Consider the following 125,382-nt stretch of genomic DNA (forward strand, 5'->3'; position numbering starts at 1 on the left):
TCTATGTGGCAGATGATCCAGTCTAACCCCTCCAAAATGGTTGTCATTGTTCTCTGGAAAATCTCTGGAGCCGATGTGATTCCAAAAGATTGGCGACTAAAACAATACTTCCTGAAGGGTGTGATAAATGTAGTCAGTAGTTTGGATACCTTCTTTAAAGATAGTTGCCAGAAGCCACTCTCATCCTCAGATGCCATTGGGTTGATCTTCCTTTCCACTGCCTTGTTTAACAGTGTGAGGTCAACACAGATGCATATTGAGCCACTTGGTTTTAATACAGGAATCATGCTTGAACACCAATTTGTGGGTTTGGTGTAGTATGGGTTCAATTTCTTGTTTCACCTTCTGTAAAAGTGGGTCTGGAACCTTCCTTATGATGAACAAGCACACTACTTTTGTTCCAAAGAAGAATCAGATTGGACTTGAAACAATAACTCTGTTTCTGTCTTCACAGATGCAGCCAGACCTGCTGAGTTTTTCCAGCATTTGTTGTTTTTATTTCACATTGGTTTGTAACTGGTCTCAATGTGATGTGATAGGCCATTTTTAGCTTCCCTAGACCTCTGAATATTTTTGGGAATTCTGCCCAGAGTACCTTTGATTTTTCTGAGCCTCCTAGTTCATTAACTTTGCATATGAATTGGAAATCTGTGTAAGCTTTCCAGCTCAACAGTGAGCATTCTTGATTGTGAATCACATACAAAGTTTCTGTGATTTCTTTTCCTTTGTGTTGGAGTTTTGCAGTCAACTGTCCCTTGACTTTCAGCTGAATGACTCCTGGACCATGTAGTCTTATGGTCGATGACTGGAATATCTCTGGTTTTAACCAATTTTCTGCGCTTGACAGAATTGAAACTCCTGCCCCAGTGTCCAACTTGAAGTTTGTTTTATGTCCATTGATTATAATATCTGCACTCCAATAATTTCCATTTGACCATGACTTCTCCCAAGAATGGTACTTCTGGTTCTTTTTCTTCTTTGACTTCTTGAATATCTCCAATTTATTGGATGGTACGTGGAACTTGACAGTTTCTCCTTTATTTGTTTAGTTAAAAGCTGTTTGCTGCGGCAAACTGATTTAAAATGGCCTCTCTTCTTGCAGGAATGACATTCTGCACTTTTGGAAGGACATTCTTTGTGCTAACACAGTCTTTTCCTGCACTGAATAATGGTGGTTTTTTTCTCTGTTTAGGGTTAGGTGCACTGCAATTTCTATGTGCCATAAACTGGACTGTATCAGCCTATATTCTCCATGAGATTTCTTTTTTGCTTCAAATATAACTCCTAAGAGCTTTCTCTCTTCCGCCTGCCGTTTTCGATAGCATCAAGTCTTCCCGCCACTGCAAAAAATCAGAGAGTGTCTCTTCTAAGACTCTCCCGACAATGTGATCCCCAATTAATTCACCTTTCAGGGCTCTATATTCAAAATTTTCTGTTCATTGATGAAGGATAAAACAATACCTCCCAAAGGGAGTGATAAATGTGGCCAGTAGTTTAGATAACTTCTCTAAAGATAATTGCCAGAGCCACTGTTTACATCCAACATTGTAAAAATGGTACTTTTAGCTTTGCCAAAATCTCATCCACTGATGTCATTGGGTGGATCTTCATTTCCACTGCCTTGCTTAGCAGTGTGAGGTCAACAGATGGTGAACAGATGCATATTGAGCCACTCGGTTTTGGTGCAGGAACCTTGTCTGAAACCAATTTGTGTTTGTTGACAGGTGAGATGACTCCCTGATGCAGCATGGGTTCAATTTCCTGTCTCACCTTCTGTAAAAGTGGGTCTGGAACCTTCCTTATGGTGAACTTTGGTCTTTGCTCACCCTATAATGGTGTTTTTTGGAAGATTAAAATAAGTATCGAAAGCTTTGATAACTCCCTCATATGATGCTGTGTCTTTGTTTACGCTCTGTCTGAACATAATGTCATCTGCACTACTGCTGATGGTGTATAATAAGGTACTGACCTGCTCCTTGATAGTCTTTTCTGCTAATCCCGATGCTGTTTTGTACCTGGTAAATGTGCAATGCCAGTTCTGCCATTTCTTGGCTTGATCTGGGCCTTCCATGTGGTCGAGGCACTCTGGTAAAAGTAGGACTTTTTACATCTCTTCCTTTTACTGTTGCTTCTCCTGGTGTATGGTTGAAGATTTTCCTGTGCTTCCTTGTCCTGCAGTTGTTTCTCTTGCTTTTCCTGCCAGTCACTGGGCTCTTCACTGATTGCTCCTTTTGTCATGTTTAACCGTTATCACCATCTGTTATTGCTGATTTTGGTCTTGTATGTGGTAGTTGTAGATCTCGACTTACAGATAAGTCTGGAGGCAATACTGTCAGTAAACACTTTATCTTTTATTGAATATTGTGCTAGCTATTTACTCTGCTCGAGGTTCTACATATCTCTCTACAAGCTCTGTTATTATGTGATCTTATGCCTTAATAATGTGGACTATATATTTACATATTTAACATTAACTATTTATACTACAGTTAAAATTGACCCCATGGAGTCACAAAAAATAGCACCATCAGCCATTCAGCCTCCAGAACATTAGTGCCATTTGACTGGCTCTCAAGCAATTAATAGTGAATAATAAGAAAATCATGTGGTCATATTGCCAGTAACCTCAAGGGAAAAACAAATTGTTCTTGACTAGCTGGAGCTAAGCAATAAAAGGGAATTTGGAGTCCATTTCATCTAGAAACACATTGGGCAGGACTTCGAGGTCATTGGTGGGCGCAGTGGGCGGGCCTGGGAACGGCCAGGAATCGGTCCGCTGCCCGCAATTGGCCCCCAACTGCAATTTCATGCTGGTGGGCTAATTAAGGCCCGACCAGCATGAAACGCTGTTCCGCACTGGTCAGGAAGGGCCAAGCAGAGGCGGGGGTGCTGTCGGCCGGCGGGTCCAATGGTGACCCGGTGGCCCGGTTAAAAGTGGCTCAGGCTGCCACGGAAGGAAATCTCCTCTGCATTCCCAAACTGAAGTTATGGAGTTGAGTGCGGCTAGACATGGCAGGCGGGAGAGCAGGTCGGGTGGGCACCCAGCCCCCTGCTTTTCCAACGAGTGCCTTGCCATCCTCCTGGAGGAGGTGGCTGCCAGGAGGGGTGCCTCTGTCCCCAGAAATGGGAGGAGGAGGCCACTGCACCTCACCAAGAGGGCTTGGGAGGAGGTGGCAGCAATGGTGAGCAGCCATGATGTGGTGCATCGCACATGGGTGCAGTGCTGGAAATGCTTCAGTGACCTGCTGCACTCAGGAAGGGTGAGTACCATGTTGACATGGGTCAGTGTGCAGAAGTGTTAAGGTCTGGCCGTCCCCCCGTGGACCTAGGGGGTGCTAGAGTCTGAGTGCCAAATGTCAATCACGCCAGAGCTGGCCAAGGGGGTGAGCCCTGGCTGCTTGGACTGAGTGCCTTGTGGCTTGAGGGCCACAACTCGGATATGCCCTGCGAGGTGTTCCTCAGGTGGGGTTTGTCCAAGCTGCAATGGCGCTGCAGGTAGAGAGTGAACTAATCAATGCTCCTCTGTTCTTTCAGGAGAAGGCAAGCCATAAACAGGCAGAGAGGTCACGTAAAGGCAGAGGGCAGCCCAACCTCCTGCTGCTTAGCAGTTTCCTGGAGCTCGAGAGCCAACACACTCCACGTGCAACTGGGTATGGAGAGGCGGGGATGAAGGTAAGAGTGCAGTGCACAGAGATGAGAGTTTCGGATTGTACAACGATTCTAGTGTAGTCTCTTCACTGATGGGGGCCTCGAACCTGGAGTGCCCTTTGATCATTGGAAGACGATGGCACCGTGATGCAGGTCTCCATTGTCTCACCAGGGTGCCTGGCATGCACAGTGACAGTGTGATGACTTTAACTAATGACATGTCCTTGTTCTCTCTTTTAGGTTCACCAGCAGGCATTTGCTCTGCGGACCCCGAAGGGCCACCCATGACACCGGAGGACATCTGAACTTCTGTTGCACCTGCATTGCACCCGCTCTCTGAACTAGGCACCAGCGCAGATACCAGCACCTCGGTGGGCATTAGATCAGCGTCTAGTACCTTGGTGCGCATTGGTGAGGGCACTTCACACTCACTTGAGGTGCAGGCCAAGGCAGATTGTATCCAGGGCACTGGCAGTCAGAGGACTGCTGAGGACCAGGATGATGCTTAGTCAAAAGCTAATGATGAGCCCCTGGAGTCATCCATTAGATGCTGGATGTCCAGCGAGATGTGTGGGAGGATCTATGAGCAGATCCATGAGGGTATGCATGCCATGGTCTCCATTTTGGAGGAGTCCACGCGAAGCAGCAGTGCTGCATTGTCCCTCATGGACAAGCGCACTGCCTCCTTCATTGAAAGAGTGAGGACTCTCATGGAGAGACAGCTCCAGGAACAGAATCAGGAGTTCCTGAGGTTGCGCACGAACCTGCAACCCTCACACTGGCACTGAGCTCAGGTGGTCAGTACCAGTGTAGGAGATGGATGAGCCACCCAGTATCCTAGACCATCCATTAATGGTGAGCAAGAAGGTCCAGTGCAACCTCACATTGGCGCAGGAGCTGCTTGTCATCTCTGTGGGCTTCTCTCAGGATGACAGCAGCAGCTCCTCCGCCCCTCTGCCAGTGACCATCACATCTGATGAGGCTGCGATGACTGGGGAGATGCCAACTGTGGAACTGGCCGCTCCCTCCAAGACGGGGTCAGCACAGGCTCCACTGGCCAGAGGACAACCACCAAGGTCATCAAGGCCAACAAGACACCAGAGTCAGCAGGCTGCCTCCAATGCTGCTGTCATCGAGGTAGGGGGCACCAAGATGTAGCACTCGCAAGCAGAAGTTAAAGGCACCATGAGCACAAGAGGGACAGGTCATGGGTGATTTTATGTTAATTTATGTTTACTTTATCTATACTTGTCTGGGAATGAAGACCAGAGGGGTTTATGTAAATAGTTTGGAATTGTCAAAATTAGATAAATTTTGTTTTTGTCTTACTGGCCTGAGTATGCCTCACCTTTTTATTTTATTGGTGCGGGGAATGCCAGTGTGTAATGCTGGACGTAGGTGGCTCTGAACTTTATTGCACAGGCACTGAGTGCTCTTTGTGTTCAAATGAAAAAGTCCTTTCGCACATCTGGAATCGAGACGGCAGCCCTGGCATGAGGTTGAAGCTGATCTTTGGTAGCCTAACTGAAGGAGCGTTGTATCAAGGTGTCCCTGCCCCCCTAGAAGTTACCGAGGTCTGCCTCCATGCCGTCAGCGTTTTCCTCACCATGCTCCTCTTCTGACTCACTACTGGAATCATCATCTGTGGCCTGTGCAGTGGTGTCAAGATCCTCTTCCTCAACTGGGTCCCCCCTTGCCAGTGCCAGATTGTGGAGAGCACAGCATGCAACCACTGTCAGTGACACCCGCTCTGGGGGGTATTGTAGTGCACCCACTGAATTCTCCAGGCATTGCAAGCACATCTTGAGAAGACCTATGGTCCTCTCTACCGTTGCCCATATGGAGGCACGGCTGCTATTGTAACACTTCTCTGCCTCTGTTCTTGGGTGGCGGAGAGGTGTCATGAGCCACATCTTCAACGGATATCCCTTATCACCCAGCAGCCATCCATCCAGTTGGGCTGGAGCACTGAAGAGCCTCAGTACCTGGAGTGTCTCAGGATGTATGCATCATGGGACCTGCCAGGGTACCTTGCAGAATCTGCATCCTGTTGTCACACACTATCTGCACGTTCATGGGGTGGAATCCCTTCCTGTTGATGAATGCACCCGGCTGACCCGCTGGCGCCTTGATGGCCACATGTGTGAAATCGTTGGCACCCTAGACACAGGGGATCCCAGCAATCACTGCAAAGCCTTGGGCTTGCTCAGCCTGGCTGGCCTCACCTGTACGGTAAAGAATAAAGGTCAGTATCCACCTGAGCAGAGCTTCTGTCACCAGGTTGACGCAACTGTGGACACCTGATTGGGAGACTCCACACAGATCCCTCACTGACCCCTAGAAAGAGCCGGAAGCATAGAAGTTGAGAGCTGCTGTGACCTTCAGAGCCACTGGAATGGGGTGTCCACTACACAGTCGGAGCTGACCTCAGACCCAGTCACTTGACAAATGGAGGTCACGGTCTTGTTAGAGAGGCAGAGCCTCCTTCGGCATTTCACCTCACACATATTGAGGTAGCTACATCATCGCCTGTAAACCCTGGCAGCAGGCTAGTGGCTTCTGCGGCCCGTTCCACCTTGGACTTCCTGCTGGCCCTGCGACCCCTGTGCCTGCGCCTCTCCTCCCACAGGTTGGTCCCCTGGAAGCTCATTGAGACACCTGGCCTCCTCTCCCTTCTGCCCCTCGTCTTCCTCCTCAAAGGAGGTGCCTCCAGTGGAGACCACAATCCCCATTACCAGGGTAAGGGAAGGTCTGATACCTGGAAGGGTCCGCACAGTCTGAATCCTCCAGGGGTCTGGGAGACACCAATGAGTCCTGAAAGGAAGCCTGGAAATGCTGAGAATGAAGCCCCGAACAGAGATGAAGCTGTCAAGTACCAATAAGTCACCAGCAACAAACTATCTACCAAACTCCTCACTACCCACCCTGGCAATGCTGCTGACCCTTTTTATCTCACCCATGAATGGGGTTTGTGAAAATGTCCCTGCCCGTTTTGCCCGTGCGATGAGCGTGTAATTTCACGGGCAACGAAAAGTCACCATCAATTGGACTGTTAATGGCCTTAAGTGGCCTGTTAATTAATGGTGGGTGCAACTCCAGACCCATGCATGCCTGCCGAGTGAAATATCGCCCAGTGCGCCATGACTCAGGACGCTTGCCTGATGTCATCGCACACTATTTTATGCACAATCGGGTCGGTCACGTGCCCACCGGTGGGGTGTAAATTCTGCCCATTGACATGGCCAGTGAATAAGTATATATTACACAAGATTATAGGAACAGGAGTAGGCCGTTTAGCCTTTCAAATTTACTCCAACAATTAATTAGACCGTGGCTGATTGGTACCTTAACTTCATTACTTGCTTTGATGATAGGTGAACATGGATCAGTCAGTTCATTCTTATCTCTTCCAGCAAGGAAAATCTGCAGACCCCACTCCACCTTGAATTCATACCAATGTCTGAAGTCGGTTCTTAATATTTGTTTTCAAATAGCTGCTGACAGCAGTTCTAAATGTTCTGTTTCCAGTTTTGCCAACGATTCTGTTAGAGAGCAGATTCCCTTGAGCTGACCATTGTCGGCCATGCCTTCAGCTGCTTCAGCACTAAATTCTGGAATTCTCTCTCTATCTCAGCCCCCCTTCTTGCCCCTCAACTTTTAGATGCTTTTTAAAATCTACGTCTTTGACAAAGCTTTTGATCATTTGTCCGACCACCTCCTTGCATGGCCTGCTGTCAAATTTTGTCTGATAACTTTTCTGTGAAGTACCTTGGGATGAATCATTATGTTAAAAGCACTATATAAATGCAAGTTATTGCCATTGTTCTGCCTGCAGTAATTATGTATCTCCAAGACAGTGAGAAAGAACCCTATGAATACAGATCTGTGAGCCATTCCATTAGAAACATACTGAAGCTCATATGTTGTCCAACCCTAGAGTTGCTGGAGGTAGTTTTCCACCTCACTGCCTGGGCAGTAATCTGGCAAAAGGGTTCACCTACCTGTAATCAATCCTGCCTGATTTTCATCTCCATTGATTTCTAAATAAGGTGGCTAATCTGCAAAACACAGGTGGCTGGTTGGAGATCTATCCCAAAGTCATCAACTTCAATAGGGGGCAAATCCAAAGATAAAAACCTTTCTATTGCTGTGACAAATATTCAGCATATTTTAATCAACAACACTTTGGGACCATCCATAATTGTCACTTTTTTACTCAGAGTATACAGAATATTTATTTAATTATCTCCTAAAGACTTTGTAAAACATGAAGACATTCGATTACTTTAATGTATATGCCAGTTGAAAAAGAACTATCCAGCTGAAGCCCGCTTTCAAGCTCTTAGCCCATAACCCTGGCGTTACAGCATCTCGAGTGCATATCCAAGTACTTTTTAAATGCAGTGAGGGTTTCTGCCTCTACAACCCTTTCAGAGAGTGAGTTCCAGACCCCAAGTGCCCTTTGGGTGGAAAAAGAATGTTCCTCAACTCCCTTCTGCCAATTTGCCAATTACTTTAAACCAGTGATGGGCAACCTAGGCTAGTGAGTGGGCCGCAGAGGTGGCCATCCTTTCTCTCAGTGGGCCACAGAGTTGAAATTGGGCATGTGCACTAACCATGACCCCATGAATAAAATTAAATACATTTAATACATGATAAATATTTCATAAGGAGTTATAGAAAATGGTTCCACAGCTTCCTTAACATTTGGAAGCTGTCGAGCACATTGGGCAAAACCTACCGGAAATGTTGCCGCATGAGTGGAATGGCATGTTTCATAATGTTTCTTAATCTTGTATTTTTTTGGATTTGATATCACCTCATTGCAAATTAAGCAAAATAGCCTCCCTTTCTGTTCAATAACAAAATAATCCAGCGCCCAACTCTCATTTTTCATTCAGCCCTTGTCCTCGATTTTCCTCTTTTTGGCTACTTCTTCCTCTGTACATTTTGATTTTGCACTTGGTTCTTCTCCTTTATCATGTCACCTCAACACAAAATGATCCATTATATAATTAGGGACAAATTAAATTACTGGCAAGAGTAACATAAAAAAAGTGCAACCTCCCATGTCCACCAAGACGGTCCCCTGGGATAGGGTAATTTTGCTAACTGCGCTGACGTACCAAGAATTTGCCAATTGAACCATAGCAGTGCTTTGATTGGACGCAGAGGGATCACACGCTCTCAGTCAACGTTGTGTGCAATCAGCACACACCTCACTTCACGTGCCCTTGTTTTGCGTGTATATTACTTTAGTAATACTGGTAGGAAAGAAATACTCAGCAGAAACCAGCACAATCCGGCAACCCTGTGTATGGGCAAAGGTCAACAAAATATCTCGCAGGCCACACTCAGAACCCTGATGGGCAGGTTGCCCACCACTGCTTTAAACTATGGTTATTGACCTCAATGTTAAGGAAAACAGCACTTTTCTATCCAATCTATTTTCCTAATAGTTTTGTACACCTCAATTAAATCTCCCCTCAGCCTCTTCTGTTCCAAAGAAAACAACTTCAGCCTTTTTCAATCTTTCCTCATTGCTAGAATTTTCCATACCTGCAACATATTCATCAATCTTCTCTGTACTTTCTCTAGTGAAACGCTATCCTTCCTGTAATGTGATGACCAGAACTATATGCAGTGCTCTAGTTGTGGCTTCACTTGTGTTTATACAGATATAGTATAATATCCTTGTTCTTATATTTTGTGTCTTGGATGATAAAGGAATGTATCTCATATATACATTCTGAACCATTTTATCTACTTGTCAGGGACCAATGGACATGCACTCCAAGTCATAAGTACACAAGAACACAAGAATTAGGAGTAGAAGTAGGTCATTTGGCTCCTCAAGCTTGCTCCGCCATTCGATAAGATCATGGCTGATCTGATTGTGGTCTCACCTCTGCTTTCCTTTTTGCCCCCATAACCATTTAATTCCTTGCTGATCAAAAGTCTATCCAATCCAGCCTTGAATATATTCAATAATGTAGTCTCCACAGCTCTGTGGGGAAGGGAATTCCACAGACTAACGACCTTCTAAGAGAAAAATATTCTCCTCATGTAATAAACTCGGATTGCAGGGCAGAAACAGTAAACTTTATTTACAGAGCTCCTGATGAAGCTACATGCTTGTTCCAAGACCAAGGCTGGAAAAACTCCATCCCCAAAGATTACCCGCACTTAAGGCTGATTTGTCTATCCAGTCTAATGATCCCCACAACAGCATGAAAGGCTTAACTTACAATTATTACATTCCTCTACATTTAGTTTTGTTTTACCGCTCTTATTATAATATCTTAACCCATATCACATACAAATATATACAGTTCATGCAATTATAGATTTAGTCTTGGAGGAAGTTTGCTGATTCGGGTTGAGTGACACAACTCTACAACTTGAGATTCTTCCATTGGATCGACTTGACCAGGAACTGCAGCATCAGGGACATCTTTAGACAATGGCAGTTCAGAATTATTTACTTCAATAGAGACATCAGGTATGTCTATTCTTTGTTGATCTGGCACCTCAGGGATCAAAGGTTCGACTTCAATTTCAGATGGAGTAACTGGTTGTTGGAGTGTCTCCCTACTCATGAGATGATCCACGTGTTTTGTAACAATCCTGCCACTTCCACTTGGCATGATAAAGGTTCTGTTTCAGAGACAATTATACCAGGAATCCATCTTGGTCCAATTGCAAAATTTCATATGAAAACTGTCTCTCCCACAGTAAATTCTCGACCTTTGCTGTGAGTATCATTATTCACTTTCTGACAATTCTGGTTCTTCTCCACGTTCCCCTCTAAGTTAGGGAATACTAGATTCAATCTTGTACGAAATCGGCATTTCATTAACAATTCCGACGATGTTGAACCCGTGGTTGCATGAGTTGTGTGATAGTTGAACAGAAATCCTGAAATTCATGTTTCTAACATTCCCTCTGATTTCTTCATGCCTGTTTAAAGGTTTGTACTGTTCTTTCTGCTAACCCATTGGATGAGGGATGATAGGGTGCTGTTCTGACGTGTTTAATCCCATTTAGGTTCATGAATCTTTGGAATTCAGCACTAGTAAAAGCAATGCCATTATCCGACACAATAACTTCTGGTAGGCCATGTACACGAAAACATTGGCGCAGCTTTTCAATAATTGCACACGATGTAGGTTAACTCACTTCATATACATGCACCAATTCGAATGTGCATCGATGATCACTAGAAACATGGTACCTAAAAATGGACCTACACAGCCTATATGTAGTCTAACCCAGGGTCAACCAGGCCACTCCTATGGATGCAGTGGAGCTGAAATGGGCTGAAATATGCTGTTGCTGACACTGGAGATAATGTCGAACCATTTTTTCTATATGATTGTCTATACCTGGCCACCAGATATAACTTAGTGTGAGCAACTTAATTTTCAAAATACCAGGATGTGTACTATGAAGCTTTGTCAATAGTGGATCTCTTCCTTGCGAAGGGATGACAACTCTTGCTCCCCATGTCAAGAAACCATCTTGACAACTCAGTTTAGATTTACAGGCATAGAATGGTTTTAATTCTTTAGAGACTTGTGCAGTTGACCATCCTTGTAATACCTGTTTTTGGACTCTTGATAAAATTGGATCTCGGTTTGTCCAAATTTTTTATCTGTTTCGTGCAGACTGGTGAGGAGTCCAGGAAATTCAACACAAGTACTACCTCTTGAGGTGCTGGAGCATGTGTAATGTTATGTTATCTGGTAAAGGAAGATGTCTGAGGGCATCTGCATTTGCTCTATGCACACCCGGGTGGTGCATAAAAGTGTACTCGTATGCCGACAAAATTAAAGCCCATTTTTGAATTCTAGCAGTGGCTATTGGTGGCAATGCCTTATCTTCATTAAACAAAACCAACAGTGGCTTATAATCTGACACTATGGTGAAGTGTTGACTGTGCAAATATTGAGGGAACTTTTTTACTCTAAATACAATAAATAAGCCCTCATTTTCAGTTTGTGAGTATCCTTTCTCAGCTGCAGGAAGGGTTCTGGACACATATCCTATTGGCTTTTCGGATTTGATTTCTGTTTTTTCTCCTTGTGTTTGGCACAGGGTTTTGTCTCATCCTTCATTCTGATTTCACAGTCTGCCAAATTTCCCTCTGGTGAAATCTTAGCTTGGTTCAGTTCAGGGGTTGAGTTACACATTCGCATCATGGAAAGTTCCATGACTTTTCCTTCTAATGCCTCTTTTGTCTCAGTCAACTTATTCTTCAGTTTTTCTGTCTCTTTTTTGTATCTTTTGGCTTCCTCTTGGAACATTGAACATTGTTGGGTTTTTTCTTCCAACTGTTTCTTCAGTTGGTTCAGAGTGGCATTGTATTTGTTTTGCTTCTTTTCATGATTTTCCCGTGGAACTATCTGACCTGAGGGATCCTTGCATCCTGTGAAGATACTCCAGTTCTTCTATCCCATTCCAAAAGACACCACCCTTGTCAACTCAGGATCTCTTCCTGTTCGGACTCGAAACATTTCTGACCAGTTGAGTTTAATTTCTTTCAATCAGTCACGGCCCAGAAGGCTCTATCCTTCACCTGTTACCACCATTACCGGCAGTTGGGCTGTCTGTTGCCTGTAGAACACAGGTACAGAGGTGATGCCTTTCACCTGTATTGCTTCTTTTAGCTGAGCTGTGGTTTGCTCCAAACTCAATGGCTAGGTACCTTCTCTGAGGTATTTAAAGATGTGTTCTCCCACCAATATGTTCAATGCTCCTGTGTCAACCTCCATGACTAGAGGCTTTCCATTTACTTGAAGGGTAACAGTGATTGGTTCAGTTTTCCTGGCCTTGACATTGTATAGGGAATAGATATCAGTATCAGCAGCTTCTGGTTCATCTATATTGTGCACGTCATTCAGCTTGACCTGCTGTCTGAATGGTTGCCTTGATCTAGCCCTGCATTGTTTAACAACATGCTCTTTTTTGTGACAGTAGTGGCATTCTGCCCCTTTAAATCTGCAGGTTTCAGGTACATGATTACCCCCACATCGGTAACACTTTAATTTATAAATTACTGGTGAGCTGCTTCCAGTATTTCTTTTTGTTTTTCTAGTGGTAGGGAACATGTTCAGCTTCGCATTTGCTTCCATGTCACGCCCGGCAGCAGGTTCCCACCCTACCTGAAGAATGGCGCCATGTAGCACACTCTGCAAAGCCCGCGAGTCCCTCTCAGCACTCTCCATTGCTAGTGCTATCTCCAAGGCTTGCTTCAGATTCATCTCAACTTCTGCAAGCAAACGGTGCTGAATGACATCATCGTGTATGCCGCAAACCAATCTCACAACATGTTATTTGGAGTATCACTGAAGTCACAGTGCTCGGTTAACTGTTTTAACTTCGTGATGCACATTGCGAGCAACTCATCGAGGGTTCTCACTCTAAAGTTGAACTTGAATCTTTCAATGATCACTTATGGCTTAGGCTGAAAGTGTGCCTTCATGAGGCCTACTAGCTCGGTGAAGGGTCTGGAATTTGACACATTTGGAGCCATCAGACTATGGATTAGGTTATACATGTTGTTACCTCAGACAGTTAGGAGAATTGCCTTCTGTTTCTTCCCCACTATTATTTCATTCACTACAAAGTAGAAACCTAGGCAGTTAGGAAATAGAGATAGTTTAAGTAAATTATATTTGTATTTGTAGGTGTTAGGAATGTGTTTTCACTTTAAAGTTTAAATTTGATTTGTATTTCTGTATCTGTGTGTTGAGAATGATCAAGTTGAGTTTTTTGTTACACTTTAAAAGGTGCCTACATTTCTAATGAAAGTTTTATGACTGTTGCAGCTAAGTTAAACAAACAAGAGTAGAGAAACCAGGCTGTTGCCTAGCAACAGGGGTCCAGAGAGGCTGGTCCCTCCCACAGACACATAGAAGAAACTAGAAACAGCAGTTTGATTTGGAAGTTATTGGAGTTTAGTTGGTTTTGAAAATAGCTGCCAGGAGAGACTGGAACAAAGGGGACAGATAGCCATTCCCAAGCTAAAGAAAATACCCCAAAATCCAGAGGGGTGGAACAGGAGAAAGTCCCAAGATGACCTTTTCATCAAAGGGAAGGGCAGGAACCTGGAAAAGGCTTTGCTAAGTGAAGTTAAGAGTGAAGAGCAGAGAGAAAGGCTCCAAGATTCAGATTTAAAGAGACAAAAGCTTCAGAAAGCAGATTTAAAGCAAGAACATCTTGCAAGAGGTCAGAAGGTCCAAAGAGACAATTGGAGCCCTGTATCTCTCTGCTATGGTCATATGAAGCAGTGGTATACTGTTGACAGCTAAGGCAGAGAGAAAAAGTTTGTGGAAGACAGCTTGAATGCATGTGGTGACCCAGGGGAGAGGAACATCAGAAGGAGAGTTCAAAACCTTGGAGGTGAACCCTTGCGGAAGGCGTCTGAGAGAAAGGGTTGGTTTGGAAGAAGTTTCCAAGAAGAGGTCTTGGAAAGTGGAGATTGGAAACCTTTTTGTGAAAGACGAAGCTCAGTGAGTCTGGTCAGCTCATGGTGTGACAGGTCTCTGGGGGGAGTTGAGGAGAGATGCGTAGCATCTGCTGGCGGTGGCATCTGTCACTTGATTTCAAAGTGTGGTGTGCCTGACCACAGGTTGCATATTGGACTATATTTACTGTGAACATTAGAGTATAAGATAGCTTTTGTAACTTGCGTTATTCTTACAAACCTGTATATATCTGTAAAGGTATAGTTGTGAGTGAAGGAATATTGTAATATAATTCATGTTTTCTTGTCGAATAAGTGTTTTATTATTTTGTTAAAAGTTCATTAGCTGACTCCAGTGAATCTTTTCAGTAGCTACCCTCCAATTACCTAACAAACAAATAAAAGTTAGGATCTATCAAGCTGGGTTCCAACCTAGGATCAGGTTTGTCCATTGGTAACCTCAGCTGGGTTAACAAAGCACTCTATGTACAGACTCCAGTCCTCAATGGATGACACATGGGTCAATTCTGCCGAAGAGAGGCATTGCTGGTGAGTATAATTTTTTTTCTTCTGTTAAAAACCAAAATACTCACATTGAAGAGATGAGGTGCAACATTGGAGCTATTTATCCTCATTGCTAATTGTAATAAACTTGGAGTGCAGGGCAGGTTTCTTGTAAGAAACAGTAACCTTTATTTATAGAGATCTGATGAAGTTACATGCTTGTTCTGAGACCAAGGTAAGAAAAATTCCACCCCTAAAATTACCCACGCTTAGGGCTGATTCACATGGTCCCCATAACAGTATGAAAGTTTTAACTTACAATTACTCTACTTTATCAAAGTAGAAATCGACAAGTTGCAAAAAAATGTTTTGGATTAGGGGAGAGTGGATTTTAGTAAAATAAGGCAGGATCTAGCCAAGGTAGACTGAGAACAGTTACTTGTGGGGAAATCTACAGAGGAACAGTGGGGGGTGTTCAAAAAGGAAATGGGGAGGGTACAGGCTCAACATGTTCCCTCTCGGGTGATAGGAAGGAGTAACAAGCCCAGAGAACCATGGATGACCAGAGATATTCAGGTTACAATGAGAAGGAAAAGAGAGGCTTTTAGCAGGTACAAGGGAAGCAAATCAGCAGAGGCATTAGTGGAGTACAGAAAGTGCAGGGTGGAGCTGAAGAAAGCAATTAGGAGAGCAAAGAGAGGATATGAGAAAGTTCTGGCTGGTAAAAGTAGGGAAAATCCCAAGATATTCTATAAGTATATCAATGGGAAGAGGATAACCAGGGAAAGGGTAGGGCCCAAAAGGGACCAAGGGGGCAATCTATGGGTGGAGCCAGAGGACATCGGTAGAGTGTTGAATGAATACTTCACATCCGTCTTCACCAAAGGAAATGAGGATGAAGGTATCAAACTCGGGGAGAGAGACTGCGAGGTTCTTAAGCAAATTGATATTGGGAGTGACAAGGTATTGGAGGTGTTGGCAGGCTTAAAAGTGGACAAATCTCCAGGTCCAGATGATTTGTGTCCCAGACTGCTGAGGGAGGCAAGGGAGGAGATCGCAGGAGCTCTGACCCAAATTTTGAATTCCTCTCTGGCCAAGGGGGAGGTGCCAGAGGACTGGAGAACAGCAAATGTGGTTCCGCTATTTAAGAAGGGTTGTAGAGATAAGCCAGGGAACTACAGGCCAGTGAGTCTCACATCAGTGGTAGGGAAACTATTGGAGAAATTTCTGAAGGAGAGTATCTATCTCCACTTGGAGAGGCAAGGTTTGATCAGGGATAGTCAGCATGGCTTTGTCAGAGGGAGGTCATGCCTAAGAAATTTGATTGACTTTTTTGAAGAGGTGACCATGTGTGTGGATGAGGGTAGTGTAGTTGATGTAGTTTATATGGATTTTGGCAAAGCCTTTGACAAGGTCCCACATGGGAGACTTATAAAGAAGGCAAATGCACATGGGATACAGGGTAAGTTGATAAGGTGGATTCAAAATTGGCTTGGATTCAAAATTGGCTTAGTTGTAGTAGGCAGAGGGTGATGACAGAAGGATGCTTTAGTGACTGGAAGCCAGTGTCCAGTGGCGTACCACAGGGATCTGTGCTCAGACTCCTATTATTTGTCATTTATTTAAATGACATAGATGACTATGTGAGGGGTAGGATTAGTAAGCTTACGGATGACACAAAGATTGGCTGGGTGGTTAACAGTGAGGTTGAGTGTCTTGGGCTACAGGAAGATATAGAAGGTATGGTCAAATGGTAGGTAAGTGGCAGATGGAATTTAACCCTGAAAAGTGTGAGGTGATACACTTTGGAAGGATTAATTTGACAAGGAAGTATTCAATGAACGGCATGACACTAGGACGTTCTGAGGAACAAAGGGACCTTGGCATGTGTGTCCATAGATCTCTGAAGGCAGAGGGGCATGTTAGTGGGGTGGTGAAAAAGGCATATGGGACACTTGCCTTTATCAATCAAGGCATAGATTACAAAAGTAGGGAGGTCATGCTGGAGTTGTATAGAACCTTGGTGAGGCCACAGCTGGAGTACTGTGTACAGTTCTGGTCGCCACATTATAGGAAAGATGTGATTGCACTGGAGGGGTTGCAGAGGAGATTCACCAGGATGTTGCCTGGGATCAATCATTTAAGCTATGAAGAGAGGTTGGATAGACTTGAGTTGTTTTCGTTGGAGCAGAGAAGACTGAGGGTGACCTGATCGAGGTGTACAAGATTATGAGGGGCATGGACAGGGTGGATAGGGAGCAGCTGTTCCCTTTAGTTGAAGGGTCAGTCACAAAGGGGCATAAGTTCAAGGTAAGGGGCAGGAGGTTTAGGGAGGATGTGAGGAAAAACATTTTTACCCAGAGGGTGGTTGACAGTCTGGAATGCACTGCCTAGGAGGGTGGTGGAGGCGGGTTGCCTCACATCCTTTAAAAAGTACCTGGATGAGCACTTGGCACATCATAACATTCAAGGCTATGGGCCAAGTGCTGGTAAATGGGATTAGGTAGGTAGATCAGGTGTTTCTCACATGTTGGTGCAGACTCGATGGGCCGAAGGGCCTCTTCTGCACTGTGATTCTGTGTGATTTATCTCAGTCTTAAATGTGAGACCCCTAGTTTTTAACCTGTGCCCCCTGGTTCTAGACTCCCCCAGAAGGGGAAACATCCTCTCAGCATCCACTCTGTCAAGTCCCCTCAGGATCTTATATGTTTCAATAAGATCACCTTTGATCCTTCTAAGCTCCAATGGGCATAGGCCCAACCTTCCCTCATTAGTTACCCCCTTCATCCCAGGAATCAGTCAAGCGAACTGACTTTGAACTTCTAATACAATTATATCCTTTATTAAATAAGGAGATCAAAACTCTACATAGTACCCCAGATGTGGTCTCACCAATTCCCTGTACAACTGTAGCAAAACTGCCTTACTTTTATATTTGATTCTCCTTGCAATAAAAGCCAACTTTCCATTTGCCTTCCTGATCGCTTGCTGCACCTGCATGCCAACTTTTTGTCATTCATGTGTCAGAATACTTAGATCCCTCTGTACTGTGGAGTTCAGCTCTCCATCCAAATAATGTACTGCTTTTCTATTCTTCCTTACAAAGTGAACAAGTTCACAATTTCCCACATTATACTCCATCTGCCAAATTTTTTGCACACTCACTAAATGTACCTAAATCCATTTGTAGACTCTTGACAATTTTCTTCCCTACCCATCTTTGTGTCATCAATAAATTTATGCACCATACCTTGAGTCCCACAATCCAAATCATTATTATAGGCTGGGATTATCCACTCTTGCCCGCGGCAGGTCTCATGGCAGGCAGGACTGGAAAATGTTGTGAGAGCATAAATATTCGTTTAACGCCTGCGGGAAAACAGGGTCCTATTGTCCACTCTGGCCTTCAATGGTGGAGTGCGTTTCCCTCCCGACACGCAATGTTGGGAAGGCAGTTTGAATATATTTAAATGTGATGAATACACATTATAAAGCCGGCTTGTTGATATCATTCCCTCCACATAAGATCACGTCGGCATCTAAGTAGACTGATGTGTTTCACAGTGGTATACAAACAACGTGCACCTGGCGACCAGCACTTTGCTTGTGATTTTGAGGTCTGTTCGCCTACCTTTCATCGAGCAGCGCTTGTGACTCCTTGATTCAGCACCCGGCTTCGCAGGCAACACCACATCAATCTCAGGGGGGTATCACAGGCACGGCTCTACCTACTAGGCCAGCGGTAAGACGGGGTTGCTGTGGAAGAGTCTGCAAAGTAAGCCTTCTGCAGGGAGGGGCAAAAGTGGACAGATATTGTGGAAGGGGCCGCAGGGTAAGGCTTCCATGGGAAAGTGGGTAAAAGTGGAGAGAGGTTAAGGAAGGGACCACAGGGTAAGGCCTCCATGGGGAAGGGGGTAAAAGTGGAAAGAGGCTGTGGAAGGGGGCACAGGTTAAGGCCTGCATGGGAAAGGGGCAAAAGTGGTAAAGGATGCATTCTGTGACATGTCTAGGAGGCTGCAGGTTGGAAGCATCTTCTAGCCCAGAATGAGGGAGAGTGTCTCAGAGAGGGTCATAAGCAAGTTGGGGCCAGAATTGGAAGATGGCAGAGTGACAAGGTGCTTAACTTTACAGTGCTGACCTTGCAAGGACTGTCCCTGTCCTGGACAAGGGAGGCAGAGGGCATGTAAGTAAAATGTCATTCATACCCAGCAAGTTGTGTGCTGGATATGGCTGTTGAAAAGGGAGCCTTGGTCTGGCGGCTTTCTGGCTCAATAATGGGCCACGGTTGACACACTCACAGCCAGGGTAGGCTGTAGATGGTTAAAAGGAACTGCAGACCAATTGAGGGTTTCAAGGAGTGGAGGGTGCAGGGTGTGGTGGGTGATGGGCTCAGAAGCTCACTGTGCAATAGGGCTCAAGAAGGGGTGGGCTAATCTGCCAATGGGGCATAGGCACATCTGCCTCAGAGAACTTAGAAATGCATAATATAATCAAGCAGGGTCAGCATAGCTTCATGAAGGGGAAATCATGCCTGACAAATTTTTTATAATTCTTTGAGGAAGTAACAAGCAGGATAGATAAAGGGGAACCAATAGATGTAATATATTTGGATTTCTAAAAGGCATTCGATATGGTACCGCACATAAAACTACTTAATAAGGTAAAAGCCCATGGTGTTGGGGGTAGTATATGAGCATGGATAGAGGATTGGCTAACTAATAGAAGACAGAGAGTTGGGATAAGGGGGGCATATTTGGGATGACAACCTGTGGAGTGCAGTGGAGTGCCACAGGGATCAGTGCTGGGGCCTCAATTATTTACAATACATATTAATGACTTGGATGACAGAAGTGAATGTACTGTCGCCAAGTTTGCAGGTGACACAAAAATTGGTGGGAAGGCAAGTGGCAAGGATGACACAAAGAGCCTAGAGAGGGATATAGACAGGTTAAGCGAGTGGGCAAAAGCTTGGTAGATGGAATATAATGTGGGAAAATGTGAAGTTATGTGCTTTGGCAGGAAGAATAGAGGAGCTGAATATTATTTAAATGGAGAAAGACTGAAGGAAGCTGCAGCACAGAGGGATCTGAGGATCCTCATGTATGATTCACAAAAAGCTAGCATACACGTTCAGCTGGTAATAGGGAAGGCAAATGGAATGTTGACCTTTATTTCAAAGGGAATGGAGTATAAAAATAAGGAAGTCTTGCTAAAACTATACAAGACACTAGTTAGACCATACCTAGAATACTGTGAACAATTTTGGCCCCCTTATCTAAGGAAAGATATACTGGCATTGGAGACAGTCCAGAGAAGGTTCACTAGGCTGATCCCGGGTCTGGAGGGATTTTCTTTTGAGGAAAGGTTGAGTGGGTTGGGCCTAGGTGATCTTACAGGGTAGATGCTGAGAGGTTGTTTCCTCTTGTGGGAAAATCTAGGACCAGATGGCATAATCTTAGAGTAAGGGGTCGCCCATTTAAGACAGAGATGGGGAGGAATTTCTTCTCTCAGAAGGCAGTGAATCTGTGGAATTCTTAACTGCAGAGGGCTGTAGAGGTTGGGTTGTTAAGTATATTCAAGGCTGAGATGGACAGATTTTTAATCAGTAAGAGAATGGGGAAAAGGCAGGAAAGTGGAGTTGAGGATTATCAGATCAGCCATGACCTCATTGAATGCTGGAGCAGGCTGGATGGGCCGAATGATTTACTTCTGCTCTTAAGTCTTATGGTCTTATGGTCGTTCAGGGATATCCTCCATAATCATAATGGCAGAGTGATGACAGGGATTACTGCAGCCTGAAGGGATGATGCAGCACAAAATTAATCTGAAATAGCTCAGCTGGTGAGGGCTCTGACGTCCATTTGAAGGACTGGTGCACTACACTGGAGGGCCAGTTAAAGTGGCACCCAACTGAATTGTGTATTGCCTAATGAGGATAGATGCACACTTGAGAGATGCGAAGAGTCTTTCAATGATAATGCAGGGAATCAGGATAGTGAAACAATGAAGCGCATTCATGTGAGATTAATGACTAGCCATGGCAGTAATAGAACCCCTTGCTTTAATCCCTTGTCCTTAGAGTGCCAATTTCCCACAACAATAATGAGGTCTAGACCATTTAGGTGACTGGGCAAGCACCAGATGTGTCTTTAAAGCAGGAGCTCACAGTCTTGGCACTGGAAGGCACACATATGTGAAGTTTCAGAGTCACCTCCAATAATCACAGTTCCTCAATGAACATTAGGCCTCATGAGGATCACAGAGTGTAGTATTACAGTGCAGTGATTAAGGATCCCAGCACCTGGCCAAACCAATAACACAGCAGCCAGTAATGTCAGGGGGGTGGCGGCTGCAGGGAAGGTGTACCATGAAACATTCCTTGTGCTGGCCAGGATTTCAGTGTCAAATAGGTACTGTCACTGGATCCAATCCCTTGAACACACAGTCACACACTAGAAATATGCAGAATTAGAGCATTGGAGGCTCATGCTGACTCATTTTTTTTCTCATTGATGGCTCAGGGAGGGAAGCTTTAGGAAGCTGGAGGCTGGATTTGTTGCTGCCTGCATTCTCGCATACAGACACAAGAGAAGGCAGAGACAATTGCGATTGTGACACCAGGCTCACCAGAGACAGGAACTAAACCCACAATAGCAAGGGGCAGAAGGGCCCCCTCTGGAAGCACAGGATGAGGCTAACAGAAATGTGGTGCCTAGGAGACCAAGGACCTGCAGACTGCACATATCTTATCTATAGATGAGCGAGGGACAGTGTCGTCAGTGCCTCCGCATGCCCAGGGGTCTGGTGAGTCACATTTGCCAGGAATTGGTACCACAGGGACTGGGAGGCTATCCATTGCCAGTAGCTCTGAAAGTCACTACCACACTGAACTTCTACATGAGTGGCTCCTTCCAGGGCTCCACAGAGATCCTGTGTGGGATCTCCCAAGCATCAACGCACAAATGCATACATGAGGTGACAGACATCCTTTTTGCAAAGGCCCATAATTACGTACACTTTGCCAGAGATCAAGAGAGCCAGCAGGCCAGAGCATTGGGCTTTGCTGAGGTTGCTGGATTCCCATAGGTGCAGGGTGCTATTGACTGCGCTCATGTGGCTGTCAAAGCTCCCTGGCAGCAGGCACTCTAATACATCTACAGGAAAGGATTCCACTTGCTCAATGTTCAGCTGGTCTGTGAAAATAAGAAGTAAACAATGCAGGTGTGTGCAAGATAGCCAGGAAGCTGCCATGACTCATACATCTTCAGCAGTTCATAGACCCCTGACATCTTTGAGGGACCAGACAGAATCCAGGGTTGGCTTCTCAGCGACAAAGGGTATCTGCAAATGATCTGGCTGATGATGTCTGTGCAGTTGCCACAAAACCCTGCAGAGAGAAGGAAAGCAATGCTCATGTCGCTACCTGAACACTGGTAGAGCAGAGCATTGGCATCTTGAAGTTGTGGTTTCGATGCCTCAACAGATCTGGTGGAGCACCCCAGTACAGTCCCCAGAGGGTCTCACAGATCATTGTTGCCTGCCACACATTGCATAACCTGGCACTGCAAAAGGGGGGAAGATTTGCAAGATGCAGATATGGAGGAGCTTCACGTCTTCTCCAATGAGGAGGACATTGAAAGGGATGAGGGCGAAGAGATTGAGGAAGCCGAGGCTGCAAGGGAAGGGGCGATAGCATGGACCAGCCGAGGCAGGCATGCAAGTGAGGCCCTCATAGCCACCAGATTCCATGAGGAGGATGATGTTGTAGGCTGCATCCTCTTGGGCAAGTGTCCTTTCTCATGGACCCACATCAAAGCCAGCCTTGTAACCATGCACTTCAGTCTGAGACTGTGCTCTCAACCATTCTGCAAACCATTGTCCTGGCCCTTTGAAGGATGATGAGTTGGTAACATGTGTCCTTGTTGAGAGGAGGTCCAGCTTGGGCCAGGGCATTCCAACATCACGTCAGAAGGCACAACCTCTTGTAACATCTGCACATCGCAGTCACCATGGAAGCCTTGTAGAGGCAGGAGCAACTCCATAATCCTCAATGTACTTGTTGATGTTTGCCTTCTGTCTGACAAAGCTCTTCAAGGAGATCTATCTGCCAAAACAAGACAACACATTCTGTGTCACTGCAATGGTTTAACTGAGAGGTCACACTTGGGCCAAGGTAGCAGGGAATGTTATGCAGATCTAACTCCATTTTGACATTAACTAGTCTTTTGTGTCCCCTTCTCCTCCATCACATTGACATCTGTCACTCTCAGCTAGGGATGCGGATGTGCATTTATCCTGATCTTTCCATGGATTTGAAGCACCATAGGATCACAAAGTTCACATAGCCAGTCTGCCCTCAGGGCCAGCCCTAGCCCTTTCCAACTGCAAAATGCAAACTCACCATGAAGCACTTAAGGTTACACTTGTTTGATAATAAAAAGCACACATCAGATTCATTACAATCCAGGTTGCATCTCATTGGCACCCTCAGAGGTGTCAAAAGCTACCATATGCATTTCCACAGCATGTTCTAAGGCCCCTTTGATCGCACCACAGACCATTTGTTTTTATCTACGATGACTTTGGTGAGGGTATAGATGAGGGGACGCTACTCAAAACTAGTGGCTCTGCTCTGCATCCCTACATTGTGACGAGAGCCTTGTGGCCGCAATGCAGACAACTGCAGAGTTAGAAAGGCAGAAAGGCTTGAGCACCATCAAAATGTCGTACCTTCGAGGATCAGAGCTCCAGCATTTTAATGCGGAAAAGTCTCACATTTGTCGCTGAGCTGAGCAATTGAGCACCATGAGAGCTGGATACACACCAAGGTGGACAGGATCGCACAGGATCTCTGAGTGAGACCTCATAGATAGGAAATCCTGCCAGATGGCAGTAAGTAAATGGAGTGTCAAGATCTGTGACCCATCTCCGTGCGTTTACACACATCTCAATGGAAACGAGACCTTCACCTTTCAATAATGCAGACAAGATGGGTGAGCACCTTAGCCGCAATCTTAAGCAGGCAAGATGAAGAATACATCAAGCAGCACATCATGTGAGCGAGGTTCCTCACACAAGCGGACTTGACATTAAAGATGAGGCATCAATGATGTTGGGAATGATATGAGTGTGCACACACACTGTGGTGATATGGAAGCTGAGAATATCAACCCGAGGCACCCGGCTTTGACATCTGCAATAAGTGGCAGTAGGGACCATTGTATCACACCTGATGGACAACAGCACAGCTGATTATAAAGAGGAGGCATACACAGAAGTTGTGAAATGGGTGGTATTGTATTTACATTAGTGCAATGTATACAACATGTGGTTATCTCCGTCCTGCTCCTAATATTTCTTAATTTCCTAACCCTAATGTTACGTCTTGGTGCATCCCCGACATCCACAGTGGAGGTGGAGGCAGACTGCTGACTGCTATGACCTGTTGTCTGTGATGACCTTGGCAGACGCCCTCAGAGGGCCACGACTTAGAGGGCTCCAGCCTGCTTTGAGTCTTCTGCTGTGGGGCAGGAGCACCCTCCTTGACCTGTAGAGCTGGAGGTGATGGGGCCACGGGAAGAGAGGATTGGGATCGGCTGGACACTCCCAGAGTCACCTGGGTGGCTGGCTCCAGGGTATCCAGATGCTAATCCCCCTCCCTGTGGGTGTCCGAGGGCTCCTGGCTGACTCCTTGAGGGGAAGGGGAAGCTGGAGTGAGATTGCATTGCCTTGTCCCCATTTCACGTAGCCACTAATGGATGCCACCAAAGGCTACAGCGATGGATTGCTGCTCCTGCAGCACTGCAGGACCTGTGTCCTGGGCCTAGGTCTCCTTGGCGGCCACCATCCTATCAGTGTTGACATTGGTGCGTTGGCATTTTTAAAATTCATTCATGGGATCTGGCTAACTGGATCAGCATTTATTGCCCATCCATAATTGCCCTTGTGAAGGTGGTGGTGATCTGCCTTCTTGAACCGCTACAGTCCACGTGGTGTAGGTACATCCACAGTGCTGTTAGAGGGGGAGTTCCAGGATTTTGACCCTGTGACAGTGAAGGAACGGCAATTAATTTCCAAGTCAGCATAGTGCGTGGCTTGGAGGGGAACTTCCAGGTGGTGGTGTTCCCATGTGTCTGCTCCCTTGTCCTTCGAGGTGGTAATGATTGTGGGTTTGGAAGGTGCTGTCCAAGGAGCCTTGGTGAGTTCCTGCAGTGCATCTTGTAGACCACAGAATCACACAGTGCAGAAGAGGTCCTTCGGCCCATCAAGTCTGCACCGACACTTGAGAAACACACTAGATGGTACACACTACTATAAGACCATAAGACATAGGAGCAGAAATTAGGCCATTCGGCCCATCACGTCTGCTCCACCATTCAATCATGGCTGATAAGTTTCTCAACGCCATTCTCCTGCCTTCTCCCCGTAACCTTTGATCCCCTTACCAATCAAGAACCTATTTATCTTGGTCTTAAATACTCTCAATGACCTGGCCTCCACAACCTTCTGTGGCAATGAATTCCATAGATTCACCACTCTCTGGCTAAAGAAGTTTCTCCTCATCTCTGTTCTAAAAGGCCTTCCCTTTACTCTGCGGCTGTGCTCTCGGGTCCTAGTCTCTCCTACTAATGGAAACATCTCCCCCAAGTCCACTCTATCCAGGCCTTTCAGTATTCTGTAAGTTTCAATCAGATCCCCCCTCATCCTTCTAAACTCCATCGAGTATAGACCCAGAGTACTCAAACGTTCCTCATATGTTAAGCCTTTCATTCCTGGGATCATTCTCGTGAACCTCCTCTGGACCCTCTCCAGGGCCAGAACATCCTTCCTGAGATACGGGGCCCAAAATTGCTCACAATATTCTAAATGTGGTCTGACCAGAGCCTTATAAAGCCTCAGCAGCACATCCCTGCTTTTATATTCTAGTCCTCTCGAAATAAATGCCAACATTGCATTTGCCTTCCTAACTACCGACTCACTGCCACTGTGCGTTGGTGTTGGAGGAAGTGAATGTTTGTGAATTGGGTACCAATCAAGCGGGCTGCTTTGTTCTGGCTGGTGTCAAGTTTCTTGAGTGTTGTTGGAGCTGCACCCATCCAGGCAAGTGGGGAGTATTCCATCAAACTCCTTACTTGTACCTTGTAGATGGTGAACAGGCTTTGGGGAGTCAGGAGGTGAGTTACTCGTCACACGATTCCTAGCCTCTGACCTGCTCTTGTAGCCACAGTATTTATATGGCTAGTCCAGTTCAGTTTCTGGTCAATGGTAACTCACAGAATGTTGATAGTGGGGGATTCAGCGATGGTAATGCCACTGAATGTCAAAAGGCGATTGATAGATTCCCTCTTGTTGGAGATGGTCATTACCTGGCACTTGTATGGCACGAATGTTACTTGCCACTTGCCAGCCCAAGTCTGGATATTGTCCAGTTCTTGCTGCATTTGGACATGGACTGCTTCAGTATCTGAGGAGTTGCGAATGATGCTGAACGTTGTGCAATCGTCAGTGAACATCCCCACTTCTGACCCTAGGTTAGAAGGAGGGCAATTCATGAAGCAGCGGAAGATAATTGGGTGTAGGACGCCACCCTGAGGAACTCCTGCAGTGATGTCCTGAAACAAAGATTATTGACCTCCAACAACCACAACCATCTTCCTTTCTGCTAGGTATGATTCCAACAAGCAGACAGTTTCCCCCCTGATTCCGATTGACTCCAGTTTTGCTAGGGCTTCTTAATGCTATACTTGGTCAAATGCTGCTTTGATGTCAAGGGCCGTCACTCTCACCTCATCTCTGGAGTTCAGTTCTTTTGTCCATATTTGAACCAAGGTCAGGAGCTGAGTGAGCCTGGTGGAACATGAACTGAATGTCATTGAGCAGGTTATTGCTAAGCAAGTGCCATTTGATAGAATTGTTGATAACCCCTTCCATCACTTTACTGATGATTGATGGGACGTAATTGGCTGGGTTGGATTTGTCCTGCTTTTTGTGTGCAGAACATACCTGGGCAATTTTCCACATAACCGGGTAGATGCCAATGTTGTAGCTGTACTGGAACAGCTTGGCTAGGGGCGCGGCAAGTTCTGGAGCACAAGTCTTCAGTACTGTATGGCATACCAGTGCTATACTCTAACACTAAATGCAGACAGACTCCTGCATTGCTCGTTGCAATCTGTGCAAAGCAGCTGACAACCCTTCCTGATATTCCCTTGACTGTCACTGAATCTCCACCAGCGGAGTTAGGACCGAGTCTGGAGGCTTGACATCAGACTCAGACTCAGCAGAATCCTGGTCTTCAGCAATCCTCTGAGCACCGACTACCTCGGATGTCCCTGCCTCCGCCTATTGTGGACCAGATCGTGTGCTGTGCTCACTAGATTGTGACCCCAAGGCTACTCTGGACCTAGGTCCTGCTGAAGTGTGTGTTTCTGCGCTGTTGGAAGGTGTGGTTGGGCACTGTGGTGGGTCTTCAATGGTGCTTTCCTCTTCTTCTACTGCTGAAGTGTCTTCAGGGCTGGAGATGAGGGCCTGGCTGGATGATCCCTCGGATGCTTTCCAGAAGTGCCTATGAAAGAAAGTACAGATTACTTAAGGATGGCAAGTGACTGGAAGATAGCAGGATAGACTCACAATATGGTTGTCTGAGGGGTGAGCTGGTGCAGGGCCCTCACTTGTGTTGGCACTACCCATCTCATCACCACCACATGCGATGTGAGTCTCTCGCAGCACTTTCCATGGTGTGGGAGATTTCTAGGCCACGCTTAAAGTCGATGACAACCTCAGCGAGTAAACTGTGCTGAATGACGTCGTCTTAACTCCACAAACTAATTGGTCCCGCAGCATATAATTTAATGTGTCCCCAAAGTCACAGTGTTCCGTTAACTGCTTGAGGTTCACTACATAGGTTGCGATCGGCTCTCCTGGGGCCCTAACTCTGGAATTAAATTTAAAACACTGCATTATTACAGATGGCTTCGGCTGGAAGTGTATTTTCACGAGGTTCATTAATTCATCATAGGACTTAGAACTGGGCGCGCTCGGGGCCGTCAGGTTGTGAACGAGGTTGAATGTTTTACTGCCACATACACTCAAGAGGATGGCTTTCTGCTTTTCCTCCGTGGTAATTTCATTTGCTGTGAAATAAAATCTGAGGCACTCAACATACTGGCTTCAGTCTTCCATAGTTGCATTATATGGATTGATTCTGTTGAAGAGTGGCATGACTGGTGAGTAGTCTTTTTAAAAAAAATCGATATACCCACAGTAACAGGGCAAGGCGCAGAGTCAGAGCTAATTTTACCCTTGTTGCCAAATATGATGACTCGATGGAACGGACAGGTTTCAACAAGAAACAGCTGAATTTGATTACTTTTCAGGTGCTACATGTTCGATCAGGACTCTCATCAGGAAGTCCCATCCCCTGGATTGCCCGCGCTTATGGCTCACTGGTCGGAGCCTTAACAGAATATCACTGACCCCTGATAGACAGCAGGAGGGACTATACCCTCAGTTACCAGTATCCTTCCCATAGAGTTTTTCTTTCTCAATGGAATATATCTTTGCTGAGAGTTATGAGAGTCTTGTTAATTGTCTCCACTGTTTCCCTACTGTCCTACCTTTTTACCTACTTTCATAGCTCACCTTAGCCAACCTTGTCTTCATACCCTTATACTTGCCTTTATTTAAGTTTAAGACACTAGTCTTAAATCCACACTTCTCACCCTCAATCTGAATATGAAATTCTATCATATTATGATCATTGTTGCTTAGAGGTCCCTTTGCTATGAGGTCATTAATTAATCTTTTTTCTTTGCATATTACCAAGCCTAGCCTGCTCCTTGGTTGGTGCTAGAACATATTCCTCTAAGAATTTGTCCCAAATACTCTATGAACTCATCTCCAGGCTACCTTTGCTAATCAGATTCATCAAATCTATATGAAGATTAAAATCATTTATGACTATTGCAGCACTCTTCTTACATGCCCCAATTATTTATTCCTGTATACTCTGTTTTCAGTGTAGCTACTGTTAGGGAGCCTATAAACTACTCCTATAAATGACTTTTTACCTTTGCTATTTCTTATCTCTACCCAATCTGATTCTTCATGTTGATCTTCTGAATGAAGGTCATCTCTCACTGCTGTATTAATGTTATCCTTACTTAATAGAGCTACCCCACCACCTGTCCTTCAAAAATATCAAATAGTCTTGAATATTTAGGTCGCAGCCATGGTCACTTTGCAACCATGTCTCTGAAATGGTTAGCAGATTAATTTTTGCTATCACGTCATCTGTTTTGTAATGAATGTTAGCATGTTCTGATACAAAGCTTTTACTACTGTCTTTTTACCATTCTTGCAAGCTCTGGCCTTAGCTGATGGTGCACTTTTAAGTTTACATGCTCTGCCCCTTGTAATTTCCCATGTCGCTACCCTGCTCAATTGCCTTACACTTTCTCTTAATTTTACCCCATCTCCCCTCAGGTGATGCCTCACCCCAAAATTTAGCTTAAAGCCCTCTCTGCCATCCTAGTTATATGACTTATCAGAACAGCTGTCAAAATGGCTCAATGATTTCCACCAAGTTTAGTAGGAACTTGCTTACTTCGTTGACCATCCCAATAAATCATTGCAATTTTGTGATGTTTTTAGGCTGTGGGAACTTTCTAATGTCCTTGTTTTTCTGCAGGTTGGCCATAATTCCCAAAGCTAGCACAATGTGCCCTAGGAATTTTATCATCGGCTTTGCAAATTCACATTTGTTGTTTAATGGCAAATCTACTTCTTATAGGACTTTGAGGACTGTTCTTACATGATGGTCATGTTCTTCCCTCGATGAACCATGTACAAGAATGTTATCCATATGACATATTACTCCTTCCATGCCTTCCAGGGTCAGAGGCATTGTCCTTTGGAATATCACAGGTGCAGAAGCAATTCTGAATGGTAATCCTGTTAAAATAATAATAGCCAAATGGAATGATTAAAAATAGTTATCAATCTGGATTCTTTGTCCAGAGGCAACTGCCAAAAGCCACTGTCAGCATCCAATTTTGTGAAGAGGGTCCTTTTTGCTAATTTGGCGGGGCGTCAATCCACTAAAGCTATCGGGTGGATCTTATGCTCTACTGATTTGTTTAATTGAGTCAAGTCCACGCAGATTCTAATTGAACCTTTAGACTTTGGTACTGTGATCATTCCAGAACATCACTTTGCAGGTATGGTTACTGGAGAGATGACCCCGTGTTGTAACATGTGTTGAATCTCAATCTTGACTTTGTCTAAGAGTGGATGAGGGACCTTCCTCACTGTGTAGAGACATATAGGCTTAGCATCTGCCCTTAGTGTCATGTTATACTCTGTTTTCAGCTTTCCTGAGCCTGAAAATAGGGATTAAAATTCATTCCTGGATGCCTCACTGGACTGCTGATCAGCAATTTCACCAACCTTGTAAATGAGCCTTAGCTGCAAGTATGCTTTTCTGCTCAGTAATGATGACACCCGGTTCTTTATCACACACCAGGGTTCCACAAATTCTTTATCCTTGTATCTCAATCTTGCCGAATGTTGGCCTATTACTTTTACTGTTGTCCCTCCTGGACCTTGCAGCTGGATGGAGGATGGCTATAAGGTGATATTTTTAAGCCATTTTACTTCATCAGATGATCTTCTCTTCTCCTTCTCCTTAGGGGTTGAGGTTGACTTGCTTCCACACTAAAAATGAGTTCTCAGATAACTGAAGAGTCCAGTGCGCGACCTACAGTCTCTGTCACAGGTAGGGCAGACGGTGACAGGGGGAATGGGTGGGTGGGGTGCCCGGGTTGCCATGTACTCCTTTCACTGTTGACTCTTTGCTTCAGCTAGCCCTTGGCGATGAGGCTCAAAGTGTTCAGATCCTTCCCAGATGCTTTCTCTCCACTTCAGGTGGTCTTGGGCCAAGGATTCCCATATGTCAGTGGGGATGTTGCACCTTTTCAAGGAAGCTTTGAGGGTGTCCTTGAAGTGACTCATCTGTCCTCCTGGGACTCGATTGCCGAGTCAAAGATCCGAGTAGAGCGCTTGTTTCAGAGTCTCACGTCAGGCGTGCAGACGATGTGGCCCATCCAGTGGAGCTGATCGAATGTGGTCAATGCTTGGATGCCAGGGATGTTGGCCCAAGCGAGAACACTGACATTGCTTCGCCTATTCTGCCAATGGGTTTGCAGGATCTTGCGGAGGCAGCGCTGGTGGTACTTCTCCAGAGTTTTGAGCTGCCTGCTGTACACAGTCCATGTCTCTGAGCCATATAGGAAGGTGGGTATCACTGCTGCTCTGTAGACCATGAGCTTGGTGCCGGGGTTGAGGTCCTGGTTTTCAGACACTCGCTTCCGAAGGCTGTACTGGCACACTGAAGGCGATGTTGAACATGCATCAGTATCTAGCTTGAAATCTGTGGGGTGACCATAAACTTCTAAGTTAATGCTCCAATAATTATTTTATGTTTTGTTAACTTCTCCTAAGAAGGTTATTTGTTTATTCTGTGGCTCTTTCACTTCTTGAATTTTACTTGGTTGTATCATTATCTCTTTCTTCCCATGAGGAATAGGAACTTTGGATCTGTAGACTATTTTGAAATGCCCTAACTTCCCACAGTTGTGGTACTGAGTTCCCCCTGCTGGGCATTCTTCCTGCTTGTGTAGGGTTTTCCCGCCACACTGAGAGCATCTCAAGATGGCAATCCTGATTTTGCAGGTTTTTGCTTCACTGCACTTTCTCCTTTTTGTCTGACATATTGGTTGGCTTCACTTATTTCTCTCCAAGGGACATCACTTTCCTCATGAACAACCACTCTGTTTAGCTTCCTAAGCTCAGTCTGTCATGCCTTTGTGAGATATTAAATCTTCCCTTGTTTGCAAAAAATCTGATAGAGTTTCCTCTAAGATCCTAGCCATTATACAATCATGTATCAAATCATCTCTGAAGATCCCATTGTTGCAGTTCTCTGTGGGTCTGTGCAACTAATTTATAAATGAATTGATGGATTCACCCTTTTTTTTGCCTCCTCTTATTAATTTTGTTCACTCAATTATCAAGTCTTTTCAAACACTGAACACTCGAATTCCTGGAGGACATCCTCATATGAACTCAAAGCCTCATCGATGCCCTGCATTGTAAAAACAATATCTGCTATGTTCCCTGCTGCATAGGGTGAAGTACTGACCTGATTCTTCTGACCCTTCTTATGCAAACTTGAAGCTGTTCTGCATCTGGAGAATCTCTTCTTCCAATTGTTCATTATTGAATCTGTTGTGAGCCTTCTGCACTTCAGAATGGTTCTGGGTGTGGTAGTGTAAACTCTGTGCTTACTTTAAGCTTTGGATCTGTTGCTGCTTCAAGAGATTGGCTTATAAATTGTGATCTGTACTCAATGCTGTCTGGGCCCCGTGTCTGTGTGTCTTCTTGCAACTGCAGTACTCATGATGCTTTGTTCTCAAGTGAGTCTTTTTTCACCTTGCCCTTTTTTCAAGGATTTGTAGGTCTTTTGATTCTCTTGGAGCTTTTCTGGGTCTTTATGCTCTGTCTACTGCCACCCTGTTTCAGATGGTGCGCATGAACAGTTGATAGAAACCACCAGCTGCCACCATATTTTGTCTTGGGCTTGGGGTCTAGGTGGGGTTTCTTTAGGGTTTGCCAGTTACCCTAAGAAGGCTTCCATAGACCATTATTTGCAAAAGCCATTCTTGTTTATTTACAGATACATGTACCCCTCAGCATTCTACACCAGGTTGTACTTCTGCTTCCCACCAGATTGCTGTCTCTTAGTCATGTGACATTGTATCATCGTTACACTAGTAGTTAAATCAGTATAATGTGCTCCTGATGTCAAGCCTTTACTCTACAAAAGCCAGGCACAGGGCTTGGCATTGGCTTTGAGCTTCAGACACGGAGGCTAATCTACAAAGAATATGCTGACTAGAAGGACCACTGCAATCCATTCACAGATCCACTGAGGCCTAGATGATGCAGGCTTCAGGCAACCCAGCCTTTCTACTGGGTCTGGTCCAGGTGAGGAGGAACTGGTACAGGTTAGCCCAGGGCCAGGAGAAGCAGCAGCCTGAGCAGAAAGAGGCAGGGAGGCCTCAAGAAGGTCAGGATACTGATGACCAGGGGCCAGTGTGATGGTGAGGATTGGCCCAAACTCCGGTATATCAAAGATGGTGTAACTATCTACAGATGAGCGAAAGGTAGTGCCAGAGGCACCTCAGGATGTCCCGGAGTATGGTTGCTCACATCTGCCAGCTTCTCCATGAGGACCTGCGTCTGCAAGGACTTGGCGGCAATCTCATGCCAGTGGCATTAAGAACACTGCCACCCTAAACTTCTTTGCCAGTGGTTCCTTCCAAGGCTTCAGTGGGGACCTGTGTGCAGTGTTTTCCAGTCAGTGACACACAAGCCATCCAAGAGATGATAGATGCCCTGTTGGGGAGAGTGCACCAATTTGTCAATTTGCACTTGGATCCCGAGAGCCAGGCAGCCAGAGCATTGGATTCCTTCAAGTGCAAGGGGCTATTCACTGCACGTATGTGGTGTTCAGAGCTCCCTGGTATCAGTCAGTCACATTCACCAATCGGCAACGTTTCCACTCTTTGAACGTGCAGCTGATCCCTGCGTGTTTGTGCTCGGTCCCAGGGAGCTCTCACAGTGCCTACATTCTGACCCACTCTCAGGTGCCACAGGTTTTCGAAGGACCGTGGCAAGTGCGGGGCTGGCTCCATGGGGACAAGGGATACCCTCGAACACCTGGCTGATGATGCCAGTTCACTTGCTCAAGGAAGTTCTTGTAACTGGTCCCCAATCACCACTCACCCACAGTAACCATTTGACGTCATTATGATCCTAAAATGTTTAGAGGTTACTTTGGGGTCTACTCAATGACAGTGCCTCACCTGCACTATGGGGTGTTGAGCACCAACCACTCATGCTGTGAAACTGTACTTCCTCATTCTGGACACCCAGGAGTGCTGCTGAGTAGCGGTATAGTGCCGCACATGCTTCCACAAGGTCCACCATTGGGCAGACAATAGGCCCCCTAAAGATGAGATTCAGATGTCTGCACTGCTCAGGTGGGGCTCTCCAATACTCACCACAGAGAGTGCCCAGGATCTCCCTGCACAACCTCACGCAACAAAGGGGGCATGTTTTGGCTGAGGGAGACATGGAGAATCGAGATGTCTCCTTTGAAGATGAAGATGGAGAAGGGGATGGTGATGACGAGGCTCAGGATGTTGCTGAGGCACAAAGAGACGCCCTTGCAAGGGTACCACGCGTGAAAATCTAATAGCTAACAGATTCCAGGCAGAGTAAGCTGCTGATATATCCCCTTTACTATTTGGTTTTCTATCCTCTGCTGGCATGCAGGCCCCAGCTCCTTCTTTGTAATGCACATTATACTTTGCTCTCATGTACCTTGATTTATGATAGCTAAATTAAGTTGCAATACTTAACGTCTGCACTGCTGGTCTTGTAATCCTTTGCATGCGCTAAACTGTGTTGATATATGTAGACCCTTGCACCAAATTCGCACATTAGAACATGCACAGCACTCCATTCTCCCTCGAGCTCGGGCATCTGTGAGCAGAAATGAGGAGTTTCCCATACCCTCACAGAGTCTGTATGCATGGCACATTGAAAGCAACATGAAATCCTACCTAGGCAGGGATGTACTCATGTCACTCTCAGACCTGCTCCCAATGGGGAGTAGAACTTGCAGAGAGCTCTTTCAGGTGGAACCAGAAAATTAAGTGCACAGGGAAGAACAGCTTGAGGAGACCATTTGGCCACTTGAGATTGCTCCTCCATGCAGCTTGATCAGGGAAGTTCTTGTAACTGGTCCCCAGTCACCACTCGCCCACAACAGCTCTATATCCCTTGACATCTTTATGATCCCAAATAGTTTAGAGATTACTTTGGAGTCCACTCAGTGACAGTGCCTCACTTGCACTAAGGGGTATTGAGTACGAACAACTCACGACCCTCCAATTGCACAGATTCTTATAAATCTCAGTCCTGGATGCCCTTATTATTACTGTGAGACTGCTCCCTCATTCTGGACACCTGAGCCAGGTTAATCATCTTTCCTGCATGGACCCTGCAGAGCCCTGTGGGAGCTGTTGGTGCTTCACATTGACAGCCTCACAGCCCTCTGCACAGGCCCATTCTACTTGCTCTCACATTATAGGTTAATACCCTGGCCCAGTGTACTTTGGCTGCAATCCCTTTATGCGAGATCTATTGTTACCCTTCATAAGGAGATGAACAGGCCAAACAATTCTCCATGTGAGGTCTCACAAAGGCTGCAGTCAACTGCGCTCACACCTCTTTAATCCTATCACTCAATCCCTCTTGAAATCAAGGCCAATTTACCAGTTGCCTCCTTACTTTCAGCCTTCGCCTGCATGTTAGCTCAATATGACAATTGAACAAGGACAGACAGGAATGATCGGATGTACACACCCCATCATTCTCCTAACACCCAGGGAAGCCTCTGGTTTTCTATTCTTCAGTGCACAGTGGAAAGCTTCACTCTTTCAACCCTCAGACTGCATTTACAGTGTTCCTTGCCATTCACCTAGCCTGCTCAACTCCCCTTGAGGACTTCTTGCATCCACCTCATGTCTCATATCCGGGCAACAGCAGCAGGAGATGCAATGACTTCGCTGCACTCTGCACAGACGTCATTCTCAGAACTCCGAACCTGGTGGCTGCAGTAAATGGCTTGCATGAAGCGTGCCCAGGCCAAAGATTCACAAATGATGGCCAGTGCTTAAGCATTCTCATATCGGAACATTTAACAATGACCATGTTGATAATTAGAAAGAAGTGACTCTATAAGAGGGCATTATCGGTCTCTACGCCCTTAAATGCCCATGACTATTGTGTCAACTAACAACAAGATGAGAATCCAGGGTGCTTCCAAATTGTGAAAGTTATATATTTACAAGTTGTAAAAGTATATACAATGGTTGTATACCCATGCCAATTGTGTCCCTTCAAAACATCTTTATCTTTCTTTTCCTATTACTATGCCTAGGTGCAGCCCCAACATCCACAGCTGAGATGGAGGCAGCCTGCTGACTGCTTTGCTCTGTTGTCTGTGATGACTTTGGCAGCAGTCCTCTGGTGGCTCGAGGCATAGAGAGCCCCAGCCTATAAGGGTCTCCTGTACCCACTCACTGTACCCATGGCAATAGCATCGGTTGTCAGATATGCTGAGAGTGAGACATCAGCCATGATTGAATGGCTGATTCAATTAGGCCGAATGGCCTAATTTCTGCTCCTATGTCTTATGGTCTTATGGAGACATAAGTAAGGGAGCCTGCTCAGGCATCCATTAAATCTTTCTCTTCTCCATTCCAGGTACCAGCAAGAAAAGGGGGAGTCAAAGAAGGGAGACCAGCCACAGCTCTATGTCCATATATCACCTCAATTTTTTAAAATTACCCACTTGGAATTGAGAAGTTATGTAGATCAGTGTAATATCTTTCACCACTAGGACCTGAATTTGATTCTTGCATACTGTAATAAGATAAAGGATGGGATTCTCCTCTTCTTGGCAGTGTTGAGGTGGAGTGACATTCTTCCTGCTCACTCCTCCCCACCCCCAATGAACAACATGTTCATGAAACCAAAGACACTAATAAGATTCTAAATTTTGCCTCCCCAAATTTGTTCCTCACCCCCCCACCCCCCCCCACCACCCGACCAACTCCTTGGCCTGACACACTAGAGGCACTAGGGTCACTAGCAGAGGGGAGTTTGAGTGGCAGGGTACCATTGGATTGTCCTGTGATGAAGCCCCCAGGGTGCCTTGGTGGCATTCTTTCTTTCTGTGGGTGGCCGATGGCATCTGCCTGACTCCTTGAGGAGGTCGAGGCACCCGTTTCCCTCTCGCTTAGCCACAGCTGCACAGTACCCATGGCAATAATAACGGAGTACAGGTCCGAATGCATATCCAGCAGCTACTGTGTATTCTGCTGGACCTGAATCTCCAAGGCAGCCGCCACCCTATCCATGGAGGCAGCTAAGTGCTCGAATGCCAGAGCCACGACAGCAGACAGAACGTGGATGGACACCTCCAGCCTTTGGTTTAGTCTGCGCAAGGCCTCTAGCACCTCTGCCCAATGTTACCCTGCCTGTCTCTGCATCTCCAACATGTTTCTTATGGCTGAATCCAGAAGCTCATCATCTGCATGGAGCTCAGCAGAGGCCTGGTCTCCAGCAGTCCTCCAAGTGTCAGGGACTTTGGCTGTCACTTCATCCGCCAGCAATGGACCCGTGCCTGTGAGGCGCTCATCAGATTGTGACCCTGAGCCTACTGTAGAATGTATACCCACTGATGGGGAATGTCTCTGCGCTGGTGAAAGATGCAGATGAATACTGTGACAGTGCATCCTCTGAGGATTCTGAGGCATCATCCTAAGAGGTGGGTTTGGAGATGGAGCTGTGGCTGCTCTCCATTCTTTGCTGGTACCTGGAAAAGAGAAGAAAAATATTTAATGGATGCTTAAGCAGGCTCTCTTACCTATGTCTCACTCTGTCGGCATATCTGTCAAGTGCCTCACTGGCTTGCTGGGGGAGTCCTGTCTAGCCTATTGCACAGGTACGGTCCCACTCCTCCCTGGCTATTTCTGCGGCCTACTCTTTGAAGGTACTTAGAATTCTAATAGCTAGAAGGCCACCGCAGGTCTTGGCCCACTCCCTCCTGTTGTGTGCATTCTTATCCTGCAAACAGCCAGAAGGTGTGATTGTCATCCCGTTAGGTGTATGAGATGTTTAGGAGCCTGCATGCCTATGCCAGCTCCTGAGCCCTCCCCAGTAAGTAATTAACAAGTAGGATGTCCTGCAACAGATAGAACATTGAAAGCATGAAGTGGCTGCCACACATTCAGTGCACATGTCCCATCTGCTACTGAGTCCTGCAACCCAAAATCCTGTCTGACATCCCTGTGCACTCACACACTTACACTGCTTGATGTCCCTATGAGTGTCACTTCGCAGTGAGTGGATGGTGCCACTTTCCCTGGTGAAGACAAATCATTCATCCATTTCCTGCACTGCAAGGCTCTTATTTTGTGGGCCCCATGGGTGCTAACCTCCGCTGCATCTTTAACCTCCAGGCTGCTATGATCAAACAGGAGGGCCTCCCGCTGCCACGCCTGGGAAACAACACTTCACGCCATTCCTGGATGGCCTGGAGGAAAACCTGCAGGATAGCTTTGCTGAACCATGGGCCCATTCATTGTCTGCTCAGCAACATTCTGTTATCTGTGGTAGGTCTGTTATCTGTAGTATGGTGCCAGGACCTTTGATCCCATAAGTTAATGGAGGGGATGGCGGCTTCCTGCCCAGTCCTGACACAAGATTCACCGTGCTCCTTGAAAATGCATATGTAATGAGTTGAACAGTGCAAGGTTGCACCTGACCAGCTGACTAGCCCCTCGAGTGGAAATCACCCTCATTTCCACTCCCACCGCCCAACTTATACTCCAGAATGGAAGATACTGCCCCTTGATGTTAATTAAAACATTGGCAGCAGAGATTTGGATGACCTCAAGTTTACAAAGGTACAATGTGGGAGACCAACCAGGAGCTTATTGGAATAGCCAAATCTAGAGGTAACAAAGGCATGAATGAGGGTTTCAGCAGCAGGTGAGTTGAGTCAGGGGCAAAATCGGGTTTTGAGGTGGAAATAGGCAGCCTTAATTATGACATAAACATGAGGTCAGAAGCTCATCCTGGAGTCAAATATGACACCGAGCCTGGGATTTTTTGGCCTAGTTGTGGCAGGACCTGCCGGGAGACATGGCAGCCCAGCCAAAAGCCCATTCGACTGGACCATCCCGGTGGTGGGTGGGGCCACAAAATCCCACCCCAAGGTTGCGAACAGGCAGGTTTAATCTCAGGCTGTTGCCAGGGAGAGGAATTTCATCCGGGTTTTCAGTAAATATGATAAAGCATGCATGGAGCATTAACCTAAAGTGACTTTGTTCTATTGTAAAATTGTATTCTTCCCAACTTACACATAAAATATCCAACCATAAAATTCATTGAATAAGATATTATCATAAAATTTTAATTATATATATTATTACAATTATGAGGTTTGTAAGATTATTATATTTTGGAACTGGAACTTTATAATAGGGTAAATGGAGGGGGTCATATGACCTGTTCTGTAGTCTGACTGTAAGCCTGGATGCTTTGATTGTTAGGTATCAAAGGAAGGTTTAGATTGTTTTGCTGAGAAGAAGGTGCAAGGTATTTACGCTTGAAGACAATGGCAACGGTTTCTGAATTTACCATGGGTGGACTCTGAGTCTCCCAAGGTCCCAGAAAAGTCTCACAGGTATCAGGTTGTAAACAGTTGTGCTGTGAACTATCCATTTACATTTAAGATGAAAGGGGAGTTGGGGTCAAAAATACCTCATTAGCATTTTTACCTGCATGCAAGGTTAATGTGTTGCATGTTGCTGTGAGAAAGGGGCTTCTACAGAGATCAAAATATCACCTCATTTTTAAAAAATTACCAACTTGGAATTGGGAAGTTATGTGGGTCAGTGTAATATCTTTCACCATTGGGACCTGGGTTTGATTCTTGCATACTGTGATAAGATAAAGGATGGGATTCTCTTCTTCTTGGCAGTGTCGAGGTGGAGTGACACTCTCCCCGCCCACTGCTCCCCACCCCCACTGAACAACACGTTCATGAAACCTGAGATTAACAAGGTTCTAAATTTTGCCCCTCCAAATTTGTTCCATCCCCACCCCCTCACCTGTCCTGGGAAGAGCATCTCTTTTCCTCCATCTATTGAGGAACTTTCTTCCTTCCCCAATGAATGTTTTTTTGATCTCCTCATCCCCTCTATTTCTTATCTTCCCCTTTTCTTTGCTGTGCTCCTTTCTCTTCTTTTTCCCTTCTCATCCTCCCATCCTATCCTCCTTATTTTCCTGCTCCCTCCTTTCCTTTTCTAGTCCTACTTTTCTTCCTCTCCTCTCTTGCAATCTTCCCACCTCATTGCCACTTACCTCCTCTTTCCTCCTCCAAAGTATTTCCCATAAACCCATCTGAGCTAAAAATGGCATTGTATTTACTTAATGTTACAACTTAAGATTAGACAGTGTTTACCCTGGACAATTTAAAATCAGATATAGGCAGTACTGAATATTGAATGCTAACAGGAGATTGCTGCGATGTTGGAGTTCCTGCATAGAGTAGCAAAGTAATCGCCGAAGGAGATTGCTAAACGTTTTTTCTCTATAAAAATGCTAATTAAAAATATTTTGAAAACTTTACATCCCCTTTCATGTCTTGTACCTATTTTCAGTCACCCACCTGCCCTCCTGCCAACCTCATCTTTTTCAGCCTGTGGTGTTCTATCTCTCGGCTCCAGCTTTCTTTCCTCACCCAAGGATACTTTACTACCTTCATAACCTCTGCTTATTTCCATGTTGGCCTGTTCTCTCCTATAACAGCATTAGTTTCTAACAACTTCTCAAATCTTCTTCCTATTTTCTGTCTAATTTTCCAGGCTTTAACCAAATTGGAGGACCACTTCATGCTCCTGAATCTCCCACTCCTCCACAAGCAATCCCAAATGTGCTGAGAATTACACTAACAACCACTTTAAGATTATCAGTCTCACAATGTGGCTCACTTATGTTTGCTAGAAGCTACATTCATTCATATAGAGGGACCTATCCTCTGCAGGGAAAAGGAACATGTCAGGCATTGTGCCTTTTTTGAATTGAGCAAAAGTGTGAGGGACAATAGTACCCTGGTGCATTCTACCTGGCAAAGCTTTGACCAATCAGAGTCAACTCGCCAACCAATCAGCAGGCCTTTCTCATTCAGTATAAATTGTTGCTCCCTTTGAAATTTGGCATTCTTGCATCTGTCCTGATGAGTGTAAGATACAAAGCTTTGACTCATGCCTCTTTTATCAGCAATGGCTGTGGTTGTTGGAGGCCAATTATAACCATAGAAAATCACTGCAGGTTTTAATCAAGGAACTGTCCTGATCCCTACAATCTTCATCTGCTTCTTCAATGGCCTTCCCTCCATCATAAGGTCAGTAGTTAGACTGTTCATTGACAATTCTACAGTAATCAGCTCCTGTCCCAATTCTTCTGATAATGAATAAACTATGCCAACCTATAGCAAGACCTAGAAAACATCCAGGTTTGATCTGACAAGTGTCGGTAACATATATGCCAGATAATGTCTAGAAGGAAGACGAGCCATCTACTCCTGACCTTCAAAGACAGCACCATCGCTGACTGCCCCACCATCAAATCATTGGGACCATCCTCATCCAGAATATAAATAGAATCACCAAATCAACACCATAGTTACAGGAGCAAGGCAAAGCCTGAGCAGTCTGTCTATTGACACCACTGTGTCAGTCAATGAGTTGTACTGTATAAGCGGATGAGTTGGAGGCTGGGAGGGACTTGGTGGCAGGACTCACAGCAAACAGGCTATTCACTCAGCACACAGAGTTTAATTAAACAGTGCACTACAGCAAATGGCCTACAGATTCGAATTTAAAAGAGTCTGTACGTACTACAGCAAACAGAATGCATGACTAAAACTAAAACACCACCTTTTGATAAAAGCAGGGTGGTTTTTCCAAGGGAATGCAGTAAGTGCAGGTTAGTTTCACATTACAAATTAGTTTATTCCTCTAGAATGGTGCAGTGGATAGTTGTATAATACAAACGATGTGTCTAAAATCATTCCCCGTCACTTACAGCAGTGTGAACTCCAAGTATGAATGGCGGGGGAGTTACCCAACCATGTCCATTCTGATTGAGAATAGTGGTGTGACTAGATGCAGCCAAGTCTGGGGCCAGGATTTTTAAGATGTTGGAGTTTCCCTTCAAGCCATCTGAGGAGTTGGTGGCAAACATATTGCCACCAATATTGCCCACCACAATGAGCATTAATTCGATGCAGGCAGGATGCCCCTCACTCAGGAGGAAGTCCCACCTCAGAGAGCTACTAGCCAATCTGATTAGCTAGCAGTTCTAATCCTGGCAGTGCCAGAGGTCACAGTGGCCAGGACTGGAACTGCAAGCAGTCCCCAGAGTCTAAATCCTGGGAGTCCAGGACCAGTTAAAGGTTTGGAGGCCTCAGGGTGGGGAAGGGAGGTATGACCCGGTGGGTACAGTGGCAGAGTGGGGGTAGGGGTGTCAGGGGAGAGGCTGGGAGAGAGCGAGAGGAAGCACCTGCAGTGGCCAGACATTTTGCCAGACATTTTGGAGTGGGCACCCGCTGTTAAAAGGAGGCCATTGATGGAGGCAACCCCCCCGCCCCCTTTCCTCCTGACTCCTGAGCGGGATCACTTTTCAGGCTCCCTGCCTGCCCCTGAACTCCTCCTGCCAGCATGAAAATTGAGGTTGAATGGGAAATGGCCTTAAGTGGTCTTTAATTGGCCACATAAGGGCCTCAGTTGGGGTAAGGGTGGTTGGGGTAGCGGGGGGTGTGGCGTAGGCCTCATCCGTCCCACGGTAAAATTGCAGCGAGGTCGGGGTGAGCAAGAGCCCAGTGGGAAGGCTATCTGAAGAATTTTACAGCTACCACCACCCCCTCCGCCTTAAACTCTGATGGCGGGGAATGTAAAATTCTGCCCCTGGTGTAATGCATCGACTGACTTATCATCTGACAACTCAAAGTTTTAACACCACCTATGAGATTCTAGTCAGGAGTGTGATGAAATACTCACCACTCACCTGGATGGATGCTGACTAAACAACATTTGAGAAGCTTGACATCATCCAGACCAGCTTGATGAGTACCTACCATTGGACTCGATACGCACCATCAATGTATGGTGACTGCAGTTTTGATACCTATAGGATGCAGCAACCCATTAAGGTCACTCTAATAGAATTTGCCTGCACTGCAATATTTCACACTGAGAAGGACAAAAGTAGCAGGTCATGAAAGTAAGTTCCCCTCCAAGTGACTGGAATGGATATCACTGTTCCTTCATCATTGCTAGGTCAATATCCTAGAATTTGTTACCTAAAACCATTATGAGGGTACCACCACTACAAGAACAGCAGCAGTTTAAGGAGAAGGCCAATCGCCATCTTTTCAGAACAACTAGGGATAGATAATAGATCTGACCTTGCCAGCATCATTCCTGATCTTTATAACTTTAACTATACCACAATTAACCATTTCTTCCTCTGCCTAGAAGGACAAGGGCAACAGATGCATGAGAACACCAACCCCACATGTAAGTTCCCGTACAAGACATAGCATCCTGACTTGGAAATTGTATTGGCTTGACAGACCAGAGGGGTTTCAACAAGAAACAGATTAACTTTATTACAGAGCTCTTCAGATGCTACATGCTCGATCAGAACCCTCGTCAGGAAGCTCCGCCCTCCTGGATTACCCACGCTTAGGGCTCATTGGTTGAAGTCTCCAAGGACATCACGTGACCCCTGATAGACAGCAAGAGAGGCTATACCTTCAGTTACTACATTTCCTCCCCCTTTAGTTTTTTTTAAAGTTTTTGTTTAAAGAGAGCATTTGAATATCCAACAACATGTACATATATACAACGCAGATGATTAAAGATTAAGTCTCTGAGGTGCTTTCCTTATTCAGTTAGAGTGGTGTAGCTCTACCACTTGAGGTTCTTCCACAGGATCAACATGATCATGAACTGCACCACGAGATACGTTAGAAAGTGACAGTTCAGGGCTAGGCATTGCTACAGAGACACCGACCATGTCAATTCTAGGTTGATATGTCACCTCAGGGATTGATAGTTCGATGTTAATCACAGGTGGAATAGTTGCTTGTTGGAACGTCTCTCTATCACATATATGGTCCGCGTGTTTTCAAACAATTCTGTCTTCCACTTCCACCTGGAAGGATAAGGGACCAGTCTCTGAGACAATGGTTCCAGGAACCCAACAAGGTCCACTTCCAAAATTCCACACATCACTGTGTCTCCTACAGTCAATGTATGAGCTTTGCTATAAATATCATGATTCAAATTTTGATTACTCTGATTCCTCTCTACCTTCCCTCTAAGTTTGGAAATACCAGGCTTAACCTTGCACATAGGCAGCGTTTTATCAATAATTCAGAAGGTGTTGAAGCCGTAGTTGAATGAGGCATTGTACAATAACTGAGAAGAAAGTGGGAAAGTCGAGTTTCTAGATACCTTCTGATAACCTCTTCATTCTAGATTTGAAAGTTTGCACAGCTGTCTCAGCGAAACCATTTGATGAGGGATGTTATGGGGCTGTTTTAATATGTCTGATTCCAATTAAATTCCTGAATCTCTGAAACTCTGTGCTGGTAAAGACTGTACTGTTATCAGAAACGATGATTTCCAGTAGGCCATGTATACTAAAACAATGACGCAGCTTTTCAATAGTTGCGCTCAATGTCGGTGATCGGACTTCATACACATCCATCCAATTAGAATGTGCATCTACGATCAACAAAAACATGGTACCAAAGAATGGTCCTACATAATCAATATGTAGACTAACCCAGGGTCAACCAGGTCACTGCCATGGATGCAATGGAGCTGAAACAGGCAACTTCTGTTGTTGCTGACAATGGAGACAGTGCTTGACCATGCTTTCAATATCACTGTCAATGCCTGCCCACCAGACATAGCTTCATGCAAGCATTTTCATCCTGGATGCGCACTGTGAAGCTCTGTCAAGAGTGGACCTCTTCCTTGCGATGGGGTGATAACTCTTGACCCCCACAACAAAATTCCATCTTGATAACTTAACTCTGTTATTCAGGCATGGAATGGTCTCATCTCTTCAGATACAGGTAAATTTGACCACTCTTACAGAACAAGGTCTCTGACTTTCGACAAAATTGGATTCCTGTTCGTCCAATTTCCAATTTGCTTCACACACATAGGCAAAGAATCTAAGAAACTTTTCAAGCACCACTTCTTGTGCACTCGAGCATGTACAATGCTATCTGGTAATGAGAGATGACTGAATGCATCCACATTTACAATTTGTAAGCCAGGACGGTACATAAAGGTATACTCATACGGAGATAATCTCAAAACCCAATGTTGAATTCTTGCTGAGGCTATTGGTGGAATGGCCTTATCCTCACTGAATAAACCCATTAATGGTTTATGGTATGTTTGCAGCATCCAATGCTCTTCATTCTAGCTCCTTGAGCACTAGTTTCAAGTTATTCTTTTCCAATCTGATTTCTGTATTTTCTTTTTCTGTTTGCCATAGAATTTTACCTTGTCCTTCATTTTGATCTCACCATCAACCAAATTTCTTCTGGTGAAATTTTAACTTGGTTCAGATCGGTAGTTGAGCTACCCATGGCTTCATTATCCACTCACATCTTGGAAAGTTCTACGACTTTTCCTTCTAATGCCTCTTCTGTTTCATTCAGTTGATCCTTCAGCTTTTCAGTCTCTTTCTTGTATCTCTTGGCTTCCTCCTGGAATATTGAACATTGTTGAGTCTTCTCTGCCGACTGTTTCTTCAGTTTGTTCAGAGTGGCAGTAAATTCATTTTGTTTCTCTTCATGATTTTCCAGAGAAACCAACTCTGACCTGAAGGATCCTTGCAGCATGTGAAGGTCCTTCAATTCTCCTAACTCATCCCGAAATACACTGTTGTATTTCCTTAGCAGTTCAGGAAATCCTCCTGTTTTCAGGTGAAATATTTCAGACCATATGAGCTGGATTTTATGAACCAGTCTCTGCCCAGAAGACTAGGTCCTTCTCCTGTCACTATTATCACTGGAAGCTGAGCTGTCTGTTGCCTATAAGACACTGGTACTGCGGTGATGTCCTTTACCAGTATAGACTCTCTAGTGTATGTCTTCAATTTAACAGTTGTTTGCTCCAGATTCAGTGGCTGGGTACCTTCATTTAGATATTTAAATCTGTGTTCTCCCACCACTGTGGATGAGGCTCCCACATCCACCTCCATTATTAGTGGCTTCCCATTAACCTGGATTGTGACAGTGACTGGTTCGGTTTTTGCAGCGGTGACATTATATAGAGAATAGATGTCGGTATCAGCAGCTTCAGGTTCCTCTGTATTTTTCAAACCAACTATGTTGGTTTGCTGCTTTATGGTCTGTTTTGACTTCGCCCTGCATTGCCTCACTACATGATCTTTCTTCTGGCAGTAATGGCATTCTGCCTCCTTGAATCTGCAGGTGTCCGGCCTATGGTCACCCCCACATCTATAACAAATTAACCTTGAAGTTGCTGCTGAAATGCTTCTACTAGGCCTTTTCATGCTCACAGCAGACATTGCCTCTCACTTCGCTGCTGTGGCTCTGGTTTTCACGCCACACTCGGTGGTAGGTTCCTACCCCACATGGAGAATAGTGCCATGTTGTATGCATTGCAAAGCCTATGAGTCTCTCACAGCACTCTCCATGGCAAAGGGTATTTCCAGGGTGCGCTTCAAATCGATGTTGACCTCTGCGAGTAAACGGTGCTGAATGGCATCATCATGAACTCCACAAAGTAATCGATCCCGCAGCACATCATTGAGCCTGTCCCCGAAGTCGCAGTTGTTCTCTCAACTGCTTCAGCTTCACTACATAGGTTGCGATGAACTCTCCTGGGGCCCTAACGCTGGAATTAAACTTGAACCTCTGCATTATTGTGGACGGCTTCGGTTGGAAATGCACTTTAATGAGGCCCATTGATTCATTAAAGGACTTAGAATTGGGGGTGCTCGGGGCTGTCAGGCGGTGGATGAGATCGTATGTCTTGCTACCACATACACTCAAGAGGATTGCTTTCTGCTTTTCCTCCACGGTAATTTCATTCGCTATGAAATAAAAACCAAGATGCTCTACATACTGGCTCCAGTCTTCCATAGTCACATTTGAAAGATCGATTCTACTGAAGAGCGGCATAGAAACATAGAAGCAGAAGTAGGTCATTCGGCCCTTCAAGCCTGTTCCGCCATCCAGTATGATCATGGCTGATCCTCTATCTCAACACCATACTCCTGCTCTCTCCTCATACCCCTTGATGCCTTTAGAGTCTAGAAATCTATCTATTTCCTTCTTAAATATATTTGGTGATTTGGCCTCCACTGCCCTCTGTGGCAGAGAATTCCATAGGTTCACCACCCTCTTCATCTCAGTCCTACATGGCCTACCCCGTATTCTGAGATTGTGATGCCTTTTTCTAGACCTCCCAGCCAGAGGAAACATCATCCCTTCCTCCAGTCTGTCCAGCCTTGCCAGAATGTTATACATTTCAATGAGATCCTTTCTCATTCTTCTAAACTCCAGTGAATACTGTTGAGTAGTCTTTTGTTTTTTCTTAAGATTTGATGTACTCACTTTGACAGCATCAGAGTTATTTTATCCTCGTCACCAAATGTAATGGCTTGATGGGCTGGACAGGTTTCAACAAGAAACAGATAAACTTTATTATAGAGAGCTTTTCAGGTGCTACATGCTAGATCAGGAAGCCCTGCCCCCCCCCCCCGATTACCCATGCTTAGGGTTCATTGGTCGGAGCCTCCAAGAACATCAGGTGACCCCTGATAGTCACAGGAGAGGCTATATCTTCAGTTACTACAAAAATGTATCACCGTTCCTTCACTGTCCTTCAAAATCCTGAACTCCCTCCCTAACAGCACTGTGGGTGTACCTACACCACATGGATTACAGTGGTTCAAGAAGGCAGCCTACCACTACTTCTCGAGAGCAATCGGGGATGGACAATAAAAATGCTGGCCTAGCCAGCGATGCCCACATGCCGTGAAAGATTTTAAAAAGTTTTGTTCTTAACTCCCAGCATTCCTGTCACTGAATCCCAAATTTCATTTACCTAGGCCAGGATTTTCCGGTTGTTGGGCGGGCTCAACGAGGGCGAGCACGGGCGGCCGCAAAACGGACCGCCACCCGCGATCGGGCCCCGACCGCGATTTCACGCTGGCTGGCCAATTAACGGCCAGCGAGTGTAAATCGCGCGCTGCAGCGCTCAGCACTGCCGGGTGGGGAGGAGGGTGAGCGCGGAAGTTCATGCATGCACACGAGTGTGCACAGTAAAAGCTCGCTGAGGCGCAGAGCTGCCTCAGGAAGCTGAAGATTTTCAAAATAAAAAATAAAGAAATTAGAAATATTAAAAGCATGTCCCCTCATGTGACTCTGTCACATGAGCAGGGACAAGTTAGAGATGAGTTTGAAAATTCTAAAAAAAAACAGATTTGAAACTCTGGTCAAAACCTTATCCCACCAGTGGATAAAGTTTTGCCAAAAATGCAAAGGCTGTCTGGCCTTTTTGCCCCCCACCAATGGAACGGTTGGATGGGCAGCGAAAAATTTCAAGCAATTAGTTCATTAAGGGCTTTAATAGGTTGCTTAATTGTCAACGGGTGCGCTGCCGACTCCTGCACACACCCGCCGACTGAAATATCGCGCAAGTGCATGAAGACATTGGCACACAGGCCTGATGTCACCGCGTGTCATTTTACGCTTGTTCAGGTCGGGTGCACGTCCTCCTGATGAGCGCAATATCCTGCCCCTAGTCTTCATCAACAATAAACTGCCGCTCTGTAATTCTTAAAAATTCATTTATGAGATGTGGGCATCACAGATCCAATGCTTATCAGCCAAGTACACAGAAATAAGGATAAATAATGTTGGAGCTTGTGATACAAAAGGAGAGATCATTAAACAGACAGGGAGACATCAGTTTCCAGCATCACAAGTGACAGAATTCAGAGCTTCATGCACAAAAATCATTAAGGAAAGAGCCAAGGAGAGGGATAGCGAGATAGCAATGGTAGCAGCAGATTATATATCTAAAGCAGAACAAAGATCAGAAGTCAGATATGACAGACACAGACACCAGACAAACAAGACTAGAGGATGACAAAAATCAGCAGATACTGGTTAAGATGCTGGTTAAAATCCATTTACAACTATTTGTCCTATGAGGAGAGATTGAGGAGATTGGGTCTATATTCTCTAGAGTTTAGAAGAATGAACGGTGATCACATTGAAGCATACATAATTCTTACAGGGCTCAACAGGGTTAGATGCAGCTAGGATTTTTTACCCTGGCTGAGGATCCAAGGAAAAAGTCTCAGAATAAGGGGCAGGCCATTTAGGACTGAGATAAGCAGGAATTTCTTCACTCAGAGGATGGCGAATCTTTGGAATTCTCTATCTCAGAGGGCTGTGGAGGCTCTGTTATTGAGTCTATTCAAGCCAGAGTTCGACAGATTTTTAGCTATTAAAGGTATCAAGGGATATGGGGAATAGTGCAGGAAAATGGCATTGAGGTAGCAGATCAGTCATGATCTAGATGAATGGCAGAGCAGACTCGAGGGCCCAAATGGCCTACTCCTGTTCCTATTTCTTGTAATCCTATGTACCCTGAGCTAACAATCCCATTCCGTTCAACTGTAACATTTCTATTTCCCATACCACCTATTCTAGTAAATTCTTTAGTAATGTTAATAATCTAGTGCAAATTAATTCCAAATTATAGGCAGTTTTGTGCTATATGCCTTGAACTTTAGCTCATACACATTTCACTAAAGGTGTTCACATCTAACAGGGGTACATCCTGTCATTAGAATGGAAGTTGAAACAAGACCCCAAGTTTGAAAAGACATTATCCAACTTATTGTACCAACCAGTCCTCAGATGCACTCCTCACTTGACATCATCATAAAACACAGTTTTGGGACTGGTTGCTGCTTAAAGAATGTTCTTATTTACTTTGTGCACTTTCAGAAATATAAGACCTTGAGCCTGAAAACTTTCTGGGAGTTATTTAAAATAGTTCTTTTCTGTTTTGAAACCAAAGTCAATTAACAAAGAATGTCAATACAACGTTTTTTTCAGAATAAAGAGCTTTTTAGTCAACCGAGATGAGCACATGGATACCCAGCAATGAAGGTTGGATGAAGACATATTGGGGCTCAGTCAGGTTTGAAATAAAATTGGCCCAAATGTGACTCTGTGCAAGTAGTTGGGGTTTGAAGAGTTCAAATAAATACTGAATCAACTACTAAACATTGAATAAATGGGTCTTACAAAATAAGTGTTAATGTATCAAAGCTGGAACTGTAGGACTAGATCCATAAATCAAAGCCTATAAAACCTGCTAGACAATTAGTAGAAGGCCCAATAGATCGATGCTTAACTTGGCTTTCCAGGCCCCACAAAGGAGGTTTGAGGCACTGCTGCCCCAGACTTTCCTTCTCACCTCAAATCACCCTCCTGCCCGCACCTACCCTTATCTTACTTAACCTGCTTCTTGGAATGATTAATCTTCATATGCCCAAAGGCTGTCAGCTACCTCTCTTCACCGTTTCTGGCAGGCAGTGGGATATTAAAGGGACCGGTTAAAATGGACTGGGTATCCCATTGCAGCTGAAAGACCAGTGGCCTATGCAGCCTGCCAGTTTCCTGTCCAGGAGTTAAAATTCTCTCTTACATCTGGAATTCTGTCCCAAAACTGCTTCACTTTACCACTTATGTTCAAGATCCATTTTTTGATGATGTTTTTGTCCTGCACTTATCCCATTCCTTTTATCTTTCTCTCTGTCCAGCTGTTATCATTTTGGTATGTATTTTGAGATATTGTCCTTTATGTTAAGGTACTGGGCAGAATTTTTCCGACGTGAAAATGATGCAGGATCCCGCCCCTTTTAAATAGTCAGGGAGGCAGGGGGACAGCGCGATCAGCTGTCCGCCCGCCGATCTGTCAATGACCAATTGAGGCCATTGACAGGATAATTAAGGCAATTAAGGTTGGCGGGCAGGCCAGGAGCCCCAGCGGGCTTCTGAAAAAACATGAAACCTCATCCACTGGTGGGATGAGGTTTCATGTCGGTTTTAAAAAACTGCAGAATTTCCCGACAGCGGGATTTTACGTTCCCGCTGTCGTCAATGGCATTTATAATGGCCCGTTGCATTTTACGGCCCCGTCCCCGCCGAAACGGGCTGTAAAATTCTGCCCTTTAATAAGGTTTATGTGATATTTATTAACATGTCCCATCTCGTGTGACATTGTCACATGAGGGGGACAGGTTAATAATTTTTTTTATTTTTCTATTTTTAAAGTTTCAAACACTGTCAGCGTTCTCCCTGAGACAGCACTTAGTCTCAGGGAAATGTGCACTCTTTCGTGCGCATGCGCGAAAGAGCGCACCCTGGCAGTTGGGGAACCCCCCGCCCCTGCCCACACAGGAAGTGCATAGCGCTTCCCGTTGGGCGGCAGACCAGCCCACTTAAAATGGCGGCGGGGCCCGTTTCGGCAGCAGCTATTGGCTGCCCGCTTGCCACCAAGCCGGTGGGGCCCACCCGCCCAACAAGGGCAAAATTCTGCCCGCTATAGAAATGTAAGGTGTATCTTTAGATTAATATAAAGTAATATTAAACTCATATAAAACTGTTGCTAAGGGCTGGATTTTCATCTTAGAGGTGGGTAGCGGGTGTCAGTAACTTTCCAGGCTTGGCGCGCCTACCTTGGGAGAAAGGTCCTTGAATTGTGCGAATTTCAGTCAGAGAGGTGGGTGCGCACTGGAGTCAGGCCTGTCGCTCCCAAATGCATAATGGAGGCGGCCCTTGGGGCTGCTGAATGCCGAGGCAGACTGGTTATAATGTCCGCCTCAGTTCTCTGGGACTTCATTCCGTTTGTCTTGTTAAATATGAAGCTTATAGCCCTCACCCCTTACATCCCTTCACCATCCACCCACTCCCCATTCTCCATCCATGCCACCTCATGCCCCTGCCATCTCCAATGGCCCCCTTCATGCCCGCCACGCCAATCCATACCCCCACTCAGCCCCAACGGCTCCTCATACCTTCCATTTCAACCCATGCAGTTACTCAACCCCCCACCAGTGGCCCTGCATACCCACCATTTCAACTCATAGCACTTCCTTGCCCATTAACCATGCGTAACTACAAGCATTTTCAATTTCTTTGCTTTTTATCTCTGCCACTTGGGATGAGGGGCCATTGGGGAACAGTGAGGGCATGAGTTGGAATGGAGGGTATGAGGGGCATTGCGAGTGGGTTGGGGCATGAGTTGGCAAACCGGGCATGGGTAAGCCCTTTTTCTTTGAAGTTTTTTATTCATTCATGTGGGCGTCACTGGCTTTGCCAACATTTATTTTCCATTCCTAATTGCCCTTGAGAAGGTGGTGGTGAGCTACCATCTTGAACTGCTGCAGTTCATGTGGTGTATGTGCACCCACAGTGCTGTTAGGGAAGGAGCTCCGGAATTTTGACCCAGCAACAGTGAAGAAACAGTGATATATTTCCAAGTCAGGATGGTGAGTGACTTGGAGGGGAACTTCCATGTGGTGGTGTTTCCATGTGTCTGCTGCCCTTGCCCTTCTAGATAGTAGTGGTCATGGGTTTGGAAGGTGCTGCCTAAGGAACCTTAGTGAGTTCCTGCAGTGCATCTTGTAGATGGTACACACTGCTGCCATTGTGCATCGATGGTGAGGGAGTGAATGTTTGTGGATGAGGTGCCAATCAAGTGAGCTGCTTTGTCCTGATGGTGTCAAGCTTTTTGAACTGCACTCATCCAGGCAAGTGGAGAGTATTTCATCACACTCTTGACTTGTGCCTTGTGGATAGATGGTAGACAGGCTTTGGGGAGTCAGGAGGTGAGTTACTTTCCACAGGATTCCTAGCCTCTGACCTGCTCTTGTAGCCACAGTATTGATGTGGCTAGCCCGGTTCAGTTTCTGGTTAATAGCAACACCCAGGATGTTGATAGTGGGGGCTTCAGCGATGGTAATGCCATTGAATGTCATGGAGAGATGGTTGGATTCTCCCTTGTTGGAGATGGTTATTGTCTGTCTTTCAAAAGGTTCCCATATCCAGACTATGATGCACGACTCCACTGAGGGGCCGTGTATCATGAGTCCTTGAGAAGCTGGCCTGGTTTCACAAAGATTGTGGGGCTTTGGGTGTGTGGGGAGTGCGGGGGGTGGGGGGGGGAGGGGGGGGTGAGGTGGCTAGGAGATCCGAACTCCGCAGGGGAGCTGGCCGGGTTGCGAATGCAGGGTGCGGGCCCCTTGCCCGCTCCCTTCTCCATTGTTAGTGAAAATTGAGGGTACTGGGAATGTGGGCTGGAATCCCAGAATTGGGTCCTGCCCACCAGTTTTAAAGGTCCGTCAAGTCTCTCCAACTCTGTGAAAATCATCCCTAAATCTCAGACTCCAAGTGGCAGAGATAAAAAGCAAAGAAACTGAAAACGCTTGAAATACACAGCTGGTTCTGTCAACAGATGTAAGTTAAAACAGAAGATGCATTAGTCTTACCGTCCACAAACATTAGTCGGTCTTTCCTCTTAAGAAACTTGGGTGGAATCAGTTAACAAGGGAACAGACAGGACCTTATTCATCTTTTATCTTTTACCCTAATCTCCCTCATTTCTCACATTTTCTGTAGAACTTTTAATCTTCGTGAAGATTGGTGCTGTTTTATATCATTCGAGTTTTCAGCTTCTTTACTGAGCTGTTTTCAAGTCATTAATCTGTGCTTAGTGAGCAAAGTATCTGTTGTTCCTTTTTGTCCCCTTTCCTTTATTTTTCTCTTGCATCTTACAAAGCACTTGGTACCTTTCAGCTTTGAACAAATTATTATGTCCAAAATGCTGACAGACATTTTCTGTCAGTTGTGTTTTTGTTAGAGTGTGTACATTAGGTAGAACAGCTAGAACAGTAGAGTTATGAAGCAAACATCATCTATATAGATCCAATAGATACAGAGGACCCAAAATCTGATTTAGTGATAAAATATCTGATATAAATGGACAGAATAGCACGCTTATAGTATCTGTATGAATGCAGCGTATGAAAAAGATGTGGCTGATATAATTTCAGATGCATCAGATATATCAATTGATAGAGGCAAAACTGCCATAAAGCGCAAGAGAAACAATGTCACAGCTTGCTAAAGATACCAAATTATGGCACACGATGAACGGAGGAAGAATGCACAAGTTTGCAGATAGACATGGATTTTTTGGACTGAGCACTTAGCTGCTAGATAGGCAGAGAAATGTGAAGAGGCCCCATTATAAAGAAGGACCTTAGAATATGGGAAAGGTACATTGACGCTTCACTAGGATTATATCATGTATGAGTTTATGGTTAGGTAGAACAGAGGATGTTAGGGGGAATTTAATAATAAAAGGCTAAATGGTGAAAGGATATTTCCACTGCTTGGTAGCACAGAAAGGGGCATATACTCAATATTATCACTAGAAGAAAAAAAGATGGAGTCAGATAATTTTTTCACACTATTAGAACATAGATTAGTTTAAACATGTGCTTTTCAGGCAGAGATAATGGGGAATAAATTGGGCTCAGTGGTGTCCATTTTTTCCGATGCTATGAGAGCCCAAAGGTTCCACTTCCGATGTCAAGTATACCGGATGGCACCTTGGTAAAAGCATGAATGTGTGCGTATAAAACCTGCATTGTAAGTATGCAGGGCAAGCAGATCATGACGTCAATCAGCATGCAATGTTGATTTGATACCAACATTACCATTTTGGAGCAACACCAGGCTGCACCCTCCCTTACCCTTGCATAGCTGAATCTGGGTTAAGCAACATAAAGGAACATCCATTAGTGCTAATTAAAGGGATCATCAACTATTTACAGGTCAGTTCCTGATTTGTTTATTCTGTCTGCTCTTGCAAGCCCATAAATTTTGGATTAAAAACAAAAAATGCTGGAAAAACTCAGTAGGCCTGACAGCATCTGTGGAGAGAGAAGCAAGGTTAATGTTTTGAGTCCAATATCACTCTTCTCCCGGACTGGAGAGAGGTAGAAACCTCTTTCTACCTAATGTCTACCTCTGTACACCATCCTCCTTCACTGTTCAGCTCCTTGTACAGTTCCTGACTACAGAGAACACATTTCCAACATTTTCTTCTCTCCCCATCTATTAGAACTCAAGAATTCTCGAAGCACCTATTCCCAGTTTCCTCCGTGTACTCACAAACTATGCCCCGCGAGACCTCATCTGAACACATGAGGCAGAATTTTCTGCCTGTTGGGCGGGCCTGACCCAATCTCCGGCGGGTGGGGAGCCGATCCCCACCGGAGAAGCGGGCCCCACTGCCATTTTACGTGGGCGGGCCAATTAAGGCCCACCCAGCGTGACGTCCAGTGGGAACGCTATGCGCTTTCAGTGCAGGCGGGGGATTCCCCAAAAGCAAGAGTGCACTCTTTCGCGCATGAGCACGAAAGAGCGCAGGTCTCCCTGAGGCAAAGTGCAGCCTCAGGGAGATCGCTTCCACTTTGAAAAAGATTAAAAATAGAAAAAAAAATTCCCTAACATGTCCCCCTCATGTGACAATGTCACATGTTCATAATTTACACTATAACTTTATTAAACTTTTTAAAACCCTGCATGAAACCTCATCCCGCCGGTGGATGAGATTTCATGTTTTCCCTATTTGCCATCGGAGTTCCTGGCTGACCTGCCAACCTTAAGGTTGGACGGGCAGGTCCTTTAATTGTTTAAATGATCCTGTCAATGGCCCCAATTGGCCATTGACAGGTCAGTGGGCCCACAGCTGATTTTGCTGTGCCCCCGCCTTCCTGAAAATTTAAATGGGGCAGGATGACATCGGGGGTTCCGCCCAACGTCATCCCGCGTCATTTTACATGTCGGCGAGCGGGCCCCGCCCCATGCTCACCGACGGCAAAATTCTGCCCTTGAAGTTGGTCTCTCTCTCTTTCATATATATATACTATATATAAAATGTATTGATGACACCCAGTTCTACCTCTCACCTCTGCCTTTGTTCTACTATTGCTGACAGAGCCTTTGGCCAATATAATGCTCAGTGCTGCTCTCTGAAGCTCCTTCCATTAACTTCTCCACATTTTCACTTCTCTCCGCAATTCTAAAAATCTTCTCAAAGCCTTTTTTTTTCAACCAAGCCTTCAGTTGCCATTCTTAATAATTTATTCAATGGATTACAGTCAATTCCTTCAACTTTATTTGTGAAATACCTCAAGAGATTAAAGGAGTGCCACAGGAATACAAGTTTCTGGTACTGTTTTCTGTTCTTCATTGAAGCCCTGCCAAACTTAACAAAATTGGGCTCCTTGTGTAAAGTATGAAAATTAAAGTCAAGGGATTTGAGGCTATTTTTTACTCCACTTCCTTTATAGTGAAGAAGTAGATATGAGTAGATGGCAGGGAAGACCATTTGCTATTCAGTCCTACTTTTTCATTAGATTAGTACACAGGCAAAAATAGGTGTCTTTAGACGATGGAATGACTTACGAGATCTTCACAGGAATTTTCACACAGTGTGTCTTTTTTGGTGTTTTAAGCACTACTCAATAGTTTGTGTCCCAGGTGTTTGAGAGGCTGAGCTGAACATCTGGTTAGACATTAATGTCAGCCAGTCCCTCACACCTCCAGAGAGCATGTTTAATGCTGCAGCTGTAAGAACATGTTATTTGTGAATTTATAGCTGAATCACAATAAATCCCTTGTGAAAACTTTACTGTTATTTATCCCAATCTTAGTTCTGAGTTAACACTCCCAAGTCCCAATGCCTCTTTTAAACTGGTTGAGAAGAAACTAATTTAAGGTTGAATGGTGTAAATAGTCAGAGGCAAGTCCCAACAGCTCACAACTCTCCAAAATTAATATTAAATTTGCCAGGCGGAAGGAATTTATCTTAATAATGTAGGTTGAAGAGTTTTTTGGTGGGTAAAATTACATGGATATGTAATCTTGACACAGTTTTTATGTCTAAAAATAATACTGGCATAAAGCTTTGTTGGGTCAACCTTTTGCTGCCCTAAGAGACTCAAAACACAATCACCAAACTGATAATTTGGATCTGTCTAGTACTTGATTGTTGGGAATGGGGTGATCAGAGGCAGCATTTCTGATTGTTTTGTTCTGAACTGAATGTTCTCAAGTGTAGTTTAGTGTGCCAGTTAATGGGCATTTTATTGGGCAGAGCTTTATTGTCAATGCACTGTTATTTTCTTTCAATTACACCATAAAATGACCCAGGGAGCTGAAAGACTCTACATTTAGGACAGGAAAGGTCAACTTGGAAGAACAAGCCCTTCGATTTTGATAGCTCAGTCCTGCCTACCCAGGATTTCACCATATTCCTCAATCTCATCATTCTCCAAAAACACATTGAATTGTCTCTTGTATCCACTTATATTGAATATTTCACCAGCCTTCCAAATATTACATTCCAAAAAGTCAATTAACAATGTTTTGCAAAAGTTTCTCCTGAATTCACTTTTTATTCTGAGTTCCCTCATTTTTTTAGCTTGTGGTTGCCATTAGTTGAACATCTCACTTAGTGGATTATTTGCCTGAATTGATTTTTGCCAGAACCCTTCTAAATCTTGAATACTTTAAAGGCACAAAGAAAAAAAGTTCATTTATAACCTTTTGCTATACCATCAAAGCTGGCAGCCGAAATACAAGTCCAGGACCTGTTGACAAAAATGCATATGATGGATAATTTCACATACCAGCACACAGGTTCATGGGTAGTATATGGTTATATTAGTGGGTAATAATTCAGAAACATTGGCGTCGGGCATCATGGCAGGCAAGAGGGGCACAATGTGGCAAGAAAGCCAAAAATTTGTTTCACGCCATCGTGAAACCAGTTTGCGATCGTCCGCTCCACTGTCAATGGCGGGCTGCGTTTCTGGCTGCCGTACGTCGGGAACCTAATTTCAATACTTCAGCATCTCACTATAAGCCCTGCTTGTCTGAATCATCTCCCCACACTGGATCATCCAGGCACCACACTGACGTGCTTCACAACTGTACATAAGAAATGTGCACCCGGTAAGCTGCACTTTGCTCAGGACTTTGAGGTTTGTTTGCTTACTGTGCTTTGGGCAGCCCTCACAGTCATCAGCGCCAGGCTTCACAGACAGCACCACATCACTTTTAGGGGGGCTCACGGGCAGGTGTCTGCCCACCAGACCAGACATAAGGCTTTTCAACGGCTGCAGGGCTAGGGCTTGTTTGGGAAGTTGGGGGAGGTGGCTTCGGGCAAGGGAAGAGGCTGCAGGGCTTGGACTGTACTCGGGAAGTGGGGTATCCCTGGGAATGTGTGAGGGCGCATGTTGATCTGTGCAAGTGGCCTCAAGGTGGTGAGGGCTGAGGAGGCAGTCTCCAGGGGAGATGAGGCCAGATGGAAATGTGAGGGTGTGTATGAGAGAGTGAGTGATGATGTCCCTTGAGCTGGCAGTGAATGAGATGCCAGCGAATGCGTGATGGCCTTGTGAGTTTGGAGTGATGAGATAGATAGTTGCCTTACCCTGGCGGCACAGATGAGATCATTCATCCATTTTCTGTACTACATGACCGACCTCTTATGTGCAGCATTGGCACTGACCATCTCTGCCACTGCCTCCCAAGCTGGAGTAGTGAGACTGATGGGCCTCCTGTGGCCAGAGGTGGGGTAAAGGACATTGTGGTGGGCTTCCATGGTGTCCAGAAGGCATCCCAGGGATGCGCCACTGAATCAGGGGGCTGCACTCTTTTTGGTTTTGGGGCCATATCTTCAGCAGAGCAGTCCTGGGCTGCAAGCATTGAGAAGTGTGCGCATGGCTGCAGTTTAAACATAGTGCCCTGTGTGAGGAAGCGGCGAGGTACAGCATGGCGGGCAAATTGGAGGCCGCCTGCCACTGAGATGGCATATTTCCTGTGGCTGTATAATTAATGAGATGGGAATGGGACGATAAGGCGCAAAAACCCATATTGCAACCGGTGGATAAAACAACTTTTTTCATGCCCGTTACCATACTTAATGTAAACCTGGGATGATTCCGCCTCTGTACTAATAATCTAAAGACATAAAATCCCACCATGGCTGCTCGGGAATTTAAATTCAATTGATTAAATAAATAAATCTGAGGTGAAGGCCTGGTATCAGTATTGATAACCATGAAACTATCGGATTGCCATAAAATCATTGGTATCCTTTGAGGGAAGGAAACCCGTCATCCTTGCCTAGTTTGGCCTACATGTGATTCCACACCCACAGCAATGTGGTTGACTCTTAACTTCCCTCTGAAATGGCTGAGCAAGATACTTCTTGTGTTCAAGAAGTTAATTAAGGAGGGGCCCAAAATGCTGGTCTTGCAGGTGACACCTACATCCTGTGGATGAATAAAGGGAAAAAAAAAATCCCTTACCACTCTTGTTCACTACAGGTTTTGCTGCCATACTGATGACAGGTTAAAAAACTCTTCTTCTGCTGTATTGATAGACCTTTCAATATTGCCTGGTGGTCAAATGGTGCATGAGAACAACCTGAGGAACAGTGTTGAAGTGGTATTACATAACACATCCATTTTCTATGCCACGGTTGCAGCAGTGCGCATACACCAGTTGTGATTAAACTAGGTTTAGGCTCGCCACTAATCTTTAGAATCCGGCTTTGAAACCATATGAACTATTGAACTTCAAAACTGTTTTGAAAACCAAAACAAATTCTCATTCTGAAAGAAATGCCTAAGTTCATTCAGCTCATGTATCACTGTGTCTGTGATAGTGGTGATTACCACAAAAATTGGCTTGTAAAGATATTTCTCTGTAGGTAAATCAAAACACAGAAGGTTTTACAAATGCAATTTGCATATCTAAGCATTGCTATTGCAAAGACTGTGGGGGACCTGACATTTTAGCCATTATCTTTGATTTTAGTGCAATACCTCCTGCTGACTACAGTTATGACAATCGACTTGGCACCTGAATGCTGCTATTGTAATGACACCATCCTGCCCTCCACAATGTACTGCAGTAGGGGGCCCAATCTTCCCTTCTCTGAATGTACGCATTTCTTACAAATGTATGATTTTGATTGTAACCTTTTCGCAATAAAGATCAAATAGTTTGTGGCTCTGTGTCAGCTGACTACAATCTTAATGAATTTCAATAAGTTCCATGTGCAACTTTAAAATGCAATGAAACACTTCAGTGGAAGTAGGCATATTTTTATTTTGATCTCGATAATGTTTCAGCCATTGTGTTTGTCTGATAACCTAGAAATGGTGTCAAGGCATATCAATAAAAATAGTGCACAACTGCTAAAGTTTTTTGTATTTATTTGTTTGTGATAGGAAAAGGTTTGTATGTTTGAAGTGCATGGCATTAAGTAACGCTAATTGTAATTCCGAATATGAAGATAACAAGCATTGGAAAACAATAAGAACCAGGCTTTGTAAAAATTACTCAGTCTGAGTTTTGACACTGAATAATGGCTGGTGGTATTGATATTATATTGTTTTGTATTGTGTGTGTACAAAATGTAAAAAAAAGGTATCAACAAAACTTATTTAATCTTTCCTCAAAATGTATTTCATTCCGCCTGCAGATGATATTTGTCCTTGACACGTAAGAGTAAACCATTGTACTTCATGGGAAGATTTATCAAGGACAATAAAAAGTAAGATGAATAAAGTACAAGCTTCAGCTGATAAAGTTTGATGAATTCAATTTCTCTTTGGAAATACAGTCAAGTCCTGAGGTTTGGGAGTGTTTGAGAATTCAGCAAAGAGGACCAAGAAACTCATGAAGAAAGAGAAAATAGAATATGAAAATAAACTAGTGAGAAACATAAAAATGGACTGTAAAAGCTTTTATTAGTATGCAAAAAGGAAAAGATTAGCAAAGGCAAATGTGGGCCCATTACAGGTGGAGACATGAGAATTTATAACGGGGAATAACGAAATTTCAGAGAAACTAAAATGCTTTGTGTCTGTCATCATGGAGGAAGATTCAAAAAAACCTTCCGGGAATATTAGAGAACTAAGAGACTAATGAGAATAAGAAATTAGTATTACTAAAAAGTAGGGGGAACGGAGTGGATGTGAGGTATTTGAATTTTCAGGAGGCTTTCGATTAGGTCCCACACAGGAGGTTAGTTAGCAAAATTAGAGCACCTGGGATTGGGGGTAATATAGTGGAAGGGTTGAGGATTGGTTAATGGACAGAAAACAGACAGTAGGAATAAATGGGTCATTCTCAGGTTAGCAGGTTGTGACTAGTGAGATACCACAAGAATCAGTCCTTGGACTTGAGCTATTCACAATCTATATCAATGATTTCGATGTGGGGACCAACTGTAATATTTCCTCGACTACAGCTCCTCACACCCCGCTTCTTGTAAAGACTCCATCCCATTCTCTCAGTTCCTTCGCCTCCGTCGCATCTGTTCTGATGACGCTACCTTCAAAAACAGCTCCTCTGACATGTCCTCCTTCTTCCTTAACCGAGGTTTTCCATCCACGGTCGTTGACAGGGCCCTCAACCGTGTCCGGCCCATATCCCGCGCATCCTCCCTCACGCCTTCTCCTCCTTCCCAGAAACATGATAGGGTCCCCCTTGTCCTCACTTATCACCCCACCAGCCTCCGCATTCAAAGGATCATCCTCCGCCATTTCAGCCAACTCCAGCATGATGCCACCACCAAACACATCTTCCCTTCACCCCCCCTGACGGGATTCCGTAGGGATCGTTCCCTCCGGGACACCCTGGTCCACTCCTCCATCACCCCCTACTCCTCAACCCCCACTTATGGCACCTCCCCATGCCCACGCAGAAGATGCAACACCTGCCCCTTCACTTCCTCTCTCCTCACCGTCCAAGGGCCCAAACACTCCTTTCAAGTGAAGCAGCATTTCACTTGCATTTCCCCTAACTTAGTCTACTGCATTCGTTGCTCCCAATGCGGTCTCCTCTACATTGGAGAGACCAAACGCAAACTGGGCGACCGTTTTGCGGAACACCTGCGGTCTGTCCGCAAGAAAGACCCAAACCTCCCTGTTGCTTGCCATTTTATCACTCCACCCTGTTCTCTTGCCCACATGTCTGTCCTTGGCTTGCTGCATTGTTCCAGTGAAGCCCAACGCAAACTGGAGGAACAGCACCTCATCTTCCGACTAGGCACTTCACAGCCTTCCGGGCTGAATATTGAATTCAACAACTTTAGATCTTAAACTCCCCCTCCCCCCATCCCCACCCCGTTTCTCTCCCCCCCCCTTTCTTTTCAATAATTTATATAGATTCTTCTTTCCCCACCTATTTCCATTATTTTTAAATCTAAAACTAAAACCTTGTTAGTCTGTCCACCCACCCCCACTAGAGCTGTACTTCGAGTATCCTGTCTTCCATTCTTAATTAGCATTTTTCTTAGACAAATATCACCACCTTCAACACCTCTTTGACCCTTTTGTCTGTGACATCTTTTGATTATCTGCTCCTATCACTGCTTATCTCCACAATCACCACACCCTCAACGTCTCTCTTCCCCCCCCCCCCCCACCCCCACCACCTTAAACAAGTTTATATTTCTCCCTTCTCCTAACTATGCTTCAGTTCTGCCGAAGGGCCATGAAGGCTCGAAACGTTAACTGATTTCTTCTCCGCCGATGCTGCCAGACCTGCTGAGTTTTTCCAGGTAATTCTGTTTTTGTTTTGTAATATTTCCAAGTTTGCTGTTGACGCAAAACTAGGTAGAAATGTGATTTGTGAGGAGGATGCAAAGAGGCTTCAAGGGGATTTAGACAGATTAACTGAGTGGGCAAGAACTTGGCAGATGGAATATAATACGGAAAAATAAATCCACTTTGATAGGAAAAACAGAAATGCAAAGTATTTCTTAAATGGTGAGAGATTGGGAAGTGTTGATGTCCAAAGGGGCCTGGGTGCCCTTGCTCATGAGTCACTGAAAGCTAACATGCAGGTGCAGCAAGCAATTAGGAAGGCAAATGGTATGCTGGCATTTATTGAAAGAGGATTTGAGCACAGTAGTAAAGATGTCTTGCTGTAGTTGTGAAGAGTCAATTGGTGAGACTGCACCTAGAGTATTGTGTATATTTTGGTCTTCCTACCTAAGAAAGGGTATATTTGCAAAAGAGAGAATGCAACAAAGATTCATGAGACTGATTCCTGGGATGGCAGGATTGTCCTTTGAGGGGAGATTGAGGAGACTGGACCTGTATTTGCTAGAGTTTAGAAGAACAAGAGGTGATCTCATTGAATCATACAAAATTCTTACAGGGTTCGACAGAGTAGATGAAGGAAGGAAGGTTACCCTGGTCGGGAGGTCTGAAACCTGGGGGGACAGTCTCAGAATAGGGGATAGGCCATTTAGGACTGAGGTGAGGAAGAGCTTCTTCATTCAGACGATAGTGAGTCTTTGGAATTCTCTAGCCCAGAGGCTTAGTCATTGAATATGTTTAAGACAGAGAACAATAGATTTCTAGATATTAAAGATATCAAGGCATATGGGGTCAGTGCGGGAAAATGGCATTGAGGTAGAAGATCAGCCATGATCTAGTTGAATGGTGGAGCAAGCTCAAGGGGCTGAATAGCCTATTCCTGCCCTATGTTCCTAAGCTTAATTGGAATCCTGCTGATGCTGGGTGTGTGGCCAGCATCGCACACAAGTCACCTCTGGGAAAAGTGGGATGATGTGGAAACACATCAGCATACCTATCTAAGTTTTCTAGTTTACCCAGCCCCTCGCCTCCGAACCTGCCTCCGCCTGGGATAATTTCCCTCCTCCCAAATATGTCTGAACCTGTGATTTCTCTCATAATGAGCAGCATCGCAATTGCCAATTTGATGCACTCCACGTGACATCAAGAGACACGGCATACAGGAAAGGCTATGGGCGCTGCAATAGTGCAGAAGACTTGTCCTCCAATACTAGCCATGCTCCTAGTCAAGTTGTTTCAGTGCAGCTACAACACTGGCATTTACCCTACAAAGTGAAAAATTGCCCAGTTACGTCCTGTCCACAAAAAAACAGGACAAATCCAAGCCGAACAATTACTGCTCCATCAGCCTAAGCTCAATCATTAGCAAAATGATAGAAGGTGTGGTCAATAGCGCTATCAAGCAGCAATTATCACCAATAACCTGCTTACTGATGCTCAGTTTGCATTCTTCCAGTCCTCATTACAAATTTAGTCTAACGGTGGACAAAAGAACAGAATTCCAAAGGTGAGGTGAGAGTGACTGTCCTTGATATGAAAGCATCAAACAACCAAAGCAAAATTGAAGTCAATGGAAATGGGGGGAAAATCTCCATTGTTTGGGACCGTACCTAGCACAAAGAAAGGTAATTGTGTTTATTGGAGACCAATCATCTCAGCCCCTAGGCATTGCTGTAGGTGTTCATCGGGATAATGTCCTAGGATCAGCCAACTTCAGCTGCTTCCTCAATGACCTTCTGCCCATCATAAGGTCAGAAATAGGATGTTCACTGATGATTCAGCAGTATTCAGTACCATTTGCGACTCCTCAAACAGTGAAGCAGTCCTTGCCTGTATACAGCAAGATCTGGACAACAATCAGGTTTGTTTTGACAAGTGGCAAGTAAAATTCATATCACACAAGTGCCAGGCAATGACCATCTCCAACAAGAGAGAATCTAACTATCTCTCCTTGACATTCAACAGCATTGCCATCCCCCACCATCAGCATCCATCTAGTTACCATAAACTGGACCACCCATGTAAATACCATGGCTACAAGAACAGGTCAGAGGCTTGGAATTCAGCGGCAAGTAGCTCACCTTCTGACTTCCTAAAGACTGTCCGCCATCTACAAAGCACAAATAGGGAAAGTGATGGAATTTTCTCCACTTGACTGAATGAGTACTCAATACTCAAAAATACTCAAGAATCTTGATACCAGCAGACTGCTTGATTAGCACCTTACCCACCATCTTAAACATTCACTCACTCCACCACTAGTTCGCCATGGCTGCAGTGTGTACCATCTACAGTTTGCATGCAGCAACTCACCATGGTTTCTTTGACAGCACCTTCCAAACCTGCGACCTCCATTGCTTAGAAGAACAATGGCTGTAAGCATATGGGAACATCACCACATGCAAATTCTCATTCAAGTCACACATCACACTCCGACAATGTCACTGGATCTAAATTCTGGAACTCCTCAATAGCATTTTAGGTGTATCTTCACCTCATAGACTGCAGCAATTCAAGAAGATGGCCCACCACCATATTCTTAAGGGCAATTTGAGATGGGCAATAAATGCTGGTCTTGCCAGCAACACCCACATCCCATGAATGAATAAAAAAATCTTTGGAAATGATTTTCCTTTCACTACTTTTCTGGTTATGGTAAAAACATGACTGTAATGAGGTTAAAATCTTATGGAGGACAGGATCACCCATTTACTGCTGTTTGTCTGCCTGTTACACTTTTTGGATGGATCTCGCTGTAGGTGGACGCAGCTCTCACTGGGCAAGGACACGTGTTTGGTGCCTGGTGATCATATGTAAATTGTGGTCAAAAAGCCCTTGTCAGAACCACCAACACCATGTTTGTCGCTGCTGCCAGTTTCTCATCAACCTATAAACATTGGCTGTACAATTTGAGAAGTGGGCATTTCCAATGATAAATCTTAAAATGCTCTGAGGTAAAAGACTGATAAGTTTAAGGATATATTTTCTTTGTGTTACCTTGTGGATTCTGGCTCTTTAGACCATTTTGAGGTGCTTGCACTTCCTGTCCTAAATTCTTTAGGGACTTCTGGCAGCACAGTATTTTGTCCACAGGTACTCTTCTGTCCACTCTGGCTAGAGGATGAGGAAGAGGATTTCCTCCTGCTGCTCAGTTGCTGAATGACAACTTCCAAGAGAATCTGGGGTCCAGCTGCCTGCTGCATTCACTAACCGCTACTGAAAAGCACCATCCCTGTCCACACTCCCACCCACATTAAGGGACTGCAGGTATCCTTCCAATATTGTCTGTCCTTTAGGATTTTCCATTCTTCCAATCTGCAACCTGCCTGCATGGAGCACAATTATTGCTGGATATTTGCATGTTAATGAGGGCCAACCACAAAATTGTTCAGGCCTTCCACCAACTGCATCAGGCACTTTGCCATTACTCCACTGAAAGCAACATCTTTGTTTTGTCTTAATTCTGCAACATTGCCTCCCTTAGTTTCTAATTCAGCCCTTCTACTATTAGAGTCCAAGTCCACATCTTCATCCTCTTAGAGTTAGTTTTATTTGGCCTTGCCACACCAACCCTTACATGTTTCAATTCATCCAAACATTGTACAAAAATGGCCAGCCCCTAATATGTGGATTTAAAAATTCCTGTCCTTGTTTTTAAATTTCTCCATGGCCTCAATTAACTTACATCCTGATCTCCTCCTGCAACTTATCTCCTGCTTTGTGCATGTACTGTCTGCCTTTCTAACACTGAATATTCAAAACTCACTTAGTCTTAATGACGGCTATTTATTCTGCCACTATGCACCTGTCATCTGGAACTTTCTTACATAGTTTCCTTCTCCCAGCCACCTCCATGCATTCTCTAACCTCCTCAAAATCCCTGATTTTACCTTTATGTTTGCATCCAACTTTTTCATCGCCCTCCCCTCTCCCATGTTTGGAGTCCTCCACATTGTAAAACGGGACATGTTCCACATGTGAGGAGTGCTATATAAATGCAGTGTTGATATCCTTCATGGAGCTTTTCATCTGTGTAATGTTCATTTTCTGTCTCCTTATGCGTTTGTATCTGTGTACAAATGGCTTAAATATCTGACTTGTTTCAGAAACTGGGCAGAAGACCTGGTGCTTCTCATGAAAGAGAAATTGATCATCTAATCTGAAAATAGCACTGTCAGATTTGGAAAAAAAATCACAATATCTTACCAGCAATCAATCACCTTTTGATAAAATTAGTACTGGTACAATTATCTCTGATACAATCTAAATCTGGAAGGAAGAAATGGATTTGATGCGTACAATAATGTCACAGAGGCCCATAATTTATTTGCTGTGTTAAATGCTGGTTTCTGAAATTCTGAAAGCTCTTTTATCTGATCAGGTATTATTACATTCCCAAAGGACAGCTTTACAGAACTAAACAAAGAAAGATGGGCTCGAAGGTCATTTCCTACCTTATTGAGTGCAATTCTGCGAACATAGCTCTTCAGAAATTTACAATCTAACTTAAAAGTGACATGATGAATATTTTGTTTAGTAATTACAGGGTCTTTGTACCCGTGTCTGAAGTGCTGATTAGTACATCACGTTTTCCCTTTGGTGTCAGCTGCAGCTCAGCTGCTAATATTCTCAACACTGAGTTAAAAGGTTGTGGGTTCAAGTCTCTCTCCAAGCCTTGAGCACATATGTCAAGTCTGGCACTTCAGGGTAATATCAAGGGAGTGCTACTTTGTCAGAGGTTTTGTCTTTTGGGTGGGAGGTTAAACTGAGACTCATTTGCTCACTTGGGTGGATATAAAATTCCAATGGTTCTATTTCAAAGAGGAGTAGGGCCATTATCCCCAGTGTTCTGGCCAATGTTTATCCCTCAATCAGCAACAAAAAAAACAGATTATCTGATCATTATCACATTGCTATTTGTAGAATCTTGCTGTGTGAAAATTGGCTGATTACTTCCTATGGGCGGAATTTTCCGTGCCCGCTGATGTCAGGCGTGATCGGTAGCGTGAGCAGACAACATGGCCGCAATTGGTTTTATGATGCCGGGAAACCAGTTTGCTATCGGTCAGCTGCATTACTCGCCATTGGATGTCAGGAGCCTCATTGTAATATATCAGCATATTATTATCAGGCCAGCCCATGGGAATTGTTCCCTCCACTACTGGATCATCAGCCCACGTCGGTGGGAAAGCACGCCGACGTGTTTCACAACAGCACATAAAAGACGTGCACTTGGCAGCCTGCATTTTGAGGGGCATTTGGAGGTGAGTACACTGTAATGTTGTGTAGCGCTCGCCAGGGTCACCTGTTGGACTTCAGGCTTCAGGAGGTTGGGGTTGGGGCGCTGCCTTTGAGGCGACTGGTGGCAGGGAGGGAGGGCTGGGGCGCAAGGACAGTCCTGCCTTTGAATATAGCGCACAAGCATTCAGAGTGGGGGATAGGGTGGCGAGGGAAATGGCCACGCATTTGGGAAACCTGTATAAAGTGACCATTCCTTTGCAGCTGAGACAGTTCAAATGCAGCCACTTTGATATGATTGGGGTCGGGCTCCTAGCTTATAAGACCATAAGACATAGGAGCAGAAATTAGGCCATTGGCCCATCGAGTCTGCTCTGCCATTCAATCATGGCTGATAAGTTTCTCAACCCCATTCTCCTGCCTTCTCCCCGTAACCTTTGATCCCTTTACCAATCAAGAACCTATCTATCTCGGTCTTAAATACACTCAATGACCTGGCCTCCACAGCCTTCTGTGGCAATGAATTCCATAGATTCACCACTCTCTGGCTAAAGAAGTTTCTCCTGATCTCTGCTCTAAAAGGTCTTCCCTTTACTCTGAGGCTGTGCCCTCGGGTCCTAGTCTCTCCTACTAATGGAAACATCTTCCCCACGTCCACTCTATCCAGGCCTTTCAGTATTCTGTAAGTTTCAATCAGATCCCCCCTCATCCTTTTAAACTCCATCAAGTATAGACCCAGAGTCCTCAAACGTTCCTCATATGTTAAGCCTTTCATTCCTGGAATCATTCTTGTGAAACTCCTCTGGACCATCTCCAGGGCCAGCACATCCTTCCTGAGATACGGGGCCCAAAATTGCTCACAATATTCTAAATGTGTTCTGACCAGAGCCTTATAAAGCCTCAGCAGCACACCCCTGCTTTTATATTCTAGTCCTCTTGAAATAAATGCCAACATTGCATTTACCTTCCTAACTACCGACTCAATCTGCAAGTTAACCTTAAGAGAATACTGGACTAGGACACCCAAGTCCCTTTGCACTCCAGATTTCTGAATTCTCTCCCCATTTATAAAATAGTCTATGCTTCTATTCTTCATACCAAAGTGCATGATCTCACACTTCTCCACGTTGTATTCCATCTGCCACTTCTTTGCCCATTCTCCTAACCTGTCCAAATCCTTTTGCAGACTTCCCGCCTCCTCTATGCTACCTGTCCCTCCACCTATCTTTGTATCATCTGCAAACTTAGCCAGAATGCCCTCAATTCATTCATCTAGATCATTAATGTATAAAGTGAAAAGTTGTGGTCCCAACACTGACCCCTGCGGAACTCCACTAGTCACTGCTCGCCATCCTGAGAAGGACCCCCCTTATCCCCACTCTCTGTCCCCTGCCAGACAGTCAATCTTCTACCATTGCTAGTACCTTGCCTCTAACACCATGGGCTCTTATCTTACTGAGCAGCCTCTTGTGCAGCACCTTGTCAAAGGCCTTCTGGAAGTCCAAGTAGATAACATCCATTGGCTCTCCTTTGTCGTTACCTCCTCAAAGAATTCTAATAGATTTGTCAGGCATGACCTCCCCTTGATGAAACCATGCTGACTTTGCCCTATTTTATTATCTGCTATTATCTGCCTACTCAAGCAACACAGAGGCATCAAAGTGCAACCAAGTGCTCCAGAGCTTACCACCACAAACCACCCCCTCCCTGATCCCCCCTGCCCCCCCACCCCCAACCCCCCGGCACAGACTGCACATTCATGAAAGAACAGTTGGACAACTGCACACGCTGTACAATCTCCTCGCTAAAGCTGGCCATGGAGCAGTCACTGCTGGAGGCCATGCAATATCAGCATCCTGGTATGAACCAGTCTCCCTCATGGCTCAACTTAACAGGGTAGCCATGCAGCACACTAATCTCTGGCCATCCAAGTGGTGGCCAGCACTCTCTGGGAAGCGTTAAGGGGCTGTCACACTTAACCAGGACAGGTTCTTGGTACACCAATGCTAACCATGTGTCTCTCTCTTTCATCCTGCAGGAGGAGTACATCAGGATCATGGAGCCTGTTGAACTAGCTGTATGCCTGATGGCCTACAAAGTATGAAGACAATGGAGCAGAGAGCGACTGAGGATCCTGGCTGCACAGAGGCAGGAGCAGCAACCTCAGGAAGAAGGGGTGGCTGGGGCTCCTGCACGCGTCACCCAAGAGCCATAGCGAACCACCACAGGCCAATGCCTAGCGACACCCAGGGTCTATAGACACCATCTTTCATTCCTGCAGATGACAGAGAACCAGGGTCGCCGAAGACTGAGCATGTCTAGGGAACAGGTCGGTCACATCTGCCAGTTACTGCAGGATTTGGTGCCACCAGCACATGGAGGGCAGCCACTGCCAGTGGCTGTGAAAGTGACCACAGCACTCAATTTCTATGCCAGTGGCTCCTTTCAGGGCTCCACAGGTGACCTCTGTGGGATTCCATAAGCCTCCACTCACAAATGCATCCATGAGGTCACGGATGCCATTTTTGCGAGGGCAGACAACTTTGTGCATTTGGTCCGGGACCAGGACAGCCAGGATGCAAGAGCGATTGTATTAGCCCAGATCTTGGGTTTCCCACAGGTGCAGAGTGCGATCAACTGCACTCATATGGTGCTCAGACCTCTGTCGCAACACACGGTTGACTACATCAACTGCAAAGAGGTTCAATTCGCTGAATGTGCAGCTTGTGTGTGACTACCAGAAACACATCCTGCAAGTGTCTGGATGGTTCCCAGGAAGGCTTTTTAAATTCATTCACAGAATGTGGACTTCACTGGTTGGTCCAGCATTTATTGCCCATCCCTGGTTGCCCTTGCAAAGGTGGTAGTGAGCTGCCTTCTTGAACCATGTGGTGTAGGTACACCCACAGTGCTGTTAGGAAGGGAGTTCCAGGATTTTGACCCAACGACAGTGAAGGAACAGCAATATATTTCCAAGTCAGGATGGTGAGTGGCTTGGAGGATAATTTCCAGTTGGTGGTGTTCCCATCTATCTGCGGCCCTTGTCCTTCTAGATGGTAGTGGTCGTGGGTTTGGAAAGTGCTGTCTAAGGAGCCTTGGTGAATTCCTGCTGTACATCTTGTAGATGTTACACACTGCTGCCAATGTGTGTCAGTGATGAAGGGAGTGAATGTTTGTGGATGTGGTGCCAATCAAGCGGACTGATTTACCCTGGATGGTGTCAAGCTTCTTGCGTGTTGTGGGAGCTGCACTCATCCAGGCAAGTGGAGAGTATTCCATCACACTCCTGACTTGTGCCTTGTAGATGGTGAACAGGCTTTGGGGAATCAGGAGGTGAGTTACTCGCCACAGGATTCCTAGCCTCTGACCTGCTCTTGTAGTATTTATATGGCTAGTCCAGTTCAGTTCCTGGTCAATGTTAACCCCCAGGATGTTGATAGTGGGGGTTTCAGTGATGGTAATGCCATTGAACGTCAAGGGGCGATAATTAGATTCTCTCTTGTTGGAGATGGTCATGCCTGGCACTTGAGTGGCGCAAATGTTACTTGCCACTTGTCAGCCCAAGCCTGGATATTGTTTAGGACTTGCTGCATTTGGACATGGACTGCTTCAGTATCAGAGGAGTCACGAATGGTGCTGAACATTGTACAATGTTCAGCACCATTATGGAAGGAAGGTCATTGATGAAGCAGCTGAAGATGGTTGGGACGAGGACACTACCCTGAGGAACTCCTGCAGTGATGTCCTGGAGCTGAGATGACTGACCTCCAACAACCACAACCATCTTCCTTTGTGCTAGGTATGACTCCAACCAGCAGAGACTTTTACCCCGATTCCTATTAACTCCAGTTTGATGCCACACTTGGTCAAATGCTGCCTTGATGTCAAGGGCAGTCACTCTCACCTCACCTTGGGAGTTCAGCTCTTTTGTACATGTTTGAGCCAAGGTTGTAATGAGGTCAGGAGCTGAGTGGCCCTGGCAGACCCAAACTGAGCGTCAGTGAGCAGGTTATTGCTAAGCAAGTGTCGCTTGATAGAACTGTTGATGACACCTTCCATCACTTTGCTAATGATTGAAAGCAGACTGATGGGGCGGTAATTGGCCGGGTTGGATTTGTTCTGCTTTTTGTGTACAGGACATACCTAGGCAATTTTCACTTAGCCGGGTAGATGCCAGTATTGTAGCTGTACTGGAACAGCTTGGCTAGGGGTGTGGCAAGTTCTGGAGTACAAGTCTTCAGTATGATTGCTGGAATATTGTCAGGACCCATCGCCTTTGCAATATTCAGTGCCTTCAGCCATTTCTTGATATCACGTGGAGTGAATCGAATTGGCTGAAGACTGGCATCTGTGATGCTGGGGACCTCCAGAGGAGGCCCAGATGGATCATCCACTCGCACTTCTGGCTGAAGATTGTTGCAAATACTTCAGCCTTATCTTTTGCTCTGATGTGCTGGGCTCCCCCATCATTGAGGATGGGGATATTTGTGGAGCCTCCTCCTCCAGTGAGTTGTTTAATTGTCCACCACCATTCACAACTGGATGTGGCAGGACTGCAGAGCTTAGATCTGATCTGTTGGTTGTGGGATTGCTTAGCTCTGTCTATCACTTGCTGCTTATGCTGATTGGCACGCAAATAGCCCTGTGTTATAGCTTCACCAGGTTGACACCTCATTTTTAGGTATGCCTGGTGCTGCTCCTGACATGCTCTCCTGTACTCTTCATTGAACCAGGATTGATCCCCTGGCTTGATGGTAATGGTAGAGTGGGGGATATGTCGGGCCATGAGGTTACAGGTTGTGTTCAATTACAATTCTGCTGCTGCTGATGGCCCACAGCGCCTCATGGGTGCCCAGTCTTCAGTTGTTAGATCTGTTCAAAATCTATCCCATTTAGCACGGTGGTAGTGCCACACAACACGATGGAGGGTATCTTCAGTGTGAAGGTAGGATTTCATCTCTAAAAGGACTCACACCGATACTGTAATGGACAGATGCACCTGTGGCAGGCAGGTTGGTGAGGATGAAGTCAAGTATGTTTTTCTGTCTTGTTGGTTCCCTCACTACCTGCAGACCCAGTCTAGCAGCTATACCCTTTAGGGCTCAGCCAGTTCGGTTAGCAGTGGTGCTACCAAGACACTCTTAGTGATAGACATTGAAGTCCCCCATCTAGAGTACATTCTGCCCCCTTGCCATCCTCAGCGCTTCCTCCAAGTGGTGTTCAACATGGAGGAGCACTGATTCATCAACTTTGGGAGGGTAAGGAGGGCGGTATGTGGTAATCAGCAGGAGGTTTCCTTCCCATGTTTGACCTGATGCCATAAGACTTCATGAGGTCCGGAGTCGATGCTGAGGACGCCCAGGGCAACTCCCTCCTGTCTGTATACCAATGTGCCACCACCTCTGCTGGTCTGTCCTACCGGTGGGACAAGACGTACCCAGGGATGGTGAGAGTGATGTCTGGGACATTACCTTTAAGATATGATTCAGTGAGTAAGACTATGTCAGGCTGTTGCTTGACTAGTCTGTGAGACAGCTCTCCCAATTTTAGCACTAGTCCCCAGAAGATAGTAAGGAGGACTTTGCAGGGTCAACAGGGCTGAGATTGCCATTGTCGTTTCCGGTGCCTAGGTCGATGCCGGGTGGTCCATCAGGTTTTATTCCTTTTTTGAGACTTTGCAGCGGTTTGTTACAACTGAGTGGTTTGCTAGGCTCCGAGTTGATGAGCTGGAGTCTGAGCTTCGGACACTGCGACACATCAGGGAGGGGGAGAGTTACCTGGACACTGTGTTTCAGGAGACAGTCACACCCCTTAGATTAACTACCTTAAAATTGGCCAGTGGTCAGCGACAGGAGGGTGTGACTATGAGTGAGGCAGGTAGAGGGATCCAGGAGTAGCACTGCAGGAGCCTCAGCCCTTGCCCTTATCCAACAGGTTGGAGATTCTTGCTCCCTGTATGGATGAGAGCGGGGACTGCAGGGAGGATGAGCAAACTGATCATAGCACCGTGGTACAGGGAGCCATTCAAGTGGGAGGAGAAAAGAGAAATGTAGTTGTAATCAGGGATAGTATAGTTAGGAGAATAGATACTGTTCTCTGTAGCCAGGATCAAGAGTCCCGAAGGCTGTGTTGCCTACCTGGTGCCAGGGTTAAGGAACTCTCATCTGGGCTGCAGAGGAACTTGGAGTTGGAGGGGAAAGATCCAGTTGTCATGGTCCACGTAGGTACCAACAATATAGGTAGAAGAAGGAAAGAGGGTCTGCTGAAGGAATACGAGCAGCTAGGGGCTAAATTAAAAAGCAGAACCAAAAAGATAATAATCTCCGGATTACTACCTGAGCCACGAGCTAATTGGCACCAGATCAATAAGATTAAAGAGGTAAATGCATGGCTCAAAGATTGGTGTGGGAGAAGTGGGTTTGAATTCATGGGACATTGGCACCGTGCTGGGGAAAGAGGGAGCTATTCTGTTCGGACAGGCTCCACTTGAATCATGCTGGGACCAGTGTCCTGGCAAATCGCATAATTAGGGTTGTAGATAGGGCTTTAAACTAAATAGTTGGGGGGAAGGTTCAGTTGCATGGAAATATAAAAAATCAAAGTTTAAGGAGAGGGTAAGAGTGCAGGTTAGTGACGAGGTGGATTGCTATCAAAAAGTGAAAGGAAGGGACAGAGTGTGTGAACGTCATATTGCACCAAAGAATCATATAAGACTAGGGAAAATTGACAACAGGGCAAACTTAAAGGCTTTGTATCTGAATGCATGTAGCATTCGGAATAAAACTAATGAGTTAACAGCGCAAATAGAGATAAATAGGTATGATTTGGTGGTCCAAAACAAAAACAGAATTACCTGGAAAAACTCAGCAGGTCTGGCAGCATCGGCGGAGAAGAAAAGAGTTGACGTTTCGAGTCCTCAAAACTCGAAATGTCAACTCTTTTCTTCTCCGCCGATGCTGCCAGACCTGCTGAGTTTTTCCAGGTAATTCTGTTTTTGTTTTGGATTTCCAGCATCCGCAGTAGTTTTTTGTTTTTATCTCTATGATTTGGTGGTGATTACTGAGACATGGTTACAGGGAGAACGGGCTTGGGAGTTGAATATCCAAGGGTGCTCAGTGTTTTGGAAGGATAGGCAGGAAGGAAAAGGAAAAGGAAAAGCTTTGTTAGTAAAGGAAGAGTTCAGTGCTATAGTGAGGAATGATATAGGCACTGGAGAGCAAGACGTAGAGTCAGTCTGGGTAGAAATAAGAAATAGCAAGGGAAAGAAGTCCCTGGTGGAAGTAATCTATAGGTCCCTAAACAGTAGTTTAGCAGTAGGGCACAGTATAAACCAGGAAATACTGGGAGCATGTAAGAAAGGCACGGCAATAATCATGGGTGATTTTAATATGCACGTAGGCTGGACTAATCAAATTGGCAAGGGTAGCCTTGAAGGAGAGTTCATAGAATGTATTAGAGATTGTTTTTTGGAGCAATATGTTGTGGAACCAACCAGGGAGCAGGCTATTCTGGATTTGGTTTTTTGTAATGAGGTGGGATTAATTAATGATCTCATAGTAAAGGATCCTCTAGGGAAGAGTGATCATAGCATGATAAAATTTCAACTTCAGTTTGAGAGCAAGAAACCTGAGTCCCACGCTAGTGTTCTGGAGTTAAACAAAGGTAACTATATAGGTATGAGGACAGATTTAGCCCTAGTGGACTGAGCAGGAAGATTACAAGGTAGGATAGTTGATGAACAGTACTAGATATTTAAGGAGATATTCAATTCCTCCCAAGTAAAATATATCCCAATGAGGAAGAAAGATGGTAAGAGGGGGGAAAAGCATCCATGGCTAAGCAAGGAAGTTAAAGATAACTTAAAGGCAAAAACTAAGACATAACAAATTGCAAAGATCAGTGGAAGGCTGGAAGATTGGGAAATTTTTAAAGATCAACAAAGGGTTACCAAAAAAATAATAAAAAGAGCAAAGGTAAATTATGAAAGAAAACTAGCACAAAATGTAAAAACTGATAGCAAAAGCCTCTACAAGTATATAAAAGCAAAGAGAGTAGCTAAAGTGAATGCTGGTCTCTTGGAGGACGAGACTGGGGAGTTAATAGTGGGGAACGCAGGAATGGCAGAGACGCTTAATCAATATTTTGCCTCAGTTTTCACAGTGGAGGACACTAGTACCACCCCAGTAGTAACAGGTAGTGCAGAGGATATAGAGAAGGAGGAACTTAGAACAATCACCATCACTAGAGAAAAAGTGCTGAGCAAACTATTGGGATTAAAGGGTGACAAGTCCCCAGGACCTGATGGCCTACATCCCAGGGTCTTAAAGGAAGTGGCAGCGGAGATAATGGATACATTGGCTATAATATTCCAAAATTCCCTGGATTCTGGAAAAGTTCCAGTGGATTGGAAAAATGCTAATATAACGCCCTTATTCAAAAAGGAGAGGCAGAAAGTAGGAAACTATAGACCAGTTAGTTTAACGTCTGTCATTGGGAAATTATTGTAATCCATTATAAAGGAAGTAGTAATGGGGCATTTGGAATGTCAAAATGCAATCCATCAGAGTCAGCATGGTTTTATGAAGAGTAAATCGTGTTTGATTAATTTGCTAGAGTTCTTCGAAGATGTGACAAGCAAAGTGGATAATGGGGATCCTGTAGATGTAGTATATCTGGACTTCCAGAAGGCCTTTGATAAGGTGCCGCACAAAAGATTAATACACAAGATAGGATCACACGGAGTTAGGGGTAATATTTTAGCTTGGATAGAGGATTGGCTAACCAACAGAAAGCAGAGAGTCAGCATAAATGGGTCTTTTTCTGGATGGCAAGCTGTAACTAGTAGGGTGCCACAGGGTTCGGTCCTTGGGCCCCAACTATTTACAATCTATATTAATGACTTGGATTCAGGGGTAGAAGGTACTATAGCTAAATTTGCAGATGACACCAAAATAGGTGGGAAAGTAAGTTGCAATAAAGAGATAAGAAATTTATAAATGGATATGGACAGATTAGGTGAATGGGCCAAAATTTGGCAGGTGGAGTTTAACGTGGATAAGTGTGAGGTTATCCATTTTGGTCAGAAGAATAAAAAGGCGACTTATTATTTAAATGGAGAGAAACTTCAGAATGCTTCAGTGCAGAGGGATCTGGGTGTCCTCGTGCATGAATCTCTGAAAGCTAGTATGCAGGTACAGCAGGTAATAAGGAAGGCAAATGGAATTTTGGCATTTATTGCTAAAGGAATAGAGTATAAAAATAGGGAAGTGTTGTTGCAACTGTACAATGCATTGGTGAGACCGCACCTGGAGTATTGTGCACAGTTTTGGTTCCCTTACTTGAGGAAGGATGTAGTTGCATTGGAGGCAGTTCAGTGGAGGTTCACTAGATTGATTCCAGAGATGCGGGGCTTGTCTTATGAGGAGAGATTGAGCAGTTTAGGCCTATACTCGCCAGAGTTTAGGAGGATGAGAGAAGATCTAATTGAGGTATATAAGATGCTAAAGGGGATAGACAAAGTAGATGTGGAGTGAATGTTTCCCCTTGTGGGGCATTCTAGAATGAGAGGCCATAGTTTTAGGCTAAGGGGTGGTAGATTTAAATCAGAGATGAGGAGGAATTACTTTTCTCAAAGGGTCGTGAATCTGTGGAATTCACTACCTCAGAGTGCAGTGGATGCCGGGATGCTGAATAAATTTAAAGGGGAGATAGACAAAGATTTTTAATTAGTAATGGGTTGAAAGGTTATGGGGAGAGGGCGGGAAATTGGAGTTGAGGCCGAAATGAGATCAGCCATGATCGTAATGAATGGCGAGGCAGGCTCGAGAGGCTGAATTGCCTACTCCTGCTCCTAGTCTTATGTTCTTATGCCATTTCAGAGGGCATTTAAGAGTCAGTCACATTGCTGTGGGTCTGGAGACACATGTCAGCCAGACCAGGAAAGGACGGCAAACTTACTACGCTAAAGGACATGTGTGACCCAGATGGGTTTTTACAACAGTCGACAATGGACATCATTGGTCATCATTAGACTTTTGTTTCCCGATTTTTATTGAATTCAAATTCCACCATCTGCCATGGTGGGATTGGAACCCAGGTTCCCAGAGCATTACCCTGGGTCTCTGGAATACTACTCCAGCAACAATACCACTACACCATTGCCTCCCCTGTGTGCACAACAACTACACCCTCAGTCGGTCACAGATATCTGGAGTCTTACAGAGTTCACAGAGCCCACTCAGCAGTGCAGGAGTGATGTCCTGGACCAAGGTCTCCATGGTAGCAGAAATCCTACCAGTGTTGACCTCAGTGCGTTGGCATGCTGGCGCTATCACCTCAGCCTGAAGTCGGACAGACTCCTGCATCATGCCTTGCAATCTGAGGAGTTCAGCGGACATCCCTTCCTGTTGTTCCCGAGCTTGCCTTTGCAGCTCCAGCAACTGTGACATGACCGAGTCCAGAGGCTCGTCATCTGACTCGGACTCAGCAACATTCCAGCCTCCAGCAGTCCTCCGAGTGCCGGACACTTGGGAAGTTCCTGCCTCCACCTGCTGTCGATCGGACGGTGCAATGTGCTCACCAGATTGTGATTCTGGGGTTTTCTAAAGCTAGGTCCCACTGAGGCGTGTGTCTCTGCGCTGGTGGAGGGTGTGGGTGAGCGCTGTGACGGGACTTCAGGGAGGGTGCCTTCAGGTTCCTTTTCAGAAGGTCCTTCGGGGATTGGAAGCCCTGGGTCATGGACTCAGTTGGCTATTTGGCAGATGTGCCTGAGAAAGCAAGGGGAGATAATTAGCGGATGGCAGTGGCCTGTAAAAGAGGACACATCACTCACAGCATGGTTGTCTAATGGATGTTGCACTTATGGAGCCTCACTTGGTAGAGCACCATCGACCTCACCGTCAGCACAGGGGTGGTCCCGGTCATTGCCAGCCAGCTGGATGGCTCTGTTTTCAATGTCTTTGATGACCTTGATTTCGGACATTCTGCCACTGGTCTGCAACCACTCCCTCTTGCTGTTTGCAGTTTGTCCTGCATGAATAAAGAGAGAATGTAAGCAGAATACCTGCTAGGCCATATGATAAGTATGCCTGGCCTGTGTGGGTGGTAAGCTGTCCCTTACGGGACAGGATGAGGACAATGAAGGTGTGTGTGAAAGAGTGAACGGTGATGTCCCTTGAACTGGCAGTGAGTGAGATCCCTATGAATGTGTGACGGGTTTGTGAGTGTGTGAGTGGACAGTGATGAGAAGAGTGACTTACCCTGGTGGAACGGAGGAGATCATTGATCCTCTTGTGGCACTGGGTAGCTGCCCTCTTTTGAAGGGTGTTGGCACTGACCACCGCTGCCACCGCCTCCCAAGCTGATTTAGTGCTGTTGCTGCCTATCCTGCAGCCAGAGTGGCAGTAGCGGACATCCCGATGTGCCTCTACGGCATCCAAAAGTTGCTCGAGGGACACGTCGCTGAACCTGGGGGCTGCAGTCTTCTTCAGTTTCAGGACTATTTCTTTCATGCAGCAGTGGTTGTCTGGAAGTACTGAGGTGTGTGCTTGAGGCTGGACTTTAAACATGGCATCCGGTGTAATGCAGTGGCAAGGTGATGGCGGGCGGGCGAGTGAGAGCCCACCTGCCATGGAAATGGCTTGTTTACCGGGAGTGCAAAAATAATGCGGTGGATTTGGGACAATACGGCGTGAAAACCTGCCAATGCGTCCAGCGGGCAAAACACCCTTTTACCCGCCCGCTACCGCACTTACTGCAAATCTGGGACGATTCCGTCCTATGTTGCAACAATGATTGCACTTCAAAAAGAAGTCACTTATTCCCTGTAGAACACTTTGAGACATCCAGTGGTCCTGAAATGAGTTATATAAATACAAGTCTTCTTTTCCTGTCTGAAAGGTGCCTGGCTCATGGAATAAAGTTCAATGGGAATATCTGACATCCAGCCAAGTTATCATTCTTTGTAGGGAAACCCAGATAGTGAGTATCAGCAAGCTACTTGGCAATGAAAAGCATCACAACCATGCCTAATTCTGTCATCCCCTGACCTGGACACAGTTAGGTTTCACAGCAGAATGCACTTGCTAGTGATAAGGAATTTAAACCCTTGATTTTGTGTTTGAATTATTTTCCTAAACCAGGTCATTGTGATGTCAGACACTGCATGGACTAAGGATCAAATCCAGGACCTTTTCTACCAGTATAGCCTATGTGCAAGAGTTACCTGAGTTAAGGTCAAACCAGAATTTATGGACAATTACATGTTCCAATGTTGAATGCCATGATTTTCCTAAAATGGAGATTCTTGCATTTAATGGAAAACTCCTTCATTAAAAATCAGATATTGAAAATTTGAGCTGCTGCATTTGCTATCTAATTTCAAAATGGCTGCTTCCTTGGTGGCCCTTTCAAAGTCATTATTATTGTTCTTCTACTATATTCAATAAAGTGAGTGCCAAGAGTCTAACTCAAGGGAACATGAATGCTATAGTACACTCATGCTGCAACATGCCAGCAGTACACTGAAAAGAGAGTAAGATAAAACAGCAAAAAAAGATGATGCAAAGTAAAGAAAGCAAAACTTTCTTGCCCGAAAAGAATAAGGAGAACAGCACGCCCATAAAAAAAAGTTTGAAGAGAAATTTAGAGTCCAATTTGTTTATAAGTTTAATTTTCCACTATGCTGTGCTTTACTCCCTGGATTTCCATGGTGTTTTTCTCAGTTAGTTTCTTGATTTTCCTTCATGTATTGTCAGTTGGATCTGTATCTGGGGAAATATAAAGAAATTACCTGTGAAACGTGGGAAAAGAAGTGCAATCAGTGGGTAAAACAGAATCATTATGTTGAAATATTTTATTACATTATTACGACTCTCGGTAAGCTAATAATTGTGGATATTTGTAAACCAGTCATTGTTTTCTTTCTCACTGAAGCTCTTCTTCAACTTTATCTCCCTTTCTCCTCTCCTATTGTAAGTTGTTGACTTTTGTTGGGATACGGTTCCATGGGTAACTTATGCAAACAGTTATTTTTAATGTGTTGCTTCCAGGAATGGGAATTGATATGCTTTTCAACTGTGGACTTTTCAAAAAGGGATAGCAGTTAGGAATAGGAACTTTATTTTTTCCATCCCTAATTTTGGTATGCTGAGGCTGAGAGTTGGAGCGAACATTTCTGACAAGGTCAACTAACTCAGCCCTTATACTTTGGACAATCTCGTCTGTGTGGTTGACATATTACTATATTTTGGATGTTACAATGCAAGTTTCTCTGAATAATCTTTATTTGTGCTCTCACCAGAAAGGGCGGTTTCCTTTACTGGAAGTATACTTTCGAAAAACTGAAACCTATTCATAACTAAAGACGAAAAGTGATGGAAAAACACAGCAACATCTGTGGAGAAAGAAACAGAGGGCAGAATAATCCCTGATTTGCACTAAGGGCAGTAGCAGGCGGGTAGAACGACGTTTTACCTGCCGGCCGCAATGTTGTGTTTTCACGCTGTATTGTCCCAAACCCGCCACCTTATTTATGACCTCCCAGGAAACATGCGGTTTCCTTGCCGGGCAGACTTCCATTCACCCGCTCGCCATCACCCCGTCACTGCATCACGCTAGCCGCTATATTTAAAGTCCAGCCTCAAACACACATCTCTGTGCTTCCAGACCACCACTGCTGCATGGAAGACATGGCCCTGAAACTGAAGAAGACTGTAACCCCCAGATTCAGCGACGCATCTCTCGAGCACCTTTTGAATGCCATGTAGGCCCGCCAGGATATCCTCTACCGCCACTCTGGCCGTGGGATGGGCAGCAACAGCACTAGCCCCTCTTGGGAGGCGATGGCAGCAGTGGTCAGCGCCTACGCCATTCAACAGAGGACAGCCACCCAGTGCCACAAGGGGGTGAATGATCTTCTCCATTCTGCCAGGGTAAGTCGCTCTTATCATTGCTCTCAACTCACATACTCATAAACCCATCACACATCCACAGGGCCCTCACTCACTGCCAGTGCAAGGGACATCACCATTCACTCTCTCACACTCACCATCATTGTCCTCATCCTGTCCATGGGACCACTCACCACCCACACAGGCCAGGCACACTTATCATCTGACCTGACAGGCGTCCTGCTTACACTCTCACCATCCCTATTCATGCAGGACAAGCTGGCACACAACAAGAGGGAGAGGTCATGGAATGCCCGAAATCAAGGTCATCACGGACTTTGAAAACAGAGCCATCCAGCTGGCCGGTGAGGATCTGGACTGTTCCTGTGCTGACGGTGAGGTCGGCATTGCTCTACCAAGTGAGGGTCCAGCAGTGCAACATCCATCAGATAACCATGCTGTGAGTGATGTGTCCTGTTTCACAGGCCACTGCCATACACTAATTAGCTCCCCTTGCTTTCACAGATGCATCTGCCAAACAGCCGGCAGGGTCCACAACTCAGGGCTTCCAATCAAGCCCTGAAGGAACCTCTGAAGAGGAATCTAGAGGCCCCCTCCCTGAGGTCCTGTCACAGTGCTCACCCACACCCTCCACCAGCGCAGAGACATACACCTCGGTGGGACCTAGCTTTAGAAAACCCCAGAATCACAATCTGGTGAGCACATTGCACCATCCGATCCACAACAGGTGGAGGCAGGGTGAAGGCCAGAACTTTGCTGAGTCCGAGTCAGATGAAGAGCTTCTGGACTCGGTCATGTCATAGTTGCTGGAGCTGCAAAGGCAAACTCGGGAACATCAGGAAAAGATGTCTGCTGCACTCCTCAGATTGCAAAGCATGATGGAGAAGTCCATCTGCCTTCACTCTGAGGTGATAGCGCTGGCATGCCAATGCACTAAGGTCAACACTGATAGGATGGCTGCCGCCATGGAGATCTTGGTTCAGAACGTCACTCCTGCACTGCTGCGCGGGCTCAACTCAATCGCTGATGCCGTAGTTGGCCCCCAACAGTGTGTATGCAAGAGGGGTGCTGGGCAGCCCGATCTCACTCCAACTACCCCTGCTCCTCGAGGATTCAGCCTGGGGCTATTGGGCACCCATAGGGAGGAGGATCAGCAGGCACACACTCTGGGCCGATCCATCCAGGTGACTCTGAGAGTGTTGGACCCACCTGACTCCCCTCTTCCTGAGACCTCTGCAGCTCCAGCTCCACAGGCCAAGGAAGGTGCCACTGCCACACAACAGGACCCTGAAAGCAGGCTGGGGCCCTCCAGGTCTCCGTCCTCCAGAGGATGCCCACCATGGTCATCACAGACATGGCATCACAGTCAGCAGGCTGTCTCCACCTCTGTTGTGGATGTCTGGGGAGCACCAAGATGTAGCAGCAGGGTTATGAAAGTTAAGGTGGGTTAGTTGCACAGTCTGGACATGGGTATTAATCACTTGTACATACAGTCAACTATTGTCAATAAACTCCTAAGAATGTCTCACTGCCTATGGCTCCTTGTTCTGATCAGCAGTGTTCTTGTCACTCAGATAAAGATAAAGGCAGGTATCTAAGTCCAGGGCATCTTCTCTGTGCTCTGTGCAGCCTTCAGACCAAAGTGACGGTCCAGCCTCACATTCCCTGTAAACATTACTGATGCCTGCAGCTTGTCTTTGCACTCTGTAGGCCATCAGTGCTTGTCATTGCTGCCAGAATGTAGTGGGCAGGCACCACAGAGTTCTCTCATTCTCTCAGTATGCTCTCAGCACATTTAAGGAGGGGCTGACCACTAATGCTGTGCTCCAGCTCCTGACCAGACAGAAATCAGACATTCTCAGAGGCTATGTGAAGATTTATGGAGTGTCCTCACTGCATGTTGTCATCATCCTCCTGCAATCGAGCGACTATTAGGGCCTCCACTGCATCTCCATGGCAGGAACATTCTCACGGACGGTATTCATGCTGCCATAAGCCAGACTGGAGTCAAATGTTCACAGATGCGATATGAGGATCTATGGGGTCACCTCACCGCAAGTCATCATCATCATCCATAAATCTGGCAGCTATGAGGGCCTCCTAAGCACACCTGCTTCATCTAGCCAGTGCAAGGGCCTCATCCCCATCATTGTCACCTCCGAGGGCCTCCTCACCCTCATCCCATCAGTGTCCTCCTCATCAGAGGAGATGTGCAGCTCCTCCTTCTCCTCCTCAGCCAGCTCCTCTCCCCATTGGAACACCAGGTTGCAAACGGTGCAGCAAATGATGACAATGTGTGACACCCTCTATGGACTTGTAGGGCTCCACCAGACCGGTCCAGGCACTGGAACTTCATCTTCAGCATCCTGATGGTCTGCTCCACTAAGTTTGAACTGCAGCATGAGCCTCGTTATACGTTTGTTCTGCTGCAGTCTGAGGCTGCTGCACGGGTGTCATCAGCCACGGCCTCTGCGGGTAGCCCTTGTCCCCTAGGAGCCAACCCTGAAATTTCTTAGGACTCTGGGATACCCCAAGGATCTGTGACTAACTGAGGATGTGGGCATCGTGCACACTCCTTCGAAACCGTGCGCACATCTGCAGGATGCACACCAACTGCACATTCGGCAAATGGAACCCCTTGCGTTTGATGTAGTCCACCATGTGTAGTGACCGGAGACCTGAGCACCACATGAGTGCAGTCGATCATACCCTGCACCCGTGGGAAAGCTGAGGTCTGGGGGAGTCCAATTGCTCTTGCATCCCGGCTGTCCTGGTCCCAGACAAAATGCACAAAATTGTGCTTTGCCCTCGCAAAGATGGCATCTGTGACCCCCTTTGCGGGTGGAGATTTCTGAGATCCCACAGAGGGCACCAGTGGCACCCTGAATGGAGCCACTGCCATAGAAATTGAGCGCCACTGTCACATTCATGGCCACTGGAAGCGGGTGCCCTCTATGTGTCCATGGTGCCAAATCCTGCAGTAGCCGGTAGATGTGACCTACCAAATCCCTAGACATGCGCAGTCTTCAGTGACACTGGTTCTCAGTCATCTGCAGGAATGAAAGGCGGTGTCTGTAGACCCTGGGTGTCATTAGGCGCCAGCCTGCGACGGTTCACTGTGGCTCTTGGGCGGCATGTACTGGAGCCCCAGCTGCCCCTCCTTCCTGAGGTTGCTGCTTCTGTCTCTGCACGGCCAGGAGCCTCAGTCACTCTCACCTCTGTCGTATTTGCACTCCGTAGGCCATCAGGCATATAGTTAGTTCAGCAGGCTCCATGATCCAGATGTACTCCTCCTGCAGGATGAAAGAAAGAGTCACGTGGTTAGCATGGGTGTATTAAGAACCTGTCCTGGTTAAGTGTGACGGCCCCTTAATGCTTCCTGGAGATTGCTGGCCATCACTTGGATGGCCAAAGATTAGTGCGCTGCATGACTGCCCTGTTAGCTTGACCCTTGAGGGAGACTGGTCCAAACCAGGATGTTGACATTACAAGGGGCTGTGAGAGCTTGCTCCACAGCCAGCTTTAGTGAGGAGATTGTACAATGTGTGCCAACTGCTCTGCAATCCAATGAAGTGCTCATGAAATTACAAGAAGGGGTTGGGGGTGGGGGGTGTCGGGGAAGATCTGGAGCACCTGGTGGCACTTTGATGCCTCTGTGTTGCTTGAGTGGACAGTGGACAGATAAGCTAGGAGCCCGACTCCAATCACATGAATGTGGCTGTGCCTGAATTGTCTCAGCTGGAAAGGAATGGTCACGTTATACAGGCTTCCCTAATGCGTGGCTACTTCCCTCGCCACCCTACCTCCACCCCGAATGCTTGTGCGCTATATTCAATGGCAGGGCTGTTCTTGTCCCCCTCCTCAGCCAGTCACCTCAATTGCAGGGCTGCCCTTAACCCCGACCCCCCTGATGCCCCTGAAGTTTCAATTCCAACAGGCGACCCTGGTGAGCACGGCACGCTACTCACCTCTGAGGTTCCCTCAAAGGGCAGGCCGCCAAGTGCACGCCTTTTATGTGCTGTTGTGAAACATGTCAGCGTGCTTTCCCGCCAACGTGGACGGATGATCCGCCGGTGGGGGGGATGATTCCGGTTGGCTGGCCTGATAATGATATGCTGATGTATTACAATGAGGTACCTGATGTCCAATGGCAGGAAACATGTCCCGCCGTTGGTGGGACGAGCGGACGACCGCAAACTGGTTTCTCGCCATCATAAATCTGATCACGCCATATTGTCCGCTAACGCGACCGATGCCAGCGGGCACGGAAAATTCTGCCCAGAGGTGACGGCCAGAATTTTCCAGCACCCACCCCCACCCCCCCGCCCTCTGCAGCAGGTTCCCCCGTGGCAGGGCTGGTGAGCCATTGAAATCACCATTGACATCGGCAGGGCTGGAAGATCCCACCAGCATGAGGGGCTGGAAAATTCTAGCCAACATTTTGAGTCCAATGTGACTCTTCTTCGAAGCACTTGCATCCTGTGCATTGCTATTGGTGTACCTCAGGATTAGTCTTGGTCTTTTTATTAAGCTAAACACTGGAACCTTCTGATCACTTTGTTAAGTGGAAGTACACCATGCTGACTGACTGTATAATTCAGGCCAAAATATAAAATTGTATTCACTCAAATTCTAAATTTATATAGAAGCAAAATAAAGCGGAAGATAAAATAGTAATATTGTTCTTAATGTTTAGTGATACTTAAAACTGCTTTCTGATATTTGAACAACAATGCAGTTTAGAATTTGTGGCGTTCTTTTTCAGAGTTCTTTAACTAAATCTTGGCTTAATGTAACAATGGTACTTAAACTACATGGAATGTCACTTCATAACTATAACATAATGACCAATTCAGCAAAATAAAATATAAATATTGATAAAAATATTGGCAATGGCATAGTGGTATTGTCATTGGACCAGAGACCCAGGGGACTGCTCTGGGGACCTGGTTTTGAATCCCGCCATGGCAGATGGTGGAATTTGAATTCAAAAAAATCTGGAATTAAAAGTCTAATGATGACAATGAAACCATTGTCAATTGCTGTAAAAACCCATCTGGTTCACTAATGTCCTTTAGGGAAGGAAACCTACTGTCCTTACCTGGTCTGGCCTACATGTGACTCCAGACCCACAGCAATGGGGTTGACTCTTAAATGCTCTTTGGACTAGGGATGAGTAATAGATGCTGGCCTGGCCAGTGATGCCCACATCCCATGAACGAATAAAACAAATGATCGTATTTGTCCCTGCTTGAAAGGTCTCTGGATTTAAAAGTGTAATTTAAACCATAAAAACTAAACTGAAAGTATCCATAAACTGTGATACTGAGCCCTGCTGCCCAATGTCTGCATTATATTTGCTAATACCGACAGAATCCTTTATAAAATGACATTATTTTGATCATTGTTTGTAATGGCCCACAGGGAGATCTCCTGATCTTGAACTCCTGAACTCAGAGTGAGAGCAGCAGAATTTCCAAAGCAACAATGCAAGTGGCTGAAAATGGTAGGAGAGCTTCAGAAAACTTTCGGGATAAATAGTTTGGAAATCCTGCAAATTCCCTTGAGGGAGTAGAGCTAAGGGTAGCTTTGGGACTTGTACCTTAACATGACCACAAATCATAGGGGGGATTATGTTAGTCAGAGTGAATGACCTATACCTGTAGAGCCATACTGGGCTGCTGGGATTTTGAAAGGCACCCAGCCACTCTATGAAGGGGTAAATCTAGTTTCTTATCAGTCAAAGCTTGCAAAAGACTCTTTGTTTCATCCTTGAGTATTTGAAAGTTCAATTCATCTTCAGAACTTTTATGAGTGCACAACAGAATCAATGTTTGCTTGCAGTAGATGTATAATCCATTAGCAGAATTCCCAGGTGATCAAGGAATATTCCCTCAACCATGTCTAAACTACTTCTAAGATAGAGTTGAGGCAGAGAGAAGACAGGCCCACCACCAAAGGTCAGAATCTTACACTTCTGTTAGATAAGGCAGAAAGCCAGGACAGTCTCGAGGGGCTGGAATTTCTAGGCTGATGTCTATATCTTTAAGCTTATGTGTTTTGACACCTATTAGCCTGGAATCTACAAATACATTAATCATTGCTTTTGAAAAGATCCATAATTTGTTGGCTATAGTTCAAAAGCAACTGGGACAGGTAGTTTTCACAGTTAGAGCTTCTAATGCAATTTAATACTTCTCATCAGTATTCACCAAAGAGAAGGACTTAGCGGTTGATTTGTCAAGGGAAGAGTGTGTAGATCTACCCCAAAGTACTGAGGGAGGCAAGGGAGGAGATTGCTGGGGCCTTGACAGAAATCTTTGTATCCTCACTGGCTATGGGCGAGGTCCCAGAGGACTGGAGAATGGCCAATGTTGTTCCATTGTTTAAGAAGGGTAGCAGGGATAATCCAGGAAATTACAGGCCGGTACGTCAGTGGTAGGGAAATTATTGGAGAAGATTCTTTGTGACAGGATTTACTACCATTTGGAAGCAAATGGGCGTATTAGTGAGAGGCAACATGGTTTTGTGAAGGGGAGGTCGTGTCTCACTAACTTGATCGAGTTTTTCGAGGAAGTGACAAAGATGATCGACGATGGAAGGGCAGTGGATCTTATATACATAGATTTCAGTAAGGCCTTTGACAAGGTCCCTCATGGCAGACTGGTACAGAAGGTAAAGTCGCACGGGATTAGAGGTGAGCTGGCAAGATGGATACAGAATTGGCTTGGTCATAGAAGACACAGGGTAGCAGTGGAAGGGTGCTTTTCTGAATGGAGAGCTGTGACTAGTGGAGTTCCGCAGAGATCAGTGCTGGGACCTTTGCTGTTTGTAGTATACATAAATGATTTGGAGGAAAATGTAACTGGGCTAATTAGCAAGTTTGCAGACGACACTAAAGTTGGAGGAGTTGCAGATAGTGAAGAGGATTGTCAAAGGATACAACAGGATATAGATCGGTTGGAGAGTTGGGCGGATAAATGGCAGATGGAGTTTAATCTGGACAAATGCAAGGTAATATATTTTGGAAGGTCTAATACAGGCAGGAATTATACAGTAAATGGCAGAACCCTTAAGTGCATTGACGGGCAGAGGGATCTGGGTGTACAGGACCACAGGTCACTGAAAGTGGCAACGCAGGTGGATAAGGTAGTCAGGAAGGGATATGGCATGCTTGCCTTCATTGGCAGGAGTATTGAGTATAAAAGCTGGGAAGTCATGCTGCAGCTGTATAGAACCTTGATTAGGCCACACTTGGAATATTGCGTGCAATTCTGGTCGCCACATTACCAGAAGAATATGGAGGCGTTGGAGAGAGTGCAGAGGAGGTTTACCAGGATGCTGCCTGGTCTGGAGGTTATTAGCTATGAGGAGAAGTTGGAGAAACTCGGATTGTTCTCACTAGAGTGACAGAGATTGAGGAGCAACTTGATAGAAGTTTACAAAATTATGAGTGGCATGGACAGAGTAGATAGTCAGACGCTTTTTCCCAGATTGGAAGAGTCAATTACTAGGGGATATAGATTTAAGATGAGAGGAGAAAACTATAGAGGAGATATGCGGGGCAAGTTTTTTACACAGAGGGTAGTGATTGTGTGGAATTCGCTGCCAGAGGAGGTGGTGGAAGCAGGTACGATAGTGGTGTTTAAGAGGCAGCTTGACAAATACATGAATAGGATGGGAATAGAGGGATACGGACCCCGGAAGTGTAAAATGTTTTAGTTGACGGGCAATATGATCGGCGCAGGCTTGGAGGGCTGAAGGGCCTGTTCCTGTGCTGTACTTTTCTTTGTTCTTTGTTCTTAATGACTTATAATATTGTGCGGTTGTTCTTCCTCCCTCCACATATACACAATAGACAAAAGTGTTTTTTTCACTCACGGGATATTGCTGCCTTGTTGAAACTCTGCAGTCCATGTGGTGAAGGCCTTCCGACAAGGCTGTTCGCCAGGGAGTTGCAGAATTTTGACCCAGTAACAATGAAGGAAAAATTAAATATTTCCACATCAGGATGGTGTCTGATTTGGAAGGGAGCTTGCAGGTGGAGATGTTCCTATGCACTTTCTGCCCTTGTCCTTCTAGGTGGCACTAGTTTCAAGCTTTGGGGGTGCTGTCAAAGAAGCCCTGGTGAGTTGCTGCAGTCCTACTTGTAGATAGTACACATTACTGTCATTGTGCACCAGTGGTGGAGAGAGTGAACATTTAAGGTGGTAGGTAGCATATCGATAATATGTGCTGCTTTGTCCTGGATGGTGCTGAACCTCTTGAGTGTTGTTGGAGGAGCAGTCATCTAGGCAAGTGGAGAGTATTCCATCACTCTCCTGACTTGTGCCTTGTAAATGTTGGAAAGTCTTTGGGGAATGAGGAGATTAGTCAGTTGCTGCAGAATACTCAACTTCTGACTTGACCTGACAGCCGCAGTATTTATGTTTCTCATTCAATTAATATGGAACGCTAGAATATTAATGATGAGAAATTCAGCATTGTCACAGACAGAGTGTATGACTGTCTTCCTGTTATATTTTGTGAGGAATAAGGTGTGTCGTTTCTTACCCTTGGAGTTTGTATTCCAATTAAATAATTCAGCAGCAAGCTTTCGTGATTTTAAAATAAAGAAGGTTATTTATTCTCACACACTTACCTCCATTTGGTCTCATGCATGCACACACAGACAGACACACACACAAAGATTGGATACAGATAAAGATAGTGCACTTTTACAGATTACAGCTAATTCAGTCTCTGATTTATTTTTTTTCGGTCTCCTACGTGGCAGGCCTGTGTTTTCTTGAATGGAGTTGATGATTTAAAGTTGAAGTGAGGATCTTGTAAAGTGAAGGGTTCAAAGCAGGTTGCAAGGTTTTTTTTGCGTATCCTGGAGGTTGGTTCTCAAGTGAACTTTGAAACTGGAACAAGTTAAGTACTTTGGCTGCTTGATGACTTGCATACTAATTTCAGAGCCTGGTTCTCAGGCTGCCTGACAACTGATGGTTCTGATGGATCTGCTAGGTCCTGGGGTAATAAAGATGCAATCCCTGAAAGCAGCTTTGATCACATGGCTGCTGGGTTAACACTCCTGAGGCCCACCCAGTCTATTTTGGATGAGGGAGGCCATCCTGATACAATGGGAAGTTGACAGTGGCCATTGAGTTTCGATCTTCCCTTTCGTCCAGTCTAAGGCATGATGACAGGCAGTCTGGAAACTCCATGTTTTTAGTTGTTGGCCCATCCTTAAACAGCGAAATGTGTGAATTCTACAAATGGTTGTGACGTACCCTCACCTTTGTCTATTTTAAATTAGGTATTCGCCGGAGACTTGATACTGTCTCTAGTTGAAATGCCAAAAATCACATTATTTGCAGCAGTCACCTTAACAGCTTGTGTGTGTCCAATTTTTAAAAGTGTTAACTGCAGGTTCATAATATGGCATGCCCTTACTGGGCATGACAGCATGGTAATGCCATTGAATATCAAGGGGAGGTAGTTATATTCTCCCCTGTTGGGAATGGTTGGAACCTGCTACCACAGAGAGTGGTTGAAGCAAATAGTATAGAAGCATTTAAGGGGAAACTAGATAAATATATGAGGGAGGCAGGAATAGTGGGTTACGATTATAAATTTAGATGAGAAAAGATGGGAGGATGCTCAAGTGGAACATAAACGCTGGCGTGGGTTGTTTTGGTGGAATGACTGGGTTCTGTGCCATATATCCTATGTAATGCTAAGTAATCATTAATCGGTGCACTTGGTGCTGCTCCTGGCATGCTTTTCTTCACTCCTCATTGAATCAGCACTCTTATCTTGGCTTGATGATAATGGTAGAGTGAGGGATATACCAGTTTGCATATTGTGGTGGAATATAGTTCTACTGCTGCTGATGGCTCCGATGCCCAGTTCTAAGCTGCTAGGTCTATTCTGAGTCTGTCACATTGAACACAGTGGTGGTGTCATACCACTGTAGAGGGTCTCTTTAGTGGGGAGGAGGAACTTTATCTCTACAGGGCTGTGCAATATCATTACTACTAATACTGTCATGGACAAGTAGGGTGGGGTAAAGCAGGTTTATCCCTCTTGGTGGTTCTCTCACCAATTGCCTCAGGTACAGTCTGGCACCTATTTTATTCAGGACTGGGTCAGCGCAGTCAGTAATGGTGTTACCAAGCCACTCTTGGTGGTGGACATTAAAGTTCTTCACCTAGAACACATTCTGTGCCCTTGCTGCCTCAGTGCTGCCTCATGGTGTTCAACATGGAGGAATACTGATTCATCAGCTGAGGAAGAGTGAAAGGTGATAAGTAATGGGAGGTTTCCTTGCCTATGTTTGTCCTGATGCCATGAGACTTCATGATGTCCAGAGGCAATGTCCACTCTCTCCTGACTGTGTACAACTGTGTAGCTACTTCTGGTGGGTCTGCCCTGCAGGCTGGTGATGGAGGAATCTGGGTTATTGGCTGAAAGGTACGAAGATTATTTTCTTTTATCTTTTGGATGAGACACTAGACCAAGGCTCTTTGGCCTGCCTTCTCAGGTGAACATAAATGATCCCATTTACAGTATTTTGTCAAAAAAAAAACAGGAGAGTTCTCCTTATTGCCCTCAGCCTGCACCTAAATGACAGATGGCCTGGCCACTATCACATTGCTGCTTGTGAAAATTTGTGGTGTGCAAATTGGCTGTTGTACATCTGACACGACTACAGAGATTACACCTCAAAAGTACGTCATTGGCAATGAAGCTTTTTTGCGACATCCTGAGTTTGGGAAAGGCACTATGTAAATGCAAGTCTTCCTTCTATAAAGCTGCTAACAGTAATCAGCTTACATGGCTTATTTAAAATTTTGTATGGAAAGATTAAATATGAAATGTCTTATGATTCAGGACAGAGTCCACATCAGTGTACTGAACTTACCCATTGGGACAGTTTACTGAAACTTTGCGCAGAGTCTGATGTCAATGTTAAGGAATACAGATGTGAGGATTGATCAGGTGGAAGGTGAAACAGGGTCAGAAAGATGGGGAACATTGGACAGATTGATGAACCATTAAAATCAAGCATGCGCAGAACACTAAAAATAATGTCCCTTACACTTCTTAGGCCACACAGTCAAATTCAAATTCTGGAAAAGGTTTTCAACCAACTGTTAATGTAGTCATTTTAGGATTTTTTTTCTTTTTTTTAAAATGCAATTTTTTTGCAATTTTTTCAGAACTATTCAGCATAATTTTGATGGGTTTCATGAATAACTAACCACATTAATAGAAAAGGTCCGATTGGTTTAAAGAATAGTTCAGTAGGTATGCTTCAGATTAAGTAATTACATGAAATAATGAAGGCTGTGATGAATATTTAGTCCATGGTTCATGTTAATATTTTAGGGGTGATGTTTATTTCTAGGGACATTAAAGTTTAACTGTAGAAAATCGGATAAATGGAACTAAAGCAGCTTGGAGTCAATTGCACTTAAAAGGTTGGGCCATGTTGACTTAAGCTAGGAAGGTAACAATCATTAAACAGCAGGTGGGCTTACTTAGCTGGAGAGCTGGAGACATGATGTATACACTGCTTACAAAGAAGTGCAGTCCAGAGAGATGTTTTGTTTTGGGAGTGAGAACTAAATTAGTTTAAAAGCATTCAGTGATCCATAAAAAGGCCTTGGAGATGGGTGTTCTATGGTTTCAATTTATTTGAGTGTTCTGCAGCAGGGGAAGAGGCAATATTGAAAGGTGCTGCTGTTAACAGGCTTCAGGTAGTTAGGGCTCAAATAAGCCCTGGAAGCCATTGGTGCAGCTGAGAGTTGGTTGCAGTTTGGATCTTGTGTGGTTTGCAGTTCACAGGGAAGCCCTGTGAACTGTTAGCAGGCTTCAGGCAGTTAGGGCTCAGAGAAGCCCTGTGAGCCATTTATAGCTTGATGCAGCTGGGAGACTGCAGTTCAGAGAAAACCAAGGGCAGTGCCAAATTAGTGAAGCGAGCAGTTTGTGAAAGAATTGGAATTGCGCCAGTAATTAGAAGTGGAAGTGTGTCTTTGTGGATCCGGTGGGACGCATTCTCAGGGTAAGAGATTGAAAGATCAGGAAATGAATGGTTGTTGAGGCAATCCAAATAGGAGCGGCTTTTAAGTGAATTCAGAGGCTAGATCTTCAAAAGTGAAGAGTTGAAATCCCTCATAAGGGAGACAGAGTTTTAATGAGATTCTGTGACACTCAGTTGTCACTGATGTCTGGGTGGGTTACTGAGAAATCCGTGGGATCTGTCTTGGTCACCTAATCCATTTAACGTGTGCAGTGTGGTGTGTTTGACCACAGTTTTCCTGTTAGTTCATATTTACCTCTTGGTAATTCTAGATGTTAGAGTATAAGATAGATATATTATAGATTGTTTTACTTTTCTGACTTTGTATAATGAAGTTTATTTTGATGCTTCAAACCATGGAATCCTGTGGCTTTAATCTTTGAATGGGTAATTGGGATTTCAAACTTTGCCTACTTTAAACAAAAAGTTACTGGTCCCTAACCAGATCATAACAAGGCAGATAAGTTTCAGAATCCAAGCTCACATAAAATAATGTGAATTAATTCAAAGGGTATGTTGGTGAGGCAGTTAAGTGGATAGGTGGGTGAGGTGGTTGAGGTGGGTGACTGGGTAGTTGGGTCAGGGGATAGTCGGGTGGTCTGGGTTAGTTGGGTGGTTGGGAGAGGTTTGTCAGGGGGTCTGTGGGGGTGTAGTTGGGTCAGGTTGGGATGGGGGTTAGTCAAGGGGTCAAGGGGCAGTCAGGGGGTGAGGGGTAATTGGGTGGTCAGTTGTGAGCGAACACCCAGGTGTTAGATTGGGTTTTAATCTGTTCAACATTTCCTGGGTAACTACCCAGCTGAGCCCCACAGAACTGTCTGAAGTCTCTGACTCTAATTCAGAATTGGAAACATTTGTGGAAGGTCCTGGTAAGCAGGAGAATCCTCCACTGGAAGTTTAAGCTTCCCGGGCAATTCTCCTGGAGATCCACAGGACTTCTGCAGTGCTGCGCTTATCCAGGCATAGGGGTAGCTGGTTTTCCTGTCCCAGGTCATTAATATTCAGCACAGCAACCAAGAGCAAAAGGTCAGTAGGGTCAGTGAAATAAAAAAATACATCTGGGGCTCTTCTTCAGCTTGCTGCTTGGCCCCCTCAAGCTCTCCCATTTGAGGAGTGTCCCACTTAATGCTCTGTAATGTGCCATTGTCACTCCATCGACACAGGATCGGGAAACTCAGAGTTCCTGCTCTGCCGCCAGGAAGCCAATGTAATAGGGTTGGAGTCATGAAAAATTGGGTGTTTGACACCATTTCATTTTCTTCCTGCTTTCTTCAGTGGGCAAGGCTGAGAGGTCGGAAAATTTGTGCCCTCACCCACCTACTCTGTCCTCTTAGTTTTCAACAGGATAATTGCTGAGTGACTGAAAATAAATCCAATTCTTCTCAACACAGCAAGGATCTTAAAAGGATTTAAATCCTGCTTTAAGCAACAGGAGGGAATAATTCCAAATGTGATTGTTCAGGACACTTTTACATCACAAGGGAGTTTTTATCTTATTTCTCACATGGTACAGTTTTCTAAAATGCTGAGAAATATGCAAAGTACAGATTCAATCAGATTATTTAACTTAACTGTCATTGTGAAACTAAGAGAAATCAAAATAAAGATAATCAAACACTGGAAAGTTTAATCATTGAAGAACTGTTTTCCCCACAGGATGATAAATGTGTTAATATGCCATCAAATATCTTTGAGAAAGGATTTGTTGTGTATTTGGAAGAAATAAAATTGCGATTCTAAGGATACGCACAATTGAGTAAATATAATGCGAAACATCATGGTTTATAAGTTGCTGGCTCCAGGGGAATGCCAAGCCAAGGAAAACAACTGGTCCATGATGAATAATGAAGGAAAATGCCTTGCTTTCTCTCCTTGTGACTGCAGAAAGAAACTGCAAAACATTTCCTCAGGTGTAGATAGATTGAGTAAGAATAATACCCCTTCCCTTTATAGAGTGGCATTTAACACAGGCGACGATGTCTTGCACTCTAGCTGGAGATTTGACGAAAGCCCTGTGTCACCTCTTTTTGAGAAGGTCTGCCAAATTAAGTGTCTATCAGGCACTTTAACAGCCAGTGGCAGGCCTTCTATGGGACTAAGGACCTAAGGGGTGGTGGGGGGGGCTGGGGTGCAGTGGGGAGGTTGGGTGGGGGGGGTGCGGTGGGGTTGGGGGTGGCGGGGGGGGGGGGGGCAGAAGCCCTGCCCATCCAGAGCTGCGGGCCAATCAGAGGCCGGCAGCTGTGCATTGCAGACAGCACCACTGCAGGATCAGTGGTAGCTACTGGTAATGCAAAAACGAGAGGTCCAGTATCGGAGAGGGACCCCAGGCAACATGTGTGAGGGTGGGGTGGGGTGGGGGTCACAGGGTGAGGGTCATGGGGGAGGAGACCAGAAGCAAGGGCTGGGGATTGGCTCTCAGGCACCCCCTTCTCGATGCATGAACCCTCGATCAGGTACCGAGTGCCTTTGAATGAGAGACACCCCCTTAGGAGCCCGCGTGTTTGCTTTCCAGGCTTCTTGCGTGGGTCTCCCTGCCAAATGCTGAACACCAACGGCAGTGGGATGAGTCCCTTAAGTGGGTATTAAATGCTCACTTAAGAGCTTCAATTCTCGGCATGGCAAGAAGGCCATCCATGAGCTTTCCTGCCTTAACCAGGGCAGAGGTGGGAAAGCAGTGGGGTCCCACCAGCACCCTCCCATCTGATTAAATGCCTCTCTGCCTCTAAAATTGCCTGGGGGCTGGGGGGGCATTACATCTTGCTCATACAGTGCCTTTTCATATCAAAATGTCTCAAAATGCTTTCCACCATCAATGTCTTTTCGGGTGTGGTGACCGTTTTGTAGGCCAGCTTAATTGGAGGCTGTCTGCATCAGCAACATGGCACAAAGAACAAGGGAATGAATGGCCAGTTAATTTGATTTTGTGCTCCTGCTGAAGGAGGAATGTAATTGGCCAGGACACCAGGAGAATTCCTTTTGTTTCCTCAGTTAGGACTTTTAATATTCACCTGAACCACCAGGACAAGCTAACATTGCTTTGCTTTAATGATTCATTTTAAGGGTGGACTTTTGCCAGCACAGCGATCTCTCAGTATTGCACTGGAGTGTCATCTTAGACTATATGAGCTCATGCTAGGCTCAGTTCCACAGCTTCTGACCCAGAATTCAAAACACTATCATTTGACAAACAGTAGAGTTTATGATTGAGTGGGATATACGGAGCCCATGGAAGAAATGGATTCAGTGGCAAAATGTGTGTCCTGCTTTGTGCTATTTAGTTACCCACATGCCTAACTTTACCAACAGTCACTTCAAAATTTCTGACTGACTGCAATCTTCTGGAAATAAGTAAAGTTAATTTCTTGTTATCTGGTTTAATTACTGGATAGCAAACAGGTTTATCTACATCTTTTTACTGTCTGTTGATTTAAAGGATCAGCACACGCTACATTCAGGGTTTAATTAAGCTTGTTGAAGATAAGGCATCACCATAATATTTATTATCCTAACTGTATGGAGTTCCTGCTTGTTCAGCAAGATAGGAGTTAAAGTGCCAATCACAGCGTGATTAGTGTGGCGTTTCGTTTTGTTTTTGCCGGACAAAGATTGTACGATTTCTTTTCAGGCAGAGGCTGACCTCTGACATTCAAAACTGTAGTGATCATCCACATATGGGTTTACCGGCTGAAATGTCTGCTGGGTTTCTGCTTGACCTTTAGTTCAGATGGAGTAATGTGTTTGTCAAGAGTTGCTGATCAGCTGCTTGCCCTAACAGGCTGACTTGAGAATTTATGACATGTTTAAATGTTGTTCTGTCACAAGCTCACAGAGATCTGTGCAAGCTGATTTTCCAATTGCACTGAACTGGCAGATGGGCTCTGCAAGTTGGATCCAGGACTGGCATGAATCAAATGAGCTGTTTAAAGGAACAGGTGGGCCTACAAAGAGCAGAGGCCTGTGCTGATTGGATTTGGAACAGGTTCAGGTAGTGTTAAAAATGCCCATGCCTTTAGGTGAAATAATGTACGCCACTTTTTGAATGTATTTGAACAGCACTTTGAGATTGCCATTAGTGAGGACTAATGTTAAAGTGATTAGCAACCTTAATGGATCAATGCATAAGTAATGTCAGAATAACCCTGATATCAAAAAGATGTGAAAACGGTGACCTTCCAATCTTCCTCATGAGTCTTACACTTGCTCATAGTCAAGGAGCCTAAGTTTCTATGGCCACAAAATTTTATACAGTCAGAAAACGGGCACAGCTTCACAATGCGTGATTTGCCAGTGCTTGTTCCTTCTGATGCAGGCAGTATGCAAACTTTGTGCTCCCTGCCTATTTCCATGAATGTGGTGTGCAGCCAGTGCTTAGCATGCTGTTAAGTGGCTGTGTGCTGGGTGGAGACCCCATCGCTTTCCTGCCTCTGTCCATACTAAGTCCATCGGGTGGGAAGGCTTGCAGATGGCCCTCCCACCTTGACACCAATCAAGTCCCTTAACTTGGCAAATCATGTCCACTTAGGGGCCTCATCCTGCCGCCACTGGTATTTCAATAGGATTGGGTGGGGGGGGGGGGGGGGTGGTGGGTGTGGGGATGGTGGGGGGGGGCGGTGCGCGGGGATGGTGGGCGGTTGCCATGTGGGGAGCCCGAAAAGAAAACCCTGCCACATTTGCTTACTTGGAAGGGTGGGGGTCTCTTGTTCAAAGGAACTCAATACCTGATTGAGGGACCCAGCATTAGGAAGGGGGGAGCCCACTGAGAGTCACCCCCTGCCCTTTCTTCTGTCCTTGCCCTCAGCTTTCCAGCTGGCGGGTGGGGCCACTGCCTCTGTGTTAAACCCCAGATTACAGCATGCATAACTGGGAGCAACTACTGTGAGCAGATTCCTTCAAGTGAGAACCAAAGTCTTTACCACATGCCACACATTCCCTGTAGTCTTCACAAACTTTAAGTAGCAGTACAGACTCCCAGACACTGCCATTAACTCAGCAACAACCAGTAGAATTCAGTCAGCAACTAACCTGAAAGTGGCTCATGATCACGCTAAAGAGCGCTGTGTGGTAGTATTCCCTACTGCAGAATGAGTGTTCAGCTGTGCAATGTTAAGAGGAGGCATTAGCTGTAGCGTTCAGGTTTAAAATGACAACACTAGAATGAAATCCACATTACATGCTAATTGACATCACAGTCTGCATATTTCTGCAGTTAATGACCTACCTAAAATGGCACCTCACAAGGCCCACACCAGATATATGCATGTGCAGCATGGACAATTATTTCTATTCAGCTTGTTGCTTTGCTCACGCAATTTTTCATGTAAGCGTATATTTGGTATTGAAAATTTTAAAATATGTCACCACTGTTGAGATGCCGCTGACTCTACCAGCCATTTGAGGCAGTGGGGTGTGTCTCACACTTTACAATATGTTGAAAGGCTTGAAATTCCCCAAGAGTTCTGCTGGTTTGTAACTCCAGACACAACCAGGTCCCTGCTGTATTGCAATGAGTTCCACAAAGCTCCCATTGGAGCTACAATGAGAATTCAGCCTGAAGGATTTCATGGTCATATTCATCAATTGCTCATGGCTAATATCACAGGCAAGTTACTAATGTAATACAGATTCATAATCATGCTGGAAGAGCCTCCATAGATCCCTGGTTTACTGAAGATATGGGTTCATGATTTAATTGTCCACAAAGATTTTCAAACTTGCCATGCTGCCTGAGGTAAAAATGCCAAAGGCATTAACACTTCTCATTGAATAGAAGGTGAATATGATTGCAATTCATTCTTGGATCACTGATGTGTTGCTCTTAAAAGTTCATTCAATTGTTTAATGACCAAAGTTTAAAAGCAGAATACCTACTTATTCTCTTGATCAATGGAAGGTACACATGGCAGCAAGAAATGGAATAGAGTAGAACTGAAGATAGAATTTCCTGAGTCCAGTCTTAGGTTGTTGTTAGGACCTTATGATTGCTGAACCAATTGGAATGAGGTAGTTTTGTATCAGACTTGATCTAAAACTGGATTAAATTCTCACATCAGCACCTCAAGGCACAATTGGCAAATATGTTTGTGAGCTTTCAGAATCTCCACTGATGACAAATAATGTGAGTCTCTAAACTCCTTTAATAACTTATAGGATATGCTAATACATGGCCATATGGCTTTCAGTAATGGCTCCTGCGCTTTATGGAATGCAAAGTGCAGTGAAAAGAATAGCTAAGACTTGCTGCTGTAGCTGTTAGTAGGGAGGGGGATTAAATTGCGGAAGAATGCATCAATTGTAGGCAGCTAGTTAGTTGATGATTCAAAGCCTGGAAGCAAACGGAGATAGAAAAGTTGGAGGAAGTTACTTTGGCTGCCAGTGGCAGTGTTACTTGCAGAACTCCTCACAGAAGATTGAATAGCTCCATAATGATCTTTCTGGTAACCTCTTACCTGTAAAGACCATTACCCATGCCAGGCGGATGTGCAAAGTCCCACAGTTTTGGTTGGTTACACATTAAATTCAAATGCCAGCATATCTTTCTCATATGTGCTCTTTGACTTCAAGCATGAATATCTATAATAAGGGCACTTAGAAAGCAAAGACATGATAGTTTAAGAAGAGCAACATATTTACAAAATCTCATTCCTCAACGGGAGTTGCTGGTCTTTACTGGGTACTTTCAATGGATGGACTTAACTATGCGTGGGAAATCTATCTGAGACATGGAAAATTGTAGACAGCATCTCAATGCTCTTAATGAATACCTTTTCCACATGTACTAAAACAACAGTGGTGGAAAATGTATGTCAGAAGATAGCTTAGTGTGAGCTAAATTTGAAGGCTTGACGAAATGGGTACATTTCAATTTTCAGAATCCTCTCAGTCTTATTCTGACAGCAGAAACAATTGTATCAAAGAGAATATTTTTATTTTTGCTATGCATCTGTTCCTTTTGTTGGGATTGGATTCAATACTCTGCAAGAGTTGAAAGAAATCTCCCAAATGTATTCACTGAGCCATAAATCTCATTTTTGATCTCACACCACAATTTACTGGGGGCTAAGTTGGGTAATGTAGCATCTGTTTTTTTTTCAGAGGTACTTGAGACTTGAAAATGGGGTCTGAGGTGCTCACATGTACTTCCGACATGAGTGCATGAGACCCTATTTTGGTAATGGGGTTTGCGTGTGCGCACCCAACAATTGCTGGCAGCGTTTAGAGCAGCGAGACATTGATGTTAATCAATGCACAATGCTGATTTGAAGCCATATTTTCCAATTGCAAACTCCAGTTCTTAGCCTCACATAGCTGAACACATCAATAAACAGAATGAGGAACACCCCACCAGTGCCATTTAAAGAGATTATGGAGTATTTACAGGTTAGATGCTGGATTAATTCTTCTGGATGCTGGTACACTTGTACACATTTTTAGTGCTTTCCTGTACTTGTTTAAATTTTCAGTACTCTACAGGAAGTGTTCTGGCTGATCTTGCAGCACTTTGTTGTCATATAAAATATCGTTCTGAAAGAAGTCGCTTCCAGACATAGGTGGCCTGGTAGCCTTTCTCTTGGAATTGAACATGACTGGGAAAATAAAGAGCGGCCATGGAGAGCAGGAAAATCTGCTAGAAGAGGGAGGAGGAGGAAGGGGAGTAGGAGGAGGAGGAGGAGGAGCAGGGCATTCAGCGAGAGACCATATCTGCTGAGGGTCTTCAGGGAGCAATTCTCTTACCTCAACTTCAGTGAGGATCAATGCATGAAGCATTGTTGTTTCATTAAAGATGCCACGAGCTGCTGCAGCTACAACTACAACCTCAGGACAGGGCAAGGACAGCATTAATGGCTGTTAAACTGATCATGGTTCTTAATTTTTATGCATCTGGCTCCTGGCTGCTGCTGAAGATTTAAACAACACCTGGCAGTCTGCAATGCACTGTTGCATGTGGTTCATCACTGATGCTATCTACGACAGAAAAACAGTATGATTTCATCCCACTTGCCAGAGACAAGCACGTGGAGCGAGCACATGTGTTTGGAAGGTTTGCAGGCTTTCCTATGCTTCAGGGTGCCATTGACTTCATGCATGTATGCTCATTTCAACTCAACCATTTTTAACAATCAAAATGGATTCCATTCCCTCATTGTGCAACAGGTGTGTGACTACAGGCAGCGAACCACATAGGTGAATCTCCAGTATCCTATCAACAGTTATGATTCTTTCATTCTGTGGCTATTTTCACTTCTATCTGTATCTGATCCATCACAGCAGGTCAAAGGCTGGTGACTGGGCAAGCAGAGTTATCCAGTCATGACATGGCTCATGACTCCAATCCGAAACCCATGCACATGTGCACAGCAGGTCTACAATGTGAGCTAAGCTGTTACAAGAAATAATATAGACCACACCATTGGCATCCTTAAGCAATGTTTCCACTGCATGACCACTCTGGAGGAGCTCTGGAATACTCAGTTGAGAGGTGTATCAAGATTTGTGGTAGTGTGCTGCATGATGCACAACCTGGTCATTATGAACCTTACTGCCACCTATTGGGCGAGAAACTGAGGGGCAGGAACATGAGGAAGAGGAGGAGGCTGTGGAGGAGGAAGAGCAGGCAGTGCAAGAGGAAGTTGAGGGAGGGGAAGTGGAAGGGAGGTTACAATGTAGACAGTCCTTTTCTGCCTGAACTCTATGTTATCAGGTTATTTATGATTGATACCAGTAATATTAACTACACTTCCTCATTCACCAACAGTCCCATACTCCTTACCTTTCCTCTATCACTGACCATCACATGGTCCTCTTTATGATAAAACAAAAGTAAAAACCATGAGTAAATGCAAATTTAAATATAATTTTATAAATTCACTTGTTAAACAAATTATGTTTCTGTATTTCCATAGGGCAGAACTATCCATGCCCACTGCTGGCGGGCATCATGGCAGGCATGACAGACAACATGGCAGGAAGACCAAAATTTGGTTTCCTGTCGTCATGAAACACATTTACAATCATCCATGCCGCCTGTCAATGGCGGGCCACGTTTCCTGCTGCCAGACGGGGGGATCTCCACTGTTGCTTATTTCTAGCTCTTCAATGGCACTGCATGGAATGTTTGTGTGGTGAGCGGAGCCATGGACAGGGTGAGGACACGGCTCCAGAGGATATGATCCTGATAGAGATGTGAGGGTGTGTGTGAGAGTTAGTGGTGTTTTCCCTTGAGATGTGAGATCCCTGTGGATGTGTGATGGGTTTGTGAGTTAGTGAGTTAAGAGTGATGAGAAGAGTGAGTTACCCTGGCGGAATGGATGAGACCATTCATCCTCTTTCGGCACTGGGTGGCTGTCTTCTTTTGTATGATGTTGGCGCTGACCACCACTGCCACCTCCTCCCATGCTGGGTTGGTGACATTGCTTGCTGGTCTTCGCCCCGAGTGAAGGTAGAGGACATCGTGGCAGACCTCCACAGCGTCCAAAAGATGTTCCGAGGACACGTCACTGAATCGGGGAACTGCAGTCTTCTTGCCTTCCAGGATCATGTCTTTTGTGCAGCAGCCTTGGGGTGGGAACACTGAGAGGTGTATATGGGCCTGCACTTTAAATGTGGTGCCCGGCAAGAGGAAATGGCAAGGTGACAGCATGGTGGACGAATGAGAGACTGCTCGCCTTTGAAACGGCGTGTTTCCCAGGAATGCATGCCTAATGAAGTGGGATTGGGATGATTCGGTGTGAAAAGCCTCATTGTGGCCGGTGGGTAGGACGTTCTTTTTCCCACCCTTGACTGTACTTAGTGCAAATCTGGGATGATTCCACCCATAGTGTCTGTCTTTCATGTGCCTTTGCTTATCCTAGCATTCCTATGAGCTACTCCCACACTGGATGTAGCATAGCTTGTGGCAGGCTGTTGGCCTTCAATTGAGGAGACTGGACGTTGTTTTGGAGGACAACCTTTAGAAGCTCTGGCCCTAGAAGCCAAACTTCAGACTGTATCATCTGGGCTGCAGCAATCTAGATTGCCTGGCTGACAAACCACAGTAAGGGCACTGGCAGAGTGGCAGAGACCAGAGCAGGAATGCTGTCATCCTGAGAGAGGACAGCAGGTTCGTGTTACATTGACCCAATGTCACCCTCGTGGGATGGCACCTCAGCAATCTTGATGACCTATTGGAGATGTGATTGCTGGAGCGCAACTCCTTTCAATAGTGATATCCAAAGCCACAATGCCAGCAGCCTGATATTTGAAGGAGGCTGTTTGGGCTGCAGTAGAAGCTGTGACATTGGCCATCAGACGCTACATCACGGTTGGTTCCGCAGGTGTGCTGCTGTGGGTGACTACTCATTCCATGTTGGAAAGGATGCACTTCAAGCTCTGCATGAAGGCCAGGACCAAATTGATAGTGGATTCTTTATGGCACCTTTACATTGTGAATTGGCTTTCTGGAAGGTTTTGCAGTGCACCAACATTTTGGTTGTGTAGGCCATCAGCCTTCTTGTGGCCTGATCCATTGAAGACCTAATCTGCCACGTCTGCAGCACAACTCGTGTGTGACCTCACACTCTGAGAAAAAGGACAAGGATTGGGTCAGGGTGAGGGGAGAGGAGAATGTAAGAAGTGCGTGCTTACACCCTTGGCAGCTTGTGGCCGGAATTTTCTGTCCCCGTTGGCGTCGGTGGGTTGAGTGGACAATACAGCGAGAAGGCCAAAAATCGGTTTCACGCCGTCGTGAACAGTTCGCTCTGCCCGTCAATGGCGGGCCACCTTTCCCACCGCCGCACGTCGGGAATGTCATTTCAATATACCTGCATTTCATTATAAGCCCTGTTCACCAGAATCATCCCCCTAGGCTGGATCAGCAGGCTGACGTGTTTTATAACTGTACATAAGTGATGTGCACCTGGCGGGCTGCACTTCACTCAGGACTTTGAGGTTTGTTTGCATACCTCTCTTCGGGCAGCACTCAAGGTCATCAGCACCAGGCTTCACAGGCCTCCACATCACTTTAAGGTTGACACACAGGCAGGTCTCTACCTACCAGATCAGCCGTAAGGCTTTTCAATGTCTGCAGGGCTAGGGCTTGCTTGGGGAATGGGGAGACATGGCCTCAGGCAAGGGAAGAGGTTGCAGGTCAAGGGCTTTACTGGGGAATGGGGTATCCCAGGGTGTGTGTGGGGGCACATGTTGACCTGTGCAAGTGGCCTCAAGATGATGAGGGCTGAGGAGGCAGTCTCCAGAGGAGATGAGGCCAGATGGAGATGTGAGGGTGTGTGTGAGAGAGTGAGTGGTGATATCCCTTGAGCTGGCAGTGAGTGAGATGCCAGTGAACATGCGATGGCCTTGTGGGTGCGTGAGTTTAGAATGATGAGATGGTTGCTCTACCCTCACGGCACGGGTGAGATCATTCATCTGTTTCCTGCACTGGATGGTGGACCTCTTATGTGCAGCATTGGCACTGACCACCTCTGCCACTACCTCCCAAGCTGGAGTGGTGAGACTGATGGCCTTCCTGCCGCCAGAGCAAGAGCAGAGGACATTGAAGCGGCCACAAGGTGTCCAAGGGATACGCCACTGAATTGGAGGACTGCATTCTTCTTGGCTTTTGAGGCCATGTCTTCACTGGTGTCCTCCTGGACTGCAAGCACTGAGAGGTGTGCGCGCAGCTGCAGTTTAAATATGGTGCCCTGTGTGAGGAAGTGGCGAGGTAACGGTATGGTGGGCAAATTGGAGGCTGCCCACCAGCGAGACAGAGTGTTTCCTGTGGCTGCATAATTAATGAGGCAGGAATGGGACAATATTGCGCGATAAGCCGCCATTGCGGCTGGCGGGTAAAATGCCCTTTCTCCCACCTGCTACCGCAATTATTGCAAATCTGGGACGATTACACCCTGTGAGTCAGAAGTTATTGTGGGTCGAGGGATAAGTGGGAAGAAAGAAGGAGGTTAGGTAGGCAGATACCCTTAGCACCCATCCCTTCATTCCCCCCCATACCTCTCATGATGGCCAGCACTGTCTCCACCATAGGGATAAAATGTGGAGGTGTTTGTCCTCCTCCAGTTATTTCCTGTTACCTCCTGTTTGCACCACCTTCTCCTGCAAGAAAGGATTAAGTGTGTCAGTGAGTGTGCTGCAATATGTTTAGGTGATGTGGCTAACATGGTTGAATAGCTACCAGTGTTTGTGAGCTGTTAGTAGTGAGTGAAAACCTTGCCGCAGTGCTATGTATGTGAGGGTGAGGTGAAGCAGATAAATTGAAGTGCTAAGTAATGATTGACAGAGATTGCTAGTAGGAAGTTGATGAGAGTGCAGTGAATTGAGCAGTGGATGAAGCTAGTGATGCATAGGTTATGCCACTTGACAATTCATGCAGTATTATGAAACATCTTCCTGCATCACATCCAGGTTCTTGGTATGGACCACCTGTTCTCACTGCCTCCTGGACAACTGTCTGAGGAGCATCCTGTTCCCCTGAGGATATTGAACCTCTCTCCTTCTTTCCACATCTTGCACCAAGGCTTCCAATGCACTATTGCATGCTCACTTGTGTGTTTAGCCATTGCTTCAGTCTTTCACAGCACAGATTCAGTTCATAAAAGACTCCCACCACTTCTTCTGGTCACTCTTTAAGGGGTGCAGGCTGTCTTTAAGTCATGCTCGTCATCTATGCAATCAGAACCCCTGCTGATTCATGCAGCCAATGAACAGTGTGGGTAGCACTAGCTGAATGCAGAAATTGATTAAAGCAGCAGGCAGAATGAATGTAATGAGCAGCCTATAACACAATGAACCAGCGTGAGTTAATTGCGTATCATCAACCTCTCGTTTGTTTTCAGTGGGTATCCAATTTAGCCTCCATCAAATATAAACTCGTATCTGTTGTTTGCATGCCCACATGTTAATAGGTTATATGCCTTTATTTTTCATCAACCCCAGTCAGGTTTTGTGTAGCAATATAAGGCATGGGAAATATTGAAAGACATGATAGCATAAAAATTCAGAACAGTGTGGAAGAGGTTAACCTATCTACTTATCTACTTATCACTTTGCTACAGCAGTGAGTACACTTCAAAAATACTTCATTGGCCATAAAGCGCTTCAGAAAGTATTGAGGTGCTGAAAGGCACAAAATAAATGCAAGTAATTTTTTTCTTTCTTCACAATTCCTTTGTACTAATTCTTCATGACGGCATGAAACTTAGGGAAGGTTAAAGGGCATTAATAATAGATATTAATAGAATTAGATTTATGACAGTTTTGAACTACAGGCTCCATAGGATGTGTAGAAGGTAAAATCTGTTCTTTAATGAACTTCAGAATATGAATATTTAGATTATCTATGCTGCAGGCAAAGGATTCCATTTTTCTTCATCAACTAAGGAGGAATAATTGAAAACTGTCATTTTGCATTTTAAGAAAAATGGTTGATCTTCCATGAGATCATCTTGCCAATAGGTAGAATGGGTATGAAGCACAGGCCTGATGTGGGTCAGTGACTGACAGGCCTGAGGATCTGCATCACTACAGAACAGGCAAGGAGAGGAAAGGAGTTGGCTTCTAATGTTTGCTATGTTTATCATATTACCACTGGAAGGACAGGGCTCAACAAGTGTGTCCTAATTACTGCTCCATTTCCAGCTGATGTCAGGATATTTTCCCCGTGTCATTGTTAGCGCATTTTAGAAGTGGCATTTCACTGGTGCGTAGATTGGTAACTGTCATGGCTGCTTTCAGTTTTTCAGCTTATAAAAGGAACTCTGCATTCAACAAATAAAGCCCCTTTGTTGAACAGGTAGATTTAGCAGTGCTAAGGAACAAATGCTGCACTCCAATTCAGAATCAAAAGTGGCATTAGCTTGGCTTGGAGCTGTATCTTAAAGTAAATTTGTCCAAATTTGGTTGTTTCAAACTTGACTGCACCAGAGACTAAAAAAATTCCACTCACATATGGAGCAGGTAAAAATTCTACTCAGGGTGTGTATTGTGTCACTTTTCATTGACTGCTGAAAGTAGTTCTGCTGGGCTAATGGGAATGAGAGGAAGAATGTAAGTGTCTAATTCTTGCTGGTCTTGGGGAAACGTCAGAATATGTTATAATTCATACCGATCTCTGAGAAAGGAACATGCATCAAATCTGTACTGGTGTAGTGGGGAGAATGAGAGAAGGTTCTAGGTTCACTTGGTTTCCTTCACAGGATGGGCATTCAAAACACATTCAATTCAGGAATAGATGTATTCAAATTCTGCTGCCCAACAATAGGTGTGTGGACAAGTCCTTGCGGAGGCCGGGGGCAGGGGAGGGGGTGGGGGGTGGTGGGAGTGCATGGTTGGGGGGGTGGTTGGTTCCTGGAGACAGGAACAGTAAAATCTAGGTGGAATTGGATTTTCTTCCATCATTAACATGCACTACACATGGGGTAAAAGGACATTCCCAGCCCTTCAACCTCACTTTCTAATGTGCCTCACTGCAGGCTACCAAATGCAAGACGTCCCAAAAAGCTGACAGTGAGACTTGTTCCAGATCTTCCCCAGACTGCAGGGTCTGCAAAAAAATCAGGAACTCTTCAAAGACTGAGGCCTGGAACAAAGCAAGATTTTCTCCATATCGCTTCTGTTTGCAGGGCAATCTTTGGGTTTTGAATTCTAACTGATTTTGTCCAGAGGCAGCCAGAAAGCCCCTAGGCCAGGAGCCCTAACACAGACGTGGATCTACTGACACAGTCTTAGTTCCAAGTCTCCATTTTTCAGTGAAAAGCTCTGCCAGGGGACAGGTTTGCACCAGAAGGCCTGGGCCAGGAAAATAGACTGCTTTGATATTTATATCCATATATGTAATCTCTTCTTGCTGAAGCAGAAATTGTATCTTTAGATTAAAATGTAATTAAGGCTTATGAAATCTTTATTACCCATTTATCATGAATCCTATTTTCTTTTAATATCATGTGCTGGCCCAGGGTAAGTTTCCTTTTATTTTTATCCCAACAGTCATTGAAGACCTGAAATAATTTATGAAGAACCTTCCCTAAGGAGGCTGTATGGGTTAGTGCCCATAATAGGGTAGATTGCACTTGACTTATGGTAATACCATTTTGATGGGTCAAATTTAGCAAATTCAAAGGAAAATAATTAGGCCACCTTGAGGATGTGATACGAATAGATCGATTCATTCCTTCAATACCAGCGAGCTGAAAATGTCAGCATAACACCAGTGTCAAGAGTGTAGTGTAAGAATAGAGTAGGGTTCACAGGTTAGAGAAACCAAAATAAATATGTTTCCATTATAATTTGACTCACAATATAATGCCAATTTTATTTGACTCCAAAACACAATGTTAATAGTAACCTATAGCTCACGGGATTCACAGCTTTGCAAGCTGCAGTGCTGTTCCTGTTGCTGTTGCTAAGCAGAGCTCGTGTGGAAGCCAATGGAGCTTTGGAGTGGCAACCAGAGTGATGAGTGAAAAATCTGGTTTGGAAATTGAATTGATCCTGGCCTTGGATCAGAATCAAACAAACTCTTATGTTCTGGGACCTGAAACTGTTACTGAGCAAGAATCAGATTTGATTTTCTTAGATCAGAAAGTAATTAGAACATGGAATTTGTGAACATTTGGAGTAGTTTTGGCAAATAATTTTGGCATTTAAGGGGAAGCTGGATAAATGCACAAGGGTGAAAGGGAGAGAAGAACATGCTGATAGGGTTAGATGAAGGGGGGAAGTGAGGAGGATCATGTGGAACATAAACAGTGGCCTGTTTCTGTGCTGTCAATTCTATGTAATCTATATTCGGGCATGTGGTCAGAATCGATCTGATGGCTAAATTCGATGCACAATGTGGCCATCGTAAGGTTGTGTGACACAATGCCTCACCAATGTAATTATCCTTCCCATAATCCAGCACTTTCTATCAAGGATTGATGATATCCCATTCTTAATCCAACCATTGAACTATACCCAACGGCAGGAATCTCCCGTTCTGGATTCTAAGTTTGGTGGCCGGAACAGAAGTGGGAGTGATTTCCGCTGGAGGGCGGGAAGGCTGACCAGGTACGATTTTGCGCTGTTCAGTTCATTATATATGCATCAGCAAGGAGCTCGCTGATTCTCGAGACGCGGGCGGACAGGAAGTCGCTGTTCCCACCTCATGGGGTCGAAGGTCCAGGCACCATATTTAAAGGGCACCTAAACAGCCATTCAATCACTACAAGCCAGGAGCTCCAATTACTCATGTAGAATGTCCCAGAGCAGACAACGTGCAGCCCCACAATTCAGCGAAGCTTCCCTGGAGATCCTTCTCCAGGCTGTCCAGGAAAGGCCAGGGCGGCAGCACAAGGCACTCCCATTTGACCGTGGTGGCCTAGGCAGATGTCACAGCAGAGGTTAGTGCCTGTGGAGCTCACTAAAGAACTGACCAGCAGAGCAGGAAGCTGATAAACGATCTGTTGCGCTCTTCCAGGGGGAGTGGCACCATCTACTCACTGCAAAGTGACACTCATAAGGGCAAGGGTAGTGTAAGTGTGCAAGTGTACAGGGATGTTAGACAGGAGTTTGGGTTGCAGGGCTCAGCAGGAGATGGGACATGTGAGCTGAATGTGTGCTGGCCACTTCATGTTGTCAATGTTCTGTCAATTGCAGGACATCCTGCTTGTTAATCACTTGCTGAGGAGGACTCAGCAGCTGCCATACGCATGCATGCTCCTCTACTGCTCTTGCACCCATTTAGATGACAATCAATCCTTCAGTCTGTCTGCAGGATAAAAAGAATAAGAGGGAGCAGACCAAGACTAGAGGCAGCATTCCAAACATTCGAGTCCTCACACTTTTGAGGAACAACCGGGAAGGAGCAGGACCATGCCTGTGCTGAAGGCAAGATAGGACACTCCCAAGAAGCCAGTGAGGATGCCTCCAGTCTGCAGTTATCAGCTGCACCCACTGTGAGGCATTGTTTAAATTAAAGATCCTCCTGAGGCATCCACTAAATCGTTATTTTCTCCATTCCAGGTACCAGCAAGAAAAGGGGAAGACCCACAACAGAATGAAGCCACAGCTCCATCTCAATCCCACCTCTGAGGAGGATGCCTCAGAAGCCTCAGAGGATGCACTGTCATGGTGTTCACCTGAACCCTGCACCAGCTCAGAGACATTCAACTCTGTGGGTGCATGTTCTGGAGTAGGCTCGGGTTCATAATGTGTTGAGCACATCACATACATGGGGCCACAGTTGGAGGAGGAAGTGACAGCTGAGGTCTCTGACCCTCACAGGATTGTTGGAGACAGGGCGTGTGCTCAGTCCCATGTAGAAGATGAGCCTCTGGACTCAGCCAGAAGAGACATGTTGAAAATGAAGAGACAGACAGGAGAATGTCAGGCAGAGTTGCCATTGGCCATGCGCAGACTAAGCTGAAAGCTGGAGGAGTCCATCCACGTTCTGCCTGACATCATGTCTCTGGCATGTGAGTGCTTGGCTGCCTCCATGGAAAGGGTAGCAGCTGCCTCGGAAATCCCGGTCCAGCAGAAGACACAGTGAACGTTCGATGTGCTGTCAGACCTGTACTCCATCGTCTAGCCATGGGTGCAGTACAGCAGTGGCTAGGCAAGAGGGGTACAGGGCATTTTGACATCCCTCCAGGTGCCCCTTCTCCTCAACGAGTTAGGCAGGTGCCATTGGGCACTCACAGGGAGGAGGAGCACCTGTCAGACACCTCAGCTTCATCCCAAGACACTCCGAGGGTGGCATGCCACTCCACCTCCCCTCTGCCATCACCTCCAGAAAACCAGGCCAAACTGAGGAGAAGACCCTGAGCAGGCCAGGACCCTCTAGGCCTTGGGCCACCAGAGGACACCTGCCAAAGTCATTACAGACAACAGGGAATAGCAGTCAGCAGGCTGCTTCCATCTCAGCTGTGGATGTCGGGGCTGCATCTAGACATAGTAATAGAAAAAGATAAAGAAGCTTTGAAGGCACACAAATGGCACAGGTTTATGACCATTGTATGTACTTTTCGTACTTGTAAATATATTACACACATATAACTGTACAGTTTGGAAGTGTCCTGGATTCTCATCTTGCTACTGGTTGCTTCAATGGTCGCGGGCATTTAAGGGTGTGGAAGTTTGGCCCCCATTAGAGCCCGAGAATGAACTCCCATAGATTCGCTTCTCTCACATTGTCACCATATAATTACTCAATAATCCTACACATGCATGATTGAGCACTGGCAATCATTTGTGAGTGCGTGACCTGGGCACGCATCATGCAAACCATTACTTGCAGCTCACCATGTTCTGTACTCTGAAAATGTATTCAGCGAGGTCATTGAAGCCCCTATTGCTGTTGCTCTGATGTGAGATGTGGGTGGATACAAGGAGTACTCAAGGGGAGTTAAACCTGCTATGCGCATGGCAAGGAACACTACAGTTTCAGGGTTGAAAGAGTGAAGCTCTATGCTGTCTCATTAACAATAGAAAACCAGATGCTTCCTTACATGTTTGGAGAATGCTGTTGTGGGCACTTCCAGTCATTAATGGCCGCCCTTGGTGACTTGTAATTTTGAGCTAACATACAGGTGAAGGCTGCAAGTAAGGAGGCAGCGGGCATGTTGGCCTTGAACTGCAAGAGGGATTGAGTGATAGGATTAAAGATGTGTGTGCAGTTGACTAAAGCCTTTGTGAAATCTTACAGAGAGAATTGTTTGGCCTGATTGTCTCCTTATCAAGGGTTGCAGTAGACCTCGCATAAAGGGTTTGCAACCAATGGACCTCATTGAAGCACTGGGGTATTAGTCTATGAGTTGAGAGAGAGTAGAATGGGTCTGTGTGCTGGACCATGCTGAGGACTATGAGGCAGTGAATCATCAGCAGCTCTAACAGGGCTCTGCAGGGTCCATAGAACCATAGAACCATGGAAAAGTTACAGCACAGAAGGAGGCCATTCGGCCCATCTTGCCCATGCCAGCCCGAGGACACCCAGGTGCCCTTTCTAATCCCACCTTCCTGCACCCGGCCCATAACCTTGCAGCTTACAGCACTTAAGGTGCAGATCCAGGTACTTTTTAAAAGAGTTTAGAGTTTCTGCCTCTACCACCAAATTGGGCAGCAAATTCTAGACACCCACTACCCTCTGCGTAAAAAAGTTCTTCCTCATGTCCCCCCTGCACCTTCTGCCACTTATCTTGAATCTATGTCCCCTGGTTCTAGAATTCTCCACAAAGGGAAACAATTTTATCCTGTCCACTCTACCTATTCCCCTCATAATTTTGTACACCTCAATCAAGTCACCTCTCAGCCTTCTTTGTTCTAAGGAAAATAACCCCAACCTATCCAATCTCTCCTCGTAGCTACACTTTTCTAACCCTGGCAACATTCTTGTAAACCTCCTCTGCACTCTCTCCAGAGCTATTACGTCCTTCCTGTAATGTGGTGACCAGAACTGCACACAATACTCCAGTTGTGGCCTCACCAGTGTTTTATACAATTCCAACCTTATATCCTTACTTTTATATTCTATACCTCTGCCAATGAAGGAGAGCATTCCATATGCCTTCTTTACAACCTTGTCTACTTGAACCGCTGCTTTCAGGGACCTGTGTGCTTGTACGCCAAGATCTCTCACTTCATCTACCCCTCTTAGTATATTCCCATTTATTGTGTAATCCCTGTAACTGTTTGACCTCCCTAAATATATGACCTCACACTTCTCTATGTTAAAACCCATCTGCCACTTTACCGCCCACTCCACCAACCCAACTATATCATTTTGGAGATTATGGCTATCCTCTACACTATCCACTACTCGGGCCAATCTTTGTGTCATCTGCAAATTTACCAATCGTGTCCCCACGTTTACGTCCAAATCGCTTATATATAACAAGAAAGGCAAGAAAGTTGATTATCTTGAGTGGGGTATCCACAATGACAGATCACTGTCTCACATCAAATACTAAGGTCATCTAGGACTCAGACTTGTAAGGGTCTCTGCGATTGAGGGGTCCAGAGCAGTTGCTACTCAGCAACCCATAGTGCAGATGAGGCATTTGCAGTGAGTGGACTCCAAAATAGCCTCAAAACCGTTTGGCATGATAATGGTCTCAAGAGATATGAGTTTACTATGGGCGAGTAGAGATCTGGGGGGTAGGGACATGATCTTCCCTGATCAATCTGCATGGATGAGTGATCTCAAGGGTCAAACGGTGTTCTCATGTGGCTCCTCCCTGTGCACCCATATATCTGGTTCCGCCTGAAAGAGTGTTCTGCAAGGTCTGCCCCCTCCCCCACTGGGAGCAGGTGTGAGAATGGCACGAGTGCATCCCTGCTGAGGAAAGAATTGATATTGTTTCCAAGTTGCCATGCACACGGACTTGTGAGGGCATGGGAGAAATCTCAATTCTGCTTACAGGTGCCCAAGGTTGAGAAGGAACGGAGTGCTGTGCAGATTCTAATGCACACAGTTAGCACCAGTGCTCTGAAAAGCAGCACAGTTTGGCAAATTCAAAGGAAAAACCACAACAGGGCAGAAGTTAAGCAGTGTAATTTAATGCAGTTATCATAAATAGAGGTACATTAGGGTAAAGCATAATGTCTGTAAGCAAAAAGGAGCTGCGGTTTACCAACTAGCAGAGGACAGAAAATCAAATAACAAAGGAAATGTCTCAGCCGCTTATTCTGCCGGAATCTGTTAGCTATCAGATTGTCATGGGCCTGTCTGCCACATTGTACCCTTGCATTGGCCTCTGCATGTGGAACTGTGACTTCCTGGCCCTCATCAACACCATCTTCTTCACCGTCCTCATTGTCGGAGGAGACATCTTGGTCCTCCATGTTTCCCTCAGCCAAGGCATCTCCCCTTTGCAGCCCGAGGTTGTGCAGGGCAGAGCAGACAACAATGATCTGGGACACTCTCTGTGGTGAGAATTGGAGAGCCCTGCCTGAATGGCCCAAACATCTGAACCTTATCTTCAGGAGGCCTATTGTCTGCTCAATTGTGGACCTTGTGAAGGAATGTGTGGCATTGTACCTCTCCTTGGGGGCATTCTGTGGATGATGAACTGGTGTCATCAGTCAGGTCTTATAGGGGTATCCCTTATCCCCAGGGAACAAGCTCTACAATTACCAAAGTCCTTCAAAAACCTGTGGCACCTGGGAGTGGGTCAGAATGTAGACATCGTGAGAGGACCCTGGGACTGAGCACAAGCACACAGTACCTACCTTCTGTGATCACATATCAGCTGCATGCACAAAGCATGGAAAACGTTCCTATTAATAAATGTGACTGGCTGTTGCCAGGGATCTCTCAAGGCCACATGTGTGCAGTCAATAGCACCTTGCACTTGTAGGAATCCTGCGATTGCTGCAAAACGCAATGTTCTTGTAGCCTGGCTTTTGGGATCCAGGTGGAATTGGACTAATTGGTGCATTCACTTGAATAGGGCCTCTGTCACCTCCTGGATCCAAGTCGGTGTCACTGACTGGAAAATGCTGCACAGGTCCCTAGTGAAGCCCTGTAAAGAGCCACTGGCAAAGAAGTTTAAGGCAGTGGTGAATTTTACTACCACTGGCATGGGATTGTCTCCAAGTCCTTGCGGCCACAGATCCTTGTGGAGAAGCTGGCAGATGTGAGAAACCACATTCCAGGACATTCTAAAGTGCTTCCCGCATTGCCTTTTGCTCACCTGTGGATAACTGCATTGCCTGCCATATACGCGAGGTTGGGCCAATGCTTGGCATCACACTGGCCCCTGGTTGACAGCATCCTGACCTTTTTGAGGTCCTGCTGTCTCTTGCTGCTCAGGCCGTTGCTCCTCCTGGCCCTGGGCTAACCTGCACTGGGCCCTCCTCCTCACCTCGAGGAGACCCAGTAGCAAGGCAGGGTTGCTTGAGGCCTGCATCATCCAGGCCTTTGATCAGTGAATCTGTGAATAAATTGCAGTAATCAATCTAGTGAGCATATTCTATTCAAGTTTGCCTTCACCTCAGAGCCACCAAGCCAGTGCTAAGCCATATGCCTGGCTTCCATCTGGACATGGTATCTCCTTCCAGGTAAAAGACATCCTGGAGGAACAGAGATGAGTGTTCCTCCCATTCACACATGACTGCGCATGGAGACATTGCTGTTTGTCAGGAGTGATGACGGTCATGCGAAACCCTCCCTCAGACACTATTCAGCTCCTTTACTCCCGAGACCCTATAGAGGGACCATTGCATAAGCCCTTGTCAGCCATGGCCATTCACCCAGGAGGATGGAGTTTAGAGTCAGGAGTTTGCTGCCGCCCACCAACCGTGTCCTTTGGGGGCATTCGCCTCTCTCCCTCCCAACATCCCTGCCTCTGACTGCAGCAAATTGTGCAGAATGAACAGCAGCTCCACACCTTGCTAGGATATTTATGTTATGAGACCCATGAGTCAGGAACAAACCTGCTGCTGTGTGGGCTTCACCATAGAGAGAACACAACTGAGCATGGTTTTCATCCAGCTGCCACATAACTATTAGGGTGTCCCTTTAGTCGACCAATTGTGCTCACCTTGAACTCCACCCACCTGAAAAGACCCCCCTCCCTCTTCAAGGGATTGTAGTTACAGAGCGACGGTGTTGTATAGCAGAGGATACAACAATGGTCTGTCACATTCCAGACTCGCTCCACCACCTTCTACCCTCCCCCGACACCCACCAACTTCACCCTATCTCCCTTGACCCACCTATTATGAGCATTGCTCTCCCCTCTGTCACCTTTGAACCCCCCTCTCCGTTAGCCTTGTACCCATAACCACCATCCTCCACATACCTTTGATCCCCTCTGAGCCTACACCCATTACCATCTCCATGTCCACTCTGAGCCTGACCCGTCCCATTATCCAAGCCATCTGTCTCCTCTGTTTCTGTGACCTCCCCCATGAAACCTTCAGCTATCCTACTATCACCCTGGACCTGCCACCCTACTGCATCCTACTTCCCCTTCTCATTGTGACTGTTCCCTCCACTGCTCACTACCCTCAGTTCAACCCCCAGGACCCCACTGTAGTCAGCACCCACCCTGTCTTCTAGGACCATGTCACTACCACTGTCCCTGCCCAAAAATCCCCCTCTCCACCCAACCACTGGACCCCCATTCCCAACAAGCAAGGGGCTTCCCTCCATCCCACATCTTGGTACGTTTGTATTCCCTCACGCCTCCCTCCCTGCCCCAGACAGTCTGTTAAGCTTCCTTCGACAGACTCCTTCCCTGCCCTGAACAGTCTGTTTTCCTTCCCTGGATGGACTCCCTCCCTGCCCCGGACAATTTGTCTTCTTACCCCGGGCAGCCACACTCCCTTCCACCCTTAGCCTGATTCCCGTGTCTACCCTCCACTCCACCCTTCCACCCTTAGCCTGCCTCCGATATCAAGCCTTTGTGCAGCTTGGCTTAGCGGCACCTGATCTGAGTCAGGAGGCTGAGACTCATGAGCAATCCCCAAGAAGGCCAAAGCAGTGTCTACTCACTTAAAAGTCCAGGAAGAAGTCATGCTTGCCAGGTGCACTCCACTTATATACAGAGGGGGGGCTTAATTCTGGCAAGGGGCCTTTTTAATGAGCATGAATGACTTGCTAATGCAAGCAAAAGGGCTTCCCAACATTGCTCGTCAGGAAGCTCGACCCGCCTTTAACCCACCTTTAAAGTCCCGAGAGCCTAAGTCCTAAAGTTCATCCGGCCGTCAGGAAACTGGTTTTTAGCATCCCACCAAATTAAGTTTCCTTGCTCCCCAAGCTTCTCGCTGCTGGCGGAACTGGCAGATTCCACTCAATAAGTGTTGTAGGAGACAGATTTGGCTTACAGGCGAGAATGACAATAAGCACACTGTAAAAATAATCTATTTTTAGATTCCATAGAATAAAGATCTGTTTCACCACTGGTGGCAAGAATGCTGTATAAAATCTCCTGTTTAGACCAGTAGCAAGTGAGACTTGTTTCAATAAAGGAGCACAATGACATAGCATTTTTTTTAACCAGCTAACAACTTGTGTATTTATTTAAGCTTCACTTCAGCAGTTGGATTGCAGCTGCGTCCCATTTACAATCTGGTCACAGTTTAATTTTTTTTTTTAACTGCTTTTAGCTCGCTTCACAATGACAGAGTAATGACATTTCTGAGTGTTCTTTTTTCTCCTTTTCATTATTGTGGGGTCAGCATGCTGCCACCCCAACTTGAGAATTCCAGTGCTTTCTCTCAGTTCCACTTATTACTCTTCACACAGAAGTGATTATCAAGATACACTTGCTATTATTTGGACTAAGTCACTTTCACTTGTAGCAGTTGCATCTGACAACCCTGAAAGAATTTGTTTTTTTTCCCAGCAGTCTCCATGAAGCCTTAACTATATTTTTTATAAGTTCCAACAAAGCTCTAAGCCTAGAAATTACTCATATTGAGGGTGAAATTGGTTAACATCAGTCAGGTAAAGATAAATTGTACTCATTATAGCTCACTGTATGCTGCAATCTTGTATCAGTGACCTGCTTAAGGATTGTAGGCAATTGGGCGCAGGCTGGGGATGGGGAGTGGCACCAGCAAACTAATGGCTGGGGCAATCAGTGGCCAAAGGGTGGAAAATCAGGCCTCGGGCTGATCTTTGTGTGATAATTGGCTGCGTGGAGGTAGCATTGCTTGGGAAGGGGGCTTGTGGGGGGAGCTGGGAATGCAGTGCTGGCTGAAGGGGTGCAATTGGATCCTCAGCTGTTGTATAAGGTACTTGAGCAGAGTAAGTGTTAATGTGGGACTGGAGAACAGTACTGCCGACAGTATGATGTAGAGAGCCACATGATGGTAAACTGTGTGTAGTCGAATCTAGCAGAAGCCAGCATGGAGACAGTACCCATGCAGGACTGTACCTTGGAGATGTATATAGTTATGACTTGTTAATAAACAGTTTATGTTCAACCATACAAGCCTCCAAACCTCGTAGTTGGACATAAAACAACCTTACAACATGGTGGCAGTGAAGGATGGACCCCGAAATCCTGTAAAGTTGAAAAAGTAAAGAAACTGCACTCTGACCTGTGGGAAGTGCACCAAAATCAAAGACACAGCTGCAGATCACCTAAAAAAGGCTTTATTGCCAGACCTGGGTGAACGTTGAGTCAAGAGACCTCGGCAGATCACAAAAGGCTGAGCAAAATCCAGAAAAAGCGAAAAGGCTGAAAGACAGGAGAATGATCCACTGTGCAGATGAAAAGAAGAATCTGAATGAACACAGCATCAAGGGAGCTAGCCAGGTCACAAAAAGGGTGATCAAAATACAGCAAAGGCGGGAATTACCTTTTAAAATAGGCAGCAATCAGGATCAGCACGAGCATACCAGAGCATAGCTAGAAAAAAGCTGCAGCAATGGGTCTACAGCCGGTGCCGAGCTCAACTGAATGAAAAAAAAAATTCTTAAAACAGTAGCTGGAGCTAAAAAATTGCTGTCAATTACATTCTGTAAGCTTAAAAAAACCAAGTACCTAGCCCAAACAGCTTGCTTGAAGGTTTCCTTTATTTTAAAGAGTCGGACCCGTGATTGCTGTGGGAGCCTGCCAAGGTCTGATAATCATGGGAAGAACAAAGAGAAGAGAAAAAAAAGGCAACTGCAGTGTCATCTTGAAGAAATTAAAGAGGTACTCACCTGTTATGAAAAACAGCCAGGGGTAGTAAGTTTAAACTACCAAATCAATTTGTGCTGATTCAAGGGCCAAACCAGAACCAAAATTAGGTATCGTGGAGAAGAACATTTTTATATTACAGGAGTAGATCAGGATTAAGTCAGTAATCAGAAAAAAGTACAAGTTAATACATTTTTATATTCCTTTGGTGTATTTACAGATGAAGTAATCTGGATGCAAGGCATTGACGAATCCCCAACCAACTTTGATGAGATATTAAAAGCTTTTGACAAATATTTTTATCTTCAAACTGTGGCACAGAGCTTAAAAAGAGAGATAGATCACCCCAATAGAGTGATGCAAGAGAAAAAGACAATACCCAAGCATACCACACGATGGCAGCAGACAGGCAGAGAACCAGCTGCAGGTCTTAAAAATGTATCTTTTTGAAACTCCCGAGATAGTGCCTGAACTTCATTTGCAAGTAACAGTGCAGAACGAGTAACTGGATGTAAATGAAGGAAATCTATCTGATGTAATCCAAAAGAGATAAACCCTGCAAAAGGAAAATGAAGTAAGACAGGAAAATGTCTGCATCAAAGCTGATTTGGAAGATTTGAAACACAACATTCAAGCTGAATTTTTGTCTTTGAAAACACATGAAAGCTAAAATTTTCAATGAACTAAACTTTTCAAGATCTGAGCAATCAAATTTCTGACGTGTCACATAATTACAAAGAGGCTTTGAAAGAAACAGAAAGGTTGAATGTTGAGAAGAATGCAATAAGTGAAAATCTGATTCATGTGCAGACTCAGTATGTATCTCCAGAAAAGCACAAGGAGGAAATAACAACTCTGAATTCCATTGTTGGCAAATCGAAGCAGGAGGTGGAAAAACTTAACCAGAAGTACAGCCGGCATGACAGCAGGTAGAAAAAGTACTCAAAGTCACTGCTCTGAAAGACTCTTTGAAGAATCAATACATAGCCCTGGAAAAACAAAAGGAGTTAAAAAAGATATTGAATACTACTTCAGAAAAAGCTGCACTGGAACTATCAGTAGCAGCAAAGCAATGAACTGCAGTGCAGAGTGAGATGGCAAGAGCTGAACAATAAAATAAACAGTTGAAAGAACAGCTAATCATCTTTCAAGATCAAATACAAAATGAGTACATAACCCTTCATCAGCATAAAGAAATTAAGACTGTCTTGAACAGCAGAATGAAAGAACAGCAGAACAAAGTCAAGAGGACTCTGTTGAATTACAAGAAAACTCAAGATGAAGCAATTGAGATTTGCAAAGAAAAGGAAAATCTGTTGAAGGACCTTCACATGCTACAAGGATCACTCAAGTCAAAGTTTGTTCCTCTGGAAAATTACGAAGAGAAGCAAAATTAATTTAATGTCACTCTGAACAAACTGAAGATCCAGCTGAATGGAAAAGAGGAGGCATTGAAAGGGAAAGTAGTAGAGCTTTCCAAGCTGTGAGCTGAATATGAAAGCATGAGCAGTGTGATTACAGAACTGAAACAAGTTAAGACTTTGCCAGAGATAGACCTGGTGAACAGTGAAACCAAAATGAAGGACAAGGACAAAATTCTGCTGCAGACAGAGAAAGAAAAGACAGCAATAAGATCAGAAAATGTCAATCCAATGCTGAAGATCAAGGGACTAGAAGAAAAAGCACTGGATGCCTCAAACTTACTAAGGACCATTGAGTTGTTGAAAAATGACATGGCTGAAATGAAAATCAAGAACATAGAATATCAAGAAAAAGTAGAAAACTTGCAGCTCCAATTCAACAGTCAGAAAAAAGAGTTCTCCACCACTTCTGCAGCATATCCAAGTGACAGTAGAAGTTCTCACAAAGCAGCATGAAGAGTCTCAGAAACAATTAGCAGAAGCACAATTTAAAAATATGAGCTTGAAGGATAGTGCACAAGAATTAGGCTCTGCCAAGGGAAAAGTGTTCAGTGCAGAGAACCAATGCTCATGGATAAAAGATGAGTTTGTTAATGAAAAATTAGAACTTGATGAACTTCAAGTATCAGAAGTATCTATTAAGTATCATGAAAAATGCCTGGAACAGGAAAAAGAATTACTGATGAATCAGAACAGTTGGTCGAATGAAGAATTAACAACCAAAACTGATGACATGTTGGAACTGCATTGTGAAAAGAGCAATGAAATTCTTGAACTTCGATCCAAGCTGAAGAACATGAAAGATGAGATGCACAGTGGGGAAGAGCAAACCCAGACTTCAGAAGCAGAAAAGGAAAATTTTATGAAACATATTGAGGATCTAACAATTGAATTGAAAGAGTCTAAGAAGCAGTCAGTGACCATGGGAGAAAGATTCTGAAAGGAGCCGAATGCCCAAGCGAAGTTGTTAAGCTTGTATAAAGATTTCGCAGATACCTGTGAAACAAAGACAACTAAAATCACCAGAGTAGTTGCTGAGCTGAATGAAAAGATTCATAAGCTTGAAAACGAGTTGAAAACAAGAGAGTAAACAATTATTTGGCTGAAATTGTGAAACAAGTGGAAATGAATGTTCCATTTTTGAAACGTTAACTTCCAGGAAGAACATGATGGACCCCACGGACAAAGAAAACCCGAGTTCACTCTACGAATGAACGGAGTGAACATTCTCTTCGGAAGGAATGGGACAAACCCATGGTGTCCAAACAATGCAGACAGCTCATCGATAAAGAGAAACGCAACTCGAAGGAGTGCAAAAAACGAATCAAATGGAGACAACCAAGTGCTGCAAGTGCAGATTACTACAATTTCAATGCCAAACCAACAAAGTCAACACAAAATAACTGAGACTACCATTCCTCCAAATGTTACAGAATGAGACCTGGAAGAATTGTCAAGCCTCTAGACCATCTGAATTTATGAAGTTAGAAATTTGAGGCTGGGAGAAGGGGTAGCAAGTAAAAAATATTGTAATGTAAATATAGTTGGGTAAGGACTTGGGGGAGGTGTAGTATAAGGGTGCTTGGGAAGAGTAAGGGTTAATGTGGGACTGGAGAACAGTACCACTTATGATATGATGTAGAGAGCCACATGAGTGTTGACTGTGTGCAGTCAAGTCTAGCAGAAGCCAGTATGGAGACAGCACTCATGCAGGGCTGTACCTTGGAGACATATATAGTTAAAAGCTGTTCAACCATAAAAGCCTCCAGACCTCTTAGTGGGACACAAAACAACCTTATAGCACCAGCCTAGGAAATCAATAGCCATGAGTGATTGTTGGTCAGGGGGAATTAGTAGCAAGATCAGGCTGGTGGGGAGCCCATGTCATTTAATTTAGGGGTTGGGTCCAGCAATCCTAACTGCCCCAGCTCCACATTGAGGTATGCATTCCTGTTGGTCAACGCTATGTTGCATGGCGCCAAGTTCAGCAGATGGCAAGTGATGTGCTGGCAGATAAGTGAAAATCAACAATGAGTTCTGTAATAAGTGCAGGACCACAATTGACATCAATTACCCTTCATTTTTGATATTCCCAGTATGCATTTCTGCCATCAGGGTAACCTCTTTTCCCAATTTAGCAGGTGGCGCACTTCCTGGTTGTCACATTGGAGGCTTAGTTAGCTGATTAAATGTGGTAAAAAAAACTGGCTCCCTCTGAACGTGCTCATGGAAAATTGATTTTTCTTCATCAGATAACAATAACAAATTAACCCAGCTTTCCTTGGAAAAAATAATTGGAAAGATATTTGAGTGAATTAGCCCTTAAACATCCTGAACCTGAGTTCAGATAATAGCTTCAACCAAATATTCCTGAGGTCAAATTGTCAACAATCATTAATCAGGACAGTTGCTTAGCCTGTTTATATGTACCAACAGCTAAATACTTGAAGCCAGGTTGGGATAGCAATCCCAAGCAAGTAATGTAATCTAATTTCAATCATACAGTTTCACTCTTCCTGGTTCAAGTTGGGATTCAGTTCTACAAATGGTGGCAGTGCTTCATATGTCAACCTAGATAGTAACTATCAGCATGTGATTTGACTATACAAATGTCACAGCGATCTCAACATTTTCTGCATCCTATGTCCATAAAGAGTCATACAGCATAGAAGATGATTATTTGGCCCATTGTGTCTGTGCTGGCTCTTTAAAAGAGCTGTCAAATCAGCCCCAATCCCCTACTCTTTAACCATACACCTGCAAATGTCTCCTTTTCTGGTATTTATCCAACTCTCTTTCAAAAGTTGCTATTGAATCTGCTTCCAACAGTCTTCCAAGTTTGAGTGCTTTTCTGGAGGGAATCACTGGATAGTGATCAACATTGAGTGTTAGATGATCATTTCTTATTCAGTAAGAGCCTGCTTTCTCCCAGGCCAGCAGCGTGGTTGCCCAGTGTCCCAGTCCCCGTATAAGCACCCTTCCAGATGGCTGATTCAATCTGAAAATGTGGGGACTCCAATTTAAAAGATAATTTTAAAAGTTGAACCAAAGCATCTTTAATGTACATCAGTTACAGAAACTTGAGTAAATGTCAATATGTGTTTAAATAGTTTAGAGACATTCTCTTAATGATCATTATCTGGCAGTGTACTAATTAAGTTTAAAGTAGGCTTGTCCAACACGTGGCCCAGAGGCTGGATGCGGCCCATGAAGCCATTCTTTGTGGCCAGTTAAACGGGTAAGTGAAGTTGAAGATTCTGCAAGGGACTGCTCCTCCAATCTCAGGGCTTTTCTGTGAGGTGCAGGAACACAGGGAGAGAGGCTGCCAGGGTGCATGGGGAGAGAGAAGCTGCTACCGTTCATGGGGAGAGAGAGGCTGCTGGGGTCCAGGGGAGTGAGAGACTGCCGGGGTTCATGGGGAGAGAGAGGCGGCTGGGCCGGGGGAGGGGACAGAGACTGGATGTGGGACCTGGGGGAAAGAGGCTGGCTGTGGGGCACGAGTTTGGGGGCGTGGTGGGTGGGCTGGGGGTGGTGAAGAGATTCACTGCTGGGGGATGTGTGTGTGAGAGAAAGTGTCTGTGTGAGAGAGTATGTGAGTGAGAGAGACTGTGGGTATGAGAGTGTTTTTGTGTGTGTGAGAGAGTGTTTTTGTGTGTATGAGAGTGTTTTTGTGTGTGTGTGTGAGTGTTTTTGTGTGTGTGAAAGAGTGTTTTTGTGTGTGTGAGAGAGTGTTTTTGTGTGTGTGAGAGGGTGTTTTTGTGTGTGTGAGAGAGTGTTTTTGTGTGTAGGAGAGAGTGTTTTTGTGTGTAGGAGAGAGTGTTTTTGTGTGTAGGAGAGAGTGTTTTTGTGTGTGTGAGAGAGTGTTTTTGTGTGTGTGAGAGAGTGTTTTTGTGTGTGTGAGAGAGTGTTTTTGTGTGTCTGAGTGTTTTTGTGTGTGTGAGAGAGTGTTTTTGTGTGTGTGAAAGAGTGTTTTTGTGTGTATGAGAGAGTGTTTTTGTGTGTATGAGAGAGTGTTGTGTGTGTGTCAGGGTGTTTTTGTGTGTGAGAGTGTTTTTGTGTGTGTGAGAGAGTGTTTTTGTGTATGAGAGAGTGTTTTTGTGTATGAGAGAGTGTTTTTGTGTGTGTGAGAGAGTGTTTTTGTGTGTGTGAGAGAGTGTTTTTGTGTGTGTGAGAGTGTTTTTGTGTGTGAGAGTGTTTTTGTGTGTGTGAGAGAGTGTTTTTGTGTGTGTGAGAGAGTGTTTTTGTGTGTATGAGAGAGTGTTGTTGTGTGTGTGAGAGAGTGTTTTTGTGTGTGTGAGAGAGTGTTTTTGTGTGTATGAGAGAGTGTTGTTGTGTGTGTGAGAGAGTGTTTTTGTGTGTGTGGAGAGTGTTTTTGTGTGTGTGAGAGAGTGTTTTTGTGTGTGTGAGAGAGTATTTTTGTGTGTAGGAGAGAGTGTTTTTGTGTGTGTGAGAGAGTGTTTTTGTGTGTGTGAGAGTGTGTTTTTGTGTGTGTGAGAGAGTGTTTTTGTGTGTATGAGAGAGTGTTTTGTGTGTGTGAGGAGGTGTTTTTGTGTGTATGGGAGAGAGTTTTTGTGTGTGTGAGAGAGTGTTTTTGTGTGTGTGAGAGAGTGTTTTTGTGTGTGTGAGAGAGTGTTTTTGTGTGTATGGGAGAGTGTTTTTGTTTTTGTGAGAGAGTGTTTTTGTGTGTGTGAGAGAGTGTTTTTGTGTGTGTGTGAGTGTTTTTGTGTGTATGGGAGAGTGTTTTTGTGTGTATGAGAGAGTGTTTTTGTGTGTGTGAGAGAGTGTTTTTGTGTGTATGGGAGAGTGTTTTTGTGTGTGTGAGAGATGTTTTTGTGTGTGTGTGAGAGTGTTTTGTGTGTGTGAGAGGGTGTTTTTGTGTGTATGAGAGAGTGTTTTTGTGTGTGTGAGAGTGTTTTTGTGTGTGTGAGGGTGTTTTGTGTGTATGGAGAGTGTTTTTGTGTGTGTGAGAGAGTGTATATTTTTG

General features: G+C 45.2%; 1 pseudogene; it reads left to right on the top strand.

Moving 5' to 3' along the window:
* The first annotated feature begins 33,815 nt into the window (after window positions 1–33,815).
* Window positions 33,816–120,464, top strand: LOC144685071 (uveal autoantigen with coiled-coil domains and ankyrin repeats-like; annotated as a pseudogene).
* Window positions 120,465–125,382: the final 4,918 nt, after the last annotated feature.

Source organism: Cetorhinus maximus, chromosome 9, assembly GCF_964194155.1.
Source record: "Cetorhinus maximus chromosome 9, sCetMax3.hap1.1, whole genome shotgun sequence".
NCBI lineage: Eukaryota > Metazoa > Chordata > Chondrichthyes > Lamniformes > Cetorhinidae > Cetorhinus > Cetorhinus maximus.